We start from the raw sequence: 136,412 nt of genomic DNA on the forward strand, positions 1-136,412 counted from the left end.
CAAATCTGGAAACTAATGAGCTGGAACACAAATGTAAGAGGCGCCGGGCTCCCATTAGTGCCAGTGTGCAGGAGCTGCAGCACACGGCCTATCGGGGAAAAGCACGCCAGCGTGCGAGCGTGGCATGTAAACAGGCCTTTAATCAGGGAATTGTTTGGGGAGAGCCTCTTTTTAATCCGTGATTATAACACCAGATCAATGCGATCCCCGCTTCAAGCTGGGTCCGAGATAAAAAGGAGGATTTACATCAAATATTCATAAGCGAGCGCTTTCTAATGGCTCTCCACGCCGAGCCGATTTGCAGGCTTTATTATAGGATCCTGTTCACACAGGCAAAACAGAATAACACTGCGAAAAGCCGACGGACTTGCAGGACTGTTTTAATCACACCGCGGCACAGATTTATGGCTAGTCCTGATTTCATCAGCTGCTCCCTTTGTTTATTAAAAAAAATAAACTCCAAATAGGCTACTTACATAAAGCTGTGTACAGTTTGTCTTAGTGTGATGCAAAACTACACTGTCCTTTTTGTAACTTGTGCTATGAAGCACAAACAACGTACATTTTGAGTTAATGCCTAAAATCAGCAGTGTAGCTAAAACACCTGGCAAAAGAGTCTTTAAAGGGCCCATAACATGGAAAATGTAATATTCGATGTAATATTTGATGTTGTATGTAAACGTTTCAAATGTAAAAGTTTCAAATTCATTGTTTATGTGATGTCATAAGAACCAACACATTTATATACTTACATCTTTTCAGTGTACTTTGCAGTTCATCTTTGCAGTTTAGCCCACTCATGCTGAAGTCATAAGGAGGGAGTGAGCCTGGAGTTCTTTTTGAAAGAGGGACAATACAGGGCAGCCAATCAGAACAGAGATCATTTACATATAGCAGTCTTAAAGGCAGAGTAACTTAAAGGCATAAAGAGAGATTGGAAGGTAGGATGGTCATGTGAACATGACCTATAAGTTCAATAAATAATTTACGTTAAAATTAAAAGCAATCACAATAATCAATTCTTCCTTCAAGAAATGTAGTTTGTTTAGATTATACTATCATGTCCAAGCAACCATGGACTACTGAACAAGAACTGTTAATCACCCATCACTGTGTACTGCAGTCATTTCATGAACTTTTATATTTGTTGTCATATAATAATTTTAAATATTTTTTTTATGTTTTTCTGTTTCTGTACCCCTATAAAGATTATCAGTGGATATAATTATTTGTATTAATTAATTTATTCATCACTCATCACAGCTGATGAGTGAGAGCCAACCTGTAGACTTTTTTCAAAAGAAGCTTCTATAACATGATATATAACATGGCATGACATATAACACACCAAATGCTAGACTTAGGCTAGAATGTTTTATAATTTAAGAATTGAAAAAGTATCCTGTTATTTAACAACTGGCAACCTACTGCCAGACTTTTTACTGTATTTTTCCAGGATTTATCACAGTCAGAAGCTGCTCTCACTGAATTGCAAGCAAAGTGAATAAAGCTGGCCTTGGGTTGAGTGCATAGAAACTTTCGTAGCTCTTTTTTGTAGCACTAAGCTATAAATACTACTTCACATTGCATTTATCTTGTAATCATGAGGTTGGAAAATAGTCATATAAAAATAAATGATGTCTGTTGTTAGTACATAAACCCACACAAACTTTATCAGTAGAAGAAATCATAAAAATATCAGAAAAATGTAGGATTGGCCCTTTAACGCCACCCTTTGTATCAAACTATGAAACATTCATTCATCATGGCTGAAGAACGAGAGCCAAACCACAGACTTTTTCCAACACAAGCATCTATTCAAAGACAGGACGCTGTTTACCACAAACTGTTACTCATCTAACACAGTTGTTTTAATGAATGGGCCTGCACTGACTAATGTACCACAGAAACCTGTTTCCTCACATGGCTACAGTGGATGTTGGTGAGGCCATGGTGCAAGTGAGGCCTTAACAGTTCCAAGTACTGAGAGTGTTTTGTAACTGCAAAGTTCAAAAAGCCAGTGTGCAACACTACACCTACACGGGTTCAAAAACAAAGAGCCTTTCCTTTAGGAACAAAAAGCTCATTCAAAGGCATTCAAATGAGACATGAGGGAAGACAACTTTAATGACTCAACTAAATCTTCTCTAATTAATTTTCTGCAACAGATGTTCTCATTAAATTAAATGACACTTTCAAAGATAGTTTGTCTAATCAAGTCTAATCATAGTTTGTCTAATCATGTGGGAAGGATTTGAGGATTGTGACTCATTCATTGTAACTACTTACAGCCTGTCGAGGAAGTTAGTCAGATAACTCAGATGGATGTGTCACCTGATCTTGTGTCCCCAACCCCGAAGCCCACTGACGTTCCTGCGCTGCTGCCCAAAACAAAGCGAGCATGCAGACCGCTTAGCTAAGTGAGCCGAAAACTCGCACTCTCGAACACAATCCACTTTAATCTTTCTCATGTTTGATTGTGTTTGCTTGAGAGCAAACGCAACAAGTACATAATTATCAGACTAATTAAGCTGCCAAAACACAAGCACGCCGCACGAGCACCTTCGGAACGGCGAGCGCGTGATTCATTAGCATCTGGTGTAAAGCTTATTAATCATCTAACAGCCAATTAGCGCGCTGCTGCCGTTTGCAGTGGATATGTAAATAAATTCCTGGGTTAATTTCTTCCTCTGATAATAAAGGGAACATTATGAAAATGAGCTGTGTGACTATGTAAATGATCTGTGTCGTTAATTGCGTGGAGGCAGATAGATGGAGGGTTTTTTCCCCCCTCTCATTTTTTCGCCATGGACTAGAGTCACGACGTAACAGAAACATTTTTTCCCAGGCTGTTAGAAAAATGAAAGGGGCAGGCCCTCCTCCTGCCTCTGCCTGAAAACGGTAGTAATGCTGGAGTCTGGCAGAGTGCCAGCAGCGATGGAGAGTGCTGGGAGGCAAAGGCAATCATTGTACAGGTTGGACACACATACAAAACCCCAACGGACACACAACGATGCCTAATACGGCTAACTACATTAACTGTGCTGCACGTAACTGCAAGTGATGAATGACAATTAGTGATTGGAGAAGGAAAAGCCTTTCCATTAGCAAATTATCGCTCAATACAGAATGATGCAGACAACCTCTGGCTGTTCAAGGAGAACAGGATCTTTATAGAGTCACCTAGTCCCAAAACTACTCAAGTGTAAAGTCATGGTAATATACAATATTGTGCAAAAATCAGAGACCACAATTCATTTAGTAAATTTATAGTCAAAACAGCCACTAAGGACACATTATACATTTTTTTAGGAGATATTTCTGAGGGGATTATTGTCATTGTCCAATTTTGCTCCAAAACAGTAACTTTACAGGAGAAGACAAAAATGTTCTTAACCTTTAACGTCAGTTAATGTAAAGAGTTTTCTTCAGGTGATTTTGGAGCATTTCTATTGGTCTGTTCATCATGACAAATATGGAGATACACATAAAAAGCAACCTTCTAATACTAAACGTCTAAGACTGAACTTTGGAGGTGTGGAAAAATATCGCTGGAGATTTCTTTGAAAAACTGAAAGCAAGTCTCCCAAAAATAGAATAAAAGCTGTAATAAAGGCAATTGGTGGGTACACTTAATAGTGTTAGGTATATGTTTCTGCTTTTCTTCCTGATGCTGAAAAATGAAAAATGTCTCTTTAACTTCAGGTCAAAACATCCATTAAATAAGTGAAGGGTGGTCTCTGACTTTTGCGCACTATTGTACATGCTTCAATCAGAATGCTTAGAGACCCTGTGTTTTTAAACCAAGGTTACACGTCAGAGGTATACTCTAACTTTCTTTTCTAAGGGGGGAAACACACATACAGTAGAAGCCAATAGGCGGGTGCTGCAGTAACTCTCACTGGCTACTGTTTTGGGTGTTTCATTACTGTTTTCTGCTGTTTTATAAGTTGTTAATGGGTTTCTGTTTGTTGTCAAGTACAGGAAAAATACTGCCCATGGCAATCAAGCATATGCTGCAGATGCTGGAGTATTTATTTTATTGCTTTGCTGGAATAGGTTGGTAAAAAATCTAATCAAGACAAGTTTACTGCTTTAGTTTTGCAGTGGAGGCACAAGGCTAATGCAGCTAACATGTTTTTGGTCACATAGACTTCAATTACTTGTGTTACTTAAGTGACATGACTACAGTGGGGTAATCATAATGGTGCAGGGGGGCTCATGGTGGCCAGGCCCACTCTAAAATCTTTCATTGGCATCTTATATAGACACGCTATTGTAGATCTATGACTCACAGAAACGCCTAATTTCTTAACAACATACCTTACCACTGAGCTTCCATCAGCACAACACTGACAGTACTGACATCTATTTATCTTCCTCTTATTCATAATGCATCTCATCCATGGTAACCGTTTTCAAACAAACCTGCAACATCATATTCATTGTTTTAAAATCGTAAATCTTAACTATGTAGTCAAAACATTCAGGTTAATGTTAGATGCTGGTGGGTGGAGTGGGTGCCTCAGCATGTTTGAAACATAATAAGTAAAAAAAGCAAATTACTTAGTCATTTTTTTTATATTAACTGAAAGTCGTATTCATATGGGAGGCCCATTCATTTGTCTTGCACTGATGTCTTTAAGATCCTAGGTATTCCACGGTATTACTTGTATTATATCCATTACTAAAGAAGCACACTCTGGATACCAAATATGCATTTACTACGTTTGGGGGTATGGGGGAAGTTAGTCCCCACAATCATTCCTTTAAGGTAGCATCCACCTGTATTAATGTAGCAGTGTAGGTGGCCTCAAAGCTTCCTTACCTCTGCTTTCTCTCTGGCTTTTCAAAAGATGTGATGAATACCACAAGCTGCCCTTACTCAACCATGCCAGGACAGAAAATAAGGCCTGGGAGGAGGGAGAGAGAGATGAATGGGGCATTAACTCCTAGTGACTTGAGTGAAATGCTGCTGCACCGTCCTCTCTTCTATAAGAACACTGCTGACAGACTCTGGCTTTGGCAAGCCCTTCAGACAAACTTCAGCAGCCTTTCTCGCCCACACACACCCTGAAAACATCCTCTGCAGCATGTGGCCAATTGGATTATGTTTGGGATTATGCCATGGAAGACCACGTTTTTTTCTTTCTAGAATGGAACTGTCCTAAACCTGCAAACTTTTTCTTTTGCAGTTGTGCTCCACTGATTTGCAATGAACGGATCTGACAACAGCCCCCTCGCATGATTACTCAGAGCTGTGGGGCAGTGACACATGATGCACGCTGGGAAAAGGAGTATAAAAGTTAGCGAGGCCGTGCCTTGATAGCACATAGAAGGCGAGTAGTTCATTACTACGGTTGGGTAATTCAGATCAATTTAATCATCAAAGTAATTTCTCTTTCTCTGCACAGCTGATTGACCTTTGAGTCACTTTGGCTCTCCGTAACTTATTTAAGTTGAAGCCCTGAGTGTCTAAGTTCCGTTCTCAGTAGAGCTGTTTCCACCCTCACAACCAGCCTCCTCCTTTTCTGCCGCCCAATCAATTAACATATGAGTAATACCAGGGCTATTAGAGGGCAGCCAGCGATCTAAGGAGGCCTGTCATCCGCTGCTGGAACGATGGCTTAATATAGCAGCCAGGCTCAAAGGAGCACTTACCCAGGGCACAATCCACTGGAATCAATAAGAACAGCCCTGACTATATTGTTTCAAACAAGGAAATGGTGGGGAGACAATAAAGCGCTCAATAGGATGAGCGGGGCCTGGGAGAGATGGGGAGAGAGAGAAAGAGAGAGAGAGAGAGGCAGATGCTGGCTCAGCCATAAATAATGGAGGCTGTAAAAGTTACCCAGGCTGCCTCTGATGGGGAGATAAGCAGTGTGACCCACACAAAGGGCAGGAAAAGGGACGGCGCACATAGCCACACTACGGGAAAAGGCCAGAGGACAATTCTGTGGGCGTTTCAGCACACTAACCTGGCCCCAGTGGCTCTGGGGGTGGACACAGCGACATCAGCCTGGAGACATCAGCTCAGCGAGAGAGGGCCACAGGGTCAGCACAGAGACAACACCATTATATGAGGGACTCACCACAGACCATGAGGGCAAGACTTTATACACCAGAAATGTCAGCTATTATGGCAGTAATACATAGGGGCAAAGATTTAGCAGGTAACAACATAGAGCAATGGTAAAGCACATCGAGGGAATCAAAATCAGGCTCTGTTTGGCCATCATGTGATCATAAGATGCACGGGCATGTATCAGAATTTTTCTGGTTTAGATGCACCGAAGAGCATGGAATACACAAGCCATTTAACAATCCTGTGTATAAAGACATACAATGTTTAAAGAACAGATACTGTTATAGAGCAAAATAACTAAACTAACTAACTAACTAAATAAATAAACAACAAACTACAATAGTAACTCTGTGTTTCCCTACCACAGAAATTATTGGGTGACCCACACAGCCATCTTGTTCACTTGCCCACTGATGCCATCAACAGTCTTTTTTCTTTTCTTCAGCAAACAGAAAGGCACACTGCAGACACTACAGCAAGACACTGATTGTGATCCATGATTTTCTCTACTTTAGTGGTAAACTCCTGCTTTTTATGCTTTTATGCTTTTTATGTTTTTACTGGTTGGCACCAATCAACCTGCACTGCACCACTGCTGTGCTGTTAACAGTTCTGCAACGTATCCTGTGCTGTACAAGCTTTGAACGCATTGACGCTTGACTCAAGCAGCATGCTAGTATTTTCAAGGCAGAAGTACTGTAACATACAATATTCATGCTAGGCCCAAAATCAGCACATCATCTATAGTTCAACTTGTAGTGCTGCTATGAAGTTAGCTTTTAGCACCACATCCCCCAGTGGTAACAAATGCCAACCATTAATAAGATTTTTGGGAAGCACTGTATCTGTATTAAGCCACCGTCACCATTTTTAGTGACTGACTCAATCCAAGAGATAAATTTGAGGGTGGAATTCATACTTGTACTCACTATAGCTAAACTACAAAGTGAGTTGTAGCAAAAAAGTGTCTAACTGGTACAGTTGGCATAGCGCCTAGCCAAACAGCTAAACCTGCTACCTAACTTGCCAACCATGAAAAGTAAAAACAGTCCAATCATCTAATCTGTTCTCTCTATTTTTCACCAAGTTACTATGCTGCCTCTCTTTTATGTGTTAATTCATAGCCAATCTTAGACACTGCTAAAATGAACACTTCCTCTATTTCAGATATTCAGTGCTGCTATATGAAAAACAGTCCCTGAAATCACAGCTAAAGCAATTCTGCTGTTGGTCAAGAATGCAAACTTATGTGTTCAGCAAAGCTGAACTAGTATGATTATGCTGTTTCTGAAATCTGCGATTATAAAGCCACAGAGTTAAAGTCTGGACAAGCTGAGAGAATTCATTTCCTCAGTGATCACTCTGGCACCAGCACAGAAAAAAGAGACTAATTTCCACAATTAGAATCAAAGAGGACAATTACGAGGGCATTTGTCTGTCATCTAATATGCATTCCTCCTCCTGGCTGGCATTTTAACGGTGACAGAGTAGAGGAGGCCAGCAGAGTTAATAGGAGGGCCATTTCTCGGAGAGCGATACTGAGGCACCCCCTCCAGGGCCCAGTCAATGTCACACTCACAGCTCCAGGCATTGCATCGTTTCCTGTGCCAGGAGCGAGGGAGAGAGGCCAGGTATCGATCAGCCTGTAATCAGACAAGCACTCTGGAGCGTCGGGCAAAAGTCCTCGATGAAGTGCCTCTTGGCATTGCCAGAGATGGACAGAGTGCAGGTTTTTTTGTTACTTTGTCGGAGAGGTAAGTGACTGAGGGAGGGAGAGAGAAACGGAGAGAGTGCAACAGAGAGTGCAAGAGAGATAAGGAACATCAGTGATCCCCACTGCCATCCCCCATTAGTGTTCCATTGGCAGGCTCAACAGAGCTTGTGCTGACCTGAAGCACCAGCATATCATCCCAGCCAGCTGCGACCCCCATCTGAAGAGAAATACCCTTTGAAACAGCACATGATCCAAGAGCAGGTCTCCAACTAACGATTATGTCTATAATGTATTAAACTATTGAGCATTCATTAATTGTCATATATGCTTATTATTCCTTTGGTTCATCTCCCTTTGCCACCACTATCATTCTAACATTTGGCTGTGCAACAAGTGATTTCTTCTTTTGTGGTACAACAAAATAACCCCAGCCAAATCACCCCAACACTTCCTGCAGTGAACCGCAATCTGTTTGAATGGCCGCTTTTTAATATTTACTGTGTGTAGCATATTGACATAATTAAAAACTTTGTTATACAGGCAGAAGAACCTTTGTGTCAGCCTTTCACCACTGCTGATTAACCTTACATTGAAGGCAGCTTGCGCTTAAAAGTTGATGACATTCCCACCCGCTTTCAGTGGGACCGTTTTCATTTTCCCCTTCAAAAGCTGTGGCCATTTGAGAGAGCAAGTGCTTTGCAGGGAGTGGATTTCTGTTCACTGGAGCAGGTGGTTGTAGAAAATGTTTAAAGTGAAAAAAAAAAGATCCTGGAACCTTTATTTCACTCAAACATTCAAACATTAGGGCTGTTCTCAAGACTACCTTTGTCTAGTCCAAGACAAGTCCAAGACCATGACAAGTCAAGAACGAATGAAGATCAAGTCTAAAGGAGGCTGAGTCCAAGCCAAGAATCCAAATGAAAGCGAGATTGAGTCAAGACCGAGTCAAAATGAGAGGTAGAAAGGGTCAATAACAAAACCCCAAAAATCGAGTGCTCTTTAAGACCAGGCCTAAATTAGTCTTATCTCCTTTCATTACAAATGACTGAAAAACTACAAAAGAAGGATTTTCTGTACAAAAATAACTTATCCAATTTAAATCATAATAAAAGACTTCCTCTTTTACTTACAAGCACAAATGTGGTATGCATTGAACGTTTCTTGGCATTCAATGCCCGTTCTGAAAGAATGCAACTGATGCCCACTCGGAATGAATCCACGTAATACTCACTATCAATTAATCCAGTGCACACTCTGAATGAATCCAACTAGTGGCCATTCTGAATTCACTTCAAGTAATGAAACTAATCCCCACTCTAAATGAATTCAAATAAATGCCTGCATCATGAAATACCATGGAAATGTCATTAAAAACATCAGCCTAGCTGTTTTTGTCTTGATGGCTTAATTATGCCAATTCATTTACTCGGCTGTTTAAGTAATCCTTGTTTGTCAGTTTTGGCATGAATCAATACTGCCATCCATCTGACATCATCAACCTTCCTGTCCTTTTACACCTGTTCGGATCATCTGCCCCTTGTTTTAAGAGAGTACAATAGAATACAGTACAACAGAGTTTATACAGAAAACTTGAAATGGTTCAATTCTGGGCACCAGATTTTGGAAGCATGCTTTGCAGACTGTAAACCAGCCTTCCTACCTAATATCACTAATCAATTTAACGCTGATTAGCCATGTTAAATTACTAATGCTGGTTGCAAGCTAAGTGCAGCCGTGTGCCTTTACAATAAGTCAAAGTAAATACAATTCCATTCACATGGAATAAACATACTGTATGAGCAAATGTTTGAATTAGCTTTTTCATCCTGAAAGCTGTGGGTTATCTGGCTACACAAACTTGACCAGCAAGACATCTCTAAGACAGAAGATATCTGAGACAGAATGCTTTAAATTACTTCAGATTTAACAGAGTAAACAACAGCACATAATGTGGGCTCCTTGTTGAGGTATAATGACATTGAAAGATATCTATTTACTGAGCTACAACATCACGAAACAGCAGAAATGAACCAACCAGTACTCACCGAGTGGTGGAGCAAGACGAGGAGGACCGTTTAAACGCTCAGTGGCAAAAAACGAATGTACTTAGCTAGGGGGGCGAGGTTAACGGTTATATCTCACTGTGTATTATCACATTGAATAGTTGAAAGGGGTTTCACAAAGATTTCACTACGTAGCGGTTTACGTTTCCATTAAACTACAGCTCTGTTAGCTGTTGAGATGAACCAAAGACGCTAAGCCTCAGTTCGCTCCGGCCCAGTTTTAACCCCTGAGCTGCTGAGGGTGAGTCAGCGCCCACCTGTGACCGTTAAAAGAACAAAATCATGCTAGGTTAGTTGGACTCGGTCAAGACCAGAAAATAAATGTAGTTAGGTTAGTACAAATACTAACTTACCGTGTCCAAGACAAGTCCGATACGACTAAAAACGTTTCGAGTCCGTGAAAGCTTACTGGACATTAAAGCTGCAGGTTTTCATGTGAGGTTTGAGCGAATGAAGCTCATCACCCCTTATGAGTTCAGGCTAAAGCTAACACTAGAGTTAGTCAGTGCAACAAGGACATGTCAACAATAATATTTCGCATCAAAATGTATTTTCATAATCCAAAGTCATTTCTACACTACCAGGCTATAAGTTGCAAAAAATGTGTCCCATCACTGTGGGCCTCATGTCCATGCAGGAGTGTGAAGGAGCCGGATCAGCTGCATTAATGATGAAGTGGCTGCGATTGGTAAACAGTGGGATAAGGCAGTGTGTGTTTGCTCTGACAGCAGTGTGTTCAGGCCAGACAGGGACCTGTGTACTCTTTCCTGCTGTGAAAGGTTCTCACCCTGAAAAAACAGGGTTTAGAGGGGTGGTGACACTGAGGTGCCACAAGGAGACGGGGCTTGGGGGTTTGTAAAGGGATCTCACATTTTTAGCATTCTGGGAAATGTGTACGCTGCAGAGGTATCAGCTTCATCAAAGAGAGAGGATCTCCTACAGAGATGGACTTTGACCCCCAGATTGCTGTCAACACAGCAGGAATCCTAAGTGTATGAATGTGCATGAATGTGCATTTAACCCAGAGCACACAGTTCAACAAACTCCAACAGACATCAACAGACAGAGGTGGAAAGAATAAAAATGGACTGATGAAATAGTGTTCATAAAAAAGTGCATGACTGACTTGATTTAAAAATGGAGTAATAGCCTCTTGAGTTGACAAAACTAAGTATAACACACTGTTTTAATGAAATTATAGTTTTTTTTATAAAATCAATAGTATTTATTACTTAGATTGTCCATTTAAATGTTTTATTGATTTTATTTTTTATTCACACATGTATTTTTATTCATTTCTTCATCTGTTCAGTTACCTGTGTGTGCTAAAAGACTCTTGAATGTTCTTTCCTGTCGACACTGTTCTAGAATATTCTCCCCCATTGACACATTCTCAAATAACCACTTTTGATTGACACTGTTCCAGAATGTTCTCCCCATTCACACTGTTCTAGAACATTATGCCCATTGGCATTGTTCCAGACTGTTCTCCTCATTGACATATTCACAAATGTTAACCCCCCCTTTGACACTGTTCTAGAATGTTTTCTCTGTTGACTAGAAAGTTCTCCTCATTCGCACTGTTCTAGGATGTCCTCCCCAATTGGATCTTTCCAGAATGTCTCCCCAATTGAGGATGTTTTCCCTCCATTGACACTGTTCTAGAATGTTCTCCTCATTTGCACTGATCTAGAGTGTTAACCCCATTGACACTGTTCCATGGTGTTCTTCCCATTGACTTATTCTCGAATGTTAACCCCATTCTAGAATGACACTATTTTAGAATGTTCTCCCTATTGGTATTGTTCTAGAAGGTTCTACTGATTCACACTGCTCTAGAATGTTCTCACATTTTTCTGTTTCCCCTATTTACACTGTTCTAGAATGTTCTCCCCTATGCACTTCTGTCTAGAATGTTCTCCCTTATTCAAATATTTCTAGAACATTCTCCCTATTACTGTTCAAATGTTGTGCCCTTGTATATTGTTCTAAAATGTTCTCTCCAGTTTATAATGTTTTAAAATTATCTCCCCATTCTTACTATTCTGGCATGTTCTTCCTCAGCACCAACACTGTTCTAGAGTGTTCTTCCCCTTATTCACACTTTTCTGAAATGTTCTTCTTTATCCACAGTGGTTCATTTGGCTTATCTGTTCTTATTCTGGAACAGTGTGAAGCCACCTGCCAGTATCTGAATGTTGGTGTTGTGGAATGTTGGGTCAGTGTGCTCTGACCTTCACTGAGTGAATGCATCAGTAAGTGTGTGTGTGTGTGTTTTCTTAGAGAGGTATGCTAAAGGAGATCGCTATGCTCAATTTGAAAAAGCAAAATAGTGTGTGGCGGGCTCGCAGCGTACTTATTTCAGCACATCTGCTTTGTGGAGCACTGCTCTGCCATCTGGAACTGCCTCTCTGCTAGACTGCGCCAGGCAGGCCTCTCACCACTTCCTTATTTTCAACTAATGATCTGTTGAGAAGCTGTCAAAAACAAAGCCTCCTAGAAGACTCCTGCCAGAACGCTGCCAACAAATTGGAGTTATGAAGCGGTCTCTGCCAAATTAAGTCAAAATGACCCATATTTCCAGATGAAAATGGGTTTCACAGCTGATTGATTTTGATAAGCACAGCGGTATTTGGAGAAAATAGATTCTCTTGCAGTAATAAGGAGGGAGGGTGACTATCAAGATGAGACATTACACAGGGTGAATCTTAGTAACAAGTGTAATCAACCCTTAATATGACTTTAACCCTTTGGCTTATAGCCTTGTGCTACAAATGATTGGGTATTTTAAAGGAGCCATATAATAAATTGTTATTACATTTTTTATTGTTCCTGTTACTTTAAGACTGATATATTGTCGCAGTCCAAAATGAACAAGTATCTCCATTTCTTATGATTGTTTGTTTTCTTCTACATCATTTGAGCACAGTAAGTGCCATTCACAGTGTGTTAAAATTTCATAATGAAAAAAACAAAAGAATAGCTTCAAAATAGCCTGGAATAAAATCTCTATATTATTTCACATCAAGTCATTTTGGAGATGCTTGTTTTTCTTTGGACTGTGACTATATGTAAGTTATCTCTGTTCTGATTGGCTGCTCTGTGCATTGTTTGAAAAGCAGAAACACTCCTTATAACATCATCGTTAACGGGCAGGGCTAAGCTGCTGCAGGTTGAATAGGTAGATAAATGCAAATTTGCTGGTTTTCATGACATCACAAAAAACAATGACTTTGCTTATGCAGCATTTTTCCTGTATATGTTCTGTATCAACCAGGGAGTGAATGTTTACATACCACATCAAACTCTTTCATTTCAAATATCACATTTACAGTGGTAAATTCAGTTTTCCAGAATACGAGCCCTTTAAAATGAGCAAATCACCTGCAGCATAATGGAGAAAGAAAGGTTAAAGAAAGAAAACAGAAGGCGTGGGAGACTAGAAGATAGATGTAAGCAGGGACATACAGCTCAATCTCACCTTCCCCGGAGTGTAATTAAATCACTTTCTCATCTTGTGGCTCTTTGATGCACTTACTCTTTCATTTAAAGCATTAAGTCACCCACACGCACAAAAGCCAACACATATCCAGCATTTAATGACTCCATCGCTTCTCCAAATGCGTGTAAAACAGCCATTTATGCTCAATTCAGAACAAAGAAACCTTCCCCAAAAATTGTGCAATTACATACCTGTGGACCATGTAAACAAGTGCTTAGACTGGTGGCACTGCGAGAGACAGACTTAGAAAGAACACGTCCGGCTGCTGAGAAACACAATCACAACCTAAATTGATTTTTAAGGGTTTATTTTATTTATTTATTTATTTTGTGGAGGTGTTAAAATGATCAAATAAGCAAATGAGCAGCAACAAAAGAATGGAGGGGGGGGCGAGGAGGGTGTCATAAACTGGTTGGAGGAATGACAAGGCAGGCGAGGGAAACAGGCAAGGAGCTGCTTGGCGCATGCTGAGGGGGAGTGCTGCGTGGGAACATGCAAATAAGGCAGAGACAAAGACACAGGGAGCTATATTAGAACATAAACACAGATCCATAAACAAACCTCCTCAGGTCACTCAGCTCTGAGCACTCAGGTCACTTTGCTCTGAGGGGGGCGGGAGGAAGTTTGTGTGTGTGTGTGTGGCCATGTATTTAGCTCTTTGTGAGGACCAAATGTCGATGGGAAAACATGAACATTTTTATACTGGCTCCATGATACGCATTGTGTGGTCCTCATGAGGAAAATGCATTATTGTAACAACACCAAAAATGAATGAATGAATGAATAAACGAATGAGCAAAAAACCCTCTTTTGGTTACCAAAATTGATGTTAGGATTGTGTTTAACATTAAAGGGCCCATATCATGGAAAAACATCACTTTTTTGAAAGAAAAGAGTTGTAGTATGTAAACATTGTTAGAATTTCCAAACATACTTTTCACTCCCCAGTCTATGCACCTCATATAATTAAACTAAGCTGCAAAAACAGCCCCGCCCATTCACACTGAAGTTAAAAGGAGTCTTGTAGACTGGACTGCTTTCTGAGAGAGGCACAATACAGGGCAGACAATCAGGACAGAAACTACAAATATCTTTCAGATTTAAAGGTACGGTAACAAAAACAGCCTATTTATTTCCAAGATTGGAAAATAATCAGGTAAAAATAAATTATGACCATTTCTGGTGTTATAAATGGACCTGAAATATGGTTACATTTAAAGAAATGACAAATTATGGAAGAAAAAAGAGACTTAATTTGCTCAGCATATGCTAGCCTAAACAAATGCATTCATTTTGATACAGTAAGACACCAATGGAAGTACCCTAAAAAAATAGAAATACAAATCTGTATATGTGAGTCTATATGTGTGTTTGTGAGAGAGAGTGAGAGAGAGAGAGAGAGAGAGAGTGAGAGAGAGGGTGTGTGTGTGTGTGTGTTTGTCTCCATCACACAGCTCATCATGACTCCCTGCTAAAGCGCAGTACCTGCACGCATGGTTGCTATGGTGATACAGCATGGCGTAAGAACAGAGGGACCAACCACTGAACTCGCCGTGGCTCTTAACCCACAGAGAGAGAGAGAGAGAGAGAGAGAGAGAGAGAGAGAGAGAGAGAGAGAGAGAAACACACCAACAAAGAGAATGATTTATTAAGGCCACTGTATTCTAAGCTCCATTATCCAACCCGTATAAAACCTGCTAGCATTTCAACTGATCTGATTTATGTCGAAGGCAATCTCAGCGGACGCCTCCCTCTCCAAGATGGCCGCTTATTATCCTCCTCCGCCGTGCCTGGCTGGGCTGGAGAGTAAAATGGCAAGTCAAAAAATTAGCATGAGCAAAGCAATTGGACGGAGCGGCGAAAGCACGCACGTATTTACTGGCAGAATTTTTCTTTTATTTTTTTCCTTTTTTCCAAGGGAAGGGGGAGTGAAGTAAAAAAAAGAGCTGAACACAATTTGCTTATAAATAATTGACTTCTCCCATGTTAAAATCTCCTGAGAGGCTTTGGGGCTTATTCATGAGAGGCCACTGCGGCGTGCACTGCAAATTAGCCTTTCACTGACGTCTCGTCTGCCTGCTGCCGAACAATGCGCAGAGAGCTCTTTCTCCTCCCTTTATTCCTGTCCCCAAGTAATAACCTTCAACTAACCTTTAAACCTCAGTGAATAATTCAAATCCTATTTTCATATCAATGGGGGTGGGGGGAGTCAAGCCAGGCAATTATCTTTTATCCGTATACTTTGCTGTCAGAGGGAGGCATAATAAAGTTTTCCCATGTGATAGAGAGAGAGAGAGAGAGAGAGAGAGAGAGAGAGAGAGAGAGATGAAGGGGGAAAGAAGGGGGAGTGAGAGAGAACAGGAAGCAAAGGGAGGGAGGGAGAGAAGGAGAGAGAGAGGAAAAGATGGATGGAAAAAATGAACGACAAGTGTAAAGAGAGGGAGGGAAGGAGAGAGATGGAGAAAGTGAGCAGTAAATAAAGAGATGGGAGGAGAGAAGGAAAGAGATGGAGAAAGAGAAAAGCAGGAAGTAAAGGAATGGTAGGAGGAGGGAAGGAGAGAGAGATGGAGGGGGAAAGAAGGGGGAGTGAGAGAAAACAGGAAGCAAAGGGAGGGAGGTAGGGAGGGAGAGAAGGAGAGAGAGCAGAAAGTAAAAGGATGGAAAGAGGAGGATAGAGAGAGGGAAAAATGGATGGAAAAATGAAAGACGACTGTAAAGTGAGGGAGTGAAAGAGAGATGGAGAGAGAGAGCAGGAAGTAAATTGGTGGGAGGAGGGAGAGAGAGATGGAGAGAAAGAAGAGGGGGAGAGAGACAACAGGAAGCAAAGGGAAGGAGGGGGAGAGAGAGAAGGAGAGAGAGAGAGCAGAAAGTAAAAGGATGGACAGGGGGAAAGAGGGAGAGGTGGATGAAAGATTGAAAGATGCTGTAAAGGGAGGGAGGAAGGGAGAAAGAGATAGAGGGAGAGAGAGCAGGAAGTAAAAGGATGGAAGTATGGAGGGAATGAGAGAGATGGCGCAAAAGGGAGAGGGCAGAAAGTATCAGGATGTAGAGAGGGGACAGAGAGTGAGGATGGAAAAAAATGAAAGGTAGAAAGAGAGAACAGGAAGTAAAGAAAGGGAATGAGAGAGAAATAGAGTCAGTGAGAAAGATGGTGGGAGAGAGCAAAAGAGAGAGAGAGTTGGTAAAAGAATGGGGAGAGAGAGAGAGAGGGTCACAGAGAGAGGAGAGAGGAGTAAAAAGATGGATGGAGGGAGAAGAGAGAGAGAGAGAGAGAGAGAGAGAGAGAGGCAGAGTGGGGGGGGGGCTGGAGCTGCTTTCTGAAGACATTAATGCAAGCATGAATTATTCAGTAATGACTACAAGATCTGTCATAAAAAATGCTGCTAACATCTGCAGCGTGTTTAGGGGTGGGGGGGGGGGGGGGTGTTGGTGCTGTGGGCCAGCCGCCGAGGAGCTGAAGATAAACATGACAAATTGGCAGATCATCTGTTCAATTAGGACGACAGAGCAGGTGCGCCCGGTGAGCCGCGCCGCGCCACACGGTGACATACTTACCAGCCAAAAACCAAGGGCATGATGGGAAATACCTTGTTTGCATGACAGTGATTTAAAGCAACGTATCATAAGGAGATCCAGACAGAGAGAGACGGAGAGAGAGAGAGAGAGAGAGAGAGAGAGAGAGAGAGAGTTGGCGGGGGGGATGTGATATTCCCCTTGGTGCTCATTAAAATTCGACTGCAGCCTCCACCCTTCTCTTCTTCCTCTTTTCCCCCTCTCTCTCTTTCTCTGTCTCTTTCTCTCTTTCCCCCTCTCTTCTTCCCTCGCTTGCCCCCCATCTTTGTGCTCTCAGCACCCTCCCAGGACCTTCCAGGATCATCTCTTATTAATTCATAAAACACAGTGCTCCAGTGATTGGGCCGAGGGAGCAAAACATGAGATAAGGGAAAATATCACACGTATCTGCAGCCAGAGAGAGAGAGAGAGAGAGAGAGAGAGAGAGAGAGAGAGAGAGAGAGGAGAGAGAGAGAGAGAGAGAGAGAGAGAGAGGCGCAAAGAGAGTAAGTGGTGAACAGGGAACGGGGGAGTGTGTATGTGAGACAGTGAGAAGGGAGAGAGAGGAGAGAGAGAGAAGGAGGGGTGAGAAACATGTTTTGAAATATTAATCCATGGCTCTGGCCGTAGGCTGGTACACAGAGATGAAAAAAGCGGAGGAACCTTTGAAGCGGGGGGAGAATGTTCTCCGCTGTCTCAAGGCAGAGTACGCGGTCAGCCATGTTTGTGCTGCGGAATGGAGAGCAGGAGGAGAGGAAAGCAGAGGAGGAGGAGAAGAGGAAAGAAGGCAATCTGTCATGTGACCACAATCCAGCGGCATCAATAAGCCCTATTAATACCTGATAAGCCAAGTCTGCTCTTCTGGTGTTTCCATTGCTCCACCATGATGGCCAGTCCAAAACCTATAGAACGTCCTTCACATTATGTGGGACCTTTAAAAAGGTTCTTTATGTTCACACCTGATTTATAGCTTTAGTTCTTTAAAGAATTATCAATTGAAAGGTTCTATATGGAAAGTGGTTCTTCTATGGCATCACTCCGAAGAACCTTTTCTAGCACCTTAATGTTAAAGAATGGCAGCCTGCTACAGTCTAATACCCCACAAATCCAGCATCAATCATAAGAGGCAGAGATCTGAAGCCCATCTCTTAGTTCAATGGATGTTCACGCTGATTGTGAAAGGAACAATGGTGCTATTTTGCTGCACCGAAATATTTTAAGTGCACTAATTGATTCGGAGGGTTCTAGTCCTATTAGAAAGATGCTTGGCAGTGCGCCTGAACGCATGCTGATCGCTTGAATCCAAATATTGCCTCGTAAATTTCCATTGCAAATGGGGGCGCTCTTCAAAAACAAATGCACTAAATCACTTTGAAACGATCACATTGAGAAAAGCAATTATCATTAAAACACACTTTGGCGAAGCATCTTGATGAATACGCCGGATCGTACAGGGGAGGGGGAAAAAAGAGAGCAGGAATAACATTGAAAGGGCATTCTTTCTTTCTCTTTTTCCGCCAGCGCCCTGCTGGGAAAGTCTAAATTACCCTCAGTCTGGCTATTCTCTACTCATAATAATGATAAAGTTTCTCTTTTCTAATTATGCAAAGAACACTCAATTAGCATAACTCGTCCTCTGTGTCACTACAAACAGCAGAACGCCCACGGGGCTGCCATGGTTTTGTTACAACACTGTTGTTTTTTTTCTTTTCTCCCTCCCCTGCTTTCCGTGCGTGGTAATGAAGATATGTGTTAATGAAAATATGAGTCCCCCCAACTCCCTCTTTCCCTAGCTCACTCTCTTGTTCTGCAGGTGGAAGGTAGAGAAGAGGGAGCTGCGGCCTGAGTGTCGCCCCCATCAGGACGGCAGGTGAACTGCAGCGTAGCGGGCCTTGATCCTTTAACATCATCCATCTGCAGACCAGGAGAACCAGCAGCGGTTGTAGACCTGCAGTTTAAGGGCATGCTGTGAGTTTGTGGCCCATAGTGTTGTATACTTGGACTATCTGTCTGTAGCTAATTGTTAGCTAGCTGAAGGTAGTGAATTATTGACTAATATTAAGTTGGCTTGTAAATCATGACAAAATTGCAACCCTTAAAAACCAATTAGTGTATTTGGAGGCAAGTATAATAGCTAATTGTTATTCACCATCATCATACAATTCTTCTTTTGTTTCTTAATAGCAGAGGGTCATACAAAATGACAGTGGGGAATTCTCCTGGTTTTCGAGGCCTTCAGAGACGGCCTAATAATTTCAATAACTATTTTTAGTTTCTTTTTATTTAATGTAATCAATATGCTTGTTGAATTTAAACTCTGCAAGCACTTCTCTTGTTTCAACAATAGCCAATGGAAAAATGTCTAATCAGAATTTTTTTCTCTGTGGGTTGGCACAGCCAAAAAATCTCTTCCAGTGGTTAGGCCTTCAGGAGCTAAAGACCACAGACCTAACATGTCGGATTACACATAATTAGGACCTGACAGTAGAGGCAACTGGTTATGTTTTGATTTCCAATGACTGGGACAAGTTTTGGGGCCATCTGGAAGTCTGAGACATCACTGACTGCGAATAGGAGTATTAGTCACAGGTTTGTCACTGGATTTCAGTCAGCGGTTAGAAATGGAAAACAGCAGCAGCAGCACTTAACTGAAAAAGTCACTGTAAAACTGCTACAAGATCAAATATATGTTAATACGTCTGTTACAAGCTTCAAATGAAACACATGAAATAACATTTACAACCTTCAAATGTCATTGTTTAATGTAGAACAGCCAAATGTGGAACAGTTCATGTGAACTGCCATAATTTAATGCTAACATACTACTGGAATCTCATAGAGGTGCTAGCAGAAATTAGCATTATAGTAAAGGTGTTTGTTTTTTTTGACATTAATGGCCTGATCTGAAGCCTAGTTCTAATAGTCATTGTTCACCGCTACAAAATGATCATGTGCTATGTCACAATGTCAGCATAGTTCACAACCAGGGCACATCTGCCTGAGGCAGATATAGGTGGCTAGGGCTGCGTCTGTGTGGGTTGCAGTATTGGGATATACATGTAGGAACAAAACCGTTTCTCTATTTACTTTTATTTGAAAATGCCAGCTGCCATTTACAACTTGTTACAATGTCATGATAAATGGAAATGAAATAGAAATGAAAATAGTTTTCCATTAATTTACATTCAAGGTTAGCATTTTTTCCTTCCTCTATGAAGTTACCATTTTGGAGATTCGAGACAAGGACAATATATATTGTGTTCGTAATTGCTGTTTAATTAATTTTTGATGTCATTTATTTATGTACATATTTCTATGTCAATTATTTTTTTGCCTTTTAGTTAGTAACAGAATAGATGATAAAAACTGGAGCGGGGGTGTTATGGGGGTAATTATACACATATACTACACAAGGCACTATATGCACTTAACGCTGGTCCTGCAGACTGGTAGAGGAGAAGAGAAGAAGAGGAGGAGAGGAGAAAGAGGAGAAGAGAAGAAGCAGTGACTGTTCCCTCTGCCTTCAGGAGAGATTAAAGTGCTGGTATAGGGGCAGATCAGAAAAGGGGGAAAACTGTAAAATACAGCTGGGGTGGTGGGGGGAGGTGATATGGCACGTCTGTGGGGGAAATAGTTAAAAAAGAACGCAGCACGGCTTGAGACCCTGCTAGCACTTCTGCTCTGGGGGTGATAACGTCCATCAAACGACAGCATGCCTTCAGAAGACAAACACGTTCACTCTCTCTCTCTCTCTCTCTCTCTCTCTCTCTCTCTCTCTCTCCTTCTCTGGATGTGTAATCCACAGAGACATTTGCTCTTCCCCTCAATCACTGTGGGAGGGAATAGTTCCATTCCGGTCACAGGGTTAGAGAGTGAAAGAAAGAGAAAAAGAAAGACAGAAAGAGAGAACGTAAAAAGGGTGAGAGAGAGAAACATATATAGAGAGAGAGCAGGTGAACTTAAACGATTTGGTGTGGCAGTGCTAATGAGTACATAATGAACTGTGCTGCTGTGTTGAAAATCTATTCTTGTACTTGTGTCACTGGGGGCACACACACACACACACACACACACACCTGCAAAGGCCAGATTGGACTAAAAGGCTGTGTATATTCAAGTGATGCACTGGATTTCTTGTACATGAATAAATTACAACAATACAATTATGAAATATATCATCACTGTGCAATATATATATACACACATATGTATATAAAATATAGTTTTCAGCATATTACTTGTTTGTGCTAGTCTAGCATGCACAGATACAGTATTTACAGCACATGCTTACAGGAAGTAAGTCACGAGGAGAGAGATGTGAAGAACAGAACTCTAGACGTGTGAGTGAGTGTGTGTTTATTACGTGTGGTATTAAAATGAGGAGGAAGCCGCAGGGCCACGAAGCTCAACTGCAAACACAGTAAACAGACACATCCCCAGAGACCCCCCTCTCCCCCTCTCTCTCTCTCTCTCTCTCTCTCTCTCTCTCTCTCTCTCTCTCTCTCTCTCTCTCTCTCCCTACCCCACACATCCTCCTCCTCTGAGGCACCTGTACTCACCCCCTGCCACCGTTCTGCACAGGAAGCATTTATCTGATACATATAAAGTCTATGTAACCAAATTTTTTTCCAAGTAATTTCGGGACGTTTCTTTTGGTCAAAAAAATGGAGATACGAGGTCTGTTGTCTTTCTCTCTCTCCTCTCCTCTCCCTCTCTCTTTCTTTCTGTTTCTTTCTCTTTCTCCTGCTGTCTTTCTTTTGCTTTCTCTTTCTCCTCCTCTTTTTTGCATTCTCTCTCTCTCCTTTCACTCTTTTCTATCTCCTCTTTCTTTAGTTTTTCTATTTTTTCTTTCGTTCTTTGTCTTTTCTCAGTCTCCCCCCTCCTTCTCTTGCTTTTCTCTCTCTCCTCTCCCTCTATTTTTCCTTTTTATTTATTATCTCCTTCTTTCTTTCTTTCTTTCTTTCTTTCTTTCTTTCTTTTTCTTATTTCTTTCTTTTTTCTTTTTCTCTCTCTCCCTATATCTTTCTTTCACTTTCTTTCCTTTCTATCTCCTCCTCTCTTTCTTCTCCTTTTCTTTTTTCTTTCTTTCTCCTCTCCTCTCCCTGTATCTTTCTTACACTTTCTCTCTTTTTTCTATTTCCTCCTCTAATACTTCTGCTTTTCTCTCCCCTTTCCCTCTCCTTCTTTCCTCCTCCCCCATCTCCATCTCTCTGTCTCTCTCTCTCTGTCTCTCTCTCTCTCTCTCTCTCTCTCTCTCTCTCTATCTATCTCTCAGTAGGTTGGGAGTGCTGTCCTGAGGGCAGTGGGCAAACGAGAAGCAGAAATCTCTATATACCCACCAGGTGCCACACGACCCACGGATGGGCCATATTCCTCTGCAGGGGTGGCTGTCATCGGCCCGCCGGACCTAATTTAGTGCGAGGATGCTAATTAGTGTCATTAAGATGCTGACGAGTTTAATCAGGTGGTTAAGAGCCTCGGAAGAGACGTTAGAGCCGGCCTCCAGGGCCAGGCCCGACGCACACTGCAGTCTAACAAGACGAGGCTTTCAGTCACTTCTTTTAAAGCTCACTGAGAAACATTAGAGGACACGCTCCCCTCTTTCTCTCTCTCTCTCTCTCTCTCTCTGTCTCTCTGTCTCACTCTGTCTCTCTCACTGCTGGCTTCATTTGAGGGGAACCTTGTGAGCTTTGTGAAATCCACTTTTCTCCCCTCCACCTACTATCGCCTCAGGCGCTGAAAGTAAGGGAGGGCGAGAGAAACACAGAAAGAGTGTATATGTATGTGTGTCTGTGTGCGTATGAGTGGGGAAGCGAGAGAGAGAGAGAGGGAGCGAGAGAGAGAGACAGAATTTCACAAACGCCTTCATCGTTTAAATGGTTGTGCTGTCGCTGGAGCAGGGCATGAATTATTCAGCGAGATGTCTCCTTCTTCAAACAGACAAATAGAACAGGATTATGCCTCCACCGAGCAAATGGTAAACATGACAATCAAAACAACAGAATTAATTAGGTAATTAGGGAGACAAAATAAATGTGAAATAATGATAAACTCTTCAGAGAATACATCTGCAGCGCTGCTACTGTATGCATATATATGCAGATTCTGAAGTTGCGCATGCATAATTAGATACCACTGTCAAGTTGCGTGGATGGTATCCAGTTTGCTCTTTAAATGCAGGGATTTAAAAAGGCTCTCCGCTTCTTTGTGCTGAGAGGGAATTTGAGAGGCATTTACACTAGATTTCAAATCACACTGTGGGTGCATAAATGACACCGAAGTCCTTTCTCCTTTCAAAATCATCTGGAGTTTAAGCAAATTTGCTATGCAGATTGACATAGCCACAGTGCAGGCCGTCCAAAAGAGAAGTGTTCTATGAACACTGGGTCACATAAATATGATCTTTTTAGACACTCTCTGCAGTATAACTAGCAGCACATTAAAACTTGCAGCTACTGAGAAATGTAAATGAGATCACTCACTCCAGTGGCATAAGGAGGATTTTATGAACAGTTGTGCAAAAAAATGAAAATTACCTTGAATGAACAAAAACAAATATTGACAATGTATTTTGCTCATTTACTCAGTCAGTGTCGCAACCAAATAGGCCCTTTAATGTGAGTTAATGGTTGAACTATAAGTTATCATAGCTACCCATACATTGTGGGTGTGAAAGTGCATATGTAGTGATATAAGGGTGCCAATGAAGGCATTAAAGTTATGAATTAATGAAAAATCTAATTTACACAATTTTACACTTACCCCAGATATAGATATGTTTGATGTCCAAATTTTGCTTCTTTAGTTTAGCGTTGGAGTTAAGAGGGTAATGTTGCTAACAAACACTAGAAGTCAGTAGTCACCTGAATTGTTTCCATAAATACATCCCCAAAACTTTTCTCAACTCGCTCAAACAGCATCCAGGTCTTCATTAAGGTTGTGCCGACTTCATGATGTGGTTTAGTGCACAGTGCGACTAACTGTGAGCTTTAAAAATGAAAACAATTTCACTGTGTAGCTGAACACTAGGGTCAGCCATTTTACACATGAAATGGCTTGTGCTGAAATCCGGCTGCCCATTGTGTGCACACGTCACACAAGCATACAGATGCTACAGGTTACATTGCGATTTCTGTTTCTCTTCATAAATAACTGTTAACCCCTTAAATGGCCAGGGCACACCAGCAGGCCCATTACACGCTTCTATAACCTCAAAGCTCAACCAGGACAGAAGTCCCTGTAATTACTGAATAATAAGGCTTAGTATGGAACAAGCCTGGGATTTTAAGGGGTTAATTTTGAAGTTTCTAAATGAAGATACATGTAAAAATATAAACAACAGAAATTGCAAATTTAATGTAGTGTCCACATGCCTGCATGATGTGCATGGACATGAAGGGGAATTGGATTCTGCAGAGGGGTCAGAATTCAGCACAACACCTGTTGTCAAAAATGGTAGACCGCATCGCTCTGCTACACAGTGGAGTTTTGATCATTTTTATAGTTCACAGTAACTCATAAATCACATCAACAAGTCTGCACAGCCTTAATGGAGATTTAGATGTGATTTGAGCAGATTGAGAGAAGGACTGGGGATGTTTTCACAGAAAAGATTTGGGTGGCTACTGACTTCTAGTGTTTGTTAGCTTTGTTAGCCTCAAAGCTCCAGTGCTAAAAATGCAGAATCTAGATTAGTGAAAAACTGTGTAAATATGATTTTTTTTGCTGAACCATTCCCCCCTGCACTACAGGTTCTTGTGCGACTGCCCCACCTGCACTGTCGGTTCATTCTTTAAAGGGTTCTATAGAGCACCAAAAAGGTCTGGGAAAAAGTGGTATGACCACTGTATGAGGTCTATGAATATTATTTAAAGGGTTCTTTAAAGAAGCATGGATGAGGTTCGCTATCATGGAGAAAAACCATTTAAACCACACAAATAACCATTTGATCATTCATCTGATTCTTTGAGCTGTCATGATTCTATATGAAACCATTTTTACTAAAGAACCCTTGAAGAACACTTTTTTTAAGGATATAGTCACTCCACTGATCCATTCTGCTCAGATGGGACAGCAGCACTTCAGCACTTTGCCTGCTAATTCATCTTCATGCTGCTTCATTTTGGCTCCATCTGAAAGCTTGAGGAGTTTCACAGCTGTAAGTACTTCATCTACCGAATAACCCAAACGTACACTGGAGAAGTAAAAAATAACGTCAGGAACAAGGGGTATTAACCTTGGAGGGAATTTGTTTGCTCCATGACTTTGAAAAGGTCAGGGGAAATCCTTTCAGCTAGGGCAATTAAAAGGATTCTGCTCGTCGCTGGCTAAGTAAGGCTGGCATTGGAAAGTGCTCTCTCTCTCTCTCTCTCTCTCTCTCTCTCTCTCTCTCTCTCCCTCTCTCTCCCTCTCTCTCCCTCTCTCTCACTCTCTGTGCGCTTGACAGCCTAGTCTCAGGGCTTAGGTGAATATGAAGTATCCATTTCAAGCAGTATTTAAGTCCCATTTCCAATTTGCGGCCCTTGAAGAGCGGTTCAGTGCGTGCGGGTAAGGCTGGGGCCTAATGATGGCTTCTCCAAGGGCTTATGGAGAATGATGAACAGCGAGGAGGGGGGATCAGGGGGGTCACTCCATGCGAATCCATGAATTAGAAACAGATTATTTAAACTGGGATCAAATTAAATTCTTGCTCCTTCACTCAATGTGGGTCCCACAGTTCAAGGGCGAACGGTGAAAAAAAGCCGCGCTCAGGTGACGTAAAGAGCCGAGGTGCTGCCTTAAAATACAAAATGATTAAGGCCATAGCCACGAGCAAAACATGATGTTTTGCACAATAAATGGAGCCATAGATATTTTTCACATGAGGCAAGGCTACACCTTCCATTTACATCCAGTTCAAGGGGGAAACATGCAAATCAAGATGAGTAATTACTCATCCAGGAAAAGATCTGAAAATGATTAATAAATTACAGTAAATAGATACATTATATGTACAAATGCATCTAGACTCCCCATCTAATTAGTAAATTCAGAGCCCATTTCTGACACAGGTGTTCAGTTGTGCACACACAGTTCATAGAATCTCCATAGAAAAGCATTGCCAATAGAATAGGTCACTCTGGAGCAGTCGCACATGAGGTCACCATGCTCAAAGTCCAAGTCCAGCTAGAGAGACATAAAGCCCTCCAGCATTGGGCTGTGGAGCAGTGGAACTGTGATCTTTGGAGTGTACCTTTGCGTTTTCGAGTAACTTGGAGAGGCCTTTTTGATCCAGAACTGATCATCCAACATCAGTACCAGCTCTTGTGGCTGAATGCAATCAAATCCTCACCGCAATGTTCCAACATCTAGTGTGAAGCCTTCACAGAAGAGTAGAGGCTATTACCACAGCAAAGGGGGGGCAAACTCCCTATTAATACCCTTCATTTCAGATGAGGCATTGGACGAGCAGGTGCCTACAAACTTTTGGATAGTGTAGCTGAAACTGTTCACCAATATAGAGTCATTCTTATAGACACTTGCATTTAGCAACACACAGATCACAAGTCCATGCACTCATTCAAAACTTGGGCCTACTGTCAGTGAACAGTTTAGTTTTGAGAATGCAACATTTCTCTTGGCATTTCCCTGGAATTTCTTACTTCTTTACAATATATAAACCAAGCTTTTGACATTCTCAGCTCATACTAGTAAAACAGGTCAGCTGGCACCAAAGCAGAAGAACCACATTCTTGACTGCTCCGTCAGTGTGAGATTAAAACAGTGGTGTAAGGAAAATTAAGATGTGACGCCTTAGCTCATGAGGAAGCTGCTCAGCAGTGAAGGAGATGGGAGAATAATCCACATCCCCAACCAAGAGCTTTGAAGCGGCCTAATTTCAAGAAGACATTAAAGAGCCTGTGAAGATCACTTAGAGCCAATCATCAAGGAACTTTAATTTGGATTCTCCATGTGAGATACAATGGAGTGAGGGAGAAAAAAACACATCACTAATAAATGAACATGCGATACAAAAAGAAAAAGATATCTGGGACATTAAAAGAACTATTCCCAGTGAGCGAGTGAAATGGCTTCCTCAAATGGAATGGCCAATGAGGCGAAGCGGTCCTGCAGGAATGCTGCTGTTGAGCACAGCCCTCTATTAGAGTGCGTGCCAGTGTTGATTTGGAAATCTCATTAATGCCTTCACAGTGAGAACTACAGGGAGAGATAGGGAGAGAGAGAGAGAGAGAGAGAGAGAGAGAGGATGAAACACAGCCCCCCACCACACACTACCACCCCATCCCACCTCTTCCTTCCCCCCATATGAGGCCTGGTGGGCTCCCCCGCACTCCTCTCATCTCCACCTCTCTGTGGCTCAGTAATTGGGCTCAGCTCATTGTTATTCAAAACCCTGTAGAACCAATTAGCGGCGGACCTCGCGACCCTGGCGCTGCTCCGGAATGGTGCTAGCTAAAAGACTCTAAAGTGAGGAAGCCAGGAGCAAAAGGTCCAGAAATTTCTTTTAGTTTCCTGATTAATAATCCTGTCAGAGCTATCAGAGACATTAAAGAGGAACGCTGCTTCCCCGCTCCTGTTTTTTTTCCCTGCTGGTACTTCTTCCTCTCGTTTTTACCCGCTCTCTATTAAAGCTTAATGATGGCCCGGGCGCTTCAGCCCCGCCGTCTTGTCTGATAAATGTACAGTTAACAGGATAATGAGCACTCTTGATCTTCTGGCAATCTACTGCAGCAAGGACCTCTGACCTCCCCTGCAGAGGAACACAGGAGAGTGGGATGGACGGATGTGACTGGAGGGGAGGAGGAGGAGGGAGGCTGACATTTGGGCCCCAGCCAGAGAGAGAGGAGGACAGAAAAAAAAGAGAGAAGAGACAGAGACAACTAGTATCCTGTGGAGCAAGGCTTAGCAGCAAACCCGCTCCAAGCCAGCATAATTTGCTGAAAAACAGAGATGCTGGAGAGAATGGTGTGAATGGGAACAGACAGACAGACAGACAGGCAGTGGGTGGTGAGAGAAAAGTGCTACTGAAGAACAATAGAAAAAATGGTGTGGTGCTAAGAACAAAATGCTAATGCACAGTTAGACAGCATACCAAGTGGGTGACTCAAGGATGAAGCCTCATTCTTGGTACAACTGATGAAATTAATGATTGGACCATTAATTGGATCAACAGGGTGCAGCACACACCTGAAAGATGGTATATTTGGTAAAAGCACCACTTAGCAATGCAGAGATGCTGCAGTGCGCTCCATCTGCACTAGCCATTTACATTTAAGATATCTAGTGTATGTTCTTATCCAGAGCAACTTATAGAAGAGTTGTGGTCTACTTGAAAAATTTGTCCTGAGGCACATCAGTGCTACCAAACCCGACAGGACCCCCATTATCAGCCCGGGTCATTTTTAAATTTCACATTCACAATCATGTTTCTGGTCTGCATTTGCCACCGATTTTATTCCTACTCCCCACTTCTATTACCTTAAATTTTCAGTCTGGCACACTGGCAATGGAATTGCTCATGGTTTATGGAGATCAGCATAGCCAGCATGAACATATGCTATGCAGCCTAAAGTTTTTCCTGGCTGAAAAAATTAAGATTTAGTTTTTCATGACTAAAAACTTTTGGAATGTTGTTTAAAGGCACACTGATTAACAAGTTGGTTAAAGTGGAATTCACACTTAATTTTGGATAGCTATTAATTCTATTGGATAGCTAATAATTTTTAATTTTTGATGATTTAATGATGGCTGTCATTCTCAGTAGGTTAGTTAAGATCTTGTAATTAAGATATTCTAAGTTTGCAGGTCCTATAATTAGGAATATGGAGTTTTATTCTGTTTCCAGTTGGGTGTGGTTGGTTTCGAGTACATTCAGACTAAAACTTGAGGAGCTCTGTTGGTATTCGGATTCCAAACTTTGTGCTGTGGATTTGGCAAGGTTCAGGTATAAATTTGGGATTGGACTGAAATTGAAGGCTGATTAAAGCTCTAGTACGGAGGTCTTCACCTCTGGACCTTAAATCTAGCTTCCAGTTCAATTAAGTACCAACAATTTAAAAACCCAAGGACTGGAAACTGAATTCAGGTTCCAGAGTTAAAGACCTTTGCCCTATTCTCTAGCAGTTTAAAACAATATGCTACAAGCACATCGTATCAATGCATGTAGCCTTCACTCTCCCAGAGGTGATCCTGATGTATGCTGAGGGAAAGGCCTACTCTAGCACATATAACAAAAATAGGAGAAAACCAGGCAAAAATAAATAAAAGAGGAGAACAGGAGTGACTGACAACCCAATTAACTAGTACGAGGAGAAGGTGAGGAGAATGAAAATGGATGTGGTGCAGGTGGAATATGAGTACACCGACCTGGAGCTCCCTCACCAATAAGTGCCCTCCCTAGAGTCTCCACTAACACAGGCTTCTGTTTACAGCACAGACATGCACATATTAAAATGATAAATCTCTTTCATTATGTGATGTCTGCCTGAGATAGGATCTGATGTAATCTTAAGCCTCATCTTCAGACAGCTCAATAATTCATATTTCCTGATATCAAAGACTAGGCTTAGTCCCTCTTTTATTATGCTACTGTCTGACAAACTGACAGAGAAAACAGAGCGGATTTTCAGCTACATGGCCGGATATTACACAGGCAATTGTCTGAAGGTTTAGATTCATTAAATCATGGCCTGACTCTTACATTTAGCCCTGACACAGGGCAGGGCTGGGGTCAACTCGATTTCATTAATTGACAAACTCTGCACATTCCTTGTGATATTTGCATAGGATGTATGGGTGAATTTGAAATCTGACCTCAATTTCAGCTTGTTCTCCGAACTGGAAGAGTTGAAACAGAACTGACACGGACCAGAGTATTAAAAGAAAAGGGTCAGGGCTTGTACTTCAGTAACTCTGAGAACGATGTATATAGGATTAAACTGGTTTCTGACCATTGTCTCTGTGAAAGTAAAGATGATTCAGAAAAAATACCACTACTCAGAGATGCTAAACTGTATGGCCCAACGTAAAAACAGACAATTAGGCACTCAGTCATGCAATACATGAGATAGTACATACACTTCTATGATGGGGGCCACCAGTTTTTATCATTGGGCCAGCATATAGAACCCCCTGCAACATATATCCCCCTTTGTTGTGCCCTCTAAAAACAGCAATCCCTGGGCCACTACTGAGTAGTAGTAAAAGATTACAGGTCAGAAAGGACAGCCCTTAAACTGCTGGATTTTATTAAGTTATTAAAATTAAGAATAATTTTTAATTGCGAAGAAACTGTTACAAGCTATTCAGTAACTACTATTGATTATTCAGTAGCTGCTACAAGTAACTACTACTGATTTTTCAGTACCTGCTAAAAGTTTTTCAGTAACTACTACTGATTATTCAGTACACTGCTAAAGGTTTTTCAGTAACTACTACTGATTATTCAGTAGCTGCTACAAGTTATACAGTAACTACAATGAATTTAAGTTATAAATTCATAGTAGTTACTGAATTCAGTAATACTATGAGTTATTGAGTAACTGCTATGAATAATACAGTAACTACTTTGAGTTATTTAGTAACTATTATGAATTACCCCACTCTGTTATGAGTAACTGCTGCAAATTATTTTGTAACTACTATTAATAATTTGGGTACTACTACAAGTAATTCAGTAACTATGATGAATTGAAGTGTGAGCCCACATATGGGCCTTTGCAGTTTCATCCAACATGTATTAACTGAAAGCATTGTTTATACATATCCATGGTATACCGTGAGTTATTTATGTTCTCAAATAGTGGTAAATATTCAAATGAAAAGACATTTAGACAGCACGAGTTCAAAAAACAGTGAGGTATGTGCATCTATAAATACACAGAACCAGGTTTTCTCTCCAGATATGTTAACATGATCTGAAAGCAAGGCATTCCACTGATTGTCTGGCACAAGCTCAGCTACCAATAGGTGCCAATTTTCATCTCAGTTTAGTTTAGATGACATGAAAGACCTCCAAAGACCTTGTGCTTCCCAAATAAGCACAGAAGCATGCCATAACCCTCCACAGGGCTACAGGCCACCATTCACACAGCAATAAAACTACTCGTGATGCACATAGAAGGCAGATGATTCCTGTGTTATCCTAATAAGGCCTCAGACAACCGTTGATGTGTTCTGCATACCAGCATGGAATTCCTCCCACAGCAGGTAAAGAGTCTTTTATTAGCTCACACCTGTTTTGTGAAAAAGCTGGCCATGGGCAGATGTGCTGTTTGTGTTCTTGGAGTTTAAGTGCTTGTTTGGATCAGGCCCCTCCAGGCCGAGTGCTGATGTTACAGCATCAAGGAGCTGTGTTCCCCCGCAGCCGCGGCGCATTAAACTTCAGTCCAAAAAAAGGCCCCGTCCCCCAGTCTCCTCCCCTCTGCAACTCTGGCCGAACTTGTTGCCCACCATAAATCCTTTTACAACAAGCTCCATAAACCTCTTTTGGTGCCTAAATATTTATAGATGCCTGCGGTTCCCTTGAGGGGCTGGTTTGTGTCAGAGGCTCGGCCCAGCGCTAATTCATCTGGAGCCGCTCCAGGCCCTCTTATCTGACGCTCATGGTGAAGAGCTCCACTGAGGGTGTTGGTGGTCCGCCCCAGCGCAACCTCCAGCCCCTTCGCCAGCGCCTCCCTCGGAAAGAGTGAGAGAACACACACGAGGAAGGCGAGCGATAAATACAGAAGTGTGAGTCTGAGCCGTTCCCTGACCCTCCATGTCGTCCCGCTCCGCTCCACTGACCCAGCAAACACACCCTTCGCCGAGCGAGCGCCGCTGACCAAACAAACAAACAGGCCTCTCCTTGCAAAAAGGGCCTCCGGCCACTGCCAAGGCAAGCAGGGTAACCTGGGGATCAGTGTTTTCAGCAACACGGCTCGGCCAGGGCCATGGTGAAGACCGCACGATTTCACACTAGGATTTTACTCACATCGGCCCAGCTGCTGTCTGAGCTGTAAAAAGGTGCCACCCAGGAAGTAGAACTCAAAGCCAGGGCTGAGAAAGATGTACCTTTGTCCTAATATGGCCTAATGACATTTCCACTGTTTCCACTGACATTGCAATTACACACACACACACACACACACACACACTCATCTAAACAGCTTATCCTTCTGGGTCGCAGGGGGGGCGGGGTTTGCTGGAGACTATTCCAGCTGTCACATTGCAACCAATAACACCTAAATTCATGTATTTGCAGTTTTTAACCTTTAAAAGTTGTACAGACATTTATTAAGTTATTACTGTTATTCTGCTATAATTTTTAAAAGTAATGCAGTTATTACAGAGTTAATTACATAGTTTGTTACGTAATGGATTATATTTGCATTCAATTTACATACTGTACTGACAGGCTTGATTCTGCAATTTTTCAACAATTTTTTTTCTGCTTGTTTTTTTCAATAAGCTCATTACAGCATGCTTTTGTTATTGCCTGAAATAACTGCAAAAGGTTAAGCACTGTAGATCGGGGTGCCCAAATGTTTGGTCATAGGGGACATGAGTGTTTATGGTGGGCCAAGGGCCAAAAAGACAGATATATGCATTATATGTACTCTAAATTATGATGCAACTATTGTGGTAGTTATTACACTTAAATACCAGTATGTACTTTACTGAATGTATTCAAGTCAACTGGAAGAACTATGCTGTAGCTACAATGTGGTGACTTTATTACTGAGCATTTACTCTTGTGTTAGGCAAACCCATGCAATTTGGATCACTCAGTGGTTTTAGCAGGGACATTCTTGACTAGATAAGTGGTAAAGTATGGCTCCTCCCTGCCGTATACTGGTGTGTGTGTGTGAGAAATGGATAGAGCCTCTTTTATACTCTGCACAGCTCTCCATGCACGTTCAGTGGGCCTGATGACTCCTCCAGCCTCCTCCCAGTGCTGTGATTACTGCCGTTTACCCTCTTTAATATGTGTAATTCTCCTTTTCTCTGACTGGTGAGTAAGACGCCTCGGGGGGAGAGGAGCTGCGTGGCAGGCTGCCAAAAGCCCTCCTCTAGAAACAGCTCCCAGTCATTTTCCTCCACACAACCCACATGTCAACAAGCCACTGTCTGGATATGTTATTATGATAATTGCGCATTTTTTTATTATTTGCTGGGCGTCGCTGATAACTTGATTACACAACTGCCATTGTTATGGCATTCACACATCCCATCAATGTGACATTTGCTAAAGGTTAAGGCCCTGACAGAGACAAAATGGCTGTGGCTCGGTGCAGAAACAGAGACCAAAGGTCACTATGGGCATAAAATACTGAATAGTTACGCAGTTTACATTGCATAACAATAGACCAGCTGGGGAAGATGTCAAAAAATGACTTCTGACAGTTAGCCAGTATAAACAGAATGGACATCTGAGTTTAATATGGATTGAGTACTTCTCACTGTCTCATCAAGAGAGTGATAGAATAAACTCGTAGGCGTTTCCTTCAGATGACACACATTTTCCACATTTCGCCCATGATTGGAAGCATGTGGTTCAGAAAAGGACTCTGTGGAATGCTGTGAAACACAATGGTCAGATGGACCGAGCATTTAGCGGTAGACTTTTCACACCACTAAAACACCATAAGAATCAATGGCTTGGATAAGCCTTTCTTTTAAACCACAAGGTTGAATGATTCAGGCTAACCAGCCCCAAAAGCCCTCCATAACAGGGCTCGTCTAAACAGTGTCTTTACCCACGGTGAGCTATAGACAAAGCAAGGAACTTCTGAACAACACAAGGTCCCCTAATGTGGAGTCAAATTGCTGGACGAGACAGATTTCATCTGCAGTAAAGGATTTCATGCAAAGACAGCTGCATGTGTGATAAAAATACCAGGAAAGGCCTCACGTTAGAGGTGGTGCTTCAACTCCTCCGCTTCACAGCCTCTGTGAGTTTCAGCCGGGGTTTACATTTCAGCCTATACACAGCCCAGAAAGTCCACCAGCAGAGTGCGGCAGCGTGATGACAGAGCCGCCAAGAATGTTGACCCCGCCGCCGTCGGTAATGTTTCACTGGAGTTCCCTTAATAAGGGAGTGAAATAATTTCCACCAAAGCGGTTGGAGGTGATGACAGCTCAGATGAATGCTTGCTGTAAAACAGCCAGAATAACAACTGCTCCTGCATGCATCATGAAAAAAGAGAAAGAAAGATAAAAGAAAAAAAACACTAGGCGAGTTTGGCAGGAGCTGAGAACTGCCAGGTCCACAAACTCATGCATATTTGGGTCTGTGAACATCTGCCAGCACAAATAATTTACGCCACACACACACCCCTCCACCACCGTCCCCCCCTTCCCTCTCCTCTTCTTTCTTGCTAAAGGCTGCTGGATCCCCCCAACTAGCCTGTTCCAACTTCTGAGGGAAAGGCCTGTCATATGCACTCCCCAATACAATACACACATAATTATATATATATATATATATTATATATATATATATATATATATATATATATATATATATGTCCAAATGTACAATTTACATAGTAGATTATAAACAAAAAACAAAAAAATAAACTTGCCTACACATTTACATAGGTTTAAATACACAAAATGCTATAAAAAAGTGGAGGAAACAAAGATAAGACATCAGTAAACATGTCTTGAGCATAGGGATAACACACAGGTTTGCTTATATGTATGTCAAGATGTAAGGTAATACATTATTAAATAGGGGACATATGCAAGAACCTTAATAGCAACATGTTCATGTGCATCATACATATGTAAGTACTTACAGTACTGTGCAAGAGTCACCCTTTCATTTCTTTAATCCCTAGTCAAAACAACCATTCACTACAAGTTATTCATTTTCAGCATCATGAAAAAAGCAGAAAACATCTGTTTAGCAGAAAATTACACAGAAGTCTCAAAATCTAAATGTAGCAACAGTTTTTCAGTATTTAACATGTCTACTCTTTGCCTTTATTGCAGCTTCCATTCTTTTTGGGCGACTGCTTTTTTTTTTACTTAAATCTGCAGGGATATTTTGCCACACCTCCAAAGTTCAGTCTTAGAAGTTGGTTGCATTTTCTGCTTCTCTTGATTTAAGACTCACCGGTTTGTAAACCTTACTCCACATCTCAGATGTCAAGTTTTGGTGTTTTAATGCAAATCTTTCCTTTTCTCAGTATCAGGTTCTTCCTTTCAGACTCATAGTGTTGAGTTGTCGTCTCACAGTGGAAGGATGGACAGAAACACCTGTGGATTATTTTAGATCTGAAGCAACAGTGGAGCTTGATTTTCTCCTCTCTCTCAAAGATGAAAGCTTTAAGTACTGTATATCTGATGGTGATGGTTTTGGTGGTCTACATAGTCTTGTACAGTTGTTAGGAGTCTCATTCTCTCTGTGTCTTTAACAATTCGAGTTTCCACTTCTTTTGAATGTGAATGTCAGAGTCTCTTTGAAGGGTAACATCATGTCAGTGACACCTTTTGTTGGGAGGACACAGCTGCAACTTGTTGGTTTCAAGAACAGTTAAAATGGCAGTAGAGTGCGCAAAAGTAAAGAGTGGACGTATTACACACACACATATCCAGTGGCACTGCTGCGTCTGATCCACTCTTAGCAGTGCAACCCACACTAACGCACCACCACCACATCAGTGTCACTGCAGTGCTGAGAATGATCCACCACCCAAATAATACAAGCTCTGTGGGGATCCTGTGGGGGTCCTGACCATTAAAGAACATGGTGAAAGGGGGCCAACAAAGTATGCAGAGAAACAGATGGACTACAGTCTGTAACTGTAGAACTACAAAGTGCAGCTATATGATAAGTGGAACTGATAAAATGGACAAAGAGCACAGATTCAAGGAGGTGCTTTTAGTAATGCAGCATCTATATGTAATAATACGTCCTATATATATATATATATATATATATATATATATATATATATATATATGTGTGTGTGTATATATATATATATATATATATATATATATATATATATATATATATATATAGAGTACCTATATGTAAGAGCAATATGTCTAAACACCTATATGTAATAAGAATTTTAATCTAACCCTCAACCTAACTCTAACCCTAACCTCAAAATGGTACTCACACACACACACCAGACAGGTGTTGACACATGCTCTTACAGCAGATCGGCTTTTGTTGATGGGTGTTTGTGTGGGAACCCACCCCCCCCGGCCTCCTCCTCTGCCCTCCACAGGCCTGCTGTTTCCTGCTCTCTGGGTGTGCGGAGGTTAGCATATCTGCAATGGGTCATGTACATAGAGCAGCACTAATGGATCCAGAACCGCAGGATGTGCACCGCAGGTTAGACGGTCTGCAGAGACCCATAGTGGGGGCCCATCCATCCCCTAACCCTGCTTGCTTCACTAGGAAAAAGGGAAAGAGATAAAACACACCCTCGCTAAGCAGCAGGAGGCCCATTTCCTACGCAGGGCTTGCTGTTCCAATCCAAAGGTATCCGCTGATTAAACATCTTGTGGGCATATATTATTATTCCAAACGTCTCTCACAGCTAACAGGCGGTGTATAAATCATTAATGCCCTCCACCTAAATACCCGCTGTTGCATTCAGATCACATGCGCAGGGACATCCGTGGGTGCATGCAGGAACATACCAGACAAAGCCTAACCATCTTAAGCCCAACCACAAAAGGGCACTTTTTAATCTAAGGGGCCTTCCAGTGCTCCTGTCCAGCCAGACAGGGCAGGGCAGGACAGGGTGAGAGCTGTGGGCTAAAGAGAACGGGACAGCCCCCTACAAGCCCAAGGGCACCTCCATTGCTAAGCTAGAAGGCCTTATTGGGAACATCTGGACACTCCAATCCCTAGCTTAGCGGTGTGGGGGGATTTTAAAACAATAAATATAGCAGATGTTGCAGGGCAAAAGTAAATATTTGTAAAGACATCAGTGATTTTCCAACAAGCTCCTCTGGTGATCCGCAAGGGAGGGCACATACCGGATTACTGCTCTCCCGCTAACAAACCTGCTGTCCGGGGCTAAACTGTTCAATAAATCACAGCCACCACCACAAACCCTCCAACAACAGCTTGTAAATGCGTATCAGCAGAACTTAGATCGACTGCCGAGGTACAAAAGGTTGACGGCGGGAAAAATATGAGCGTAAAAACGCGTTTAATTTAATACCCTTTTATTAGAAGCGTGCTTGAATGTCCCACAGATGTTTGCCCTGCCTCCCCAGCCACACGCTTATTAATTTGTTCTTATGCTCTCAACATATTCATTAGATCCCAGCTGTAACCTTTAACAGGCTCGCTGCAAATCTGTGGGAGGGAAAGATCAGCTTGCCTCCACTTAGCGCTGAGGCTAACTCACTCTGCACTTAGCAGCTAGCTCTGTTAACTCCAAGCAATTACATTTGCTCAATTACATAGAAATGTATGTTATTTTGATGGATTTGGACTTTATTTGGACTCTCAAATAGTAATTCTTTTAATCAGATATTATGTCTGTGAGGAAAAGAATGTACTATTTACTCAATAATTTAGTCATTCATATTTAGCCAGCTAACATGCTAATTCCTAATTTTTGTGTGCGCTTATTTTGAGCTTTAGCATTTTATTTCAGACTGCAAGTATCACAAACATTGAAGAATAGAGCTTAACAAACTTCAGTTCTTGAGCTGATGGATGCTAGATCTATTACAGTTCTGTAAGGAACTCACTACTTGAATAGTAATATGACCTGATTGTGCTTTACTGCTACTCAAACTGTTTTCTGATGGACAAGCCTACTTTAACTCTACGAGTCATTTTGTTGTAGTAAGAATAACTTCACTTATGGGTGGTTTTAGGCTACTCTACCCTTCTCTGATGCTAACCCTCAGGATGTAGGGCAACTCTGGGTCACCCCTAGCTGAACCCAAGGGGAGGGGAGACTGTCAGTGTGGAGAGCCACAGCACTGGGGCTTGTGGTCTCCAGCGAGGCCTTGCTGCTTATTCACTCGGCTTCACTCCCCATTGCCGATCAGCCCTTTCACTCAATTTCACAAACTCAATTGCACATGAAGGACAGTGAGATCAGAGCCCAGTCATGCAGCTGGGCTGTTTTTGCATTTTTAGTATCGAGCTGTACATCTGAGATGATCATTGGGTGTTTTTGACACTCAGTGGGAGAGTCGAAGTATTTCCATCATATTAAATTAGCTGCAGCGGAAAGCTCTGCTTGCATTCATTGTCAATAGCTTAAAGGTTTCGCTGAATACACGGAATGGTAAAGTTTATAGGGAACATGCTGTTTGAATTCATGCATCACTCAGAGCAACCGCACAACTCAACGCAGCCTTTGTTCAAAGCAAAACTAAAAGCTCCGCCGATCCCAACAACGCCATCTGTTGAGGTGAAAGATCCAGTAGAGACACAGTGGAGAGCTTTAAACATTTGACCGCAGTCCATGCCTGCACTCTGATGGACACAAGGGGTATTGCAGGCAATTCAACTAACACAATCTTACCACAAGCAAAGGCTTTAGAGCAGGGGTGCTCCAACTTTTTGTCTTGGGGGGCCAAAGCACAAAGCTTGTGGTGGGCTGAGGACCAAAAAGACAAAACGATACACAAATAAAGTAGGTAGGCTTCAAAAAAGTAGTTTTAAAAATGAATGTCAGAACCTTACACTGTCTAAAAGGAAAATAGGAACTTAAATCATATGTAGTTTGTTTGTTCACTTATTGGGTGAAGGGGTGGGGGCATGTGCTTTGTCCTCACGGGCCAACTTTGGACCAGGGTCCACACTTTGGACAGGACTGTTTTTCAGTACGTATGTAGAGTAAAATAAACAGAATATTTAATACTGAAAGCAGGCATGTGCCCTGTGCATCGATCTGGTCTGTTGTAACATTGTTTTTCAGTTCAGATTTATGTTCTACACTTAAAAAGAATCAAGTATCCACATTAACTGCACAATTAAAGGTTTTTAGGAGACGGTAAAAAATATTTTATGTCTCATTTAATATGTTCACGTCTCTCATCCGTTTTCTCTCATGCCTATAAAGATATGGACCTACTGACCTACTGAATATTATGTCTTGTAAAAAGGTGAATACTCATCAATTAGTGAGATGAAATTAAATGACTGAACAGTGCTTGTACAAATGCAGCTCTGCACACAGCTGAGAGTTTTCCCGCTCACACTCCCTATTCTGCTCATCAGCTCCACTACAAAAGCTCTTCACCGTCTGACTGAAGAGTAACTACACAGATGCACAGGTCATGTCTTTAAGCCCAGGTCTCTGTGTGAAGCTACTATGAGTAATCCACAGTGACCACAGCACACAGGGTTTTACACCACACCTGACCTCATTTAAAGACTATAAAGAATACAGAAGGAATAACAGACACACACACAAAACACACATGCTTTAGGCCTCCACACATGTAAAATCATTCTTGACTATTCACAGGTAGATAATCGCCTTGCCAACTGATTTTGTTTTTTTTTCTTTTTTTTCGGGAAGTTACTAACCAGTCCATTTGCATTTCAATGCACTGACAAATCTGAAGCACAAAGGTGCAATCAAAGGCACCGGGTTCAGAGTGGTGATCAAAGCAGAGAAAATCTGTGGAGGAGCTGAGATAAAAGAGGGCAGAGGACAGACGCTTCTGAAGACGACATTAGAAGGTGTTTTACCTCTGTATTCGGCTTAATGAAGAGAAAGAGAGAGAGAGAGAGAGAGAGAGAGAGAGAGAGAGAGAGAGAGAGAGAGAGAGAGAGAGACAGACAGAGAGAGAGAGAGAAAGTGAAAGAGAGAGAGAGACACACACAGAGAGAAAGAGAAAGAAGGAAGGAGAGAGTGAAAGAGAGAAAGTGTGAGAAAGAGAGAGAGAGCAGGGAAGGAGAGGGAGAGGAAGGGGGGAGAGAGAGAGAGAGAGAGGGAGAGATACTGAGAGATAATGAAAGAGAGAGACAGAGAGTGAGAACGATAGGCAGAGAGAGATGGAAAGTGAGAAGGCAGAGAGAGAAAGTGAGACAAGAGTAAGAAGGAAGGAGAGTGAAAGAGAGAGAGAGCAGGGAGGGAGAGGAAGAGGAGATACAAAAAGGGGTGGCAGAGAGAGAGAGAGAAAGAAAGAGAGAGAGAATGAAAGAGAAACAGACAGAAAGAGATAGAGAGAGAGAAAAAAGAGAAAGAGAACGAAAGAGACAGACAGAGATAGAGACAGAGACAGAGAGAACGAAAGAGAGAGAGACAGAGAGAAAGATGGAAAGTGAGAAGGAAGAGAAAGTGAGACAAGAGAAAAAAGGAAGGAGAGAGAGTAAAAGAGAGAAAATGTGTGTGAGAGAGAGAGAGGGAGAAAGTGAGAAGGCAGAGAGAGAAAGTGAGAGAGCTGAGCAGGTTTTCTACTTCACATATTCACAGCCACCTTTCACAGCCTTTTTCACCTCTCTCACACATCAAAAAGCACAACCCCTCGCTCTGATGAAGAGGTGGGCTTGTTTTATTTTTAGCTCGAGCCTCAGCGGATTCAATTAAAACACCCGAACGCCTGGCCCGGCCTCGCTCTCTCAGTTCCTCTCTAATGTCCCTCGCCCCTCCCCTGCTGATCAGCAGTAGGCAGTGATGTGTATCTGTGCTTTGATTGTGTGTCAGTTGTGCGCCTCCTCAGCACACATCAGCTAACAAGTCTGGCTGAGTGTTAAACTGTGTGTGGGGTGCGCACTGACAAACCCACTCCGAATCTCTCTGCATCATCCCACAACTCCAACAACAGCCAAATCCTCCTTGGACACAAACGTCCCCCCAGGGCCAAAATATGCTTCTAAATCATTTGCCGCATTCAGTCCTTCACGTCTGTACGATGCTAACTGGAGGGGACAGCCGAGTGCTGCAGCGACAGAAACTGTTCTCAATCAACACACAGCATGGCTTTCATTAAACCTTCATGTCTTTCAGGACATCTCCATAAACATTACAGGACCACTCAGTGTTTTGTAACCAAATCTCTGTCTGATGCATCTGGAACATATGGTCAGTTACCAAATACTCCTGCGCTTAGAAAACAACAGAAAACCTGTTGACACAAAATATATTTTCAATGGAAGCCAATGGCAAATATTCACCTGCATTTGAGCAAACAGCTGTGCTTTTCGCATATATATGAGCAAAAGAACATTGGATGACTTAAATCTACATAAGCCATTTGGACAGCGACAGTGGACAGTCAAATTAACATCTTGTTGTTTAGCTTTGATGACCCTGAGTGGTTCCAGTATGTCTGCTAAAATAGCTGATTCATCATTCAAAACTATATTATAATTGAGGCTTGAAAATCATTTGTGTGCATCTTAATGACATCAGCAGGTGTCGCTCTCAGTCAGGCCCAAGGCCTTGAAGGTTCCCTTTTGGTCACCTTTCACTCAGTTATACGATGCAAAAACCCAGTTCTAGCACTGAACCACAAGCTGCTGCATGTCTGGTAGGATAGATTTGAGATCGACATAAAGAAGTCCTAATCTCATGTCACAGTGCCCTTCTCAAGAACATACCACAAGCCACACAGAGACACAACGGCTAAATAACTATTATTCGTAGGTGTAAAAAATAGATTGTTAAGGAAAATATTCATATGTGATTGCAGGAGATAATCCATATTCCTTCAATTTTGGTGTAACTACTGAAGAGGTGGGCAACTGCACAGGGGCCCATGGTGCAGGGGTGTCCTGTTATTGGGACCTGCACATAGAGACTGACACAACTGTACACCTGCGACTCACAGAAACATCTATTTTCTTTAAGGATCCATTTCATACTCCACTTATGTCAACATTTGTGTAGTTTTAAAGAGCAAAAACAGTCGTATTTCACCCCTACGTGACCATTTTCTCCTCAGTTTGGATCCTTCGCAAACTGCAACATGATATATTCATTATTTATAACTCTAAAATCTTAAATAGGTAGTCTAATGTAAACATTTGGGTTAACTTTAGATGCTAGTGGGTGGAGTGGCATGCCTTGAGGTCATCCACTTGAGACTCACCAATAACAAGTAAATGAGCAAATTACACTTATTTTATTTATTTAAAGTCATTTTCATAAGAGGTGTTACATTTCTATGCACTGGGGGCCATATGATCTATCTACCACACTATTTATATGTTACAGATGCAGCAGATCGACATTAGACTGAAAAAACACTGGAGTATTCCTTTAAGCGGAGGAGGAAGTGTTGCTATCCTCGTGAGAGCTAACCATGTATGAAGCGTGAAGAGCCCTCTGAGCATCCACATCTCATCACTCTCTCACTGACACATCCTTCATCCCTTTAAACTGCCACTGAAGCTCCACTGGAAACAGATGAGCAGAGGCCTGTCTGACTGCGCGGATGCCTGACCCCAGCGATTGGAAGGAATTTTCAGTAAGGGTTACCAAATGTGGCCATCTCTCTCAGAAACAAATGAACGCAGATGTAGTTTTCCATTTTACAGGCTGTTTATGTCTGGCGGATTCCTCTCTCCGGAGAAGAGGGGGTTTGTTCTTTCATGTTTTTAATGGATGGGAGAGACCGCAGCCCCTTTTTGTGGCTGAGGCATTTTCCAATACTAACGATCAACAGTCACACTCACACAAACACACACACACTCGAGCAGAGAGCTGGTTACTCCCTGGCTGCAGAATTCGGGCTCTGTGCTGGCTGTGTAATTACGCTACCGCTAACTTCTGCTCTGGGGAAACATTCACAGCCACATTAAAAGCCCCCCAACACTTCTTCAAGCCCCGTGTGGCCCAGCATCTGGCACAGCTCTTGAGAAAGCGTTTAAAGGAAGTGTACGAAGCAAGACGATCAGAGAGCGATGCAGGCTCAAACTGTCGGGGACCCACACTTAATCTTTCCTGTGGGGGTATGTGTGTGTGTGTGTGTATGTGTTGTGGGGTAATTTCTGACAGGATGCTTGACTGAGGTTTGGCTTGCGGTCTTGTGTTTCAGCTTGTTGGTCACAACTGTCACACAGCATGTCTAAAAGGCCCCTTCACATTAAACAATCTACAAAATACACAACTTCCCACAATGAGTGCAGTGGAAACTGGGATTCAACCGCGATTAGGAGAGCATATAATTTCTGTCTAGTGATGCTCTGATCTGATACACAGGAGTGGAATTGGAACTGAGTCTTATTAAATGGAGGGAATATCAGACAGACGTGACTCATCCTCATTTCATACTGTTTCAAAGTCACTGTTGTTATAAAATTGCAAACAGAACAATAAAAAAAACTGCACAATGCTTAGACAAATGTCAGGTAACAACTAGCTGCAGTGGTCAACAATGCTCTTCTTGAAGATCTACTTTCTAGGAGAGTTTAGTTTCAACCTGCATCTAACATGATGCCCACTGCTCCACCTTTACCTCACACTAATGCATCTGATCCAGCCAATCAAGGACTTCTGATGAAGTTAAAGGAATAATTTGGCAAAAAATCAATTTGATGCAATTTTCCACTCCAGATGTCCATCAGCCAAGACATGCTTGTTGACCAAATGTTGTTTTTTAGCATTGTGGTGGAGCTATGAGGCTAACATTGCTAACATTTTGCAAATACATTTCAATTTCTGTCTTCATTTTTACAAATAAGCCTTTGACTTTTCAAACTGAAGATATATGTTTAAAACGTAATATGTGCTTGATTTTATACACCTGTTAACAAAGTTTGTAGCTGAAACACATGAATTCAATAATAAGGAAGAATGTCAACATACTTTTGGCCATGAAGTGTATCTGCACAAGGTTGGGGTTATGTGTAATTGAACATCTGGAACTATGACATAGCGTGACATAAAAAATATATTTCTGGCAAGCTTGTACAGAAAACGTTTGCTTGCATTTGTGATGATTTGCAGAGATAAGTATTCATATTCTCTCATATATGTGAAAACTTTTATTTCTATGAAGTTTTATTAAATTAACTCCGAGCACTGCAGTAAGAGACAAAATAGTGTCTAACTCATGAGGTTTATCATGTTACTTTTCTACTACAAAACACAAATACCTTAACAATGCTTAATAGAGTACTCTGCATCACCAAATGCAAGCTCAGATATCAGATTCAGCATCGGGAAGTTGAATCGGTGCATCCCTTTTTCTGCATAGCATAGTAGTCATCACTGCTGAGTCTACAGCATCAGCATTCTTGGATAGTAATCCTTTCTTAATTCAGTTGCTGATGTCACTTCTCTTCATAACACAAATCTGGCCACAAAAACTCATAACATTTTAAAGCATCAAACACCACATGTAAAGAAATAACAATAAAAAAAGATCTGAGATCTTGGCAAAAAAAAAATTCTTTTGACAATTCAAACACCCAGAGTGCCACAATCCCAGTTGAACAAAGACATCTTGGTGTCAACCGTTTGCAATAAGGCAGGCCCCAGGGACATCCTCACTGCACAGCTTACGCAATAAAAAGGATGTGGAGAAGACTAAAGACAAAGACATCCTGCTGTTAATGTGTTACAGCAGAGTCAGCTTCGAACTGCTGACAGCCTGATGGGACCACAGCGCACAGCTGGAGTGAACAATACTGTTTAAACCTCACAGGCATTTTGCTTCTTATAAAGTACATTGTACTTGACTACAGATAGGTTTACTGTGGTCTCAACACTCGTAAAAATAAAGGTTTCTAAATCATTCTTGGTTCAGACGTACAGCTTTAGGAACAATCTTTATTTTGTATAGAACCTTTACATTATGTTAAGGTTCTTCACACATCTCATTTTCCTTGAACAAAAGTGGTTCTTCTAAGACATTCTTTTTGGCAGCTTTAGTTATAGGTGTGTATAAGCTGGATGCCTTATGTGTAGCATTTTGATGAAAAGTTGCTTCTTATAAAATACAGAACTTCACTACAGTTAGACTAACTGTAATATCTACGAGCTGGATGCTGTATGGAACTTGTGGCAGTGGCTCTGAATCATGAGACAGCCACAGGTTGTCACTGTGGCCCAGCTTACAATGAGCTCTGGCAGAATCCCACATTTAGAGCCCAGCGAGTTTCTGCTGATTTGGATTCCTTACTGATCTCTCCTATTACACACTGTGGCTCAGAGAGCGCTTTGTGAGACGTGAAGTTAAGGGCTGCAGTCATGGTTAATGTGGGCTGGAGATGGACAGGCACGGACAATCCGTGACCAAAGAAAAGACGCACAAGTGGTTAACCACCTCCTAATGAGGGGTGGAAAAAAAAACACAACTGTCTACTCGAATGTCACAAAAGCACTAAGATGGCCCACAGTGGGTTGAGGAGGACTGAATTTAACACGGCTTCCATGATCAGGAACAGCCTCTTCACCGGCACAGCGGAGGAGCTTGTTTTGGAGTTGTCAGACCCGTGTCAAGTGCTTGAGCGGAGATGATGAAAGAGTGGTGCCCACACAGATGTTTTTGTTGAGTGTTTTGGTTGTTCCAGAGACAAGAGGAGAAGCAAATGGCTTTTCCAACTGTTGCAGTGCTGGACATGGACTGACCTCTGCTGTGCCGTCTCGTGAAAACAAGTCAGAAATCTCACTGCAAATGTACACTGTATGACACAGAGTTGTTTCTGCAAATGGATAAAATTCAGGCCTCAGGATTGCAGCTGCTGCTGTTTTTAGCTACACTTTTAAAAAAGATGGGTCTTTAAGGGTTCTTTAGTAGAGAAAATGGTTCAATTTAGAACCATGGACACTCAAAGAACCCTCTGCATGATTAAAGGGTTCTTTGCACCATGAAAGGGTTTTTCAGAATGTGCTGTAAATAGTTCTACATAGAATCTTTTTGAAAAGGGTTCTATATAGCACCCAAAAGGGCTCATCTATTGTTATGATGTCAAGCTTGTAAGAAAAGAATAACTCTTTTGGGTGCTATACAGAGCCCTTTTTCAATCTACAGCACATTCATAACGCAAAGAACCCTTTAATCGTGCAAAGGGCTCTCTGAGTGTTCATGGTTCCATATAGAACCATTTTCTTTACTAAAGAACCCTTAAAGAATCTTTTTTTAAGAGTGTATGCTATGTAGTACTGTCCATTTTTAAAGATAACAGTATGTCATACAGACTCAGAAACCACCTACTCAGGTATATATATTATATCCCAAATTATTTTTCACGCCACAACAACATGTAGAAGTATTGTTTGGGCCCAGACCCTCCAAATATTTTGTAAAGTAAAGTAAGACAAACTCAAGGTTCCCGGCCTGTTGAACTCAATATACTGTTCTTTTAGCCAACAAGCATAACAGCGTGCCCTAATAAAACAATGAAACATGTACAGGCCTACACTACATGTTTAGATTGTGGAAAAACGATCAAATAATCACAAAGCTACTTTGTTCTATAATTAGACATAATTTCTTTCATCTCTTACTTTCTGCATGAACACATTGACGCATTTTCAATAATATTTTCATTAATAATGAATACTTTATTGTGTTATTTCATTATGATCCATGTTGTCAGTAACCTTAGTAGGCTAGGAGCTGTGGAGAAATGAGTGAAACAGGCTCTACATATGCAGGTGCTGAGTGATAACTCACTAAAAACACTATCTGACTTTTATACGGTGATGTCTTACAGAAGGTAAGGCACTTGTTCACTTTATGACTGGCTGACTGCACAAACAGATGAACAAATGCTCTTGTGAGCTGTTACGCTTGCTAGGTTAGCTCATTTGTCGTTAGCATTCTCGCAGACAGAGAGCAGAGACCACAACAGAACACAGTCTTATTAAAGCTGTCTGGGTGAGACACATCACCAGTCTTGTGATTGGTGAGGATACTGCTTATGTACTCTTGACTCAAGATTAGGACTGTGCAGTTTACACTGAGAGGAGAATGTAGGCAAAATACATCAGTTATTCACAGCACATACTTTGTACATATGTATTGTGTGCCCACCAGAGCAAGATTAACCTACTTAGAAAGGAAACATGGATTTAGGTTCACTGGGGCTTTAAACATTAAAAATGAACAGGCCTATATCTTTGTATTAGGCTAATGTAGTTTAACTCTGGTTAGCATTTTGCACACTGTATGTATTAAACATAAAATATTTACAGGGCAAATTAGGCTAATGTGAGCTTGTTTTGTACCAGAGGCATTGCAGCACAGCAGTGAATCGATCCATTTCTGCTTTACTTTTAATCTAGTCTTCAGGGAAAATGCAGTGAGAGCATTTCCTGCATTTTTATGTGCATATGCCTGCTCTTGCTGATAATTGCTAATTGGTGGGATTCTTCCATTACTTCTTAGGTTCATTAGCCTCACAGCTCCAGTGCAAAACTAAACAAGCAAACTTCGGACATCAGACATGTTTCGGCTGATCGACTACATTTGATTTAAGGGGAAAATAATATAAATATGATTTTTCAGCAAACTATTCCTTGAACTTAATGGACCATTTTGAACGCATAGAAAACACTACATGTGGAAAACACTAATCACACTGATTCAACAACTGTACCTGGAAAAAACAACAGCATTTTCCGCAAATATTTCAAAGTAAAAGAAGAAGAGTCTGGAACAGTGTATGTATGCTGCCTCATATGTTTTGGATTCATTTCTTTACAGTGATCTGAGTGGAGAAAGAAAGAGAGTTACAGCGCTAAGTGAAGCCCAGGCTCTTCATAATATACCGAGAAAAAGGCGGAGCCACTTACAGCCAGCACTTGTTAGGGGGCCGTTAAGTGCCACATTGTGATCTTTAAGCGCACTGAATAATACGAGCAAAACCAAACCAAAATCAGCCATGTGGTTCTGGTTACTGCACTGGAAATCTGATTAGAGGCAAATCTCCAGGCACACTGAAAAGGCGTTCACCATAATTACTGAGAACAGCTTAGACAGATCAGACCGCAAAGAACTAAACTCGAAACCAATGTTGTGGTTTGCTCTGCTTTTAAATATGAACCAGGACTCACAATAATGGCCTGAGCATGGAAGTGGGTCTCAAGTGAACAAATTGAGGTGAAGGGTTGGAGGAGGGGAATGCGGCTGGCTTAGCTTCAAAGTTAAATGGTGTATTAAGTTTCTTTTTCCTGCAGAAAATCTCTGGCCTTCAGTGAAATAAAACATACTGTCTCGCTGCCAAAAGGTTCTTCTAAATAATATCACATGCTTTCACAGACTGTAGCTACAGTGCAGCCGCCCAGGCCAAGAAAATGAATAAAACCACATTGGCCACAATAACTCCATTCAGCCATGGAATGGAAAACACACGCAGGTGTGAGAGTAAGCGCAGGGCTTAGCGCTACCCCAGGCCGGTGTAGAAAATAAATCTTATTAACAGAAATAAAAGTGCAGATGAATGACTGCGTTGAGGTGAGGGCAAGGCTACAAGCATCATTTCTCTGGTTACACTTTAAATGAACACCACATGGGGAGAGGTTCTGGAGAATGTCTATGAGGGTTAACCGCAATAGATCTAGCTCTAAAAAATACCAGCAATTTTACCCCCCTTTTTTGTGGGGCTGGGTGAAGGGGTAGATTTCATCAACTGTGCAAACACTGATGTTCATCTTATAGAAGTACCTTACTCTTGGAAAAGAACAAAGTACATATTATTACAAAATGTTGAGTAAGCCAGACGACACTCCCCATTAAGCTCCACTCATCAGGCTGTACTAATCCATGAAGGTGGGCTTCATAGCAAAGTGCACACACAAAGCCAAGCAAATGCAAATCCTGGATGAATTCTCATCAAAAGGTATTTTGGTTTGCAGCACAAACCACAAGAGGGCAGTCCAGCTCCTCCAGCACGTCCAGCAGCAACATTAGGAAACACATGAAACAGCCCTCTGATTGAGACGCCTGAATCAAAGACCACGGCCAGTTCAGAATGATCTCCCAAAGGTCTATAAAGGTGATGGAAATGATGTAAAGTGTTTTTTTAAATACATAAAGTTTGGACGTAGATTTGCTTTAAAGTAGGTCATCAAAGCCAACCATACTGTTTTTTTTAATGTTTGTTATATTATAAAGTTATAGAGTGATCACTCATTTATACACATCATTACGCATATTACAAAACCATGATTGGTTTACACATTCATGTAATTTGACACAAGGTACATAAAAAAGCATAAAGTACACAAATGTTTCTTAATTAAAAACCATGACCTTAATCTGTTAGGCGTGCTGTGTGTTCAATACACGTGACTTGAAACGTAATCAGCACTCACGTGCATCATATACACACATGCATATACACACATGCATGGGCGATGATTAATACACACACTCCTGTCTCATCTGGGCAATCTGAAGCAGTGCCACACGGGCTTCCTCATCCATGTAGCCCTGAAAATAGAGCACAACTGTTCAAACAAATGACTGTAACCTTATCTGAAGCTGTTAAGTTGTTGTTTGGTCAAAGTTCATATTAAACATTTAATGAGTGGGGAATGTACAGCAGGATGACTTTAAATCATACCTGTGCTGCGTTGAGGAGACGTGTGCGATATATAGCCAGAATTTGTCTGTATCGCCTTTCAGAGTCCTAGCAGGAGAGAAAAAAGGCCTAGTTAATTAAAGACAGTAAAAATATATTTCATAAAATATTTCATAATTCATTGCACATGTTCAGTTCCTGTCCTTACAAAAACCTTCTCATCTTGCTGATGAGAAAAATATGTCCCCATTGCTCGGTGTTCTTAGCCTGGTTGTGTTTATATTAAATGCACTATTTTAAATTGTAAGCCAAACAGTTTAAATACCACAGATAGATGCCAGATTTTCATTTAAAATCTCTTATGGTATCCATGATGCCATGTATCATAACAAGGTTTCCAGGCTTTTGGAGGAAAAACAACTCCAAAACACACAGCTCCTCCACCATACTAAACAGTAGCCACGCTTACATGCAGCCTGATAATTCTGAATAATCCGACTAATAGATCAATTGGAATAGAATATGTCCATGTATACACCTCAGTCAGAATAGATTAGTCCAATCAAGGCCATTCGGAATACGATTTCTATCTGATTGAACGAGGTGGGTAATCCTGTAAATAATCTGTTAAATAGAAGAACAATATCCGTGTAAGCGCCGGTGTCTACTTACATTCCTAATCCGAAAGTTTAAATACGTTCTGCGCATGTGTGTTTGCATCATAGCGAGAGTGTTCAACATGGTGGGAGCAGAAACTGGTCTGCAGAGGAGACAAAGTCTCTACTTTGAACTTTAAAAGACGGCGGTGGGACTGACGTCCAGCTTATGTGTCTCAGAACATGATGTCTTCCTCTCAGCCTTCTTTAATAAGTACATGTGAAGTACAGTTTCCTGAGTCTGACATAATTTTAAAGTAATTAAAAACAAAAGCGCGACAGCTGAAAACAGAGAACAGGTAAATATAAATGCTGCTCGTCTTACTCTGACTGGACACACGCGATTCTTGTTGTCATGGTAACGTCTACATTGCACGCGTGTAATTTTGGCTCAGATCACTTGTAGTGTGCATGGAAATTAAGATTTTCCATCAGATTGTTGAGTAAAGTTCATATAAACACCTCGGTCTTAATCTACAATTGGAATATTCAATCGGATTGGCAAAAATCTTTTCATGTAAACCAAGCAGGCCGGATTGAGGTTCCTTTCTGTACAACCATCTTTCTTTTTACGTCAAAACTGCATTTGTTGCCAAAAAAGCTGAACTTTTGTCTCATCTGACCACAGAACCTGATGCCACTCACATGTCCCTTAGCATCTAGCAAATTACAGGTGCTTATGTTTGTGATTAGATGAAAGAAAAGACTTCTGGCACGGAATGGAGGGGACATCTAATTGTTTTGGAGACTCTGGTGACCCCAAAATGCAGCCGTCTTCTGCAAATCTTCAACTGTGGTCTTTGGAGAAATTTTTGCCTTTCTAATCACCCTCCTCACTGTGTCCTCTTCCAGGCAGATTCACTATAGCTCTGGTTGTTTACTGCCTTAACAGTGGATGTGTGTATTTTCATGCATGCAGCTATTTCTTTATATCCACTGCCTGACTTAAAAACATCAACACACTTTCACACTTATTTTATTTGTGTCATCTCTAATCTCTCCTGTGTTGACAAAATTTGGCCTCTGTGTCACCTCATATTTATAACCCAGCGAAACAAGAAGTCATGAGTGACTGCTTAGGAGCTCCTGAACACTCAGATGGACTCGTCCTGGATCTTCCTTCAGTTACATTTTGTTCATAAGCATTTCTAGGGGTGGCAATAAATGTGATGTGTTTCATTAAAAATAATTATTTTTTGATAAGTTTTTGTTTTCTTGGACTAAATGTACTTAATTTAAAGGTTATATTTCTCTCATAATTTTTAGAGTGAGACTAAGCAAACATAGCTGTTTTAGTTCTTGTTAAAAATATCTAGCTTGCACCTGAATGTTGTGCAACTGAAAGGTTAGAACAATGTGAAACACAATTTCAGAGCATTTGGGAGCCAAAGCAGTGGATAAAACCACATACAAAACATAACAATCAGGCATACAAGGAATGAAATTGAGTTGTCTTTCTCTTTGAGTCAGAATGGCCAACACAAAGCAAGTCAGGGCCATATTTCCTCTCAACCTCAAGCTGATATAAGAAAATATCTGTGAGAAGTCATTTGGGTTGCTGAAGTTTTTGTCAGAGTAATTTTATCTCAATGACCACTCGAAAAATGTAATTTAGTGCCAGCCATTTCGAGTCAACGTGGGCCCCTCACCACAATACAAGACAATTTCATGCTAGCCTCCAGCACATCATTGAAATGGTAGAGTGCTTGCTATGAATTGTTAGCGTAAAATCAGCTAAGGTTAGGGCGTCTCTGGACAGCAGGCTAGCGTACGCAGGCAGGTGTGGAAGCCCCGGTGAGGTGGCTACATCTCTGAAGATTCCCCCTGGAGCTCTGCCGGCCCATTTCCAGCACTGTGGAGCGGAACGAAAGATGTCCCTGTGTGCACCAGCACAATACACTACCGACCAACTGCCTGACAGTGGGAATGCAGATTATTGCCAATTTCTCACACTTCTCTTCAAAAAAAACCCCCAAAAAACAGCTCTCAGTCTATTCTATTCAAATCATGCTGGTTGTGAGTGAGAGACTATGCAAGAATATGAAACAAAACCCACAAACGAAAATATTACTCATGAATAAAAATAATGGTCTAGGTTCAGTCCAGCAGTTTGTATTTGTGTTTGAAAAGTCAGACATTTTTCAATCTCAAGCAGACACTTAATTAGAGAACGCTACAGACAGTTTACGTGCGAGACGTTTCTGATGAAATTGCTAGCAACATCAGCCTAACTTTCTTCAAGCACCATTTGTACCTCTATGTCCTCAGAGCACACAGAGGTGCAACATCAGCCTAACGTTTTCAAGCACAATGTATACCGTATGTGCTCAGAGCACAGCATAGGCTCCTGGTTGTACAGGCAAGGCTTAAAGAGAGAAACTACGATGTTTTGCACCTGACTGACCACTAGCTGCTGCTCCAAGCTGTTAATGTGTGCCTGCAGGCTGGTGCTGTCTGACTGCGCGTGTCCACAGGGGCTACTTGATGCTGATGAGGCGCCCTTAGCTTCCCTCCGGCCCTCTGCCTCTACCACAGACTCTGCATCCTGGAACAGAAAACACTCAGGGTAAACCACAATCACTCCATCACATATAATGTTCCCTGTAAAAAAAAACCTCCAAATGACAGTATAAGAGTTTTGTTACATTGACAAAAATTTCAAATTGAAAATATTTAAAATACAAAATGAGTTTTAACGTTGGCAGCCACACTCTACATTTAGTTTGGCAGCCACACTCAAAATATGAACAATATAATTTGAAAAGGAAAAATGGAAGAAACATAAACGATTAATGCCATCCTCAAACCTTGTCTTGACCCTCTAAAGGGTGTGTCGGTGTGCTCTCCACATTAATGGAGGACTCTGTGGCTGCTTTAGCTGTTTTCCCCTTCTCTTCTGCAGTTCCACAAACTGGAGTCTCACTCTGAGATGGAGCATTGCTTGGATTCTGGGCTTCCTCTTGCTGTCTCTGAGCCTTCCCAAGGTTCTGGTACCTATCCCTGCTCTCCTCCATCTCTTTCAGGGTCAGCCTGAGCTGAGCCAATTCTCTCTCCTTCTCCTCCAGCAGGGCCACAGGCACAAACCTGGCCTTCAGGGCTTGATGTAGTGTGTCCAGCTCCGTCTTCTGCTCCTGAAGCTCTGCAAGGAGGCTCTGGTTCTCCTCTTCAGCCTGTTGCTGTCTCAGCAGAGCCTCCTGAGCACGACTCTCTGCTCCCTGGAGCGCAGCACTGAGGGAGCTCCTCATGGAATTGTGCTCTTCCATACTGATGTAGTCCTTCTTGTCCATCTCCCGCTGAAAAGTTTCACTAGTGAGATCTGTCATGGTGGACTTTGGATATTTAGGCTGCCATTCTAAAGGGGTTTGGATCACCTTGCAGTGCATTTCGGTTCTCCTGTCATCTGCAGCAGCCAAGCTAGCCTTCAGTGCCTTTGTGTGCTCATCTCTACTGATATAGTTCCTCTTATCCATCGCGTTTTGAAGAATCTCGCTAGTGAGGTCTGTCATGGTGGTCTTTGGAAATATGGGCTGCCATTCCAAGGGGGTCTGTATGTCTTTGCAAGCCATCTGAGCTCTTCTAGCCTCCAAAGCCACCAAGCTAGCCTTGAGGGCTTTTGTGTGCTCATCCTTGCTCAGCAGCTCCTCTGTGAGTCTATGCACCTCCTGAAGAAGCATCCCATGCTGCTCCCTCTGCTCCTCCAACTCCCTCCGGGTCCGTCCGAGGTCCTCCTGCGTTCGCTCCAGCTCGGCTACAGCCGCTTCCCTGTGTGCTCGGGCCTCATGCAGCTGCATCCTCAGCTCCTCGACCAGGTTCTCACGAACGGCAACCAGATGGGCCTGCATCTGCCGGACTCTGGCTTCTGAGCCGGCCATCCTGCGCTGCACCTCTCCGAGCGCCTCTTCTAGCTCCCAGGCCCGGCCATGGGCGTCCTGCAGGGCGCGTTCGCTGCTCCTCCTCAGCTCCTCGTACTCTCGTGCACGCAGACCCAGCGCTGCGTCTAGCCTTAGCACCTCCCCTTCAGCCGCTTCCTGCCTCCGCCTTGCCTCCCACAACTCCCTCCTCAGAACCTCCATCTCACCAGCCATCAACTCCACTGGCCTGGGAGGTAAACCGACTGAGGCAGGAGCTGCTGAGTGAGGGCCGAGGTGTCTAACCTGAGGCATGTTTGAACAGAAAAGCAGAAATCCTCAAGTGATTATTTGTCTTACATTCTCAAGAACATTTCAGTTGAATTGAGGGATACACAGCCAGTCTACGAATGAAAATGTCAACATCAAATTTTCCTTTCTGTCATGACGAGCTGATATTTATGTTTTGCTATCCTATATTCTCCAAATGTAGCTGATCAGGCATCATGTTTGATGTCAGATTTTCAGTACCATGAAAAGAATGAAAGATCTTGTAGCGTTGGCGTAGAAAAAGATGCGGCAAACACTGCGTGTATGGGCTATATATATATATATATATATATATAAAGAACACAGATTAGTGAGCAGTGAGAGAGGAAAGTTAGGTACCTGTGCAGATTCCAGATGACTCTGTGGGTCATTTTTTCCTTGAAGAAATAGCATGGTCAAAAATGGCATGGTCAAAACAGCATAACAACCATTACTTGCTTCTTGAATGCTATTGATTGTAATCCCGAGGACCAGCACTTACCATCTGCAGAGCGGCTGCCGTGCTCCCTCTGTAATTCAGAGAACATTCATTACTGAGGGCTTTCTGAGCACAGCTGCACAAATAAAGCACAGCTACTCAACGAAGAGAAAAGAGCTGCCTTGTGGCTGAGTCTTCATCAGTACTACACACCACTTAATAAAGAACTCACAGAGTGCTGCTGTGATGGAACTTTCTCCAGCTTCACAACTCCTGTACTGGACCAGCTGATGCCAGAGGGCGGTGCTTTAACTGGGGCCTTTTAAAAGAGTGTCAATGCAATAGTTATAAAGCTTAAAGCTTCTTAACAATTTCAAGCACAGTAGTGGTGCCAGCTTGAATGTGATAAAAATATGCTCTATTTTAAGATCTGGGTTATCTTTTGCATCATTCATGCATGTGTACAATCAATCAATAGGCATATATCTCAAAGACAATTTCCTTTCACCTCTTTCACATAAACAGTCTTGAAATAGAAAAATAAGATTAGGGAAATAAATTTGCTTTGCCACACGTACGAGATACCTATGGGATACTATTATGAGAGCTCCATTCCATTTACGCCCTGCCCAGTTCGGTCAAATCAATAACAAGTGTGAGCAACAGAGATTATACGCAAATTCCCTAATGGCTGGTGTTAAGATGCTGAAGGGCAACATTCTACTCACATGTGCAGTTATCTTCCTCATATGAGCTTGAGCTTCAGCATTCATTGACCTCTGAAGAAAAAAAACACACGGCACTTTCATTTTCATTATTGATTTTAACACAGCAGAGACAGAACACCACTCATTCTAAAGCAGCCAGGCACTGGAGCGCCGCACCGGAGTACTTATAAAATAAACCTCTAGGTGGCAGTAAGATTAACAGACACAAGCGGTTGGCATGAGAAGCAGGCTTTTGTTTAGATTCAGGATGTGAGCACAGAATTATTTACTTTTGGGAGCTAACGCTTCCAGGGAGGCATGTCAAATATCCAGTTTGACTTTGTAAGATCATTAAATTATTTAAAACTGTGAACACAAACCATATTTCACTGAGCGCAGTATACGTCTTTGACATTTAACATCCATCCTTACCTGCTGCTGTATTTTTTGCGCAGTCTTAGCAGCGTCCTGAGCTGTAGACAGAAAGAGATAGTAATGTATTTACCAATAAGCGAATGTTTGAGGCCAATTCTAAACCAAATCTATTATATTTTTGATGTGTTTTTAAATCTTTATTTGCTATGTGTGCACTTTATAGACCGTAATCTCCCACATGGTGTCTGTGATGATCAATTCAGGAGTCAGGATCATACACAATTAATGTAATCTGTGGCTGCAGCTCTCATCCAGTCTTCTTTTTCATGGTGTGGTTAAAAGCAGAGCTTGAAAAATACATTGTAATGGTACCTGAGAAGAGATGCATGTATTGGATTCGCTTATAACCTAGAGGTCATATGTAAGCCAGACAAATGAATAGAAATCCTCATGTTTGCCCTTTAATGAAGTCATTCTCAGGCAAGTGCTAACAACTTCTGACAGAACGCAACACTTGCCATGCACACACCCAGAATGTTCTGAAAAAACTGGCAGAACTGTGGCAAACGTCAGGTCAGGTCATCTGTATTGAAGATCTTGGATCTTCAAGAATTGATTTCTTTCCAGCATGAAGCGCTGATGTACTTTCGCTTAATGAGAAAACAAAGCTTTAAAGGCCACGGCTGCTTCTGAGGCCCTCAGGCTATGCTTCAATGCTTCTGTCTTGCCCTCAGAGGCAGCTGCACGCTGGTTTCTGACAATTTGTATGCAGTACCTGGCCCTGATCAAAGTCTTCAGTAAACCACCTCTGCTCTAAAATGGCTCTCCAACACTTGCAAGTAGTGAGAGCATATAGTGTGACTGATACACAGCCTATGCAGTCAAGTCCTGGGAGAAGCAGTATGGTCAAGGTTAGAATAAAATCTTCTTTGTCCCCTCAAATCTCTCAGATAGAAACCTTCTTCCCCATTTCAAAGCTGCCGCTGGATTTAGAGGAGAAAATGACTCACCCTTGCTGGCCGCCTCCAAGGCTTGTTTAATCATTGTGATCAGGGCTTCGTCGTTACTAAGCTGGGCATAGTGGTAAGGGTCATGGCCGTAGAGGTCCACAGCGGTAACGTCTGCCTTATTCTTCAGCAAGACCTCCACCACTTCACGACAAGGATGCTCACAAGCCAAGATCAGCGCAGTCCTACGGATATCCATACAAACATACTGAGAACAGTACATTACAGAGAGAGAGAGCCCCCAGCAAAGACCCTTACAGAAGCCATGAACGTGATCAAGAATTTAGTCTTGCCCATTCGCCGCAGGCCCGTTGTTCACTCTTTCAGGAGCACATCAGACAACACTGCCCTGACCTTAACCTTGTTTTCTAAGACCCCCATGAGTAATGACTTCATATAAACAGACACCCTACCAATAAAAGGCTGTAATGCAATTTAAATATTTCGTTTTCTTGGCAGCAGTGCTCTAACAACAACACCAAGTGAATATTTCAGCAGTTGTGCCTCACTTTGAATGCTTGGATGCACAAAGTCTCAAGCAGCAATTGCCCTTGACTGTCTGTCACTGTTTGCCTGTGGATTATCAATGAATGGAGCTACATATATCAGTAGAAATGACTTCCACATGACTTTTTTCATCACTGCTAGTAGGATTGACTGATTTTTGTGTTAATGGTCAAAAATACTTATTCATGGCTCCCAAGATATTTAACAATTAAAGATAAGATATTTAATGTTTTCCATTATCAACGTCATTGATTTTTACAAATATAGGCTCATTCCAAAATCAATGCCTGTAACATTACAAAAAAGTTGGGACATGGTAACTTAAGACTTGGAAAGTTGTGAAATGTAAAAAAAAATCTTAAACAGTAGTTATGCTTGGGAATACAAGGAGCATCCAGGAAAGGATGGGTCGAGGCTCGGCTTTTTGGCAAAACATGTGTTAGTGAATAATCCACAAGCAATTATTTTAGGTTTTTTACCTTGTACAGTGCACAATATCATCAAAAGATTCAGGAAATTTGGTGAAATATCTGTGTGTAACAGGCAAGTACCATCAGTGACCTTCGATCCCTCAGACGGCACTGCATTAACAACCAGCATGCTCTTGTGATGAATAGAGAATACTTTGACAAACCGTTGTCAATAAACACTTTTAAAATTACTATGCACAGCAGAAGCCATACGTCAAAAATGTTCAAAAACACCGCCAACTTCTCTTGGCTTGCTCTCATGTGAAATGGCAAAATAAGATATAACACTGAAAGATATAAACACTGCAAAAAATGATTAACTTAAAAAAGTAAGTAACCTGGTTGCCTTAAAATTTTGTGTTCACTGAACTTCAAATAATAAGTTAATAGAATGTACAACACAGTTTTGTTCTGTCAATTTACTATTAGACGTTCAATGAAATCAACATTTTAAAGCAACCAGGTTAATTACTTTTTATGTTAAAATACTGAATCATTTTTTACAGTGTACACATTTTGGAGTAACATGCTGCCTACTAGATTACTTTTTTAATGGATGTCCGTACTTATTTCAACATGATAATGGCAAGTGTTGCTACAACAGCATGGCTGTGTAATTAGTGCAGGTGCTAGACTGGCCTACCTGCATTATGAAGTGCAGAATACAAAAAAAGCCTAGTACAGTTGCGTGGTTGAAGACTGACAAAGCGGGAAAATAGCAAAATATTCCGCTTTCAAAAAAATTGATCACTTCATGTCTTCAGTACTCAAATGATTATTAACTGCTGTTAAAAGGAAAGGTGATGGTAAAACATCAAATGTCATTTATCCTATTTTCAATTTAATACAGCTAAAAAAATGAACTTATCACTGCTTTCTGTTTTTATCACCATGCCTTCTGTAATAAACTCCATCTATCTACAGACCACAGCGAGGTCAAAGCATATCTGAATTATTTTATAATGAAAAATAAGAAAAGAGAGAAAATTACATACTTATTTTGTTTGTCTCTGAGGGTGGTGGATGCCCCGTACAGCAGCAGTTGCTGGCATGCTCGAGAATGAGACGTCTGTGCTGCTAGTAACAGTGGAGACCGGCCATCCTGAGAAGGACAGAAATATAGTAAAAACAACCATTTGTCAACATTGTGGTTGGAAAATGGTACTATTGTTTAAAGGTATACTAAGGAATGTTTGCTAGTGTTGCTGGTGCTAAGAGCCTCCACACCAATCCAGGCAGCTCCACAGCTTACCATGGATGCATTGTGTATACTGTAGGAAGACAGGTTGGTTTGAAGTTGGGCATAAACAAACAACGCAAGCTAGTATGGTAAAGCGTGTCCATCAGGAGATTACAACCTGTCCTCCACTGCATCCAGTCCCATTCAGACTGCTGGAAAGCCACTATATCCTCGGGTGCCTGTCATTCCAGTCACAAAGCCTGCCCTTGACCTCTTCAGTTTTGTTCTTTCTCATACATGGAAGGACTCCCTTCATTAAATGAGGCTAAGGTGGACTTTATAATATCACAGCTCAGTGGGAGAGCACAAGAGTGGGCTATGGCATAAATAATTGTAATCTAATATAATTTTTATGAGATTTACGCCTTTATCTTAACACAATATTTGACCATCCAGCATAGAGGGAAGCCAGCATGAAGCCCTCTGAGAAGAGATTATTTCAGTTCAGTCTCCATGCTCCAGTAGCATCCTAACTATATTATGTTGTATTGTTTTTATTTCTCCTTGTTATTTGTAACTAGTAGCACCTGCTATCTATGTAAAATTAACAACATCCGTGAAGCAGTTTCTGACAGTGTCCTTGTATGAGGACAGTGGGTTTATTTTCTTGTATCATTTATAAAGTATAAAAAGTAAGTAACTGGCATGGGTATAAAAAGCAAGTAAGTTGCAAATTGCAACTTTCAGAAGGACCTGTGCATTTAAAACAAAGGACCAACAGCAAAAAAAATTGCCTATTCCCATCAGTATTCATACTGTGGAGTTCACCAATATTTTTTGAAAACATGTCCAAGTTGATAAAATAACATACAGGGCACAAGGATGCCAAAATTTGATGTCTTTATACGAGGAAGTGGGGTCTGAAAAGTGTACAGTCAGTCTTAAATGCCTAAGTGAAGTGTTTACGGGTAGGAAAGCTGACTTATTGTCGGCATCTCCAGCCTTTCTCCCTGGAGTCTACTACATCCACAGCAACTTCTTTATCCCTGTCTTCTGCCTTTGCTTCTCCGTCTGTTGCCTCACATGTAGTTCCTGCCTCTATTCCCATGACTTTAGTGGCTCCAGCTTCTGTGATCTCAGAATCACTTGCTCTTATTATCTCTATGGTTTCTCCAGTCCCATCCTCCACTGACCCAGCACCAGTATCTCCTGACTCCACTGCCAAAGCCACAACATTTCTCTGATGCTTGAGCTCATCTGGCGTTCAGAGATCTTGTCTTTCTGGCCCTTGGTACAGCAATCCTGACCGTGCCACCTGGCATCCTGAAGCACACTATTCTGCCCCCAAACATCAGTTGGAAAGCCAGTGGACGCAGTCTTGCCTGGTGCCCCCAAAATGGACCCTTAGAGCAAGTCAGACTTTCCACTGCCTGAGAAAGAGTGGTAATCCCTTCTTGTTCAACTGCTCTATCTGGTCTTCTTCTACCCCTCTGTCTGGTTCTTCTCTGACTTGGTATTTTAGATTAACAGAGAAGACACAAAGTCCTGTGGTTTATGCTGACTGGACCTACAACGATGTTAACCCTGCAAGTCAGATTTCCATTACTGCTGCTGCTGGCCATCTCATTGACCCTGTTCTTTAGACTTCAGTTTCTACTGACCCCACTCTTCTCATCTCCATCCCTGCCCCTCGGATCCATTAACCTCATCTGTTCTATATCTGGCCTTTAATCTGTGTACATATGTCCACCCTGGGAGGTTTGCGCTATCAGTTCAGGCTTCCATCTCTGCTTTTGCCCGAACATTCCTGACCCTGGCTTAGTCTCCAGGTTTTCACTTCTCCCTGGACTATTACAGTTTTCACTTGTTTCTGTTCAGTTATTTTCACTCAATGGTAGTTGCTTTAGTACTGCTGGATTGCTTCCCATTTTTGTGTTTAGACCTTAACAGACTGCTACTTTGTTCATGAGTATGGATACGCCCCTTTAACCTTTTCAGTGTTGATTGCCTGTAAACCTGATGTCTCTGAAAAATACATGAAACTGCCTCCTTATAAACACAGCCAGCTAGAAAGAGGTCCATGCTTCTATCAAAGCAGAGTGAGGACAGTACGAGGTAAAAACCAATAAAAGCACAGAACAATTTCAGCAGCAGCCAAGTGCACAATCAGACTGAAACAGACTGATGGAAAAAGCGTGGATCTCTCCTTACAGAGATTTTTCTTTGTGCTGTTCTTTACATCTCAGGGATAAGTCATCAAGCATGAACAAATTCAGACACGCATTTGCTATGATCAAACGTGCCTCACTGCTTTAAGGTACCACTCTGGAAACCAGATGTTTTTGCTCTTTAGGTAAAGCACTAAAGGATACAGACCTTCTATGGCAGGACTATGTCTCTGTCCTTTCAACATCTTATCATTATTTTCTTTAGAATTGCAGAAAATGCTACATGTGGACGCTTCCTTGTGTAGGAGTAAGGCAGTCTGATCTGGGAGTTATTAATTTGTAACAGATTTCAAGTCATCTGGGTGTAATTCCTTGCTCAGCTGAGCGAAGTTAAAGGGCATTCTGGCCTAAAACTAACATATAATTTATTATGTGTCATTTTATGTAAAACTCCTTAGCACAGCAATGCGTCCCTCAGCCTCATCTGTTTGACAGAAATCACAGTTTTGAATCCTTTTTTCCGTTTTTGTCCATCAGTGTTCTCCAACTACAGTACCCAGCATGCATTATGCAAATACAACCACTGGGATTTTTCCCTACAGTGATAGAACAAACCCAGTGATGTACCACTCATGTAGAGGCTAATAAATATAAATGTCATATTCGGCTTACGAGCAGTGATATAGTAACGAGCTTCTGCATTTGCCAGCCAGAAAGGAAAAAAAAAAATCAGCCTGCCCTCAAATATCCTTCCCAAAGCGCTTGTAGTTTTTCAAAAGTTCCTTTTTACCTACAGGAAACATCATCAGAAGGGGGTTTACCTAGTCTTAAAACCAGAACTCACTCTCAAGACTGTTCTGGCACTACTGTAGGAAACGAGTAGGCACATTTACAACAGACATAGCAATGTTTTTTTTAATTCATTTTGGTGGGTAGGCCCCCTTTCATAGCAAAATGCTTGACAACATAAGCACATACATAAAATCATTAAATAAGAAACAAGAAGCTCTGTACTTACTGTGTCAAGGGCACTGACAGATGCACCACTGTCACAAAGCATTTTGATTATGGTACTGTGACCTGCATATGCTGGAAAAAAAAGGAAATAATAATCATGCTACTATAATTCCACAGACACTCTGCCATACAGACGGTGTATAGTTCTTACTATAGCACAGCATAGCTGCATTTTGTCATGGTCTCTAAACGATCTTCTACGAGAAAGGAGCAGGAGTTGAGTTTGCTATTAATGATGTACATTTGTGTGAATTCAGGTGTTAATTCAGGTTTAATGGGTTTGCAGGATTTCTAGAAGTCAATATATTTTAACATGAGCGCTCAGGCAGAACAGTGAAGAGATGGAGCAGGTATTAATCATTTCTAAACTACCTGTCAGACTTGATTTTCTCACCACTGCACCCGTGAGAGATGAGAATTTGGAGGCACATCCATGAGACCACTGGACATCTGATCGTGCTGGTAATTACTACACTAGATTAAATCCATAAATCACATAAAGGCACATCATTGTGTTGCTCATACATCTGCTATTCATTGATTTTTCACTGCTATCATTCAGGCAGCGCCATGAATGTGCTTGTTTTTTTTTACTCTAATCTGTGTAGCCACCCACACTTTTGCAAATCACTGACCAAATAGACTACTGTGAACAGGTTAAACAAACGGTTGACCGAAAAATCAGGTTAACAGGGTTTCCCCCTTTCCTTATATGTAGTCAATCAGCCGTGGCATGTTTGGTTTCTGAAATTTGTTTCTTTAGTTCTGCACTGGAGCTTCAAGGCTAGTGTAGCTAACAAGTAATGGAAGTCTTTATCACCCAAAATCTATCAGCTTTAAAGTTCCATTGCAAAACTAAAGAAGACTCCAAACATGTCTTGGCTGACTGACAGTGTTTTAGATTAGCAGAAAAACTGTTTTGGTGAAACATTTCTTTAAACCTTGTTGACCTTTTCTCGTTACTGTCTAAAGAAATGAACATGCTCTGCCTGTTCACTAAAATCACAGAGCCATTCGGAAACAAACACATACACTAACCGGCCACCTTAAGTACACCTCCTTGTTTCTATACTCACTGTTCATTTTATCACCTCCCCTTTAGCCCCCTTTTACCTTGTTCTTCAATAGTCAGGACCCCCATGGGACCACCACAGAGCAGGTATTATTTGGGTGGTGGATCATTCTCAGAACCGCACCGTTTGTGCGTGTTGCGCTGGCATGAGTGGATCAGACACAGCAGTGTTGCTGGCTGGTTGATGTTTTAGTGATAGCACCTATTTGTAATGTGAAGATACCCACATGACCTGCTCATTTTGTCACAGAATTATAAGAGAGTGTTGCTCTTTTGGGTGCCAATTACTTGTAGAACACGGCACAGTAAACACTGCACCCTAGATAGAATACAGAATTTGCAATTTATAATAGGTCTACTTGGGAATGGAGACATGAATAAAGATCAGGTTGTTGTGCAGGCTATGCTGGAATAATGCAGAGGGATCAGAGGTGATGCTGTTTTTCTAAAAAAGATCTCAGAGATGGAGTTCTCCTCACCTGCATCATGCAGAGCTGTTCTCCCCTGTAGATCTGTGCTATCAACAGGACTTTTACACTACAAAAGTCAAAATGTAAAAAAACCGTCATTTTTAAAGAACTTGTAAAGGAATGATGATGGTTAAAGCAATCATTTGGCAAAAAAAATCTGATTTACACAATTTTTCCATTACCCCAAATGTGGTTATGAGATGTTTGGTGTCCAATATTTGCTTCTCTACTTTTCCACTGTAGCTACAAGGCTAATGTAGGTAGCAACTAATTAAGTAAGTGAGTAAAGCTTATATCCCATCAATTAGCACTGTGGATACTGCACACCTTAGGAGGAGTTCACACAGTTTTTTTCTGGCGGTGGAAAAAAACAGATGCACGTTGCTCTTTTTGTTCTTGGATGTTTTTTCTTTCCTGACAAAAATGTCACATATATTTCACATGTGAAAACCATGTGTTCACAAGTAAACATATGTAACATCAGATAAATATGTGTTCACGTGATATTTCATTCCCTGACATGCACACGTGATCACGTTTTTGTATGTGATCACAGATTTTTCACACATTTTTTACATGTATGTGAAAAATAACATGTATATAAAACATGCATTGATTCATGTGTGAATTTCATGTGTTTTTTTCTGTAAAGGTTATCATTACTGCATGTTTCCCGCTGCTAGGCAACAGCAGCCTTGTAACTGTCAGCTAAGCTAGCAAGCTGTCATTTCTATATATACCATCAGAAAGTTTAACTACTACTAATAATAGAAAACATGGTGCAGCCAGCAAAAAAGCTAAAAATAAGCTGCTTTTTGTTTGTCATGATTTGTATCAGTGAAAGACTGCAACCCCTAATCTCTCCTCCATTACAACGGTCACTGAACGGTCACCCTGAGCTGAACTTGTGTGAACCCCCTAAATTAACCTCCTTAAATTGTTAAAAACATCTGTAAACATCTCAAACAGACTTGTTTATATGGTTTCCGGAACTGTATTGCACTGCTGTCTATAATAATGAATGTACAGACATGATCCAGGCTTCAATGTGAACTACTGTTTTTAGCTACACAACATACTTTAGTACAGAACTATCTTTAACAGCATCATGTATGTTTTGAGGGTTTGGAGACCTCTTTGGTGGATATGTGCAATTGCATGCAATGCGTATAAGAACGTTTCATAACGTGGGTTGTGCTTCGTACCCCTTCCCCAAGCTGATGAATCTGATGACTGCAAGTGGGTTGAAGGAGTATTCAAAGAGATCCCAGTGAAGGTTGCAAGTGAATTACCTACTATTGTCATCCTGTCTTCATCAGTAAAATGCTGATTTTGCATTTGAGACCTGAACATTAAGCTGGACCTTCTTTTTGACACTGCGCGTGTGACGTTAATTCGTAAAGATGTACAATGTATGTGAAATCTGATGCCTCTGACTTTTACATTTTTACGCAGCAGTGAACACACCAATAATTTAGCATGTTTTTCCCCCCTTGACTCAGTAATTCTACTTCTTTCAATTTTAACTAAGTGTAGCTTTAACCAAGGCTAGCACTTTTCACCCAGTGAAAAAGCTCTGTTATTATTTCTTGATGTGTACTGTATACTGAGGCACTGATGCTAAGGCACAAAAAAAGCCTTTCTAACCTTGCCTCACCCCAAGTGTTTTATGTAAAGGAACAAAAGGAGTGGGAAGCACAGAAATGAACAAAGACTATATGGAGCAAAGGAGAACAGAGAACAAAACAGTTTGTGTCATTACGTCTTGTTCAACAGGCTTTGGAAAGGGCTGGGGCTGTTTTCACAGCACACATGGTACATCAATAATTTGTAATTCCAGGGTGGCTGCCTCGCGGGCCTTTTCTTCCTGTGATTGTTAGCAAGTGAAAGTAAAGCCTGCAGTACCTGTAGTAGTCTCTGAACACAGGCAGAATGACCACCTCCTGCAGAAAGATGCAGCGCTGTTTTACCTACAGAGACAGAACAGAGAATGAGAATGAAACAGCAGTGGTGACGTGTATTGAAGCAGGACAATTTGCATTCAACTTTCAAAGGTGATAAAAGTGCCCTAAAAATCAAAGAACGGGTCTTACCGGAAGCATCTGTTGCATGCAGGTTGACGCCATGGCCAAGGAAAATATTGAGACTATTTATTAATCCCTTGCTGGCTGCTAGATGAAACCTGCATTGAAAGAATGAGAATGCATGAGTTTATATCCCTCAATTAATGTAAATGACTAAAACTGATTTAATTTAGTGAACTATGGATGTTTTTGTGTTTCATTTTTATAACTATGAAGCAATTGAAGTTACGACTCTGGTTTCATAATTGTTCTGTGTATTTATTTTTTCCTGGACATTTATTGTGTGGTGTATTTACTGCACATTGTGCACTTGTTTCATTCACAGTGTGGTGTATCTGCACTTTATGTAGTCCTTGGTAATGTGCTGCTGTGTGTGGCACTATGGGGCCTGAAGAATGACGTTTCTTTTCAGTGTATACAAGTTTTATTGAGGAATGACAAAGACCACTTGACTTGAACAGAACATTAGGTAACAAGGAATAATTTTAGGTAAACAAAGCAGTATTTATGAACTATGCAATAAGAAACATATGGAATTCATGATACATAATTCATTTCACCTAACCTCATGAACAAATAACAAATACGGTGAGTAAATAATTGATCCATTGATGAAGATTCCTAAAACAAACGATCAAGTCTTGTCCTCATCCTTTTCACTAGTGATTCATCATTAAAGAATCCAGACCCAGCCTTAATCTAAGTGTGGGAAGCCGGCTCTGAGAAAGACAGATGGATGACTTCAGGAGACCTAGGAAAACAAACTGATCATCTACCCTCTCACAGGTCATCAAATGTGCTAACAGGAAGGCAAACAGAAAGCTCTTACATGTCTCAGCTACAGTATCATTTTCAGATCATTTCAGCCTCAACGTCAGCGACACACAATATCATTTTCATACTCTTTTCAAAGGTAAACAATGCAAAGGTCTGAAACCAAGGCCATGTATTGTATTTTTGCATGCTAAAAATGTTTATGCTGTATGAGGCCTGTATTTTTAACAAATGCTGTAACAGTGTTTCCCAACCTCAGTCCTGGGTTACTAGCACAGCATTGTTTACCTTCTCTAACCTGCTTAATTTGGCTCTGAAGCAGAAAGGTTTAATAATGAACTGAATCGAGCTCTCTGTGGTAGTCAAGGGGTCATTCGTTCATTCGGTCAATCTGCATGAACAGCTAATGAAATACTAAATAATTGTCGATTGTGTTACAGATTTTTTATTATGTTCTTTTTCGATGAAATACTGTCTGTATTAATAGTATCTTACACAAAATGTTAGAATAATTCACTATTGCCCTGAATTTTATCTCAGAAGTTCAATTTCCTTGTTATTGTATTTCAATTTTTTTTGCTTTTTTAAAAAAATTATATGGAGGTATGTTAAAATATATAAAAGCAACTGGATACATATTGTGTATCGTGAAAATGTCTTCAAGTATCGTCAGTGTGGCCTTTTAGTTTTCTTAGTCTAATGATTTCTGGCAACTAAAAGATTTGTAATAATACTCTTATTTTACTATTAAATTTTGGTTGGAAACCAATCAATTAGGTTAAAACCTTTAAATACCCAACAGACAATGATCAAATCTGGATTTTTGTCTCTGTAGTATGTAAGTAAACACAATCAAGTGAGCTCTCTCATTGGTTAGGGCTTTGAGAACTACACTTAAAGGCTTTAAGCATCTTTCACACTGGACAAGGTAAGTGCTGCGCTCACTGCTCATGTCTGTGGCAAGCTGCCTTCACAGCACTCACAGTATGCACAGCACTCAACGCTTGGACGTAAAAGACTGTCTTTTTTAATTGGTTACTTTGTAAAAAGTGGCATATGATGAGCAGTGCTTTTCTGCCGAAGTAACATTTTTCAAATCGGAAAAGCATGTTCCATGGCGGAAAGAACGGAATCTGCTCTATGTTATTTTGGTGCTTTGGGTAGAATATGCTCTGCTGTGTAAACGTGACCTAACATGTTTGAAAGTGCAGTGGGAATATATAATTGGGAAACAGCAGTGGAACCAGTCACTTTCTGATATACAATAGGTGGGCCCAATTTGGTAAGAACAAACAACACTAGGTCTTTTGGAAGTTCTAGATACGTCATTAACTGTGAATACAAGCGGTAGCCTAACCATGGTCTCTGAAAGAAACACTAAAACTGGAAGACACAAGATAAAAAAGACATTAACATATGGAACGTCTTCTACAAGTTTGAAGTCTCTGTGCACCAGTGTTAGCTTAGCGCTAACGTACTACTAGAACTCTCACAGGGAACACTCGCAGAAATCAGTATTAATGTAGAGGTGTTTTCTCTCATTGTTTTGACTGTGTTTTGACATTTATGGCTTGAACTGAAGGCCTAGTTCTAATGGTCACTGTTCGTCAGTCACATTTTTGTCATATCACCCACCCTTACAGAAAGAAGGTCGTGGCTTTAAAGGATGTACAATGTCACAGTGAGAAAGAAAAGGAAAACAGATGAAAGGTGCCATCAGCTGGATGAATAAGCAGCCAGCAGAAGCACAAACAGTGTGTCTCCTTGTTGAAAAGGACATGCAGAGGGAAGAAAGGTTTTCTGCACACCAGCATCCACCTACCCATCCATTCTAGAGAAGTAAGTAAGGGGAGACTAGAAACTAATAGCTCTACCTTTCTCTATTCTCCTCTGAAGATCAAACAGCTACCTTCAGCATGTGCTTAGAAGACCACTCAGCTCTCCTCTCCACCCACTTATCAATGTTTCCCTTTAACAGCAGCTTCCTGTTGTGAGGAACAGGGCCAGCCCACTGTGCTGGTGAGCCACTGTTTGTTAAGGTCCACTCAAACAGATCAGAAACTGAGAGACAGTGCACAGAGATGAATCTTAAATCAAATTAACAGACTGAGAATGTTGACGGAGTTGCTGCTGGCATCTGCTTGTGGTATGTATGGCAATGAGTTTTAATTAATGAAGAAAATCATCACAACAGAAAAAGCATCACAACATACAGATACATTTTTACACCCCTAACTGACACAGATGGAAATCAATGGGCATTTAAAACCACATTCCATCATTTGTTTATAATAATTAAATCTGACTACAGGAGGGCAGACCATTGTGAGTCAACCTCAATTATAATTCAACAACAAAATGTTCTCAAAAGACCACAAAGGTGGTTTTGTTTCCAAAGTGGAAGCTCCCCACAGAGTGATCTAACCTCTAAAATCAGCATGTGTTCATCTTGTCTGTATGGGTAGAGGTGGGCTCACACTAAGATTAGATCTGTGAAAATAACAGAAAAGTGTTTCTCATAAAATCTCCTGTGGTCACTTGTAAAAAACATCTAAAGTGAATTTAGGCTTTGAGATTTTCCCTTTTACCTTAAATGAGCTGCAGAAAATCTCTTCAGCAAAACATTTGTGGAGAATGTGAAACAAATCAGTAATTGTAAACAGAATTTTAGACTCTACATTTAAGTTTCAGTACTTATTTCTGATTTTTACAGTTACAAAATTCAAATTCACTTACACAGTCATGTGTAAAAGTTTGAAAACCCCCAGTCAAATTATGTTTTGTTGATTTTCTAAGAGAAATCTAACACACAAACTTAAACATGGTATTATTCTGCAAATTTTAGTGCACAATTTCTATGTATTTGCTGAATTTAACAAATTAGAATGAAAAACATAAAATATAAAATGTGGCAAAACTTTTGCACAGGCCACATTTTATGTTTTTGTTTCCCCAATATGTTAAATTCAGCAGATAAACAGTAATTGCATATTAAAATGTGCAGAAGTTTTTCCTTGAAACATTTATCTTAAGATGAATACATAAGATGTTTTATACAAGTAGGTTCAGGTCTTTTGATTACAATTCATATATACTTATTATTAGTGGCAAATAACAATATTTCATATATTTTAGAATTAAATATGTTTTTTTATGCTGGATACAGGCAGTTTTCTGCCATACTGCACCACTGAAGAACAGGCTAAAGGCTGGGAATATTCTTTGCTTCAGCCTGAAACAATGTCCGCATCATCTCAGCATTTTCAGCATGCAGAACAAAAGTCATCTGACAACTCCGCAGCTACGACAGCTCCCCTACTTCATATTCAAAGGAAGGATGCTGCAGAGGAAGATGCCGCTGTGAACTTCAGAGGTATCGAGGCCCTTAGCATGGCGGGGGGGTAGATGAAGCAAAAATAAAACCTATCACTATAAGCCCACTCAGGCCGTAGCTGGGTATTTGCACTTTTATTAAAAAGCATATGTTGGTGGTGAGAGATGTGTAACAAATGGAGAGGGAGACCGAGCACTGAAGGAGAGAGAGTCGTATGCTGAGAATCCAAATTGCAAATTACAGTGACAAACCTATCCTCGCCCGAAGAGATGGCACAGGAATACTAATGTACCCGTCCCACAGAGGACTGTAAATGTGATTCTGAGACTGTATTATCACTTGCCTTCTCCATTTTTACTCTTTACAATGAAGTGAGTGGTAAACATGTCCAGGCAATGTTTAATTCATCAGATTGGATGGAATGCGTCAGATAGACTGATTCATGGAGAGCGGGGTGAAAGAATAAACAGGCTTGTGTGTGCTTGTAGAGGTCACTTGAGGACAGCACTCACGCAGAGCAGCCTTCAGCATCTAGTCTAGTGGGGACGGCTCCTTTCTTGAGTGTGGCAGTAACTTTGTCTGTGTCGCCGATCTCCACCGCTCTCAGTAGGCGCTCATCATACTTGCTCCACTCTGTGCCCTGTGACATCAAATAAACAATGACAACGGGACATGAGAATAGACAACTGATACAAGGTCAAAGACAACAACGAAAAGGTCCAGGCTTGCAGCTACATTTTGTGCTCCATTCTGACCACTACACGTGTCTAGAAGCGTCTATTTTGAGGCTATAGGTTCAGATGGGCTACGTTTCTGAGTGGGTTCATTATTCTTAAGCCTGCTGAGCGATGCCCTGTAGAGAGAACAGAAAAGACAGCCGTTACTACAAGAGGCAAAACAGCAAATCACATCGAGAAATAACTATAAGAGTTCTGGACATTATGTACCAAAAGACCGTCATACCCTGAACAAAGGCCACTGTATAACAAGCTCTTTTCTATCTGCTTCTGAGACTTTCAATAGTGCACAACCCACACAAGAAAATATGGTACATTGCAGAAAAAACAGTATGATACACCGAACTATACTAAACACTATTGTTACTATAGAAAACATTGTAATGTAGTATTTTTTCACATGGAATCTGCTAAAAAAGTAAAAAAGAAAAAGGGGGTCCTCACAGGTTGCATTTTCTGCTTCTCACAATCCAAGTAATCCCAAAAATATACACATGACTGGAAATGAAATAAATGAAAGATGGTTTCTGTCTTTTGCACAGTCCTGTGCATAACATACACATTAGATCCATAGTAATTACTAAATAATTCATAGTAGTTACTAAATAATAAATTTTAAGTATCTTAAGTTCATAGCAGGGGTGTCGCTAGGCTAGTTTTAGGGGACTTTAGCCTGAATAAAATAAACATATTTAGCTTCCCCCAAATGAATGTACATTATTAATTCAAATCATCAACAATGTTTTGCATTTATTCTTTATTTTTCAACTGTGCCATCGTGTCTCCAAATTCATGATAAACTGTGATAGCTGGGCATGAACTGGGGAGGCGCTGCTGCTGCAGTGCTACCAGTGATTTAGATTTACTAACATAACCACAGGAGACGGAAATCATGGAACTTGTAGAGAGAATTACCACTCTGTAATGTCTTCTGGGTTTCTCAAACTCTAGAGGGCGCTCCCGAGCGAGTCCAAAATGAATTGCCATTAAGATGGAGCATTCGAGCAAAATCATAGTTTATAAATGCCTTAACACTTTTAATGTAAAAGAATATAATCACTTCCTGAACACTGAATAGCATAAAACATTTTAACACTGCTGTTATATTTCTAAGAACTTTTAAAGTCTTATAACAGTTTAAAACGGCACCTAATGTGCGTCCAGGATGTCAGTGAGTGTGAGCAGCCAATGAGCTGCTCCGCTCGTCAACCAATCAGCACTTAGTAACAGTAATGCTAGCATTGTACTGCCCCAAAACAGTTTGCTGTAGAAAAAAGGAAATATACAGGCATGTTTTCTTTGATTTTTTTAGTGAAATACATCCTTCTACTTTCCAAAAATTAAGGAAAGTTCTGGGCAAGTGATTAGAAAATATTTTAACTTTTTGTTTTTAGCCGTTTAGCTATATTTACTCCCATTCATTGAGGACTCGCGAGCAAGCACAGGGGAAATAATGGGGGAAATAGGAAATGGCCAGACTCCTCATAAACCAGCTCTGACGGAAATCCTCTGCTGTTTAGCATTGGGAAAAAGTGTAACACTGGCTCACCCAATCATATCCTTGTAAATTGTAAGCCAATCAGGGCTGCGCTGTTACTCACTCTGCGAAATAATGTCAGGTGGCAACTGCTGAAGTTGTGAGCGTATACATACACTATATATATATACGGGCTATTGAGTTTTCAGCCAGTTTCTTGTTAGCTTACTTTAAGTTCATGTGAGGTAAAGAAAAGGAGATCAGCCATGAGACACAAATATTCGCTAACATTTTAATCATTTCAAGAGCTTTTACAGTTTTTTTTGTATTTCTATTCAGTATTTCCAAACAATCATCAGTGGTATTAGCTATAAATTCTTTTCACTATATACACTGGTGTTGTGTTGATGGCAGTGCAGTTTTATTCTCTAAATTCCTCAGTCTGTAGATGGTAATTGGGAGGCCGCAGCTCTGTAGCAGGCCAGTCAGGTGAGAAGACTTTTGCAGGTTTGATAAAGGACAGTGATCAAGAACAAAGCAAATGAGTGTTTAAGCTTTCAGCTAAAATTAATACTGAATTTGTAGAAATTGTTTTTTCCTTAATATATCCTCATTTGTGAGATTAAATTTTAAAAATTAAGAAAACATAATTTTTGTGCTGTTAAATGTCACTATGAGTGCGTCACCTAGACTAAACATGTGCAACTACAGAACACAATCACACTGTCTGTCTGCACAAACTGAGACTGTACCAGTCTACACCAGTGTGTTTGAATAGCATATTTAGGATTGGTGTCTTATCTACAGGAGAGGAGATGGCATTGACTTTAATACCTTTGTTTGGTCTGTGATCTGTGCAGAGGGACAGACAATATTTAAGTCATAAAAGATCTGGGTTTAATTCACTATGAAGAAACAGATCTTCTGTGTGCCCGCTTGACCAAATAGCCTTTTTGATACATTTTCTGCCTATTGCTTCTCTAAAAGTTCATGATGAGCAGACATTTTGGGGCCCTTAAAAACATTCTCCTGGGGGACCATGCCCCCCAGACCCCCTTAAGTAAAGGCTTAACCCCACATCCATAAATCTCTGACGCCACTAGTTAATACTAATAATAATAAGTATACGTTTTTCGAATAATAATAATACGTACATACATACATACATCGTCTAAACCGCTTATCCTTCTGGGTCACGGTGGGGTGCTGGGGCCTATCCCAGATGTCACTGGGCAGAAGGGCAGGATACACCCTGGACAGGTCGCCAGTCCATCGCAGGGCAGACAGACATACACATTCACTCACACTTAGGGGCAATTTAGCACGTCCAACTGGCCTGACTGCATGTTTGTGGACTGTGGGAGGAAACCCACGCAGACACGGGGAGAACAGGCAAACTCCACACAGAAATGACCCTGCTCGCCCAGCCGGGAATCAAACCCAGGCCATTCTTGCTGTGAGGCGACATCGCTACCCACTGCACCACCGTGCCCTCCTCCTCCTCATAATCATCATCATCATAATAATCATAATAATAATCATAATAATAATCATAATACTAATAATAATCATAATAATAATAATAATAATACAGCAGTTTAAGTGGTTACACAACCTTTTAAAAATTGCTTCTGGCACCAGAAAGGGTTCCACTGCTTACAAGCAAAAGTGCTGCTGTTACAAGCAAAAGAACCTTTACCTTTTCTTAATAGAGCTCTTTTCTCTGAGTGTGGGCGATACTTCAGTTTATAAATCGTTTAATCAAAGTCCAAAATGTAAAAAGCTCTGAATGTCGCCGGTTGTGAAGCTGGTTTACGCGGAATGTGCTGTGGTTGTAAACTTGGCCTCAGGAGCCTCAGACGAGCTGCGGGCTAAAGCGTTTCAAACTGACAGGATTTTGACAGCCGGTCTGATAGCTACTCTCTCTGTGTACTGTTCCCTGTGAACCGTGTAGCTACAGGATTTTCACATACAGTCGTTCCATTTCTGATTTAAATCTGTCTTTAGAGATGAACTTAATTAGACAGACGTAGGAAAAACTTCATCCAAACAAGGCCGAGTGAGTTCAGAGTCGCCCACACCCTCGTTTTCCTCCGGAGCTCGACCGCAGTCAGCTAGCCAGCAGCCCGAGCTATTGTCTGAACGTCACGGCCAGTGACCAAGAAGTAAACGGTGAGATTTTATCTCGTAAATGTGGGAATACTCACACTGGTCGATATCTCGTGTTTCTTCAGACGCTGTTTTAGACTTTTCATTGTTGCGGAGCAGCGAAAAAGCCCCGTCCGGTCTGCCGATTCACCCTTGTTCACAGCAAGAACCGAAGAACTTAGTTTCTGTCAAACTTTTCCTGTGAAAGCCAAACCCGCCATTCACTCTCCAAACCCAGCACTGACGTCTCTCCGCAAACCAGCAACGAGGGAAACACGGACATGTGTAGGAAACCGCAGCGCTGTGGGTGAAGTCTCAGTGCGAAGGTCGAGCTGAGGGAAAAACAGCCGATTCACATGATTTACTCAGCGGAGTCTGACCTGCAGACTCCTACACACACACACACACACACACAATGAGCCGAGTGTTTGTTTTGGATACTTTGTGCAGCGCTGCCCGTGTGTCCTATGGCGGGGTATTGCCTGGAGCCATGGCCTATTTACTACTAGACTACAGCACTTAGAAACTAAAAGACAAGCTGTGGCAGTTTACTTAAGTACAGTTCATCAGCTTGAGACACTTAAAAGTTTCCATTATTGTTTGTGAACTAGTTTAAACTCTGAAGAACAAGATCCAGATGAACACACTGTCATACTTCACTCACAAGCATCACTCCTTTGGGCTGCGTCCAAAACTGCACATCAAAAACCACCATAAGTTCATTCATCAGTACACTCAGAACAATACAGCACTGGGAGTGTTTCAGTTAAACTAAAGGCAAAAAGGGGTTCTAGATCCTCAAGATAAAGTAAGTAACTTGAAAACAATTCTCAATATCTTAAATCTCACTGTGATATTTATAGTACATACTACTTCTTGGTAAAGAGTTAAAGTCACTGACCTGGATAAAAAGAGCCACACTCAAGGTTTCATTTCATTTCATTTTGCATAAATATAGTGTAACTACAAAGACATAATTCAGTTCCACTTTTCCACTACAAAATCCCATTGAAAAATCACACTGCCTTGGGACATTAATTGTAAAGGAGTTGGGAAACCTTAGAACAGAAGAAAGAACCTGTTCCGTTTAATACTGCAATTGAACTCCTTAAGGAGAAAAGCTGTGATTAACATTGCATAAGATGTTTTGTGAAGCATTTCCCTGTACGCCTATACTTTGATGACACAAAGTAGGTGCACTCATAAAGAGGAGGCTAAGGTTTCCATGGATACACTGCCCTGATTTTCACTATATTGAATTCCTACACACACAGAGCCCGAGTTCCTCAGAACTAAAGGAATTACACTTTTTTTTCTCGTTTAAATGTTTGTTTCTTTTTAAGGGGTTAAACTATTTAAGTGCTTCAAACCTTGATTTCTTATATTTAATAGTTATTTTGCTAAAACAACAAATGTTTGGATACATTTCAACAGAGACAGTGACATCTTATTTGCAATTAAGAGCAAAACACAAACTCAGACCTAAAAGTATTTAAATCTTTCAAACTCTACAGTGAGACTGTTCACTGCTATGTAGAATAAGAATGTGCTCATTAAAAAAAACAGGGGTACTGTATAGTTTATTCAAGAAATAAAGGCCTTTGGTTCATATTTGAAAAGGACAATTTATTAACAAACATACAAAACAAAAAAGAAAAAAAAGTTGTGGTTGATGGTTCACCTTTATCAAAGTTTCTGTTTATCAGTTTTATTTGAAGCAAAATATACTCCAACCATATACGGACAGTTATGTGCACTTTCCAATGACACGCAGTACCTGTTCAGTACAGTGGACTATCAGCCAAATCTATACAGGGTCATCCTGAAGTTTTTGGGTCTCCCTTAACTGGGATTAAAAAAAGAAAATGAAAAATACTCAGCAATGAAAACCCAGCAACACAGATCCTCACTGGCTTTACGTTCACACGGCCTTGCGGTGGTACTCTGGTGGTGCTACCTCATAGTCACTGGCGTTGAAAAGAGACGACGAATTCTTTGCCAAGTACCTGCATCAGACACACAACAAATAAAGCTTCATTTTGTATGCTTTGATCATTGGTGGTAATAGGAACCAGAAGTTTGAAGCAAAAAGTCAATGAGAGTTAGAAATCATAACGCACTTTCCTTATTTCCAACAATTCAATTATGCAGCAATTTTGCACAATTGGTGGAATTCCCCTTGCAGTCAAAGGACACTGATAATGGAAAACAGCTGACCAGTTTGAACACATGAGTCAGGACACATTTCAGTGCATGTGTGTTTGCCTTCACTTTACATATGTGGCATTTTACCAACTATTACACAAAAATGACTTGTAAATGCAATAGTATTTGCACTCAGCTGGCAACAAGAATATTCATGCATAAGAACAGGAAGTTACCTCAAGTAACTCATCATCACCTTGACAACTCCAGGAAAGAAAGCCACTATTTCAGCTGCTACTGTTAATGATCAAGGGAAATTATTTCCCCCCCTTAACTTAATTTCCACAAACGAATTATTTAAAGAGGCTTTTATAAAACTGAACTACATTCACATTCAACACTCTAAAGGCATTATGTAACACTCAATATTTTCTCCACCTGAATTCCCAAGCTCCTCATATCAGAATCATGATATGTTTATGTAAATAATTCCCAGGAGTGTAACAATGCAATATATTGTAACGTTCAATACAAGCCTATTAATTCAGTTCTCACAACACAGATTGGAGCAAACACAGTACTCAGTTAAACACTGATTAAATTACATTAAGTAGAACAAACATTTAAAAAGTTAAACAACCACCGAGCAAGACCCTCCATCTTCTGAAAGTGTCACTACCTCTGAAAATGTTGTTACCTTAAAACTGAGAGGGAACAACCAACAGTTAATGATGGTACCTAAAACAGCAGTGGGCATCTCTATCCAATTCCACTGTGCTCTAAATATGCCCTTGATCCAATTAAAGCAATTGAATTCACACTCATGTTGTCTCAGATAGTCCTCTAATTCAATATTTAACTACTCTGTCCCACAGTCTCACTCATTTTGGTATCTCTGGTTAATCTGATTTTCAGGCAAAGCTCTCTGCCAAACATCACTTTTTGACAGTACCAGGTAAATATCGACCCATACTTACTTCAAGAAATCTTGAAGGTAGCTAAGAAGCAGAGCGAGGCTCTTTTCATCCAGCGGTGTGTATGCCAGCATGGCTCCAATTCTCACTGTGAATACAATCATACAACATGAAACAGACAGGCTACACAGAAAAGTGCCATCTTTATTTGACCCATTTCTCCACGTCTGATGAAAGGTTCTTAATTGTGAAAATCAAGTCTTGAGACATGGTTTGTAATTGAAGTCTTTAAGGACTCTCAAAACCCATTTAGCTGTGTGCTACTTTGTCATTACAAGACGTACTTAAGGTCTGAATCTGAAAAAATACCTGCGATTTAATACAGGCTAAGAATTGAAATGTTCAGTGCAGTAATTTATAAGAGACTACAAGTCAGGACCCAAATGGGCTGAGAGTGAGTGTTCCTTATGGAGGTGAACAATAGGCTCAAGAGCAGGTTCACACTTTCAGTTTCAGTATGTAGAACATACTTAAGATTAAGATTTTTTTTCCATGCTAACTTTTCAATTCATGGGACTCTACAAGAAAGAACCAGCATAACCACTATCCTCCAAAGCCCTTTTCTCACTTTTAAATCCCGATTTATGGTCAGTGCTACATCTGTGGCATCCCAGTGTTTATCATGAAGGCAGAACCTCAGGCCACTGTTCTCATTCAGTTTTTAAGAGAGGCACGTGCGCACCCCTCCAGGCAACCAAATGATTCTGTCTCCATGACTGTGGCAATTCAAAGTTTGTTGAGTTTCATGTATTGACAGGTGGAGGCTAATGATGTCCGTTCAAGTGCCTACGTGCCCTCACCATGACCAGTGACCATAAATCACGGTTGAGGGCGTAGATTACGTATAATTTTCCACAAAGCATGACCACAGTAAAGAGCTTGGTTGAAGAGTCATACCAAAAAGCCTCAGCAGGTGTGGTGCCCCATAGATCTGAGACATTGAAGTGTCTGGATGGTTTGCCAGGATCTCGGCATACTGTGGTCTCTCAAACTTGTAGAGGAGCTGTGTTCCCAGCATAACGTTGAAGTACTCGCGGATGCCAGCAACCACTTCATTCACAGCATACTCCCTATTTAAAAACATACATGCGGGATTGAGCACTTCATCACAAAGGAGACTTGCCCAGTGTGCCCATTAGAAATCATAAAGCTGCTCTAAAACAAAGTTCGTAATGGCACCTTTACTGCCATTACTAACAAGATGACAATAAATTGATATTGCATTGACTATGGGTTCCTTTTATTTTCTGACCTCAGTACTGTTTTATATTCAGATGTACATACTTGTTATCAGAGGTCCCTCTTGATTTCTTGTAATTTGCATAGTCCTCCAGGACAACGTCAACATTCTTTTTGGCAGGCAGGTGGAAAAGCTGCAACATTTAAAAAACTACATAAATACAGTATTAAAATAAAAAAGGGAACATTTATGATGTCAATTATTTCTTTTGACAAGAACACCCCCCTGACTCAAGTAATCTTACAAAATATGCAAAAAAAATTGTTTAGTATGTAGCGAACTGCACAAAAGGCAATTCAATTCTAGTGTGAGCTAAATTAGGTTTACATTCAGAGTTAGTTTTAAACATAGCTGTTTAAAGGGTCACCTGCTTCTGTCTGGTGATCAGGTCCCAGTCATCTACAAGCCATGGTTTTAACTCCTCAGGAATCTTCACCTTTACTTCCACCCGATTGATAAAGGTCTCTTCCTGCAAAACAAAACCATTCCCAATAATCACTTAACAGAATACATTCCGGTCGGTGAGAAGACCTGGGATGTCCAACTACATTTCAGCTGAGATATATATATATATATATATATATATAAAAAAAATCACCAATATCCAGTCCTAAATGCTGCTATATAATTTCTTTACTATAATGTGTTTAGGCATATATATGCGTGTGTTGTCACAGTAGGAATTATCATACACTCTCAACAGTTGGGTCGACACGTGCCCTCTTCTTGCGTGGGGGATGAGGCATTTCTCCTGTACTGGTCCCCTCCCCAGCCCCTGGTGCTAGTAAAGGACCAGAAAATTCAGACATTCTTATTATAACCAACATTATAATCACTACTATGATTACCTCATACATATACATACACACTATATGTCCAAAAGTTTGCAGACACTTATCCAATGTTTACACTGAAATCAAGGGTATAACTAGCAAGTTTGTCCGCTCTGCTGCACTAACACCCTCTACTCTTCTAGGAAGCTTTACACTAGATGTTGGAACATTGCTATGAGGATTTGATTGCATTCAGCAATAGGAACATTCAATAGTGCTCCATCATTCCAGAGAACACAGTTCCACTGCTCCACAGCCTAATGTTGGAGGGCGTTACACCCCTCTAACTGATGGTTGGCACTGGACAAGGTGACCTTCTGCATAGCATCCTGTTCTACTGTCAGTCTTTTCTATTGGGAATCTGGGCTGATTAGAAGGAGTGTCTGGATACTTCTAGACATATACTATATATTATCTCATCAACATTAACTCTCTTTCAATACATGAAAATCTATAATCAAATTTCAGTGACTGCATAAAAACATTAAAACTTACTCTTTTGTTTGTTCTTTTTTGTTTTCCTGTAAAGGAGAATGAACACAAATTTACAAATTTAGTTAACATTTGTAAATCTTTTAGTTCTGAGAAAAGCAAAAACAATGTTGAACACTGTTGATCTTGACTTATGAGGATGCAGTTCATCAAATTCACAGAACATAAGGAGAACTCACACATCAACGTTTTTTTGCTGCACAGCAGCTATTTTCTTGCTTGGTGCGACTCCCCTCATCCTTCCCTCAACATAATGGTCTCTATTAAAAGAAGGGAAATGCTTTACAGTAACAATACAGCACTCTTCATTCAAACTGTGTCATATAGTAAATCTACAGTTGCATGAAAAAAATTTGGACATTAAAGCAGAACCATAAATCTGCAAAAAAGGAGAACAACCACAAAAAAAATGAGACAAATGATACATGTAAGACTTTCTTCTGTGGTGTGGTTTAGCAGAGAACTTACTGATTTGCCTTCTGAAGCTCTTTCTGTTTCTGCAGATTACTGTCCACATATTTGAGTACACGGCTTTCAGGAACCCATTCGTCCCAGCTGAAAACAGAACATATTTTTGAAGAATTTTCAAATTAATGGAATAAAGCAATAATATAAACAGTGTCATGCAATCATTCTTTTAAATCATGAAAATGCTTAATCTTCTGACAGTTTTGTGGGGAAAAAACAATATTAATATTGGTGCAGAATCCACTCACTAACATTAATGCCACAGAGTGAATGAGGGAAAACTTACTTCTTGTTCCATCCACTATAATGAATGAAGTATTTCACTTGCTTGTCCTTGATATTGATTTTTACACACTGTAGAGAGAGATTACAAAGAGGTGAATGTACACATCTCCACATGAACTGTGACCTCAAGCTGAAGCCAAAGATCAAACAGACTCAACAGACTGATCAGTTTCACTGGGGTGCAGCAGCCTGAAAGGCCTCTTTGCTAAAGAAGAAACCAAACTGACTTTTAGAGAGGGGGTTGTTTGTGCATTAGTTATAGAAAAGAAAATGTCAATGATACAATTCAAAATGGTATGGATCAAAGGTTTTGTACCTTTTGTACCTTATTACTGCTATTTTCTATCATCAGTGTGATAAATGATGTATTGCATCAATTGCAACCATTTTCATAATAGTAAAACCACATCTTTGTATCTACACTCTGTGCACTTTACAGTTCTACAATTTCAGACTGTGGCCCATCTGTTTCTCTGCATAATTTTCGCCCTGTTCTTCAATGGCCAGGACCCCCACAGGACCACCACAGAGCAGGTACTGTACACTCTCAACAGTTGGGTCGACACGTGCCCTCTTCTTGCGTGGGGGATGAGGCATTTCTCCTGTACTGGTCCCCTCCCCAGCCCCTGGTGCTAGTAAAGGACCAGAAAATTCAGACATTCTTATTATAACCAACATTATAATCACTACTATGATTACCTCATACATATACATACACACTATATGTCCAAAAGTTTGCAGACACTTATCCAATGTTTACACTGAAATCAAGGGTATAACTAGCAAGTTTGTCCGCTCTGCTGCACTAACACCCTCTACTCTTCTAGGAAGCTTTACACTAGATGTTGGAACATTGCTATGAGGATTTGATTGCATTCAGCAATAGGAACATTCAATAGTGCTCCATCATTCCAGAGAACACAGTTCCACTGCTCCACAGCCTAATGTTGGAGGGCGTTACACCCCTCTAACTGATGGTTGGCACTGGACAAGGTGACCTTCTGCATAGCATCCTGTTCTACTGTCAGTCTTTTCTATTTCTATTTCTATTTCTACTGTTTGGATGGTCGATCATTCTCAGCGCTGCAGTGACATTGACATGGTGGTGTGTTAGAGTGTGTTGTGCTGATACGAGTGATCAGACACAACAGTGCTGAAGTTTTTAAATACTGTGTCCACTCACTGTCACAGCAGTGACACTGAGGTATTAAAAAACTCCAGCAGCACTGCTGTGGTGGTCCTGTGGTGGTCCTGGCCATTGAAGAACAGGGTGAAAATTATGCAGAGAAACAGAAGGACTACAGTCTGAAACAGCAGAACTACAAAGAGCACCTATACGGTAAGTGGATGATAGTGGGAGATAATACAATGTACAATGAGTGTAGATACAATGAGGTGGTTTTAATGTTGTACCTGCTTCATAACAATGGAATGAGAATCAGTTACCTTAGCTTCGTATAGCAATGGCCCATGAAAACACAGCACTCGTTCACCTAAAATAAAACACAAGTAAAAAATCCAACTCAACATTAGAGAATTCAAGCTTCTCTTGTTTTAAAGTTGAGCTTTTTCTCCAACTGCTTCGCCTGCGTGTTTCCACTTAGTCATTACTTATAACAATGAAAGCTAAATAGTTACTTGCTATAAAGCTGATAAAAATACATAATAAATTACCATTATTAACCAATTACGACACGGAAGCTAATTTCTGGGACACATTCCTAAGAAGATGAACAGTAACAACCCTGAACCAGACGTGTAATATTAGATTCAATAAGGAAAAAGGCAAGCTAACCGTTTAACAAGTGAAACAAATATCAACAGAGAATACAAGTTACCTTGCTCGTCATGTGTAGGCTTGCATAACCTCCACAAAACGTTGTCAGTCAGTTAACTAACCTACCTAATCACAACATTATCTAGACACAAGCAGAGTGGGTGAGTAATAAACTGAACACTGGACTAGCTTGCTCGCTTGCTGAGTGGCTAATGCTAGCTAGGTTGTATCGACAGTTAAATTCGACTGACCGCCTTGATTTCTCAGCGCTTTTCATCTGATTCGCAATGAAAACTACAATATAATCCCATAATGATGCATAAGTGCTGCTCCTATCTGATCATTTAAATCAAAGTGCTTATCACTGAGAACTAGATAAGATGCTCTTGCTACCACTGTGTAGCTTTAGCTCCACTGTGCGCCATTGTGAGAGTTCACCAGCAGAGAGTTCAAACAGCAGAGCAGCACTGCAGCAGCGCAGTCTGGAGCCATTTTCTACTCCACATACCGCATTTCAGACGCAGTCTTACCTTCTTGAAATTTAGGTTTAGGGTCCTGTTTAGGCGCCATTCACAGATTAAACAATAAAAATAGCTGGAAAATCAAATCCAGGCATCGCCAGCTCCGAGTTCGTTCAGACACAGTGAAGGCGCCGCACTACGGCTCTGTGTTGACGCGTTATTTTAGCGCCCTGGACACGTGATCTCATATAAACAGCAGTCTCTCCGTACAGAAAGGAGGGAATCGAAACACCGCCAACTTTTACTCGAGAGGAAATGACTTCAGGAAAGGTTCATTCATTTATGCATTCAGAACTAACTAACTAAATAACTAAATAAATAAATAGCCTTGTAAAAGGTTTCCAAATGTTTACGTTTTGTTATGAGATCTGGAACAGACTATTTGTGGTTTTTCAGAGAGTGCAATTTTTATGAAAAGTTTTAGTGTTGTGTCAGAAATCACTCAACGCCACCTCGTATGCAAAATTAGTAATATACTAGCGTGTTCAAGAAATGTTTTGCATGTTGGCTTCAGGTTATTTATTCTTCAACATTTATTCAGGAGTTATTGTGCTGAAGACTTTTATTGTGGAGGCGGGGCTAGGTCCTCCAGGGGGACAGGGTGCGGGGTATATGTGTGTGATGAGCAGAAAGAGCTGAGAGTGAGACGTGAGCTGAGTACAGAGTGAACTGTTAGTAAAAAAAACTGGCGACAGCAGCTGAAGAATACAGCACAATGACTTATGCGAAAGCTGTGTGTCTTTTAATAGCAGTGAACCCGACAATACATTCAATAGACAATAATAAAGGCTATGTAGACCTTGATGGTAGGCATACCTGAGCCAGCCTTGCTTAACTGTCATTACATCTGTGCTGAAAAAAGACCATTAAATCCCATTAGGAAACCATCAAACATATCTGGAATCAGTCTCAGAACACCTATTGAACCATTAGAGTCCTTTACACTGTGATATCAACCCATCAGGAAAACACAAAATACCATTAGCGAGTATTGGACACCACCAGGAACCACCAGAAACTTTTAATGGTTTCTATGATTTCTTTTTCCAGCAGAGATTTCAAAGCTTTAGGGATGCATTAAAGAAAGACAAGATTTGGATGTACAGACAACCAGCTACACTAAGAATACCTAAATGATGATAAAACTTTTACTTGCATTTGTGGATTGCACAGCGAACTGTGTTCACAGACTATGATTGCTGGAAGTGTTCCTGAGCCCATGCAGTGATTCCCAGTACAGAATCATGCCTGTTTTCAATGCAGTGCCACCTGAGGCCACAAAGATCACAAGCATCTAATATTGACCGTCACCCTGGTCCCTTGCGTACAGGGATTTCCAGATTCTCTGAATCTATTGATGATATTATGTACTATGTAAAATTTTACATTGAGGAACATTTTTCTGAAATTGCAAATTGCTCCGCCAGTTGTTTTTTATTAGTACCACTTACTTTTCCAGCCTTTTGTTGTCCCTGTCCCAAATTCTTTGAGAAACGTTGCTGCTATGAAGTTCTAAATGAGTTACTGTTTTTCATGAAATGGTAAAATGTCTCACTTTCAACATCTGATATGTGTTCTGTGTTCTATTGTGAATAAAATATGGGTCTATAAGATTTGCAAATCATTGCATTCTGTTGTTTTTATTTACATTTATTTGCATTTTACACAGCATCCCAACTTCTTTGGAATTGGGGTTGTAGATAGATAGATAAAAAACATAAGCAATGCTGTTCAGCCTGATACACTTGGGCTCAAATACTAACGTAACACTACCATGTTGCTTTCAACACAGTGTTGAGAATGGTCCAGCACCCAAATAACATCTGGTCAGTGGTGGTCCTATTGCATTAATGAAAGGGATGGAGGCTGGCTGATAAATACCTTTGAATGCACCTATACAGCAGGTGTAGTAAATGGCCACTGAATGTGGGTAGTAGGGATACTTAATGCCTCATTCTTAATAAAATGGCAACCAGGTACTGGATGATAACTATAACACTGGGCTTCCTCGAGAGCAGTTTGGAAATGGTAAAAAAATGACACGCATAAAATCATATTATGTGAATATTATTTGTATATATTCTAGTATTAGTGCTAATAAACCTTTTCTCCCCAGACAAACATCTTTTTAAGTGTATGCTAATTTTCTCAGGTGCCTAACAAACAACAAAAGTCACATGACTGGTTAATTTATTTACTTTTAAGAGTTACACATGAAAAATCACATTTCTTCAATGGACATAACCATCACAGTGCAACAAGACAGAAGTCACTGCACTTTCCATGAATAGAGTTCAATTGAAGTCCTGTTACTGTAAAAAGTGAAGGGATCTGTGCTTTAACTTAAAAAAAATGATTGAAATGAACATTTAAATGAGACATTAAATGTCTGTATCCACCGTTGATATGGTGATTTTGGGCTCTTCCACCTCACTGATATTGAACATCTATGAAAAACATTAAAATCTTCCAGTGACTAATTACAGTGTTGCTTGGTTCAATTTCAAGCAATTTAATGGTAAAAGCATGTTTTTTCCCTATTAATTCACTCAATACATTATATATTGATTTAACAAAAAGTCATTTTAATCTTTGTCCCACATTTTATGTGCAACCCTGTTAGCCAAACCTGCTCCCTCTCGTAAAATAACGGAACATTCCATTTATTATGATATATACAGGAATTTGCATCATCTGCAGAACGACTATCATACAAGTCAGTAGTCTATTCTCACTTTATGTTCTCAAATTACACATAAAATAGATTTGGTTGCATGGGTAAAGCTTGGACATTCAACCCTGGTAGCAAAATTATTGTTAGAAAATTATTATTTATTCTTTAAAATGTATGTAAACTATATGGTTTTTAGCAGTTAGCAGGCAAAACGTGCACCCAGTCAAGCTAATCACTCCAGAATGCTGCTTATTTTAGGCACAATTTGCAACCCTGTGATCTATTATTTTAAATGAAAATTATAATGGAAATGTCTTAAAACAAAGATTTGAAAGTCTGTTTTTTTTAATGCATTTGATATCAGCTTAATGATGATCTCTGTGTTTAACCCTGTTATTCAGTCATTTAAGATGAAAATAGCTTTACAGTGTCTGATTTGACAGCCTGAGGAGGGAAAATAACATTTTCAAGCACTTACTTTAAAACTTTGTCAGAAAGCACCAAAGAAAAAAGTACATTTATAAAAACGTTCCAGGAATAAAATGAACTCTACTGAAGAAAAGTGCCTCTCCAAGTCCTCCAGGTTAGTGGTCGTGCTGTAAAGCCAGTCTTGACCCAGATAGTGAAATAAAAGCCAGTCTCTCTCTCTTATCTGGCTGAGTTTGGTGACATGACGTCTCTCAGGTTTGTGGGCTGAGAGCTCACCAGTAAGCAGGGCGCTACCTTTAGCACGCAGCTCTTCAGCTTCCTCCTGAACTCTCTCCTCATGAGGCAGTAAATGAAGGGGTTCAGGCAGCTGTTGGTGTGAGCTAAGCAGACGCTCGCTGGGAACACGTAGGTGTGGACGGTGTAATACGCTTCGTCCCAGTAAATCACGTTAAACTTTACTAAAACGCCCCAGAAGGTGATGGCCTGGTTTGGCAGCCAGCACAGAAAGAAGGACAGCACCATGAGAGTGACCGTCTTCGTCACTCGGAGCTTCCTTCTGGACCTGCAGTTGTTCATGCTGCGCCTCTTCACGAACCTCAGGAGCAGACAGTAAGACACGGACAGGATCAGCATTGGCAGCACGAAAGCTAGCAGGATCTTCTGGAGGTGATAAAAGGCGAGCCAGTACTGTCCGGCGGGGAACTTCAGCAGGCAAAGTTTCTCTCCGGCCACGTTGGTCACCGCTGAGAAGATGGCAGTGGGAGCCGTGGCCACTGTGGCCAGGAACCACAGCACCGCGCACGCCCACCTGACCCAGCCCACCGGCCGGGGCTGCGGGGTCTTGGTGGAGGAGACGACGGAGAAGTAGCGCGTGACGCTCATGGCGGTGAGGAAGAAGACGCTCGCGTACATGTTCATCACCGTCACCGAGAGCACTGTCTTACACATGGCGTCTCCAAACGGCCAGCTGAAGTCCAGGGCAGTGTCCACCGCCCAGAAGGGCAAAGTCAGCACAAACTGGCAGTCGGTCAGAGCCAAGTTGAAGATGAAGACGTCAATGCTGGAGCGCCTTCTGCCGCGCTTCGTCCTCATCAGGAAGAACACCAGCAGGTTCCCGGCCAAGCCGACTGCGCACACAACAGAGTAAACGATGGAGATGGTTATCCTGAGGACAGGGCTTCTGTCAGCAGTCACGTCGATGTCCTCGAGGTTTCCAAACCTGCCAAGGTCCGGTGAAGTCCGGTTAAACAGCCCGCTGCTGTTCTGCTCAGCCATCATCTGTCCAGAATGGGAGAGCTGCCAGCAGCCTTGCCTCAACTGTGAGCTCTGCACTGAGGTACTGAGACGCACTAGTGCAACACCAGCGCCTCGCCACAGCCCGCCCATTCAAATCCAGGATTGGCCAGACCACCCTGACAGCCACTGCTGCCCTGCTGAAAAAACACCATTAGAACCATTAGCTTTAAAACTTTTGCTTTCTAATGAGAATTGGCTTGATGGTTACCATTGGAGAGCACTAGTTTCCCTTAGAACACCTTTAGATCCCATTAGAAAACCATCAAATGCACCTGGAATCAGTTTCAGAACACCTTGTAAACCATTAGAGTCCTTTACACTGTGATATCAACCCAGAAAAGCACTAAGACTTGGACACCACAAAGAACTATCAAAGACTTTTAATAGTTTCTATGATTTCTTTCAGCAGGATGGGTAGATTACTTAAGAAGTGTAACCAAGTACTGATTACAAAAATATGACTAGAAACAATTCTTAGTGTTTAAAAGGTGTGTTTGCCTTTGCACAAGTGGAGTGGACCAACATCAGGAGGTGAAGGCCAATATACAGGGTTGGGCAGAATACTTTGAAAAGGTAGTGATGGCTGAATACTAAACACACTGTTCCTAAATGTCCAGGGTGATCCTGCCTTCTGCCCAATGACCGCTGGGATAGACTCCTGCGACCCAGAAGGATAAGCAGCTTAGAAAATGTGTGTGTGTGTGTGTGTGTGTGTGTGTGTGTGTGTATTCTCAATACAGTGTAACATAGACTGAATGCAGATTCTTAATTCCTGTATTCTGAATATGTATTCCCAGTACTTGTATTCTGTTACATTCCAATCCTGCAATTATACAGCACTGTAAACAAAAAACTAGGTGAACAAAGTACCATTAATCATACAGTAATGATATCTAATACTTTATATGTCAAAACACAAAACCGATATTATTAACAAGATTTACATTGTCATGTATTTTCTGATATATATTCAGTATCAAGAGCAATTCTATTGCCTAGTACAATCACAGTGTGATCTGCATCTCTCTATAAATATTTAAGTAAAATAATTCTATAATGTTAGATGTAATGATAATTAAGCAGAAATAAGACGACACACGTATCCATTCCCACAGCCAGCCTGTTTTAGCTTGCAGTGACAGACCACTGCGGGAGATTTTATGGAAATTATATCACCACCACTGTGAACAATTCTGACTTAATTTGAGCTGAAGTTTCTCCAGAATGGAGCGTTTTTTATGTCAGTCCACTCTAAATGACTGCATGCGAACAATTTCTCTTTAAAAGTAAAGTTGTTTCCATACATCCAAGTCAAATACTGACTGCCCTGTCTTGTCTGTTTGAAATTTAAAGCTCATTTTCCTCTTCATTCGTTCCACAAAACTACATTATTGTGGTACCCTTTATGACTATCAGGCATAGCAACACAGCTATTATCCAGTTTAAAGGCACATTCAGTATATTAAGAATTAATAGACTGACATAGTCAAATCAAAAACATAATCCTAAAAAAACATAATCCTGTAATATAATCACACCTTAATGTCCAACTCTAATTACAATGAATACAGATTACATGGCAGTTACTATACTGGACTGCTCTCAGTCCAGTAGTGATACTGAGGTGTTTAAAAACTCCAGCAGCACTGCTTTGTCTGGTCCACTTGTACCAGCACAACAAACAATAACACACACACACTAACACACAACCACCATGTCAGTGTAACTGCAGTGCTGAGAATGTTGGACTACAGTCTGTAATTGTAGAACTAGAAGTGATAAGTGGAGCTGATAAAATGAACAGTGAATGTACATGTATGTGTACTTAATGAAGTGTCCAGTCGGTGAATAAAGAAATATAGAAAAAAAGTTCTCTTATAGTTACAAATGATAAATGATGGTCATCCATTAGTTGCCTACATTAGTAATTATTAGTTACAGTTTAGTGATTTGTGGTGTTGCAGCTGACATTCAATAAGCTCCAGGCAGGTGAATAATCACTAGCATTACTCTCTTCCACATTGACACCCATGATGCATGGAGAAAGCAAAAGAACCCTTAAATCAAAAGAGACACATAATCGTTACTGTACACAGGTAGGTAATAGGCTCAAAGAAAGCTTATAGTTAAACATTTCATTAGCCATAGTTAGGACAATAAATCCTCCTCTAGATCATCTGGAAGGGCTGCATCAGAGGCAGGGCTCTTTAGGGGGCCACAGACTTGACCTACAGTAAATGAATAATAGTAATACAATTTATTAATTAATTTATTTAAAAAAAACTTGATAAAAAAAACTGGCACATGTACTGACCTCTACATTGTTATTACGAAGGTTTGTTAAAGACTATGAGTTTTTTTTGTACTTTGAGAAATATACGAGTTCGCCTCAGCACCACAGCTTGACTAGTTTACTTTAATGTAGAAATGCGTTCATTCTTCATTATTCAACAATGCCCTCGCGTTTCCAAGTTCACACTATACTGTGATAGCCGGGCGTCACCTGAAGGAGGCGCTGCTGCTGCTCTAATGCGGTGCTGCCTCTGCTGTGCTACAAGTGATTTACTAAAGGAACGTGAAAAAAGTGGAAGAAGCAGCTCGGCCAATCATATCAGAATTCTCAAGTTGTAAGCCAATCATATCAGACCTCGTAAAATATAAGCCAATCATATCAGACCTGGGGGAGGGTCTCTTGTTTTACTGCTCTGCAAAGTAAGGTAAAGAGCAACCGCTGAAGGTGAAGACGGGATTTTGGCTAAAAGCTCCCTGAGAGAAACGTCAGACCTTATTAAAAATACAGAGTGAAACAGTAAGTAGTTGCAGAGTGAAGATACCCACCTACGATAAGGACTTGTGTCAGTTTATGGTCAGTGTAGATGAGTTTTTACTTGGTTGCTTGTTAGCTAGCTAGCTTTGGATTTACTTGAGGCAAAGAAAAGGGGCTATGCTAACACTCGCCTTAGCTAGCCAGCTGAGAAGTCAGCTACTTCAAGAATTTAAAGAAACTTCGTAGTTAGAGTGTGAGAGTGAACGAGCAAAAGAGATAGAAATAAGATTAAATAATAGAACTTTTTTATATTCTTTGTTTTTATGTTTCTCTTAGGTATTTGGAAACAGTGACACCAGTGTTTGCCTTATATTGTTGTTTACAGTAAGTTATTGACAGTGAAAACGTCATATAGAGTTGATCGTAAAGCAATTTTATATCCTTCACTTCCTCAGCCTGTAGATGGAAATAGATGTAGAGGCGGCAGCTCTGTTGAAGGCCAGTCAGGTAAAAATATTTGTTAAAACAAACAAAAAATATTTAAATGGATTTGTATTTGGGAATCTGAGTTTAATAAAAAAATAATGTATTACTAAACACAGGAAGAGAGGGAGTGATATAAGCTAAAGAAGACTGACAGGGCTGAAGGAGCAGATCTGGTGGAGGTTAGTGATCAAGAAGAAAGCGAGGGAGAATAGCTTTAGATTTCATTTAAAATAATATTGAATTTACTTAAACGTAACTGTGAAAATATGTTTGTCGCTTTGACCGTGAAATTCTGTCACCTACCTTATTAATCATGCCTACAGAGCAAAATCACACTCTTTCTGATTGCACCAACTGAGACTGAACTGTTCTATAATCTGTGTATTTGAATAATATATGTAGGACCATGAAGCTTATCTAAGAGAGACGAGATTTCACTGATTTTTTCAGTACCTTTGATTGATCTGTGTCTGTTGTAAGTGGATGTATTTAGTGTCATACTAGTCATACCAGCTCTGTGCTTAATACAAACTGCAGAGACAGATGTACTGTGTGCCAGATTTGACCAGTTAGCCATTTTTGATCAATTTTCTGGCCATATTCATTTATGACTGTAAGGACTGGATCAGAACCTGCTGATGTACTATGAGCAGGCAGGCCACATGCATGCAGGACTCATGTTGATGCATGCACATATGCCTTTTTTTGGAAGATGCTTGGCTGGTGTGCAGAAAATCAGTGCAGAGATGACTGGTGTTGTACCTGTAGACTGACCCCATGGTGCAACAGTTTCTATAGCGTCATTCCTCATCCACACTTAAACATTTATGACAAGTGTGTGGGTTGAGTATCTCTTGATGCACATTATGTTGATTCCCTTTGGCAGGAAGGTGTTCATGACGTTGCATGCCTGTCATGTTGGAGGGCAGTCTGACACCAGCAGAAGTGGCCCAGTTTGGATATCATTCAGCTCGATTTACAGCTGGAATTTGAGACAGTGGCTTGCTGGTTTTGTGGCTAATACGGGTAGATATCATGGCTTTGGTTTTTCATCAAGGGAGCACAAGGTTGATGGGCTTGTTCTGACTCACATACTCTTAATCACCCTCTTGGTAACCATATGACATACTCGTTATTAAGATAGCAGCTCCCTCCAGTAGTGTGGTGACTGCATCTGGAACTGGTCCAGATGATTTAGGACAAATACGCCATTGCTTCCATGGAACTCTTTATCAGCACAGACTCTAATCATTGAGTGGCTCTTCCTGTTGGAACTGCTTAACTCCTAAGCTTTTTAATGCCTTCCCTTCCTTTCCACTCATTCTGGAAACACTCATTGAGGATCTAGGATTGCAGTGGCTCTTTATTTGCAGTCTTTTGATAAACTTCCAGACCATGGGTCCTATGTCTAAGGGCTCACCACGCCAGGTTTCACTCATGAGCAGGCAGTTAGACAACTGTATATGCAGGAATACTGTTCCAGGACACGTGTGTTGTAGTGTGCGAATGATTCACGTGAGAGCTAATGTAGTGCTCAGTTCCTGTGGTGATAGAAGTCATAGAGGACCTACCAACACCATTCTCCTCACCATTTGACTGGCATTTCAGGTTAGGATAAGTGCATGGGTGGATTATCTGTAGGTGTACATTAATTTGATTGAGTCCTTAAGGATGTATAGCATCTTCACCCATTGCATTTATTCAGAATAGCTTGAGCTTTCTTCCTTTATTAACATTAATACTGAATTTTATTACACATAACTGTGAAAATATATTTGTCGCCATGACCATAAAATTCTATCACCTACCTCATTAATCATGCCTACAGAGCAAAAATCACAAAAAAATCACACTCTTTCTGATTGCACTAACTGAGAACTCATCTATAATCTGTGTATTTCAATAATATATGTGGGACCTTGCAGCTTATCTAAGAGAGAGGAGACAGTATTGCTTGACATCAGTATCTTTGATTGATTTATGTGGTAAGTGGATGGATTTAGTGTCATAGTAGTCATACTAGCTCTGTGCTTAATACAAACTGCAGTGACAGATCTATTGTGTGCCGATTTGACAGACTGGCCATTTTTGATACATTTTTTGGCTGCTGCTATTGTAAAAGTTCATGATGAACAGACATTTGAGGCCATTAAAAATCTCCCTAGGTTTTACTCATGAGGAACCTCAGGTCACTTTGCATTTATTGAGGCAGTACATCCTGGTTGTGCCTTAGGTACACTTTCATAATATCTCTTTGACTTAAGATTTATTCCTTCTAGCATTATTGTGAAGTGTGAGGTATTATTTTGAAAGAATAAAGAGGCTCATCCATTGAAAAGTGTGGATGACAGTTGTTGGAGACTTGGAAGCAGTGAGATTACTAGAGGATGACTTCTGTGTGAGCAGACTATCTGTATACTGTCTCACTGCTTAACTTGATATTAGACCTTGACCTGTCCGCAGGTGTACAAGGAGCATCCATCCAAATTATCCAAGTTCTCTCCAAATGTGTTCTGCATAGGCACTGCACTGCTATCTCTGTAATCAGAGACTGCACCTTAAACAAGGTGCTCAATACTGCCAACTTTTTTAGTTAAAGTCCAATTGGAAATGATTATAACAATGGAGGTCATTTTACAACAAGGCTTGCAAACAGCAATAATAAGAACTGAAATATGTTTGTTTACCATTTTAAACAAAGAGGCAATCATAGGATGACTGTGGTGGTACTTTAGCAGTTCTTTAAGTTCCTGGGGCTTTAGAGAAATGTATTGTAAAATTTGTAATTTACTTTTGATTTAATCATAAATGAGGTTCAACATTTTTACACTTTGCAAATTAAAGTTTTTTAGTGTTTTTCAGCTTTTTAAATGGTTTTCTAAACCACACCAAGTCTGAACCTCACTGTGTCACCTGCAACCAAGTCAAGAAAAGGGAGAGCAAAATATAGATAATAAAAGACAGAAATGGTTAATAGTTGTATTTGTTTTATTACAGCTAAACCGCTCTCTACATAAACAAGTAACATTCATTAGGTAAACAATGTATTCCAAAGCAAATAATAAATAATTTATTTGATATTTTGTACAAACCAATAGTGGCTTGATATACATAATGATTTCTCTCAATGTACCATAAAATAATACAAGAATTTAAGGCAGAGAGAACTCATGCTTGCCAGTCGTACTGGTACAGCTAAAATGGGCTGACCCCCTTGTCTAGTGGTATGATTTTGCTTCTAATTTGAAAATGGTGTGAGGTGTGTTAACTGAGGGGCCATTTAACATGTATACTGTAAAAGAAAGAGCTCGCAGTATGTGACTGTGTGCTTGGCAATCCTTGTGGGGGGTAAAAATAAATAAACCCTAGGGCTGCAAGCTGAAGCGAACTCATCGTCATGGCTTAAATTCAGTGTAATCTCATCTTGGAGGTGGTTGAGATCAGTTCATGGTCCCTCAGTGCATGTGTGTGATGATTTTAGTCAGGCTCCGCACGTATATATGCTCTGTATATGCCTTAAAACGGCCAGTGTCTGGACCACAGTGACAGTGAGTAATGGATCTGCAGCCTGTCTAACTATATGAAGGGTCTTTTACCAGGTATACGTCACAATGGAGCCAGAGTATATCCACACTCAGCTGGCATTCACTGTTAAAGTGTTTAATTGCAACAAAAAGGTCAAATCTGACACAGCATGATAGATTCAGGAGATGGAATTAATGCCTCAACCATCTGGTACAGCACAGACAAAGATCAATATGAGAGAACGAGAGACACAAGGACAAATAAAAAGATACTTGTTACAATGCAAAGCAAGTGACAAGAGCTCTTTAAATAATTAATAAGGAAATAAATGTTCAATGACAGATGACAGTAAAGCATAATTGTCAAACAAATAGTAAAAATATATAGATTAAAATAAATAAATTCAATTTTATACAAAGGGGTGGGGGGGGGGCAGCAACGATGACGTAGCTGTGAGCTCACCTACAAAAACATTTAATAGAATTTAAAAGGATAGTTAAACATTTTGGCAGTCAAGGCTTTCCTTCTACATGCACAAATTCACATGGCTGTACTGTTTCTATTATGCTGTACGAGGATGTAGGAATCTACAGGAACAGCTACACAACTCCCTTATAACAGCTTCAGAAGCGAGCCTCACAGGTGAAAATTCCTATAGGCAGTGGCAGGCCTGTCACAATTATTACATAACTGTAAGCTTTCACTGTCACATTTAAAATGTTTAAAGTGTAACAAACAATGCAAATTGCATTTTCATCCACGTGGCTGTGGCAATAAAATAAAACAAAAAAATGCAGAAGAATTTTTATTCAGACAGAAGTTGTAACTTCTGACTTATCACTTCAGAGGGCAGCAGTGAGTAATGTTTGTTTGTGAGCTTGAGCTATGAAGTATCAACAACTATCTGCCAATTTAGCCATTTTACGCTTGTACTTTAATAGTTGCAATACAATTAACAAGACAATTCAATTATTTTTCAATTATTTATACTGCAATGAATCATCAGCTAAAATGTAATGATCGTGACAAGCCTAGGCAGTTGATTAATGAGCGATTTGGTGGTAAACAGGTCCAAATATCAATATTTCTCAAACAATTTACATATATTTGTTGAATATGTAAATGTTGTATTAGAACAGGGATCTCCTGTTTCAGTATTAGCTAAGATTCTGTAGATATCCTATCATCATGTTAAACAGTTACAGTCCATTCGCACTGTATGTAGAATGAAAAGGAGGAGGGAAAATAACAGTACTACTCTTCATCAGTAAGAAAAAAATACATTGTCAAAACGTTAAACTATCCCTTTAAAGAAACTCAGAGAGATGATCATCACAGCCCCAAGGGCTATGAGAATACGGCAACTGTTATCCCAAACCATTGGAAGAGACATCAGGTACGTATGCTGAATACAATGCTAGTTTTAACCACTTCCAGGCAGTCAAGACAAAGTTCATATTTCTTTGTTTATGCACTTGTTTACATTTCTGACCATGGGGGTGTGCTTCAAGTTGAATACGCCCTGTTCAGACAGACAGACAAAAATGTATGATCACTGCAACCGAGCGTAGTTCAGGATAATGTGGTCGTTAGGACAATTTAATGGAAGTGGTTCTGATGTTCTGCAGAAGTGAAGGCTAATAATCAGCACAGGCAGCATGTTTAATATGAGAAAGCTGGAGCCAAAAGCAATTCCTCCTTCAACATAAAACTCAGTGCTTGGCTCCTGAAATAAAGCCAATGTGCCCTTAAAGAGGGCTCTAAATACAATCTAATTTCAGTGTCCCTTAAAGTCTGAAGGTGGATAGAATGGAACACCTCCATCAGTCTTCTGTTATAACACAAAATTCCTCAGGTGATTTACTTCATAAACACATCATACCCCAGTACCCGACACTTTCAATTTTGTCTCTGATTTTTTTGCCCAATTGATGAGTGACTCAAAACAGATCAAAATTAGATTATTTCAAAATGAGATTTCTGCATGATTTGCTCAAAACTCAATTTCTTTTGAAAAGATTAGAAAGGAGAGCTAGGTGGAGGTAAATGCAAAGCTGGAATTAGAGGTGACTGTCGCTTCCGTTCCGAGCGTGCCTCATGGCTAGATCCTGTAATGGCATAAGGAAATGCTTTTTATACAGCATACAAACTACGTAAGTTAAAAGCCTCATAAATTACCTGCACAAGAAAGTTTAATTAAATAACATACTGACCCCTCAAAAGATCAAAACAATGTCTGAGGCCAGAGTCTTACGATAAGACGAGGAAAAAAAAAACTGACCAAGATGAATCTGATTCCATGATTAGGACTGCAAGTGTTTGTGGTGAAACAAAATACCAAAAAAGAGTATAAAAGGTACAGAATAAGATAGTCAAGGGACGACACACAGAGCAGTGAAAAAACATCTTCAGTATCCACACAAAAAATCTCAACTGAAGTCACTCGCTGGGCAGGCAGCGTCCTGTTGGTTATATACAAAAGTAAAACTGAAAATAGATATTTCTTCTCTGTACAGCATTTTTTCTTCTTCTTCTCTTCTTTGTACAAAAGTCTTTGTTCTCTCCTTTTTCCCCCCTCTGCTCTCTCTGCCCCATTCATATCTAAATCCTCTTTGAGTGCACCAAATTTCTCTCGTCTCCCATGGATGGTGGTAAGGGCTAGTCTTTGGGTGTGGCGCCCTCGTGTGGTCAGTCCAGTGAGATGACGTCAGGGATGGAGCCATATATGACGGAGGCGGCGGCGTCTGAGCGTGAGCGGGACATGCTGCTGTGGGGGTGTGTGTCCCGCAGGCTGCTGGAGGACACCAGACTGCTGCTGCTACCACTGCTGCTTCCCCCGCTGCCGTTCACCGGCGCCAGTGAACCGCTCACAGGTGTGCCCGCCTGCTCCAGGTACAGCTGCGATGAGTTGTAGGGCATGAAGCGGTTCAGAAGGAGCTCGTGGTCTTCTGAAGCTGACGCCGAGGCCGATGCTGCAGCTGCAGCTGCCATCACCATGTTGTAATGCTGGAGATGAAGGAACAGAAAGAGGGGAAATGAGCTGCGGTGCAGCACTAATCACTGGTGGGAACGATCTGACAGCATATAGCAGTATATAAAAGGAACAGCAGAAACTGAGTACGATACAGAACCCTCACACGCACTACACTTAATTCTTAGTTTTTCATGCGAAAGCAAGACATACACCTCAGTTTCCATCGATTTCGTTTTCAATCAAGCTGAACAATTTAAATGTCCTTTAAGATACTCAAAAGTAATTATATTTTTCTTGCAATCTGTTTTCTTGTAATGCGTTTTCTTTTAATGTGTAATAGCCCACGTCCTGAATCAGCTCCGATATGTCTGGCTTTACAGCATTCTGTCGCCCTTGCAACCTGTTGCCATGCTTGTTAAACTGATAAAGCTGTGCAGCCTTTTACGCACAGCCTTTTGACTTTCCTCACAAAACTTGAATAGAGGCTTAAAAGATTATGTTGTGATTACATCAGTTATTAAAACAAAAAAGACAACATATAGCTACGATAACGGCAGCCTTTATTACTTCTTCACACAGTGAGCTTTAGCCATTTCATTATTTTAACAGAAAGCAATTTATAGGCTGTAAACACAATTTATCAGACCTGTAGCAAGAACTACCAAAGCATACCAAAAACAACCAAACTGGCCCTTTTTTTAATTTATTTTTTTGTTTGGCTAGTGACCTGAAGTTCTTTTTGGTGTCTAATTATATATTAATATACACTGTATGAGTTACTATTTTATTTAAAATAAATTTATAAAGTAAGTGATTCAAAACTTGCAAATGGTAGTGTAGGTTAAGTACAAGTTCTCCTTAATTTACATGCAGTGCTCCCTGCTAACTAAAACAACTGAGAGCTTACCGAATGATTTTCCCCTTGTAGAAATGAAAAGAAATTCAGATCTGTGGAACAAAAATAAATGAACAGTAAGAGATCGTAAAAATACAAAAAAAGATCACATTGCACAAGTTTATGCATTTCTTTCTTGCCTTGGAGTGAAAAAATGTAAAGGAAATCAGCAAGCAGCCGTAAGTCTTACAGAAAACATAACACACGCTCTGCTTAGCAGGCAGTTTAGGCACATACCTGACAGGTCACTGGGTGTGTGGTAATAGTGGCGGTAGTCCTGAATGAGAGGAGGGGGAGGGGGGATGTAGTTCGTTTCCACTGCTGGCATGCTGGGAGCTCGCGACACTGGTGATGCCTGATGATGAAGATTCAACACCCTGCGTGGGGGAAAAAAAAACACAAAATCTTAATGAAAAATAAACAACCGGACTCGGCTGCACCAGTTTCGTGCAAGTTTGAATTTTTTAACTGTTTGTGTGTAAAGTCCTTAGTTAACACTAGTTAGATTTAAATTGTCCTTTTACTACATTTGGTTGCATCACAAATCCTTAAGTCTTAGCTAGTAACAATTAACTAACTAAAACCAGGGTGATGATTAGAGCTTTAAAGTAAAACTAAAGCACAAAGCATTTAGTGTTTCTATCTTGGTTATCTTAACCAAAAGGGTGAAGTTAAGTATTCTTTGTGCCATCTATGTGGTTTTCCTTATTTATATACTTTTTTATTTAGTGGTAGGTGTAAATATTTAGTAACTACTTAGCTCAGTGTAAACACTACTTTGTGTGGTGCAACCCATATTGGTTTAGTAATGCATAAACCTAAACTAAGGAAACACATTACAGCTAGCCAACATTTGAACTTAAACACAGCTGGTGCAACCGGCCCCTGCACTAAACTGAAACTTAAAAGAAAACTTCGTAAATACAACACTTAGTCTACCGATACTCTCCTGTGGAAAAAGAGGAAAAATTAAAACTAAAATTTTGCAGTTCACGTCCAGGTGAACTGTAAAAATTGAATTTTTTTCAGGCTTCTTGAAGACTTCGTCATTGCCAGTGAATGTGCACTGTAATGGGAGACTGACCCTTTGCTGACAGGGGGTGATGTAGGCGATAGAGACGGACAGGCTCGTTTGGGAGGAGGCTCTTCATCGTTATCATCATCTGAGGAGCTGTCCAGTGTCAGGTCAATCACTTCTACTTTTTTACTGTTACTACTGCTGCTATTGGACGAACTGTTTCTGTGGTCAGACACCACTGCTCGACACGAACCTGAAACCAAGCAAACAAAGAAATACTTGACTTCTTAAGTAGGAATTAGCCAAAGCTACATTGATCACTGGGGCTCAGATAAATTGTGATTTAGGTTTAGGATACTTATATGCACTACGACAACCTAACAAAAAAAAAAAAATCTAATGGTGTTCTGATCACAGCAGCTATTACACTTGAGTCCTCTAGAGGGCAGGAAAATGAGCAGTTGTTGTGTTTACCCTCCAGGCCGTTGGAGGAGGCAGACACCTCCTGCACCACCTTCTTGGATCTCATAGGAGCCCAGCTGCCATCCTCCTTAAACTGGATCTCATCACAGTCTACACAGCTGTTCAGTATCTCCATGAACAACCTGCACCCAAAAAACACAGGATCTCCACATCATTCTTCTTCTCTTACTAACTCACATTGTTTGTAGACGTAAAGACAATTTGAAGACAAGACATTAACTCAGGCAACAAATGAAGTAAACACCAACTGTGTATTTCTGTAATATTACACAAGAGCCAAATATTAAAACAGACAAAAACATAGTGTCTTGAGGTTTTATTCCATGAAGTAAAATTTTCTCAGTGAGCCAGGAAATTTAAGTCAAAAGCCAAGAATGTCCAATAATTATAAGTGACTAGGCTTTGGCTTAGTTTCTAAGTGAAAAATCCTCCTCCAGATGATATGTAGTGACATGTTTAAACCAAGAACACTCAAATAAAAAATCTAAAGAGGTTTGGCTTCAGAAAGAGAACTGCTTCCCAGTAACGGGTGGGGGTGATGGGGCACTGACCCGTCAATGATGAGGTGCTCGTATGGGGCCTTCTTGTCACAGACTGGACACACCCAGGTGGGTTTCTTCTCGTTCATTTGGATGTAGAGCGTAGCATCAAAGCACTGCAGGTGCGAGCAGGTCAGCGCTCGGCAGGGAATCATCAGCCGCATCTTCCCCAGCTGCCAATTACATAAACACAGTCATAAACAAGTGAATCATAGCATGCCAGCATCATCTTTATCATTTCTGTTTACCCATGCTTAAGAGGTGGTCTATACTGTAAGAGAGACTGCACAACCAGCTAAATATGAGCCACGTAAACACTGCTGGCAAAAAGTGGGACTGTTTCAGCCCTGAGGCACCGAGAGGGGCAGAGGGAGTATGAGGAGGAAATGAGGTTATGGTAGCTCATGAGGCACAGGAAAACTCAATGATCTCAGTCAGCAGTGAACACAATCCTAAACAGGTGTTTAGATTATATTTTGGTACAGGTATCTGTTCAAAAGCATTTGTATTAAATTATATTATTAGGACTGAAATGAGCCCACTTGACAGAATCATGTCTACATATAACACACTAAAGACATAAAAAATAAATAAAACGCAGCAAAAACTGCATACCGGACAGAGCAGGGAGACTCTCAGGCTAGTGGTGGCGATTTCGCTGTCTGGGTCAGCCGTCAACTTCTCTTTAACTGTCAAAATAAAAAAATAAAAAATAAGTACAGCCAAACAGAAATGAAAGGGCCTCGAGAGGGCTCACATTTGTGGCATATACAGAACTCCTGTGTCAAGTTTGAGAAAGATCAGACAAAGACTGCCTGAGTGTTAGCTGCACTGAACATACCAACGCCTTCGACTCTTATACAGAATTTCTTCTGTTTATGTATGTCGAGTTAACTAGCTGAGGCAGAGCATGAAAAAGTTAATGGCGTGCACGTCTTATGACAGAATGAGAAACAAGACTCTGTGATACATGCATACCAGATCTTGGGCCTGTCTCACAAAGCACATCCAACTTGGACTGGATTCCTGACTTAAGTTTCAGCTTCACAAATCCTAAAGCCAGGCACAGACTATACGATTTTAGAAATCTTGTTCTTTGGTGAGAACTTAAACAGTATGTTTGAATTGGCCATTGTGTATGACCAAAGCTTACGATTTATATGCTCACTCTGTATAAAATCCTTAATCTGATTCACATACAGTGATGTGGGTGGATCCCTACGGACAGCTGTCTATGGACAATTTCCAAGATATTTCATTCAAAACATGCTGCGTAACAGAGTACCATGTATTAAAAAAAAAAAAACTGAGAAAAAAAATATCACTATTAACTGTTATACCTCACAATTCCACTCAGTGAAACGGAGCAGAGTTAACATATACAGACTTTGTTACAGCAAACGACAACTTTTTTGCCTCCGTTTTGTTAGCCTTCATGTGTTCACCTGTGTAGAACCAGTGGTTGTGATTGTGTGTGTGCTTTGCATGCAACTTTGAGAAACTGGTTTGTGATACTGCTAAAACTGTAAGATGAGCAACCAACATTTCTGACATGTCAGAAATCCATTCGATGAAGTGACTGAAACTTGTTTGGGCTGTTAATCGGGCATCACTAATCGCCTCAAATTCTATTGCGTTGGACGGCCGATGAAGCTAAAATTTGGCCTGATCCTTAAGTTTAGTCGTGGATGGCCAAATCAAGGTTAAAATTGGACAGTGTACACCTGGCTTTCAAATGCAACTGTGATTAGCTCCTTTTAACATCGGTAGTTAACAACTTTCTCTGTTAACCCAGGTTTAGATTCTATGATTAATCCATGTGCATGTGCATGAGAAAGCATGTTTATGGCAAAAGCCAACTGTATAAAACACAAATTGAGCATCTTATTTTTCAAAGAAGGACAAAAATCAATATATGCAAATCTGTAGAAAGTAAGGCATTTTTAATGGTAAAAACAAGACCACCGTGGTAACCGTTAACGCACAGTGGAGTAATAATTGTATTGTGGATATCTATGCAGTATGATTAGCTTCCTTGGCTGAAAAACAATATTTTCCATGTGACTGACGCCACACAAAAAAGTGACCTGAAAAAGATTAGAGGGGTCTACCTCTGTTGGAAGTGTGACTGGTTAGAAGCTGTTCTGCGTTTCATCGTAGGTGTGTCCATATGGCAAAAATATCATATCAGAATACTTTAGAGATTTGGCCAACAGATGGCAATGTGTGTTGCTTTGCTGCAGTGTAAAAGCAGCATGACAGTTTAGGTGTTTGAGATGGCTACATACTAATATGATGCCTTTGACTATCTATTCAAAAAGATAGAAGACTGAACTCACTGAGTGCTCTGGAGTGGTCAGGGTTCCTGATGCCTTTTGACCGAAGTCTCTGTAGCAACACTGAAGAGGACTGCTGTCGGACAAGGTACACAGCCATGGAATAACTCTAAACAAAGCACAAAAAACAAAGCTCATTAGATATCAATTCACTGAAACATGTCAACCTACTGAAATTCCTCTGCTGTGCCAGGGGAATGTGCCAGTGTCCAGCTCTTATACTAGTGGTGTCTCATTCCTTACCCTTCCGATTTCTGACGTCCAAGATACCACAATAGTGTTGGGGACTGTTGTGGACAACCGAACTAGGGAGGTAATGTTGATGGGTCTGCTTGGTCGCTTTGGCTCCACTCCATTTTTAGTCGGAGGAAGATAGCCCTGAGGATAGTGTATAACAAAAGAAATGAAGTTGTGCACTGACCAGCTGCTTCATTAACTGACCACCTCCTTGTGTCTATTCACAATGTTCATTTTATTATCTCCACTTACCATATATGAGCACTTTGTAGTTCTATAATTACAGACTGTAGTTCATCTGTTTAACGTCATACTTTGTTAGCTCCCTTTCACTCTTGTTCTACAGTGGTCAGGAACTCCACAGGACCACCACAGAGCAGGTATTACTTAGGTGGTGGATCATTCTCAGCACTGCAGTGACACTGACCTGGTGGTGGTGTGTTAGTATGTGTTTTGCTGCTGTGAGTGAACCAGAAACAGCAGTACTGCTGGAATTTGCTGGAACCTACCTTGTTGGTACACCTTGCAGATGTAAAGTCAGAAACAGTAGCACATCTGTTGCTGTACACATTGTGTCAGTCATCCTCTAGTACTTCTTCAGTGGACACAGGACGCTGCCCACAGGACACTACTGGCTGAGTATTTTTAATTGGTGGGCTATTCTCAGTCCAGCAGTGACACTGAGGTTTGTAAAAACCCCAGCAGCACTGCTGTGTCTGATCCACTCGTACCAGCACAACACAAACTAACATACCATCACCATGCCAGTGTCACAGCAGTGCTGAGAATCCACCGCCCACATAAAGCCTGATCTGTGGATGGTCCTGTGGGGGCCCTGACCATTGAAAAGCAGGGTAAAAGGGGGGTAACTATATGGTAAATGAACCTGAGAAAATGAACAATGAGTATAGATACAAGGTGTTCTTAATGAAGCATTCTTCTACTTTAGAGAGGTGCCTTTGATTAAACATACAGGTTACAATGTAGTAAAAGGATCAAAATGGAAAATGAAGTTTAAGTTTGTTTTTTTTTTCCCCTCAGATCAGCAATTTTTACAAGTCTAAACTCACAGGGAGGTTACACGGCTTCCCATTCACTTTCACACAGAGGTTGGGTGGGAAATGGTCTTCCTGAGGACAACTCGTCTCCGATAGGCAAAACCTTAAAGAAATAAAGGAAAAAAAGGCAGGTAGGACCTGTGGGTGATGTGGGACCACCAAAGGAATGTGTGGGAAACATTCTTTCTGGCCCACAGAAACCCAAACAGAAAAAGCACTGGAATGCTGAAAGAACCTAAACATTTAAGAACTGTTATGATGTGCAAACCCTCGTGTCCGCATAGACTTTACACAAGTAATATTTAGGTTTTCCAAACGTAGTGCTCGTAGATTAACTGGACTGCTAAACGTAGATTATTTTTCTATTCTTGACGTAAGTTATGATATACTTTTCATAACCTTTATTTTTTGTAGTTTAATTTATGTAGCTTCTGACTGTCATTAATAAATGTTGCTATCTGAGGCTCTATTCTGTTGCTCCACTGTGAATGAACAGTTCCTTCTTCATACCTTAGCTGAACTTGTACTGAGAAGTCACATTTGGTCCCAGAGATGTCCCTGTGAAAACAGACAGGGGGAGGGGAAGAGAGAGAGAGTGAGAAGAAGCATACCAAGCATTCTAAAAGACAGCAAGGGCATGTTTGAGACACCAACTCTTTGTAGGACTGATCAACAGTCACAACTACTACTAAGCAGGTTGAAGCTAACAATGCCAGATTATCAGTAGTTGGTTTAAATTAAGGAGTTTTCCAGTTCATATGATGCATATCTGTTTTGTACCAATAATTTGGATCATGGTAATAAATTATGCTAATCAACAATTCCTCCCCTGCACTTACATGGAGCTGCTGATCTGCTGGACTTGCTGAGGTGTCAATGCAAACGCAAAGCATGTTTCCTGAAACCTCTGATTGTTGTCTGAGGCTGAAAAACAATAGAGAGCAGGGGACACAGGAAGATAAACCATGAGAACTGAACCGTTGGTTGGCAACCAGAGATAAAAGAGGACAAAGATAAATCTAAATGGTTGTGGACATGTACTGGGGGCACTGCACATTATAACTGTTGCCAGAATGCTGCACTGTCCATGTGGAGAAGTCATTTTGTCAGACACAACTTTCTTAATTTTCAAACACCTCGTTTTGAAACATTTAAAACAACAAACAATGAAACAAACAAAAAAATCAATACATGGACTGTGACAGTAATGTGGCTACTGGTTTATGCTGGGGCAGCAGAATATTTAAAGCACCCTGGATTTAATAAAGAACAGACCTTTAATTGACAAATGATTCTGAACACTTAGCCTAATCCATCAGAACAATCAACAAATGCTTCTAGATCAACATACTTTTTCTCTAAGCTCACAAGAACAAGCTTCTTCTGTGGAATACCACTGTAAATGTTTATGTACTCATGTTCATAGCTGAACCTTACAACAGGTCTAAAAATAACCCTGGGTTACGCAATCCAATCTCCTTAAAGTAAGGAAGGGCTTCAGGAGTGAGGGAGAGATAAGAGCTGCTCTAGCTGCTATCGTAACGAAAGGCTCATCACTTCGCAGCTTATCACACAGGATGTGCCATGCAGCCCAGGAAAGACTAATCACACCCTAGAGAGAGAAGTGTGTTCACTCTACTGTTGACACAAAAGGTGGAGATGACGACTTCCAATGAATCTTTTTTCTTTTATAAATCTATAACAGTATGAACCTAATCTTCACTCACGAGAGCTCAATCTACCTCTTTGCATATTAAGAGCCTTCTTGCTCTATACTGTTACAAATGCCCTAAGAAGTTACACTGCTTTTTGAGTTCCTTAGCAGATGGTTGATACAAGCATGCACTGACCATCTGACAAGAATATAAGTGGGCTTTATGAGCAAAAATGCTTAACTATCTCCGTTCTGGTAAAGCTTTTCAGAAACATGGCACGATCATCTTTAACAAATGCTTACTGAAATGTGCACACACACTTTCTTACACAGGGAAAAACTGAAGATCTGACAGCTGAACATTCATAAGTGATTATAACACATAGGCAATAGAAAAATTCTGGCTGTTAAAGACTTCCAAAAGTTGTGCTCTTGTTACTAAAGATTCGGTTGACTGTAGGGAAAGAAAAAGCAAAATAAATACAAAACAATACAATAATAAAAAAGAAATAAAAATGAATTAAATAAACATTAGAGTAGTTAACATTTACTCATCCCACATAAAAACCTACCAACCTCCCTCAGCAATTTTTCAACAATGAAAGAGGTTTTCAAATGTATTCTCTCTCTGTGTTGCTAAGTGTTAGTGGAACAACCATACCATCATCAAAAAGCCTACAGTTCTGCATTACTTTCAGCCAAAGCCATATTTTCAGCCCATTTTTTCCCTTCCCTGCAGTTAACTGATTGTCTGTTTATTAACAGTTACAGACACTCCATTTTCAAAATTAGTCAGAACGCACTGAAGGAACTCACTTTAAAGAACTTGTGTTTCATAGTAGCAATGCCTGATATATTATATGAGCAAAATGACACTTTACAGTGCTGAATTGTTAGCCTGTATATTTTCTGCGTCTTCTGTGCTGAAATGTAATGAGTACCCACATATATCCCTGCTACTCTCAAGCACTGTAATACAGGTTGTACCAAGTTCAGTTGGTAAAACTAAGAAAAATAAGTACATTATGGGTTTAAAAATAAAATTGTATTGCTTTAAATGGGCTTATCAGGATTTAAGCATACAGCACTTGGGTTCAGTTACAGTATTAGAAGGCTTGTGATGCTTACAGTAACGTTAGGTAGAGGTAGGCAATATGGAAAAACTGTAATATTACGATTCTTCAAGAAGTTTTCACGCTACACAATGTCACAATATATATTTTTTTCTTCTGATAAATTGGAAAAGTAGTAGTGTTACATTTGAAAAAATCAGTGTTTTTGGGGCCGATATCAATTGCCGTCACCTTTCAGCATGATCGGCCTATAGCTGATACCGACTGAGGGTGGGGCTGGATGCCACATTTAAAGGCACAATAAGCAATTTTGGAGAACGACTGTAGATATTTGAACTCAACAGCAAAACAAACACACCCCTCTCTTCAGTGCTCCTTCAGAAGCTCAGAATCTGTTGAAATAGGCAATAAAAATGGAATGACATGCGATCACTTTTGTAGTTCTGCGTCTTATTTTTATTTTCAGCCACAGCCAAAGCCGTAGGTCAGGAAGCTAGTGCAGTATAAGCTAAGATTAGTGCACGGAAGCTAATGTGCTAACAGAAACGAATCCTCAAAGCTTTGACAATAAACCAAGTTAATTACAGCTCTACACGTTCACACAGCCAGTTTACAGCAAAACACATTTCTCCAGAAAAAAATAGTTTTCATCAGTAAAATAAATATGACTGAGGTTGGCCTTCCTATTCGCCTATAAAAGCATACTGTGATGTATTGTGATGTAATTTAGTACAATAACGATAAACATAGTCATATTACCCAGCACTAATGTTCAATCTACAATTCTGCATGCAATGTGACTAACATAACCTTTGTCGCACGATTAATAAGTAACATGCTTTCAAAGCAGTATTAATCGAGTTTCATTTATGTTAGTGGTTGTGGCCACATCCATCTTATTTCTGCTGGTAGAGGTGAAGACTGTGGCAGCTTTAATCAACCCAAAATTGTAATACAATTTAAATAACCACATTTTTTATCATTAGTATTTTGTGAATTTTTTGTAACAAGACATATTTTGTTTGAGTTTTTGCCCAATTCTGCCAAAAAGAGAACTTTGTGTATGAGAGGACATAGCACATCCTGTTCATTCTTATTACCCCTTTATATTTAGCACCATGGCTATATATAGCCTCAATGACCTGGTCCAATCTGATAAGTCGTATATCACTTGAAGAGCACCTTGATGTAAATGTCACTGAGTGAGGAGAGGGATCTGGGCCAACAGACAGAACATCACTCACCCAGGCTGGTGGGCTTGATCAACTCATCCAGAACGTCATAGAAAGGCAGCCTCTGAAGCTTGACATCTGGGTGGACAGGGTGCAGGGCAGAAGGTAGGTGTGGAAGGCCCAGCTCATGCTTAGGGCTCAGAAGAGAGACAGGCAGCAGAGGCGAAGGAGTGCTGTGGCTGTCAAACCCAAGCGGGGTGAGGCTGGCAGTCAAGCCTCCATGACCTCCGCCAGTCGTGGAGTGGACCCCCGGAAGGGAGAGGTCTGTCGGAGACACCATCTTTGTGGGGAAGCGGCGGCGGTAGAGCTCCTTGATCTTCATCTGCACGGCAGGGCTGCAGCCAGCCTTCAACAAGTGGAGTGCTTTGGTCAAGAGTTCATGCTTTCTCCCGTGCTTGTTACGCCCTGCGTATCCCAGGAGTACTTGTAGCTCCGAGACACGCAGGCTCATCACCATTTGCTGTTTGGCCCATAAAGGAGACAGAGGAAGAAAATTATTCTGAGATGATGCCATTGCCCAAGGAAAAAATGCATGACAAAACAATAATTCAGGCTGAATTATTTAGGTGCTATAAGGCAGAGATATATCATTTAAGATGTGCTAAAACCATAAAAAAACAATAACAAGTAATGTAAGATTCATATCATGTTACAATTCTCCTGTCTGGGTAAATGTAGGCAAAATAATCACAGTAAACAGTTAAATGCAGTATGAAGGGTAGTGGCATTCTTTTTCTTTGCTTTATGATTTTTTTTTCCACTTAGCAATTCTAAAAATACTAATACTAATACCAATGATAACAATACTCCTTCTCCTCCTCCTACAACTATTGTTATAATAACAATAACAACAACAGCAACATCAGCAACAACATTTCCTAAAACAAGTGAACGCAAGAGCAAACAGAGACTGTGTGCGAGTTGATACTTATAGGGGAATTCCACCAATTTTGAAAAATTTCACATAATTAAATCAAAGTCATCCAGAGTGTTATGGTGTGAAATGGTTCATTGTAGAGAAACTTAGCAACTCAGATTTCTTTACAGCGATGGTGATAGGAACATTTATTTGCTATCCAAAACCACCACTGAACCTATATGTGTCTTCTGAGTTTTTGTATGCAGCTCAACAGTTACGTTTCTATGTTAGGTACAAAAAAATGTGGTATAATAAATATGGTAATATGTGATCAAATGTGATAAGTTGACGCACAGGAGGACTTGTCTGCTGCTACGGTTTGTATGAAATCAATAAAGAAACAACTTTATTTTTAAAACCAGTGCAGCCACTGCAAAATGCTACTGCAAAAACTTAGTTAACTGGTTACTGGGCACAGGCCTATGTTAAGGTACATTCATATTGTGCTCCTAGTTACTGCAATATGAACCACTCACATAGGCCTAGGTGTATAATAGCACCCAAAACCTAAGCTAAAACCTTATCTTTTAGGCATACTGAATTCAAAACACATCTATTGTCGTCATACTCTGACCACTTATGTTGTATATTAACACTAAGTAAACATAACAGCTATGCTAACGTGTTTAGAATAAATGGCATCCTCAAGACAACAAAGACTGACTGAAGCCCTCCAAGCTTTTCATTCAGAGAACAACCTTCAGTCGCACTACATGTCTGAAACAGAGATGGTATGACCACAATGTCTTGAGTCACACTAATAAATATGTAGTAGTCAGAAAGAATATCGTGACCTTTCCCTTAGAGGCAACAGAAGCACACATGAAAAACATTTTTGAGTGAGATGTTTTCTTGTCAGAAGAATCAACTGACTCCCTGTGAAAGAAGACATCTCCTACACTGCTGATTTGTTGGCCTGTTTATGTAGGATGTAGGCTTGTTTAGTTATGGCTTTAGTTCCACCATTTTCTTCACAATGAACTGTCAACAGATGTTCGCATGTGATGTGCAACAGTTAAGAATATATCATGTTGCACTTAAATTCAAATTTTGAGATTTAATCAAATAAGACTACAAAAATGACTAATGCTCCTGCAATCCTTGGATATTTTAAAACTAAACAGCATGGTACCAGACATTTGGTTCCTATTAAAACTATGGCTCAGTAGAGAGGCGGAGATGGTGAGATATTGGGGGAGGGGATGATTGAGACTAAGCTTGAACTACTGAGCTTTCATAACAAAAGCAGTGAAGCTCAGCTCCAGAGAAAACAAAGAGAACTGCAGACCATAGCAGCTCACATTTCTCCATCTCTATGACCAGAGACTCCTCACCGGTTTATTGCTAAGAGCCAACTGCACTGTTCATACAAACACAGACACAAACAGACTCTTTATTAATCCTGCCCATCATCCCCAAGCACAAACACACAGCAAGTGAGGGGAGGTAAAACTCAAACTCTTTTCCTCTCATGGCACAGACCAATGCCCAAAGAAGAACGCAGCAATATGGGAGTTTAACAGTCTACTCGTCTTCACCTGCCTTTAGACATGCTGTGAAAAGTCAAATAGGTCCTCTCTTTTAAAGACCAAAACATCTACAAAGCATTATTAAAGTTTATTGAAGCCCCAAGGTGTCCACATCAACAACAGCTTCCTAAGTGCTAAATAAGAGCTTAGAGTTTGATAAAAGAGGGTGTGCGTCAGGCGTACATTTTAAATGGTGTAGACAGTATTTTGTCAGTCTTCAGAAGGTTAAACTGAAAACAGTGATTACAGCTCAGAACTTTACGTAATCCATCTAAGAGTCAGCTACTTGGCGGCAGTTTGTTTTTTTGTTTTTTTTAGTAAGGATGCACCAAAATTTCAGCCATTAAACATTTTAGACAAAAAATGTTCAAAAGTAGCACTTTCAATTTTTGGCCAAAAGAGAAAAACAGCCAAAATATTTGGACTGGAAAAAAAAAATATTTACAATAAAATGTAACAAAATGTCAAAATATCAAAAACTAAAACATAACCAATCATTTAAATGATAATGAAAATGAGAAACAGTGATTAAAAACACTGCTTTTGTTCCGTGCCCCTGCAGCGGTCAACACAGACAAGTTTAAGAACAAAAAAAAGACAGCCATGTGGAACTTTCATGTTTCTACAATGGATATTATACAAAAAATGTATCATGTTAAGTATCAAGAGAGGCTATGATACTCAAGAACTTCTCCCCTACAGGTTTGATTCAACTTGAAAACAACACATCCAAAGTGAAGGGAAAAATACAGCAAAACAATAAAAACAGGAAAAGGAAAGTGGTAAATCTGTAACTACCGTTCTGGAAAGACAAAAAAAAATATTCACAGACAAGGGTGCCAAAGTGCAAAGTGTAACTTCCAAAAAACTGAGGATGAACAACTGCTCTCTGCTGTCAAGGACATTTGATTTTGTAGCACATTCTGTGGCCTACATAGTGTAATACTTTACAGAAACTTTTTTTCAGATTTTTCAGCATAAGGATCATTATCAATAAATATATGTTTTTTCTTCATTAATTTCTTTATTATTTATTAGCTTTTATGTTTAATACTTTTCTTCAAAAACATAAATAAACTTGATGGACCACTAAGTTTTAGTTAGCATGACAGAGCAGAACAGTTTTTGCCTGGACACTGTGTTCATGCAGGCTTTTTAACACCTGCAATTTGTCTGTAGTCTTACAAAGGAGCACCCAGCTATGATTACTACTGCACTGTTTCACTGTTGCACTAATCAGCAATGCTCTGCTATCATCAGTCACAGAGCAAAAAAAAAAAGAAGTGGTTCGGCCGCTTGTTCCATGTTAGGAGGTCATGAGGATAAAAACAGTTATTGTACAGTTCAGCAAGGACAGCTGCGCACAATTCAATACCCAGGGTAAAGGGCAAGTGCATATGAAGGGACGCATTTCTGCAGGGAATATTTAGTTTTGACAGTAAGCTGTGTCCACACCTGTCCCATAACAGAAAAACAAAGACAACACAAACAAAACTAGCAATCAAATTAGCATAACATTCTTACTACTACTACTACTACTATAGTATATTCAAATGTGTTACTGTTTCAACAAATGCAGCCAGACTGTCTCTCCCTGCAGGATTTTGCATGCAAAGAACCTGCTAGAATGAAGGCGTCCATTTCTGGTCCTACAGGACTGGACACCAGCAAAGTGTGGTGATTTCCCTGTTCAAACACACCCACTAAACCTAGTAAGAAACTTATGAGTTGAATCAGGTGTGTTTGGGCAGGGAAATGACCAAACTGTGTTGGACTCCAGCCGTCCATGAAGAGAGATGGATATCCCAGTACTAGAAAGACTCAGTGTTGGAGTACTCTCCAGAATGGAAAATAATTCTCATTTTTAATTTTTTTAAACCTAAATGTAGTGGCTGGCCCAAGTAATCTGAATACTTCCGTACTTGTTCACAATGCTATTACTCGGTTCTCTTTTTAGTACACAGAAGCTTCATCTTTTTTAAAGCTACAAATTGTTGCCAAAAGTAAAATTCATCAGCAAAGGCCTTTAGGTAGAACAGTTTCTTTTTGAAATAATAAAACTCACATGAAGGAGCTTCAAATTATCAGATGATTAGCAGATGATAAGAAAAAAAAAGAAACAAAAAAAGCTCATATCAAAAAAATGTAAGTACACAGATCTTTATCCATGAACCACCACATGTCCAAACCACACTGCCTCTATCTCAGCTCCAACTGTAACTGCTTTAGGCAGAAATATCAGCTCTTTTTTCATCTTTTCTTTTCTAATTAATCAGTTTTACACCAGATTTAAAACATTACAGCACAAATAGCATATCTGTTTAATCTACACATAAACACAATCAATAGTTTTTACCACTGTATCAGAGAAGACTCTTCCACACAACATCATTACAGTGCAGGAGCTGCTCTCCTTACAACCACACCAACAAGAGCATAACATCTCAGCAAAGTTATTTTTCTAAATATTTAGTAGTTTAGAATGCTATAGAAAGTGGGAGCGTGTGATTTGACTGGATCTCACACACTCAAGTTATGGAAAAAGTGGCAACAGGTCTTCTTTTGGTCGTCTAGTGCAGCCAATGTGACTGAAACACTGACTAAAAGGAAGCATATCTGTTCCATCAAACGACTTAAAACACTTCAAATGTTTTTGCTTTTAAGGCCGACTTTGAGAAAGAATATTCAAGAACTCTTTCAGAAATATCAACAAGTATTTGAAGCCCGTAAAATGCACAAGATTAATTAAAAACCATGAGGCCTGTGGAACGACTTCTCTAACCTTCATCAGAATCTTGTAATACAGTTTTCCACTAATTGTGTAGGTACACATCTAACATAGACACAGTACAGCTTTCTTAGCAACATAAAAATTCCAGATGCATGGTTTTAGCCTTGCATACCTAATCAATATCAATCACCTCGCCAGTCAATACCAGTAATTTAATGGCTTATATCTCATGGTGTAGATCTGCTGATTGCCAGTTACCCTCTACAAACAACCAACACAATTTACCTTTTGAAAATCCTTTTTATTTTGCACATTCATAATGATCACATTATTATCCTGGGTCTTGACAGCAGTTCTAGCAGTCAGTTCATTATTAGAGCATCACGCTCAACCTTGCATCTTGTACAAAGAGTTCCATTACATTTAGTCAGTTCTTCAGTCTTTTGGTTCTGGTATGTAGACTGAACTCAAAACCTGAGCACACTCAGCACCTCTCAACAAGTCTTAATTAGAACTAGAACAAACAGACCCTGAATGCTGAATGATGCTAAGATGGCATTAACTTAAAAGTTCACCTGCCAGATTCTAAATGTTACTGTTCAGATGACTGGAAGAGATTAGACGCTCCTTCTCAGTAAAATTCTAAGAAGCAGACTTATACATTTCCTGAACCAATCCTGGTGTCTCAGTGAATCACCCTCTTATAAGTGACTTGAGTCTCAGTTTCCTGTTTCAAAAAATAAAAGTTGAATTGTCCACTCAAAAATAAACACATACCTAAATAATAATAGTTTTTAAGGCTTGAAAACAGGGATGGACAATTAATTATAACTTTTTTATCATCACATGATGAGTTTCCACAACAGACACATTGTTAAAGCAAAGATTCACTCTGTATGAGGCAAATAGCTACAAGTATTTATTTTATTTAATGATGTGTCCTAATGCAGTACCTACCCAGCTAGCTAACTGATGCCATTTTTCACAAATAAATAATGCATATTGTGTTTAGAATTTTGTATTTTCTGTACTTAAAATATATTTGATAGAAATTTTGACTTTATCATGTCCATGAATGCTGCCTCCCTTCCTCTATAACCTTTAAAAACAGTAGGTGGTGATGGTTATAAGGCACAAACTTCAATGCAGTATCTCCAGTCCAGTCTATAATGTTATTTGCTCAATTTATGAACAGTATAGGCTTATAACTTCTTAATGAAAGTAGCTTGTTAACAAAATCACAGGTTACTCAAATTTTAGTTTTGCCAAAAGTTTGGTCTGACCACTGCTTAACACGAGAGAAAACTGAGGTATGTAAGTATACATGTGTGAATAAACAAACAAGCAAACAACCCAGTTACTATTATTAGCATGTGCCATCTTATACCTTACTGATGTTGAAAGAATTTCAACATAAAACAGACATTAAACATTCTAAAACAGAGACAGTATCCTCTTGAACAGATCTTATTTATTTGTGGCATCACCGTCTACACTGAGTATTCTTTAAAAGTAATCTATGAAATGTGCTGATAGTGTCAATTAGCTGTTTTCACGCATGCATTCTTGCCTAGCAAGCAAAGAAGCAGGCACAGCTGTTGCGAAGCAGAGCTCAACTGTATCAAAGTTTTCACTGACTATTATTATCGTGAAAGAACACCACAGCACAGAATATTATAGAGGGAAGGCCTTAAAATGAAGTATGTACTTAAGCCCTGGGGCCACCATGCATTTATTTGTGTTTTCTTTGCTGAAACACGTCAGACCATAAAGAACCTGACAATTAGCTATCAAATTGAATCAGGTGTGCTAAGACGGACAGAAATCAATCAGTGAATAAAATAATAATAATGATAAAGGTAGATATTTGCTTTAAAAATGTGTTCTTTATATTACAGTGTGTCTTTAACCCTCTACGAATAAGTGTTACATTTTGTGTAATTCTAATCCAGGTAGATTGATTATCAATTTCTACATCTTCCAATTCTCATGTCTGTGCATCCCTTAAAAAAGTGCTGAGTTTAAGGTTCCCAGAACTGGGAACCATAAAATACACTGTATGCATGATAATTAAACCTTTAATTAGAGGTTTAAGAACGCCTTGAGATTTTTTTACTTCAGTGAAAGCAATTTTTAAAATAAAAGTTATTCTTATGTTTTTACAGCTTTGTTTTCCAGCTAAAACTTTAATGCCATATTCTGATACTGGCGTTAATACTATCAGTATTAAGCCGATACTGCAGAAAATGATATCAATAGAAAATGCTGGTTTGGATATCAGGGTGAAAAATTAATTTGATTCAATCCTCTAACAAATTTATCCTGAAATAGCACACACGTATGAGCTGCGTTTCTCTTACTAAAGAGATCTCTTAGTAGAGAGTTTGAATAGTTTCTTCTTTTACATGTTCGTCTTGAGTGAATTATCTGTAGTTTTGTTTTTTAGTACATTAAGCACAGCTGAAAACCGCTCTACCATAACTATTAACCTATAAGTCTACCTCCATTTAGTAAATCACAGAACTTTGAAGTAAGGCTCAACACAGCTATTTCACTGCCATTCTTGCAGAAGCAGGCTGGACCTTGTTCTGAGCCAAGGATCCTAAAAAAACAGCCTTTCTGCTCTATAGGCTGAATTATTTGGAAACATTTAAGTAAGAATTCAAAGGACTGTAGTACAGAAGTTATAATTCAAACGTAGAACAGCCTGTTAGAGGCAGCATCTGGAACAAAGTACAACACCACTGAACACAGCACAACAAAGTACCTAACAAACCATTTACAGGCTGTTTTAGACCTTGTACATTCAGTTCCTGCATTAGCGGCTGAATTAAGAAACCTCCCCTTTTGGTTTCATTTTGTGTGGTCATTCCGAAGCAGTACACTCTGACATATAGAAACATGCCTACAGAGAGACACTGTTTTAAGGAGGAAGCATCTTCTCTTTAGAGGATGTTATTAGTCACTAGGGAACTTCCTCTCCACAAAAATACCATCAAGCATTAAAGCAAGATCTCAAAAACACATAACAGTACTGAATCAAATCTACCAGGGTATAAGCATAAACAGATCCATCACTACTTCCCTGATTTTTAGACAGAGAATATTTTGGGGCATAAAACACTTTATAGATCTCTATAGAACATCACAGCAACAACATGACAAACACTTCACTGGACAGCAGATAATCTTATTTTTCTGTTTGAAATTCTATTTATTTTTTTATCTTAGCAGCACTGCTGCGCTGAGATACGAGATGAGAGAAACATGTAGAAGAATGAGATCAGTTGTTTTCAACACCAAATCCTTTTCTTTACCATATCGCCATGCATACCTATCCTGTATCCTCACAACACATAGTATCACACTTTGTTAATGCAAGACTTTAAAGTAAAAGATTAGGAAATAAATAAAAAAAAAGGTAAAGGTTAACATCTAAGCATGTAAGTAACCAACTAAAAATACTAGGATACTCAAGGGATAAGCTTATGCTTGGAGGACCAAGAAATGTAGGCTGTAACTAGGCATGTACTGATATAAATTTATTTTATCACAATAACTGTCTAAGCTTTTACTGAGGCTTATGATTTTATTATGATAGTTTTTTTTTTAAGAATTACATCATTAAGTATATGTTTTGAATATAATACGATATATTCTCAAAGACATTCCTTTAAATATGTTTGCAACATTCACAACAACAACAACAACAACAACAACAAAAATCATGTTAACAAACAAAAAAGATCCCTAAAAACTTGTCAGGCGAGGGAGGAGCTTAAGAGAGGTAGGCAGGTTGTTTAAACAACAAAACACCCAAATCAACAACAAAAAAACAATGCCTGAGCATGTTTTCGATGTACACAGAAAAACAGGCCAGAATTACTGACCATTGGCTGCTCTTTACGCTGACAGACTGACATCCTCTTACAGTACCTTTCTCAAGCGACCTGTTTCAGCATAGTTCACTATGTTGTAACACAACATTAGTATTAGTATTTTTTGTAGCCGCAGACATGGGCACCACACTCTGAAAAGTACAGGGGACATGGAACAAGCTAAAAACTTTATTACAAATCACAACACTAAAAACAACCTACAGTACACAGTTACTTCTTGGTTCACCATTCAGTGCTTTTGCTGAACGATGAGCAGCACTGCCGTCTTCAGTTTGTCAAGATAATTGAGAAAGTCACTATCAAGAAAGTCACAGCTCAGCTGCCACTGTTAGCATGACATTCCTCTTTCCATTGTGTAGTAACAGGAGGCTCGCAGCTGATGTAGTGATCAACGGTGTTCACTAAAAATTACAAGTGCACTGTGGGAGATTCAGAAAAAATGTCTGACATGCTCAATAGTGACCTAAACGCAATTAGGGAAACTGAACATTGACAATTATTCACTGAAAGCTGAAAACATCTTGTCCAGTATCTGTTGAACATTGCCAGATTTGCAAATAGTTTTTCTTGGTGGGTATTATTGCATATAGAATGCACAATGCCACTATTGCACAGAGCAGGGTTATTTAGTTCCAGTCCTGGAGGGTCAGTGTCCAACACAGATGGTGGTTTTCCTGCTCAAATACACCTGAGTCAACTCATGTGTTAATTGTCAGGTTTACTAGGTGTGTTTAAACAGGGAAATTCACCAAACTTTGCTGGACACCAGCCCTATAGGACGGGGCTGAATTCCCCGCCATAGTGATCAGCAGCATTTTTAACACCAAAATCAGAACTGCAGTTTATAATTTCAGTACCAGCTCTAGTTCATTGTCATCACACACACTGTATCACTACACTACAAGACACAAGACATTATTGTACAATAGTATAAAACTTGCAATGATATATAAATAAGGATGCTACGAATTGTGAACATCTTGTACTGCACTCCATTGCATTCAGTCTTGACTTTACACTAGGCAATATGAGAGCACATTAGGTTACCTGATGATCAGGATTTTAGGGCGCATGATGTGTTGGCAGCCAATATATTATTTGCAGATAAACAAGAAAATTTTAATATTTATGTTCCAATGATATTGGAACTATAAATGACAATCATATTTTTCCTATTTTTATTTTGCACACATATTTGCGCATGCGTACTCATTTGTGGTGGCATTTCTATTCTTTTCAAACAAACAGCACACCAGATATGAAGACAAGAGGTACAGTGGGCAATGTGATGGTATTTATTATTGTTGTTATAACATATGGCACATTATGTAACATTACCTGTTTCTGAGCATATTGTGGATGTTGTCAGTACTTAAAAAACCACTGAACAACTGCATATTTCATTACAAAGAGAGCATAAAGAGTCCTGTTTAATTGGATTCAGTGCAGGGCAGTTACGTTACGTTTTTGATAGTATTTTTTAAAATGGACTATACTATAGACATAATCTATTGATTACTTTATTGATTAATCTACACTGGAGCTGCAGGTAACAACTTTCCATAATGAATTAATCAGTCCATTACGACTTTGACTAACCAAGAAAAGAAGCATGTTTCATTCAATAACATGAAAAGACAAGGATTTCTCTTCCTTTTGCACAACACTCTTTCAAACGCAAAACACGTACTCTATCTAAATCAGAGGTGTCAAAAAAAAAATTCTTTTAACAAGGGATCTTCTACACTGCTCGTGAATTTTAGTCAGTGTGAAAAATACAGAAACAAACAAACAAACAAAAAAGAAAACCCACAAAACTTAGTAATTTTACAGAGGTAGGCTGACTCTTTCAGATAAAATAATCAAACCTGATATTACTGAGCACACACGAACAGCCATGTAAGACGTGCAGTGTCCTAAAGCATTCTCACCACTTGTGAAATAGCAATAACCACGTGCATGATGTCAGCGTTTTCAAAAACATCCGTCCACATGAAACCACAGAAAAAAAAGTTTTTAGTGTTTTAAAAATCTCCACCCTGTAGAGTGACCTAAAACATAATTTTTTACATAGGTTGGAGACCAAAACGCAAACATTTTTTTTTTAAATTATCACAGTTTATTTAAATTATGAACACAGATTTTTTCAGTTTTAGCAGTTACTCATGTTGGGCTTTTGTAATTTGCTGTCGTGGACGCAGGATAATTTTTCGAAGATCCTCACACATGACGGTCATGCCAGTTAAGGTTTTACACATCTGACAGAAAATCGTCTTTTAAAAGACCTTAAAGTAATGTTGCTGACTTGCTGTGTCGTACACACCCCTGTACTGTAGTTTCTGCCATCTGTAATTTCCCAGTTTCAATCACGCAAAGAAAATGTAAATGGGAAGCGCAATTGTAATCTAGCCAACTACTCGACAACACGATTTGTTTTCACCAGTTACTGTCAACGTCATCCATGATGTAAGTAGTTGTTGCAGCCTTAATCTAAATTATTTATTTTCGTAACAAAAAAGGCTATACGTCACTACAAAGTTCACCTATATTGCATTTTTTTACAGTTACATGTAATTGCAGGTTTAGAATTCATTAAAACAGTAGGAAATTCATTAACAACACTGGTAAACAGATAAAGCCATGCTGCAGTGTTGTTGCAGTGTTGCAAAATGTGAATTTTAATTTTGAAGCTGCAGTTACATCAGTTGCAAACATAAAAAATACCATTTAATACAGCTTTGCCTAATAGCAAAAACAAGCAACAGTAACAGCAGCAAATGGGCTAACTAAACATGTTAGGCTTTAGCCATTTTAGTAGAAATGATGTACAGGCTGTTAAAAGCTTGACTTTTTAAATCCACAATAAGAACTACCAAACATTACCAAAAACAAAATTATCCTAAAAAGCTTCTGATCAGAAAAACAAAAAATGTTACATGTTCTCAGCTTTAAGGTGAGAGGGTGTGCTGGTGGGGAATTAAACCAAAAAACAAACCAAAGTATGTAAGCCCATTCCTGTCAGGTAGAGGAGGGGGAAAAATAATGGCCTGTGAGCTATTTTGGTAAGCCTTTTCTGTTTCTGGCAGCAGAATGTCAAAATATTGACACAGTACCTCTAAATATTGACCTAAAATATCAAAATAATTATTATAAAATTATTAAAATATTGACTATGTCGAAATAATGACTATGAAACATTATCCCCAATAATTACTCACTTATTTCATTATTTCAAAACAGTATCTGAAAATCTCAAGAAAGTCATTACTTTGAGATAAAAGTCAATATTTCCAATAAGTAAGTCATTATTTCGAGACACCAAGTCAATACATTGACATACTGCTGCCAGAAACAGGGGAGACAAAAGCAAAAAAAAACAAACAAATAAATAATAATAATAAAAAAAAAAACATTTTTTTTTTCTCCTCTACTTGGCGGAAATGAGCTTCCATATGCCAGAGATAAACACGGTAAAGGTAACACTCAATCAACACCTCAAGCAAATCAAACTGCAGTGCTTTAGGTGTATAACCTAAATGCTTTACTTCGGGTTACTTAGTCATTCAGCGACACCAGCTTCTCGCAGCACTTTCAAATTCATTTCAAAACTAAATATGTCTACATTTCCATTTCGAACTAAAAGCGAGTAAACCAGCTCGGTGTCTGGACTTCACTGCTGCGTTCTGATGTGTTCAAGTACAGAAATCCCTCTCTGTGAAACTTGGTGCCTTTAGGTTACCTACTACAGTATTGGCTAAACCCAGTCCACTGGACATCGCTGTGGACACAACCGGTGATGAACACAACTCTGTACAGAATCTAGAGCTAGACGGTGACTGAACAGTGACATTTAATATGTACACCAACATCAGCTAACATGTTTCACACACAGGCTCAAACGCTTACGTTACCTAAATATGTGCCCTGACAGTAAATATTTTCTTGTCGCTGATCAAGCACAACATGAACCAAGCATTTACGCGCCCCACACCGGGCAACATTCATTAACTACTTCTCATTCAAAATACAAAATAAATGTCAGAGGCGAAATCTTTGGGTCAGAGCCACAACAGCTGATTGCGCCTCTCCCGGTAACTTAACGTTAGCTCATGCCTTGCGTTGACGCAAAAGCTTTAACTTCATAATTCCAGACAGAGACTTGATGAGTAAAAATTGAGTTTTTTTTAAAACATCAGCTATGTTGGTATTTGCTTTCTCTGCATTCACATATCTGTCTGCTGCCAAGAAAGCTAGCCAGCTAGCTAAGGTGGCTAACGTTAGCTAACTAACTACACCAGCAACTCGATTATGGCAGCGGAGGTTTAGCCCTCATTTCTGACCAGACCACTGCAGTTTAATATGCGCCCACAAACGCTCTGTAGAAGCCAGACTCAGTACGTCTCAAAAACAAGACAAACGACCATCATCTTTAGATCTGTCTGGCTTTGATCGACTTCAAGGTTAGCTCACAGGCTAGCTGTAACCCAGCCTGTCAAGCTTTATGCAAAGCAAAGCGAGCTAGCCGGCTGGCAGCCTACGCAGCACGGCGGCGGACAGCTAACCTCAGCTAGCAAGCAAAAACAGAAATCCAGCTAGCGATCTGCTGCTACGACAGATATCGTGCCTTATGTGTGAATTTAAGCGACAAAACCGGGCCGTAACAAACATACACCTTGTACGAAATGTACACTACCGTCTCAACTGAGATTTAGGGTCCACATGTTTCGACAAATCTAATTTAAAAGTGAGGAGGAAGCTACTACCCAGCTACGTTAGCTAAGCTCGTTAGCTACAGCCAGCTACTCCAGCTGACTCCACCAAGTCTCAACATCACAACAATAACAATGCTCCTCCATCCTGGGGCAAAGCTGGTAACGCAGCTGTCCCGCTTAAGGCACACCGGGGCCGTCGCTCCGTTTGAACACCACACACCACGTGCCGCACAAATGAACCAAGAACGTTTTGAGTTAGATATCAATAGTAATTTTGTGGCTACGCTTTACCTTCAATTCCGCACTCTCCGCCATCTTGTTAGTGTGGCGCAGGCGTGCTGGACTCTCGGCACGTGAGCGGGACGCAGTTCTCTGCTAACGATTCTCACGCACATTCAAAATTAGCGCCTACATTTTTGATAAAGTCCACCGGGATAAGACTCAGACAGGCCTGTTCAATCACGACACTTAACCAGACTTGGGATTACTTACAGTTCATACCCCGTTTAATGGGCAATTCCACCAATTAAAAAAAAATCCCGTTTAATTCAATTGCAGACATGAATCATTGTAGAGACTCAAATTTCTTTACAGTGGCGGTGATAGAAACTATGTGTAAAAGACAATGGAACTCATACACCACTATCAAGTTTTTTCTTTCATTTGTTCTTGACAAAGGTCCTAGTCTGTGTCAGATACATTAAGTGTTCTGTAACCTAAGAATTTTGCAAACCTTTGTGCTTTTGAATGTGTGTAGATTCTGTTCTTGTGTGTTTTAAGAATATATTCATAAGAATGGTTGATGAATGAGGCCCAACGTAGCCTTTTTATTTACTATCCAAAACCACAGGTGAACCTACATGTGTTTGAAGGTAAAATAGTGGAATATCTGGAAAAAAATGTTTTCTTTGGGGGCTATGTTGCCTCACAATGCCCTGCATGTACCCCTCCAACATGAATGGATTTAAAAATTATGTTTTAGAACCAAAATCTCAAACCTGTAATTAAACAGTGCTTCAGGTATCAGGCTCAGCATTCATACTCATTCATATTATTCATAGTCAATAGTATTACATTCATATTATTCATAACCATTACATGTAATAACATTCTGTGTGGAAGCTTGTAGAGATGGACGTCTGGTCCCTATCAGCACTGTGAATAATCGTTACTCAGTAAGTTTCTGTAGAACGGAGGTATTTCACACCAAACTACTCTGAATGGCTTTGTTTACATCTTAACCATTTAATTATGCAAACATTTATAAAAAGTTGGTGGAGTTCCCCTTTATCATAGTGCAGTAGGGGTCACGACTAAATGAAAGGAAAAAACCTCAAATTAAGTAAAGACAAAGGCTACAACAGGCTTTTTAACAGAGCCTGTCCAGAACTTGACCTCCTTATGGGATGTTCATTCATTGTGAAGAAGAAACATAAGTATTTGTGCAAAACTCGTGTTCATTAGCTAACAGGCAATCTAGCTTACCTATGCAGTCATTTGCCACATTTAAGTTATGCTCACTTGTGCAGTGTTGCTGGGCGCTGGGCTACCTGATAACCTTACCTGGTAAACTTGTTTTGGTAATGTTAGTTAACTAGTTTTAGCACTGTTGCTCAGTCTTTCATTTCCAGCTACTTTTGTGCTATTTCAGAGCTGTTTTTTTTGTATATCTGGTATTCTATTCATATTAGCTATCTAAAAGCTAGCTAACTGAAGAAAATAAAATGTTAACGTGCATGATAGCTCACCATAAGTTAATCTAAGGCACAGAAACATAGGGTGAGTTATTTTTTGGTATCCTGAAGTGAACTTCTATGTTTTAAAAAAAAAGTATTGCTAATATTATAGCCTGCATTTTTAGTATATCAACGCCTCAAATTGTAAATGCAGCAGAATATGTATGTTTGGTGTTACATTAACATAATAAAGTAACTTATAAAGGGATTGAGTGAAATTGTAGTGCATTCATGCCTGTAAAGCAGAGTGGCTATTGGCATAAACATCTTATGTATTTATCCTAGGTCCAATGCTTAAGGGATAAATGTAAGCTATTTACATTTGGCCACAGAATACATCAACCCAGATAACACCATAAAGCCAAATGTTTAGCTTGATGTGCTGTACCTGTGTGATCGTTGAGAGAATGTTCTTCCCAAACCCTACTGTGCTAGAATGTTCTCTTTCATTCACAGAGGTTCTTTTAGTTTATCAGTTCTTTTTCTGATCATTCCGAATTGTCTGTGTTAATCAGGAAACTGAGAGTGAGAGACAGGGGACTGTGTCAAAGAGGAAAAGTGTATGTTACTTCAGAGATCAGTTCACAAGGAGGTAAGCAAGACAGGAGAAAACACCAATGGTAAGGACAGAACAGTTGTGTTGTTCTTAAGTAAATATGTATGATTGCCAGTATATATGTCTGCACATCCATTCTGGACTAATGGCATAATAGTTGCATCATTGCATGACATTACATTAAATGAGCAAGAAAATCTAAATATCAGACTTAAGTTAACGAAAGCTCAGCTTATGCCGCTAAGATCTGTCCATAATAATGAATGGGAACAACTTCTAAATAAAATAACTGGGTGAAAGTACATTTAGACAGTTGTATTACATTACATCGCCTATTCCGTTACATATAACATGATAGGGTCTAGTTGTTTTACTGCCCCTGTAGATACAGTCATGTGAAGAACACTCCATGAAATGTTTCTCGCTTTTGACATATGTGGGCATATTTGTATTGGAATTTAAGTTAAACAGTATATATAGATAAATGTTATGTAATAGAATACAAAGACAATGGACATTTGACTTTGCTGTCAATTATTTTAAAATGTAACCGAGATTGAAAAAGTAGGTGCACCGCTCGCTTCAGTAGCTGGTACTGCCCCCTATGGCAGAAATAACTTTATGTAGGCATTTCCTCTTACTGTCTACCAGTGTCTGACATCTATGCATCTATCTATGTTTTGCCCATTCCTCCATGCAGAATTCTGTCAACAGTGCAATGTTTGAGGGGTTTCTTGCCTGTACAGCCCTTTGCAAATCATCCTACAACATTTCAGTGGGATTCAGGTCTGGCCTTTGACTAGGCAATTCCATAAACCTTCTGGCTTTTAAGCCATTCCTTAGTGGATTTACTTGTATGTTTGGGATCATTATCCTGTTGGAAGGTCCACTTCTTTAGCTTCCACTTCTTTAGCTTCAACTTTCTTACAGTTGTTTTCACATTCTCAAAAAGCACTATCTGGTAAGAAAGAAAATTCATAGTCAGTTCTGTGAGTGCGAGTTGGCGGGGCACTGAGGCAGCAAAGCAGCGCCAAACAAACAGCTGGTGTAGGGTCTTCAGATGAAATGCTGTTATTGTTTTCACTAAACTTCTGGTACTGTGGTCAAGCAACTCTGTCTTTGGCTCTTCTGTCAATAGCACACTGTTCCAGAAGTCCTGGTCCTTGCCTAGATATTCATAGAACAAATTATGAACAAATTTTGGTCTTGCCCCATGTTCTTTTTAGACAGCAAAGACTTCGTCCTGGCACAAATGTGTCATCATCATGCCTCAATCAAGAGAGTTCTCTGAGGCCTTCAGAAAGAAAGTTGTAGATGCAAATGTCTCTGGGAAGTTGCAAATTAAAAAAATAGCTTTACATGCAGGGCATTTTCTAATGCACTTTTACATCACCAGAGGCAAGAGCTGCCTGGAGATCTTGGCCTGGACAAGTTGGCTCTTCTGAAGAGTGGAATGTTTGATTTCCAATATATAAACCTCTTCTCAGACTCATAGGCTCACCTACAACTTTTTCCTGAAGGGCCCAGAGAGCTCTCTTGATCAAGGCATGATGAGACCACACACTCCAATATCAAAGAGCAAACCAGACTAGATGTGTGATCTGTTGCGGTAAGACAAGTTCCTCCAAGATATATTTAACAGTGTTATAATCATTAGCACATGATCGGGTGCACCTGATTTCACTTTAACACATTTAAAGGAGTGTTATATATAGGGGTCAATTAACTTTTTCCACAAAAAATGCATTACTGTTTATTTCAATGATTTAACAAATGACAAAATTTTGTTTTTAGGTGTCACTTTTTAAATTATATATCTATCACCACTATTTAAGACATGGGGTGCACTTACTTCTACACATGATTTTATATTACTCATCATGGGGACAGAAGCTGTTTTGGTGACCAAAAGCATCCCGACTATTGCCTAAAAATGACCTAAAACTTAAATTTTCAATTCGTAATTTGTCTATTTGTATCATGGAACACTGGAAACAGCACAGTGTAACACACATTACTGCTGCATTCACACCAATGGAAAATTCCCACAGTGAATAATAACACAACAGTTCATACAGATGATTGCTATCAGATAGGTCATGATATTGTAGCTCTCTCAAATTAAACCATTTAATACACATTTTCATATTTTTGTTTTCTAATTAAAGTGTATGACATCAGTAATTTACATAAGTCTTGAAACAATGTAGCACATGCCAGAGATCAGACCTCATTTGTTTTTACACAGTGATATGGTTGCTTGTTTAGAATAGAAGGAAGGGGCGACAGGAATACCATGCAACTACACTGTAGGAGCAGGTGGGGTAAGATCATTGCTTTAGCCAGAAGTATTTAATTTAGTTATTTCCCTGAGCAGGGAAATCAGCAAAATAGACCAGAATTGAACACCTCTGCTGTAGGTGGTCAAAGGACGTATACTCAAACCCAAACCATCCAGTTTAGGTCAACTCCAGTGATGTAGCTGTGAACACCTCCTGCTCTACCAGGTTCTGTTTTTTGATGTGAAACTTTAACCTGTTGATCTCAGAGAGAAATTCTTACCCCATTATGAGCCATTATACCACATCTGTATTTATTTTAGGAATAAGGAAGGTGTACAAAACAATTAGAGCAGGGTTTTATGTTACATTACTACTTATCAGAGGTGCTCAAATCTGGTTCTGTTGACCTTCAGGCCTTGACCCAGTTAATCAAGGCCTTCAGGAGCATCTGTCCCAATCCTGGAGGTCTATCACCCTGGGGAGTTTGGATCCAACTTACCTGACTCTAGTATTCAGATGCCTCTGAAGGCCTTCATTACCCGGATTTGGTTTGGAGCTGAACTCTGCAGGGTGATAGCTCTTTAGGACCAGAATTTGACACCCCTGCGCTGTATTAACCACCAAACGTCTAATAGTTTTTAGACATTTGTGTCTACTCTTCTGGGAAGGCTTTACTCTGGATGCTGAACATTGCTGTGAGGATTTTATTACATTCAGACACAAGAGCATTAGTGAGGCCAGGTACTGATGTTGAATGATTAGTTCTGCATACTTAAAAAAGATGGTTCTTCAAGCGTTCTTTAGTAAAGGCACTGGTTCTATTTAAAACCATGAGTTCTATATAGAAAAATGTCATGCTTGAATGGTTCTTTGCATGATGAAATGGCTCTTCAGTTGATGGAGAATGTGTTGTATATGGGTTTATATAGCTTCTATATAGCACCAAAAAGCGTTGTTCTATTCTCTTGACATCGTAACAATAGAAGAAATTTCTTCTTAAAACTCTCTTAGGCAGTTTTCACGAACATTCTGACATTCGCCCATGTTTTCTTATTTGGTATTTGTTCTTAGGTAAAAACTGAATCTGCGCACTCTCAAATCACAAAGGTGTGACAGTTCGACAGTGTAAGAACACATCATGAATCTAACGTAGACTTTTTCTTAGGACCTTTCTCAAGAATAAATTTAAGAAAAAACTTACCAAGATATTGGTGAATGAGGCCCATTGCTTTTACTAAAGAACCCTTCAAGAACCATCAAGTACCACTCAAACTCATCTCAAAGGTATTCAGTGGAGCTCTGTCACTGCGGGGAGTGCAGTTCCACTGCTCCACAGCTCAATGCTGGGGGGCTTTATAGCCCTGTAGTGGATGCTTGACAGTGGGGATGGTGACCTTAGGCTTATGTGTGGCTGCTCCAGAGCATCCCTTATTATCTGCAGTGCTTTTCTATGAAGATCATAAAGGCTGTGTGTGCACAGTTGAACGCAACTGTCAACAATGGGAGCACCTTAAAGTAGCTGAAATCACTCTTTAGAAGGGGAGTTTGGATACTTTTCGACAAGGACCATTGGTCTTTGAATGTGGTTTGGCCTATGAATCATTCATCATGTTAAAAATAATTATTTCAGTTTACATAGCGCTTTTCTTATGCTCAAGGTTTAAGAAAGCTTTACAGTTACAATTTAAAGAAAAGAGGCTGGGGGAAGAAAGGTGAAAATGTTCAGGAAAAGGTGTGTTTTAAGATTCATTTTTGTAGGAAGAAGAAAGAGCAGTCAGGTCCTAAAGGATGGCATTCTGAAGTCTGGGAGCCACAGCGCTAAACAATCTGGCTACCCTTATTGAGCAGTATTGGCGAATCTGATAGTGTGAGATGGCAGCAACACCACTCTTTTATCTTGACACCAAATCAAGTAACTGGGTCGGTGCATTTTTTAAATCACAGCATGTTTTTTTAACCTCATATGGTTAATTATCTGGGTCGACAGTCTGCCCTTGGTAAGGACAGTTCCAGGTATGTACACTGATGTCTTCATTTGCAGTAATGTTAGACTCATAACAGCATTTCATGGTCATTTCAGCCATCAGTTTCTTACATGTACCTTGATTTAGATAGATTTTTTAGACTATGCCACAAACAATTGTTATGGTTAAACATTGTGATTATAACTGCTCATGGATAAATATTTTTTCCCTAGCAATTAACTTGCCTTTAAAAATTGTGCCATCTAAATTGTTGATTCTCCAGTTATTACTTTGCCTAACCAATGAGCTATATTTGTTCACAGGTAGGCCATGCAATTTTTTATTATGGGTGACCTACTTGGTTATACTGAACTGAGATAACAGTATTGCTTAGACTCCTTTCTTTCATCTCCACTGTTCTGTTTTGTATTTGTTGGCCTTCTCATTGGTGTAAATTCTTAGCATCCAACAGGATTAACGATTGACTTCAGAAAGATTTGGCTTGCCTCTTAAATATGTCCATTAGGTGGCGCAGTTAGACCAAGTATTGTAACCTGTGTGTGCTTTAGAAACATGTACCCCTCAGCCTCTAGTGGAAGGTTTGGGAAAGGTTTGTTATCGTTTGAGCAATTTCTTTGCAGAGTTTATCATTTTTTAAATTGCTAAAGTGTCCAAATAATTTTCGTGGCCACTGTATAGAATTTATGGCCTTCATTGACTCTAAACACTATGAATATACATGATAATTTCATGTAGTACTGTGCAAAAGATAGAGACAGTCCTTCATTTATTTAATCTTCAGTCAAATGGCGATTCAGTACAAGTTGCTCATTTTTCAGCATCAGGAAAAAAGGAGAAAACATGTTTAACAGAAAATCAGACAAAGCATCAACAATTAAATACAATACTATTTTTTTTCTGTGTTTAGTGTGTCTACCCTTTGCTTTTATTACAGCTTCTACTCTTTTTTGGAAGACTTGCTGTCAGCTTTTCAAAGAAATCTGCAGTTAAATTTTTCCACAATGCTGAAGTTCAGTCTTAGAAGTTGGTTACATTTTCTGCTTATCTTGATCCAAGTAATCCCAAACACATTAAACAAAGCTGAGGTCTGGGCTCTGGGGTGGCCAGTCCACTATGCTGAGAACACCAGCACCTTCTTCTCCTTTTTTAAATGTATTTACTTGCTATTTTCTTTTATCAGTAATGGCTTCTTGACAGCTGCATGTGCTTTTAGACCCATAGTAGTGAGTTAGCATCTCATAGTGGAACAATGGACAGAAACTCTTGTGGATCTGAAGAAAGAATGGAGATAATTTCCTCCTGTCGCTCAGTCATGAAACACTCCTGTTTTTTTCACATCGTAGTAGACTGTCAGATCTAAACTCCTTAGAAACATTTTTCTTCAATGAATACTTTGTACTTAACGGCCACGTTGACTGGAAATTAAATGATGAAGTGTGGTCTAGGACTTTTGCACAGCACTGTTTGTGTAAACATATGTCATTACAAAACATAAGAACCCTTTTCAAAGACTCCATATAGAACCATTTACAACACATTCTCCGTAAATCTGAAGAACAATTTCACCATGCAAAGGACTGTTTAAGTATGCAAATGGTTCTTGGAGTGTTCATGGTTCTATATAGGACCGTTGTCTTTACTAAGGTACACCTGAGGAACAGTCTTTTTTAAGACGGGCACATTAATAAATATACAAAAGATTTAAGTAATGAAAGTTACTTACTTCTGAATAGGAATAATGGGAGTCAGTGGTGTGATACTGTGCAGCAGAATGCTCTGAAATCTTAACGTTTTACTTCAGTGCATTCATATGACCACAGTGGACTGATATGACCATGCCTACGGGCAGCGTTTCTCATGAGAGCACTGAAAAGTACTAGTGGCTTTTTTTCCACGATTTGGGCCACAGAGTATGACATGCTTATTATCATAATCTGAAAAAGTGTTCATGCAATCTAATGAAGGACAATTCACACATAGTAGATTTGCATTCAAATTGAAATTCTAATATCTATGCAGCATTGTTCTCTAATAACACACAGAGTACTTAAAAATGTTTAATTTGTCTAATTGTACCATGGGATGTTGTAAAGAGCACCCCGCTGTAACACACAGTTGCTGCTACATCCTCTCCAGTGGAAAATTCTCACAGTGAATAATAATAACATGTAGATCATTGTTATCAGAAAGGTCACGATAATGTAGCCCTCTCAAACGAGTTCATTTAATACACATTTCCGCCATTCGGGATGCCTATTTAAAGTGCTTTACATCAATAATTTACACAGTTTACAGATGAGGACAACATTCATGAGCAATATGGAATAAATAAAACTGTACAATACAGTAATAAATTATTGGACCCTCTAACTTAACCAAGTGCCCTAACATTTCACCAACAGAAAGGGTATCACAGGAAATGAATTATAATACATAATATATGCATTGCACAAAGCCACCTAATACAAGCATATTGGTCATTTCTAAAACAGATGGTCATATTTTCAATGGAACATGTCAAATGTCTTTAATGGTGATTTTTAAATATAAATTATACAGTACATACAATAAGCCTTTTTTATTTAATAATAATTACAGTTGGAGAGCTAGCATACTACCATACACGCTTGCTTATCCCAGGTCTATACATGAAGGGCTGGACGTCATTTTTATTGGTGTAGCAATGTCCCTGTCCAGAGCAGTCTTGTTATGAATGAGGACCTGAAGGCATCACGGTGGTAGTAGAGGAGGCTTGAAGGTGCAGGTCCCGGAGCAATGACGAGGGGTCAGCATTTTGCACGAGAAATGGTGGAGTGCGTCGTGAGCTTCTGGGAAAAAAGTGGATGGATCGCTTAAAACAGACAGCTTATGAATAGAAGCAGTCAGTATGTGTGGGTGTGGGTACATGTATGTGCATGAGAGCAAGATAGAGGTCACAAAGAAATGCAACTTTGAGACAAAAGGTAATGTAATAATTCTATCAGCAGACACACAAGCACACCACATTTAGCCAACAACTTTGAATGCCACAAACAGGGTTACAGTGCAGAGTAAGCAAAATGCTCTAAACATCTCCCATCTGTTCATCTGAGGGCACACTACAGTCTACTGCTACCGTGGTCCCTACTTTGAAGTGCAGCATTATTTGAGCACCTCCTTAAACAGCCCGCCTAGGCCTTCATTACTGTTTGCTTTTGCTAGAATCATTGATTACCTTTTAACTTCTGTTGAATAGCATAACGAGCCTTTCTTTCATGGTCCAACTCGCTGCACAATGTGTCTGAGCAGGAGAGACAAAGGATGACTCAGATATGAAAGGCCAATTATCCTACCTCATCTACTCATCTCCTCCAGATCCACTTATTCAGGTTCATACAAGTCATCTTCTGACATTCATACACGAACTAAAAGCCAACAAAATAGCTCATAACCTAAGACTTATGCAGTATGTGATCACATGTCCCTCACTGTAAAACTAGACACATTCAAATGTTGTACATACTGCAGAATGTTACAAACCCTGTCATGCATTTCTAAGGGAATTTTAATATTTTAATATTGTTATTTTAACTCTGAGGATTTTCAGTATATAATCATCATGTATTTTCTTCACTGTAACCATACTGAAGTCATCATACTTAGCAACCAAGTAAAGTCCCTTGATGACCCATTTGAATTGCTCTTATTTGTAATATGCAGTAATGAAAACACAACCAATTTTAGTCAAGTCCATTACTTTGAAAATTACATATCTTTTTAGTATGGCTCAATAAATTTGAATATGTCCAAATGAAACTGAAATTTTACACTGAGATGCTCTTAGGTGTCCAGTTTGGTTTCAGTGGGTGGGATTGTTTTTGAAATATCCCTATTATCAGTCCAAGAAGTGCATTTATACTGAAGAAATGTATTTACACAACATAGATCATTTGATTGGGCTCACTGTTGGATTTACAGAATGAAAAAGAATATTCATCCAAATTCAACTGCTTATTATACAGTGAAATTACTTCTGCACAACTGATAGAGGACAAATCACATTATTTCATCTCACTGCTATATGTGAAAGATGTGTAAGGTAAAATATGGAGAAAAATGAAGAGCTCACCTCGAACAATCTGCAGCTGCTGGACCATCTCCTCTCGGTATGACAGCTCTCTTTTCATTTGGTCTTGGAAATTATCTAAAAAGCAACCAGATTACAAAACAGTATTGACCAAATGTCACTTTCTGATCAGAGTGAATGTGCAGTGTGGATATGGATTAAAGACTAATAATAGGAGAAATAAGCGACTGTTTATTAGTAAGTAAGGATCGCTGACTGACTGTAAACGGTGGAAATGCCGAAACAAACTACCTTTCAGACTCTGAAACTCTCTCTCCAGCTTCTTTCTGAGCTCCATCTGCTCCACTAACTGCTTCTGCAGCTCTTCTGTAGAAAACAAACGGTTACATTAGTTTATTATTTGATATTTATGTGGTATAATGTTACAGGATATGTGTAATAGCCTGTTTACCCGTACATTCCATTACAGTACTACCCAAAAACTCAAATGCGTCGGTTAAACTGAATTCTGTTTTAATGTAAAAATGTGGTGACGTTTGGAAAACATATTAGCTGGTAGTTTAGTAAAAATGATGTGCTCAGCAGAGGAGCTTTTTACTGTCCACCTTGCTTGAACTGACCGTGAAACATTTTGCCATAAAAATTCTCGCCATTTTCTTGGCGAATAACTAAGACAAAACTGAACACTTTCAGAAATGCTGAAATCTCTTAATGTAAGTGGACTTTATCGGCCTCAGGATGTCAGCCGTAACTCCATTCAGTGTAGACCGCATTCTCTCTAAACGCTGATTCTGCTGAATTGTATTAATCAGTAGCAAATTCAGCATTTAAAACAGGAGCAGCCGAAACACTTACTAACCAAGCAAACTGTAGAGCTTTTAAAACACATTAAACAATGCTTAAATTGATGACAATAAAAATAAAATAATAATAATAATCGCTATTGTTTTTCATTACAAACAATATCATTATTATTATTGTTATTATTATTATTATTGTTATCATTACTATTATTATTATTATTATTATTATTATTATTATTATTGTGATTTTATCGTTGCTCATACTGCGTACTTATGTTGATACTTATAATTGTTCTTGTTGTTATAAGCCTGCGACTGTTATTATCTTTCCTCTTATTCCTCCTGTTCGTGCGTTAGTGCTGTGTCTTACCCTTCGCCATGTGCTCTATGTCTTTCTCCTTCAGCGCTGCTCGGCCTGATTCCCTGTGCATTGCCTCCATATCTGAACACATAGAAAACATACCATGCAGTCTCAAATCAGAAGATACTCAGCATCTCTCTCTCTCTCTCTCTCTCTCTCTCTCTCTCTCTCTCTTTCTGTCTCTCTAAGTCTTGCACTCAGGACTCATTTGTGCATGTAGGTTTGTTTTATCGCGTACCGTCGCTGCTGTCCCTCAGGCCTGTTTCACCCACACTGCCCTGCGCCCTCGGCTCCATCTCCTCTACTGTAGATGACGGCTCCTCCTCATGCGCGTCTTTCACTGATCACACATACAAACAGAATGAAATGAGTTTGTTCGGATGTTGACTCGTGTATTCTTTCTAAACTGGCTAAGTTAAATAGACTAATTACATTATGGTGTAATAAAATAAAGGCTGTCGCTCAGAGTTGATGATAATTCTCTCATTACCCGAGGCTAAAAAGCAGCCCCCAAGCAGGCGCTCTGTACTCAGAGTGGACATGATTTTAGTCCTACCTTTGGCCTCCCGTAGCTCGCGCTCATATGAGGTCGCTGACCCGAAGCACGCGCCGCTCAGCTGCTGCTCATCCCTGTCGTGCGCGTACACCTGCAAAACGAAGCGCAATCATGCTCAGTCTCTCCGCCCCTCGCGAGCCTCTCCAGCCTGCCGAAGCGGGCCGCGTATAATAACGCCTCAATGCGAAACCAATATCTGCATCACCAGCGTTTAGAGCCAATTAGAGACCTACAAATAGAGAGCGACCGTCACGAGCTCTCAGGACAAAAGTGACCTGATTAGAACCAATTTGTAAAATGTATAAGCAATTACGGCTCTCCTCATATCCTGCAGCTCTCGAAGATTTATTTCATTACCATCACAATGAGCATCAAACCGAGCAAATGACAAGCTTGCTTTGGAAAAAACTGTAGGAGACATTTGTACTCTCACTGTACTGAATTCATGAGCTAGCCTGGGTCATCAGGAGGCAGTGGACACTTTGGGACATTTTTATTTAGTACAATTTTAGTTTGCTACCTACTGCTTACTAGTGTATTCTTTCTAAATGAGTTAAATGAAATACAGTAAATATGCACATTATTAATTGTATTTATACTGTTTATAAATATATTTTAGTGAATACACAAACACACACGTGTGTGTGTGTGTGTGTGTGTCTCATAGCACTATAAAATAGTTCTATATAATACTAAAATAAAGTTAAAAGCCACCTTTGGTGCTATATAGAACCATTTTTAAAAGGTTCCTTAAAGAACCATAAATACCAGGATTTCTACCATAGAGCGGAACTATGAAAACTTGGCAAGACATTCAAATGGTTCTTTGAGTTGTCATGTTTCAATATATAACCTGATTTTACTGCCTTGAAGAACACAGGCCTTAGGCTAGGGTCTTTTAACAGAGGGTCTTTCAACATACAGTGAAGGCATACAATAAAAAGGAAGAATAGGAGGTATAGACATGTGAAGCTGCTTTTTCTTCAGTTTTAGAGGCCGTGGTGCCCAGTAGCCCTACTTACCTGAAATCGTGCTGAGGCTTTACTGCTCTCCAACAGTGCTTTGCTCTGCTTCTCCACCTCACATGAGTGTGCCTCACTTGAGTCAGTCGTATGTGGGTCACTCATAGTGGATATGTGGCCATTTTCTTCTACGTGACCCTTCGCCCCGTCGCTGCGTACTGCTGTCAGGCCTGGAGGGCTGTGCTGGTCATCCACAGAAAGCTGAAGGCACTCCTCATCTTCTTGAACTTTGTTTGACTCCACGTCCACATCTGGGTCATCCACACTGTCCACATCTGGAGACACAGACCTGTAGCTGGAGCTTTCGCTCAGGAAATCAGGCGACAGGTAGCCGGCCCTGGCTCCCAGATATGGGCCACGGTTACCATACAGCTTGGCTATAGTCTCCGCATCCTTGACCACAGGCCGGAATGCTGATACGTAGCTCATTCGCCTCTGGGCGGCTCCCATCCCTTCCCCTGACCTGCTGTCATCTCCGGACTTGTCCTCCTCACTGCGGCTGGAGCAGCGCTCGCTGTCTGGCAGGGCGTCCTTTGGGGTGTTGGCCCTTCGTTCACTTGGCTCAGGTGGGTCCAGCTCGCTCTGCCGGACACACAGGGGTTCGGAAGGCGGCTTGGGCTGCGGGTGGTGGTAAGGCGGCACGGTGGGCCAGAACACAGGAAACGAAGGGTAAGTGCTGTCCTTTGGGCCAGGCCAGAAGACTGTGGTGGGCAGGCCGGCCTTGCCCTGTTCCTCTGCCAGGACAGCACCATTGTCCTTCTTCTGGCACAGGCCGAAGGCAGGGAAGCCATATGGGTGCGGAAAGAGAGGTGGTGGGATCTTCTGCAGCATCCCAAAACCCTTGCTGGGCACAGGGATGACGGGGTAACTGCGGACACCGGCGGCCACTGTCACCCCAACTCTGTCGTCCTCGCCCGGGCAGCGCAGGGGTTTGTGGGGCGCCTCTGGCGGGTCCGCGTGCGTCCGGCTACCAGGCGCGTGCGCTTTGAGGGGCGGGGGCGCGGAATCGGAGGCGCCCACTGGGAGCGTCCTCTTGCGACTGCCGCCGTTAAACATGGCCTTGACGTCCTCCCACGCGTGCATGATGTCGTCCGGGGAGTTTTTGTCCGTCAGCTTTAGGTGGCGACGCCAGGAATTAAAGTTGGCCGCGTCGGGCTGCGTGTACTTGGCGTCGGGCGTGCGGTGCGAGTGAAAGATGAACTTGTTGGGCGAGAAAGTACATGCTGCAGAAGGAGCACTTGATGCACTTGGCGCGCGAGCTGTTGTAGCGCGCAGGGATAAAGCTACCGCGGCTGCCCCACGCGCACTCGTGCGACACGTCGAAGGCGAAGTTCTCGGGCAGCTTGGGCGGGTGGTGCTCGCCCAGGAACGACTTGCACAGGCGTTCGGCCTCGCGCTTCGTGATCATGCCGCAGCGGCGCGACGAGATGGGCATGGCGCCCGCGCGCCGCAGGATCTCCAGTTGGACGGGTGTGCACTGGACGCACGTGATGCCCAGCGCCACGCGCCGGTTGTGGATCTCGTTGTAGCTGTAGCTCTTCAGCAGCGTGTTGGAGATCTGCGCCAGGCACAGGCGCTCCTGGCCGTCGATGACCAGCGAGACGATGGGGATCCCGTACAGGGAGGTTTCGCTCACCTGGTTGGGCTTCAGAGATGTGCACGGCTGCAGCTCTTGCTTTGAGGTTGGAGAACAGGAGGAATCGGTGCCCGTGGACAGCTGGCTCGAGATAGATTCCATTCCTGGA

The 136,412-nt window shown here is 40.4% G+C and overlaps 5 protein-coding genes and 1 long non-coding RNA gene across 7 annotated transcripts; 1 reads left to right on the plus strand and 5 right to left on the minus strand.

Annotated features, from left to right (window-relative positions):
- Positions 1 to 45,925: 45,925 nt before the first annotated feature.
- On the minus strand, positions 45,926 to 74,518 carry uacaa (uveal autoantigen with coiled-coil domains and ankyrin repeats a). 2 transcript variants are annotated; one of them, XM_036584613.1, is made up of 17 exons: positions 74,159 to 74,518; positions 70,250 to 70,377; positions 65,639 to 65,727; positions 65,451 to 65,515; positions 63,555 to 63,612; positions 62,005 to 62,075; positions 58,634 to 58,740; positions 56,665 to 56,846; positions 55,712 to 55,752; positions 55,301 to 55,351; positions 54,805 to 54,891; positions 54,636 to 54,663; positions 54,494 to 54,531; positions 52,784 to 54,130; positions 52,381 to 52,521; positions 49,363 to 49,428; positions 45,926 to 49,229 (listed from the first exon to the last, which is right to left on the minus strand). In XM_036584613.1, the coding sequence occupies exons 1-17, from the start codon at positions 74,204 to 74,206 to the stop codon at positions 49,158 to 49,160; spliced, it is 2,619 nt and encodes an 872-aa protein (XP_036440506.1). In that variant the 5' UTR covers positions 74,207 to 74,518; the 3' UTR covers positions 45,926 to 49,157. The 2 variants fall into 2 exon arrangements, with proteins under 2 accessions (XP_036440506.1, XP_036440505.1); XM_036584612.1 differs by having other exon boundaries at positions 52,372 to 52,521.
- Positions 74,519 to 75,704: 1,186 nt separating this feature from the next.
- Positions 75,705 to 83,010, minus strand: morf4l1 (mortality factor 4 like 1). The gene is made up of 12 exons (XM_036585495.1): positions 82,844 to 83,010; positions 81,983 to 82,029; positions 80,538 to 80,605; positions 80,252 to 80,338; positions 79,963 to 80,043; positions 79,787 to 79,812; positions 79,151 to 79,239; positions 78,826 to 78,927; positions 78,503 to 78,591; positions 78,116 to 78,288; positions 77,222 to 77,306; positions 75,705 to 76,105 (listed from the first exon to the last, which is right to left on the minus strand). The coding sequence occupies exons 1-12, from the start codon at positions 82,881 to 82,883 to the stop codon at positions 76,021 to 76,023; spliced, it is 972 nt and encodes a 323-aa protein (XP_036441388.1). The 5' UTR covers positions 82,884 to 83,010; the 3' UTR covers positions 75,705 to 76,020.
- Positions 83,011 to 86,156: 3,146 nt separating this feature from the next.
- Positions 86,157 to 87,337, minus strand: rxfp3.3a3 (relaxin family peptide receptor 3.3a3). Its single transcript, XM_036584776.1, has one exon. It carries the CDS (start codon positions 87,321 to 87,323, stop codon positions 86,157 to 86,159), a length of 1,167 nt encoding a protein of 388 aa, XP_036440669.1. The 5' UTR covers positions 87,324 to 87,337.
- A 2,603-nt stretch (positions 87,338 to 89,940) lies between these two features.
- LOC118817738 lies at positions 89,941 to 99,669 on the plus strand. Its single transcript, XR_005008045.1, has 3 exons — positions 89,941 to 90,042; positions 90,337 to 99,065; positions 99,380 to 99,669. It is a non-coding gene; the product is annotated as an uncharacterized LOC118817738 (long non-coding RNA).
- Positions 93,542 to 121,638, minus strand: pias1b (protein inhibitor of activated STAT, 1b). The gene is made up of 14 exons (XM_036584625.1): positions 121,592 to 121,638; positions 107,523 to 107,970; positions 104,391 to 104,475; positions 104,062 to 104,109; positions 103,564 to 103,654; positions 102,500 to 102,634; positions 102,260 to 102,365; positions 100,536 to 100,609; positions 99,933 to 100,093; positions 99,373 to 99,503; positions 98,965 to 99,151; positions 98,118 to 98,257; positions 97,893 to 97,933; positions 93,542 to 97,017 (listed from the first exon to the last, which is right to left on the minus strand). The coding sequence occupies exons 1-14, from the start codon at positions 121,613 to 121,615 to the stop codon at positions 96,700 to 96,702; spliced, it is 1,989 nt and encodes a 662-aa protein (XP_036440518.1). The 5' UTR covers positions 121,616 to 121,638; the 3' UTR covers positions 93,542 to 96,699.
- An 8,423-nt stretch (positions 121,639 to 130,061) lies between these two features.
- skor1b (SKI family transcriptional corepressor 1b) lies at positions 130,062 to 136,405 on the minus strand. Its single transcript, XM_036585187.1, is given in 8 exon segments — positions 130,062 to 130,687; positions 131,968 to 132,042; positions 132,217 to 132,291; positions 133,099 to 133,170; positions 133,328 to 133,429; positions 133,646 to 133,736; positions 134,668 to 135,882; positions 135,884 to 136,405. Coding segments are annotated over 8 exon segments (2,250 nt in total). The 3' UTR covers positions 130,062 to 130,589.
- Positions 136,406 to 136,412: the final 7 nt, after the last annotated feature.

The sequence above is a fragment of the Colossoma macropomum genome, unplaced genomic scaffold (assembly GCF_904425465.1).
Source record: "Colossoma macropomum unplaced genomic scaffold, Colossoma_macropomum, whole genome shotgun sequence".
NCBI lineage: Eukaryota > Metazoa > Chordata > Actinopteri > Characiformes > Serrasalmidae > Colossoma > Colossoma macropomum.

Excerpts from the sequence above, each read along its gene's own strand:
- uacaa (XM_036584612.1), bottom strand. The coding sequence starts at position 74,206 with ATGAAAAGTCTAAAACAGCGTCTGAAGAAACACGAGATATCGACCAGT. Across the intron at positions 54,131-54,493 it reads GTCATCTGGAATCTGCACAG|GTTAGACACCTCGGCCCTCA; the intron begins GTACCTAACTTT and ends AACATGCCTCAG. Across the intron at positions 49,429-52,371 it reads AGCAGCTAGTGGTCAGTCAG|GACTCTGAAAGGCGATACAG; the intron begins GTGCAAAACATC and ends CTCTCCTGCTAG.
- morf4l1 (XM_036585495.1), bottom strand. The coding sequence starts at position 82,883 with ATGGCGCCTAAACAGGACCCTAAACCTAAATTTCAAGAAG. Across the intron at positions 80,606-81,982 it reads CATTGCTATACGAAGCTAAG|TGTGTAAAAATCAATATCAA; the intron begins GTAACTGATTCT and ends CTCTCTCTACAG. Across the intron at positions 78,928-79,150 it reads TCGACCCAACTGTTGAGAGT|GAAGAGACCTTTATCAATCG; the intron begins GTATGATAATTC and ends TTTGTTTTGCAG.
- rxfp3.3a3 (XM_036584776.1), bottom strand. The coding sequence starts at position 87,323 with ATGGGCGGGCTGTGGCGAGGCGCTGGTGTTGCACTAGTGCGTCTCAGT.
- pias1b (XM_036584625.1), bottom strand. The coding sequence starts at position 121,615 with ATGGCGGAGAGTGCGGAATTGAAG. Across the intron at positions 107,971-121,591 it reads CGGAGAGTGCGGAATTGAAG|CAAATGGTGATGAGCCTGCG; the intron begins GTAAAGCGTAGC and ends TGGGCCAAACAG. Across the intron at positions 98,258-98,964 it reads TCACCCCCTGTCAGCAAAGG|GGTGTTGAATCTTCATCATC; the intron begins GTCAGTCTCCCA and ends TCCCCCACGCAG.